General features: G+C 44.3%; 3 protein-coding genes across 5 annotated transcripts; all 3 read left to right on the plus strand.

Annotated features, from left to right (window-relative positions):
• The first annotated feature begins 2247 nt into the window (after window positions 1-2247).
• Window positions 2248-60945, plus strand: dph6 (diphthamine biosynthesis 6). 2 transcript variants are annotated; one of them, XM_062397501.1, is made up of 15 exons: window positions 2248-2359; window positions 2620-2711; window positions 3859-4043; window positions 16870-16943; window positions 18134-18252; window positions 26009-26070; window positions 26594-26688; window positions 26819-26912; window positions 28837-28987; window positions 29420-29545; window positions 31004-31133; window positions 31268-31442; window positions 48267-48515; window positions 54564-54966; window positions 59433-60945. In XM_062397501.1, the coding sequence occupies exons 1-15, from the start codon at window positions 2337-2339 to the stop codon at window positions 59549-59551; spliced, it is 2097 nt and encodes a 698-aa protein (XP_062253485.1). In that variant the 5' UTR covers window positions 2248-2336; the 3' UTR covers window positions 59552-60945. The 2 variants fall into 2 exon arrangements, with proteins under 2 accessions (XP_062253485.1, XP_062253483.1); XM_062397499.1 differs by lacking the exons at window positions 28837-28987; window positions 31004-31133; window positions 31268-31442; ... (1 more) ...; window positions 54564-54966; window positions 59433-60945 and having other exon boundaries at window positions 29420-29842.
• A 2705-nt stretch (window positions 60946-63650) lies between these two features.
• Window positions 63651-67638, plus strand: si:ch211-235i11.4 (zinc finger protein 770). The gene is made up of 2 exons (XM_062397864.1): window positions 63651-63819; window positions 64132-67638. Exon 2 carries the CDS (start codon window positions 64169-64171, stop codon window positions 67472-67474), a length of 3306 nt encoding a protein of 1101 aa, XP_062253848.1. The 5' UTR covers window positions 63651-63819; window positions 64132-64168; the 3' UTR covers window positions 67475-67638.
• A 1012-nt stretch (window positions 67639-68650) lies between these two features.
• Window positions 68651-114164, plus strand: aqr (aquarius intron-binding spliceosomal factor). 2 transcript variants are annotated; one of them, XM_062397366.1, is made up of 36 exons: window positions 68651-68740; window positions 69157-69249; window positions 69988-70044; window positions 70244-70284; window positions 70395-70430; window positions 70536-70656; window positions 70779-70919; window positions 71696-71764; window positions 71931-72031; window positions 72130-72206; window positions 73162-73226; window positions 75446-75562; window positions 75681-75794; window positions 75961-76064; window positions 78858-78960; window positions 80984-81104; window positions 81556-81697; window positions 82270-82448; window positions 83349-83516; window positions 85042-85211; window positions 86278-86519; window positions 86669-86818; window positions 87254-87323; window positions 88606-88716; window positions 89317-89426; window positions 92160-92295; window positions 94302-94511; window positions 96456-96593; window positions 96679-96750; window positions 97600-97787; window positions 97919-98090; window positions 101409-101579; window positions 106653-106738; window positions 110793-110967; window positions 112271-112381; window positions 113702-114164. In XM_062397366.1, exons 2-36 carry the CDS (start codon window positions 69175-69177, stop codon window positions 113975-113977), a joined length of 4419 nt encoding a protein of 1472 aa, XP_062253350.1. In that variant the 5' UTR covers window positions 68651-68740; window positions 69157-69174; the 3' UTR covers window positions 113978-114164. The 2 variants fall into 2 exon arrangements, with proteins under 2 accessions (XP_062253350.1, XP_062253352.1); XM_062397368.1 differs by having other exon boundaries at window positions 113705-114164.
• Window positions 114165-115020: the final 856 nt, after the last annotated feature.

Consider the following 115020-nt stretch of genomic DNA (forward strand, 5'->3'; position numbering starts at 1 on the left):
TAGCCCCAATCTGTTCAGAAAGATGTGTACACAATGCACTGTGCAGCAAACGTACCTGCTTTGTCATATTGTTGAAAGAAACAGGAGTGTATGTGTGTGTGTGCGTTTGTTGTGTGTGTGTGTGTGTTTGTAGTTTATTCTGGCCACTCAGCGTGCAACCTTGGCTGGCCTGTTCTGACACTCAATTTATCGTCCTGTGATTTGAGGCCTTAGTTTCTCATTACGCCCCAAACTTTTTGTGTCCTTGTGCAGCAAAAATTAGTTTGTGTGTCTGTGTAAATCACCTGTCATATGCACATGCTCCTTTAAGAAAAGGCCAAGGGTGTCATTTGATTCCTGCTGCCTCGCTTTCATATTTATGCGTCTCATATTCACGTCCATTGGCTGTGTCTCAGTTGGGCTATCCATCAACACTTTTTATTCCCGTCGCACCAACAATATGGACATAAAACGCTCTTTTACGTCAGCAAAAAACGCTGCCACAAATAAAAACGGAACAACAGCACCGCTTTATTTGTCAGGGAAATAAACGACACAAATTAAAACTGATAAGTGACTAGAATTGGCATTAGTCATATCCTATGGGCTGGGCTTTTTAATGGAAATTACCAGGGGCGGTGAAGCTGTTTCATAAAGTATAACCTGCAAAATTGGAAAACATAGGTGATATATTAATGAGTTTACAAGACTGAAGGACAACCAGACCCAGGGGGACGTGTCCTGCTCTCGCCAGCGCACCCGCACAAGGACATTTCTCAAACCAACGTGGCTGAGAAACAGTTTGAAAAATCACTCGTCCTGTCGAATGAAATGTTGTGAGATATTTATCGCACAAATTAATTTGTTTATTTATTGTTTTTAGGTTTGCCTGCCCAGTGACTGAGGGTGGATATTATTAATATCACTTTAACAGATTTAGTCTAGTTATTAAATTTAGATTTTTATTGTAGCCACATTGATGATGATGATAATATGATACATACCCATGTTGAATAAACTAGAATAAATCAATATATTAAAAGAAGAAAGGCGGAATTGATAAAAAAACAGATTAAGGTAAGAAAATAGAACACATGACATTTTGTATTTCTTCTTCAGACATCATAATCACTCTTTAGAAAAGTAACTTCAGTCAGTACTGCCTGTACAACATTGATGCTAATCTGCATCTGTAGATTTTGTCACACGTTCAGGGAGAATAAAACAAAAACAAAAAATTGAAAGCCAGGGGATGAAGAGACGTCTCTCTCAATTTTGTACACTCAAACAAAATCAGTTGCCTTTGGCCTGCTTAGGGGTAGAAGGTGAGGGAAGCACACGAAAGCAGTGCAATTATTCTGCTCTGGCACAACAACAGAGAGCAAAAAGAGCATCAAAGGCTTTTCCTCTGAGCGAAACGGGGCTCCCTCAGAGGAAAAGTGCAACCTGTGTGTGTGTGTGAATACCGGAGCGTGGACTTCTGGTCCTCTCTCCCGAGACACGAGATGGGAAGGATGCATGTCAGTGTCAGCATTACAATCACTGGGCAGAGCCACTTTGACTTCGTTTCATAATAGCAAACAGTACTGTGAAAGTAATTTTTTTCTAAATATGTGCCTTGTGCCATTATGAGAGTTGAAAAGCACGTGTAATTCTTGCTTTCAAATGTAAAACAATACATTTTATATTAAACTATTTTTCCATTTATCATGTGTAAAATGTGGTTTATTTCATATTAAATATGAAATTATTACTTTCAAGACTTTTTAATACTATTTAATCAAAATAATCACCACATGTAATGAACATGCAAAAGTGTTTCATTTAGGTTACATTTAAGAAATAAAAAAAAATACACACATGACTTCTGGGCCTGCAAAGTTTTTCGCACGTGTTCCTTAAATATACATCTTATTTTCCTCTGTAATTTTGTCTGAGTTTAATTTTCATTCATTTTTCTTGCAATTATTCATCATTATTTGGATTTTTTTTATACATTTAGCTCACTAAGTATTTCAATGATTTGTTTTGACCACTTTCTATTGAATACTTTTATGTTCTGTTTCATTACATTTTAACTTTGAACAATCTGCTTCGTCAATATCTTATTTGGTTTTGGTTTGATTATAATCAAAACCTGATATTGAGTTTGACTGAGAAAAGAGAAACTAAAGATTTGATTTTCTTTCAGGCATCTTAGAGGACGTCTCGGTGGAGAGCAGGGGTCCTTCAGCAACCCGGAAGCTCTGCTCTCCCATGCCTCACATGTTGTTATGGTGCTTTCTGCCTCCTTCTACCTGCTGCTGAGCTCTGTCACCATTAAACTGTCACTCGACTCTTAAGGGAAACGTAGGAAGATGAAAGTGGTCGCGTTGATCAGGTAGACCCTCAGTATTATCTGTAACTGGCTCAGAGATGTGGGAGTGATTCTAGTTTTGTTAGCATAGCAGTGATTCACTCTCAGTTATGGATATTCTTGTTCCCTGTTTGGAATAGAGCATCTCTATCTCTATCTCTATCTTTGCATATTAATGCTGCTGCTCCACACACACTGTGTCCCGCTGATAACTTACGGGTCTGCATGCTAATGATTCAAAGCCTTACCCTGTGTCTGAGGCTGTTTCTCATCTTGTGTTCCAGTGGGGGCAAAGACAGCTGCTACAACATGATGCAGTGTGTCGCTGCCGGCCACCGGATCGTAGCTCTGGCCAACCTGCGTCCTGCCCACACAGGTGAGGAGGAGGAGGAGGAGGAAGAGGAGGAGGAAAAGCTGCTGGGGGGTTTTAATGTGGGCCAGCCAGCTGCAAGTCTGCACACCAGGAAACTTAGAGCTGTGCAGAATCAAAGTACTGCACAAAGTTTTGTACTAGATTTATGTTTGTAGATATGCAAAACTAGATTGGGTGCATATCTACATCAATATCCAACAGTCCCCTTCAATTCACTCAGGCTGCACAGAAATAGACTCACAGACATCACTCCCCTAGATATGTCTGTTTATTTCATTAAGACATATGAATAATTTCCTGGGAAACTGGGGAAAATGAATCCAACCCCTTTGTCCTGATTTGTGCCAACACTTTATAGGTTCTTAATTGTCTTATGTCCCACCCCACCAGCAAGTTTTGCGGAAATCGGTTCAGTAGTTTAAGCGTAAACTGCTCTTTACAACACCCCATCATGTGTAGTCCACTGAGTGACTCCTCTGAAGCTACCAGGATTTTAAAGGTCTTGCTCAAAGGCTTCATGGTGATGGGAATGAGGAAGGGGCAAGTGATGCTCTCTCATTTTACCCACTCAGGTTTTGTCTGGGGGACCGAACTGGTGACCTCAGAGGCACTAGACACCGTTGCTAACTTATTGAATAGTGACATTTCTAAATAAGTAATTTGATCATGTAACATGCCAATTAAAATGAATTTGGGTATTTATCACTGACATTTTCAGTATGACAGATGTACTTTGGAGTTGATGTATTTTGATTTCAAAGTATGCACTGTATTCATTTTTTTCCCTTATGGATCTTTACACAAACTATTCAGCAGTTTTTAAACACAAGTTCCTTTAAATCTTCTTCCTCATTTCTTATATCGTTAATAAATACAGTATGTTTGGCTCTATGACTGTTGATCAAATAAAAACGAGACACAATGTTGACCTCAGCTCAAAGAATCATTGTTTGGTTCTTTAGACGGAGCAACTACTCAATTTAATTGAGAAAATAATCCTCAGATTAATCTAGAAGTTAACGTGGATTTGTATTCACCCTTAGCTTTCTCACATCCTTTGGACTTTATTAAACTCGTCATCTCTTTTCCTCAGAAATGTGATGAATGGCTTGTCATCAGACGCTCAAACCTCTTTTCATCTCTGCTGCAGATGAGTTGGACAGTTACATGTACCAGACCGTGGGACACGAGGCCATAGACCTGTATGCTGAGGCCATGGATCTGCCTCTATACAGACGCACCATCCAGGGCTCCAGCCTGGACATCAGCAGAGACTACAGGGAGACGGAGGGGGACGAGGTGGAGGACCTGTATGAGCTGCTGCGCCTCGTCAAGGTACAGAGATACAGTGATTGGATGTTCTTGACCTGAGAGTGGGTATGTGAGCAAAGTGGATGCTGCATCAAATGTGGATTTAAAAACCTCTTGATCAGCATAGCTCAGATTTTTTTATCATTGCTGTTTATTTGACTCTTTTGTATGTTACACACAGAAGCAACAAAGCAGCATGTGCCCCCCTTGCTTCTCCATCGCTGCCACCCGTTCAGTTGAAACTCAGGATCATTGGCCGTGATTCACTTCTTTGCCTTTTTTAGTAAATTATCCATCTCTCTCTCTGCCCTTATATAAGGTCTGTGTAAAGAAATTTAAAGTTTAGATCTAAAGATGTAATTTATCATTGGCTGTGTCATCCATCATTTTTTTACCTGGTTCTTTAGCGTTAGTAAAGAGACGGGTCGGGTTCGCCAAGTTCAATGATGCATCTTTAAATTATGTATCACAACAAAACTAAAAACCGAATACGCTCTTGAAGGTGCCATTTGGATAATTTGTAAGAACATCTTAGGCTCTTAGATTGCTCCTGTAATATGAATTAAATATTTTTACTAATACTTTTCTGGCATCATACTCCTTAGAGCAGCACAATCCTTGATATATAACATCATAACAGATTACATTTTTATACGCCTTTAAAATGTATATACATATATTTTCTACAAATATATACTTTTGTGTGTGCATGTGGAAAATACTGTAATTTAAAATAGAGTATATTATTATTCGCACAGACATTACTTCTTCTATAACTAAACCTACATATGTACAGAAATTATACATAAAATTAAATTCCACAGGGAAACAAAGCAAATTGTACAAATTGCATTAATCAAAAAAACAGATGTACGTTTGTGATATAAGAGACGTTCGGGGCTTTTAATCGACTGTGATTTTTATTTGGAATTGTGTTATCCCACCATGTGATTATGTGAACCCACTATCGCAATGCTTTGTTTAATATGCACCCGAGTCGTTTGATTGGCCACCGCTGACATTCGCTCCACTGCTGTTTTCAGCGAACAAGCTCTCCGAGCGCCACTAAACCTCCCATCTTGGCTAAGGTTCATGACATATGTCACACTGTTGAGATGTTTTACAAGTCACTCTCTGTGGATTCAGAGTCACTTAGTAGCCCATCAGCAGCGTCTCGAGGAGCCTCTGCTTGTCGGGCTTCATCTGGCCGCCTGTACACTAACAGTCCTTAGCACCGGCGTAAAGCTGCTCCGGAGATTAAAAAGCCAGGATGGTGCTTTTAGTCTGTCTTATTTAAGTGCGGCCTGATTCCACTTTCAAAGTGGAGTAAGTTTTTCATTTTATGTTACTCTGGGATAATGGCGTGTGCCAGTTGTATCGGTTTATGAAAGTTTTATGTGTGGAGTTGGAACGAGGTGCCCTTCAACAACCGGCTTCACAGGAAAAACTCCATTCTTTTTTTATCCCACTTGACAGAAGATCAGATGCAAAAATTAATCACGGGGTTAATAATTCATCAAATACCACTTTTGCCAGGACGCTGGAAAAAATATTCATTTGAAGCCAAATTATGTATGAGACCTCGGTGGTCCGGTGTGGCGCAGGGTGGCTGACTGACAGGCTGGAGACAACTGCATGTGTGTTTAACACACCGCTGGCACTGCCTGCCTACCTGACTGCCTGCAGCCACCTGGACACACACTTCAACAGCAGCAGCAGCAGCTCCTCTCCCTGCTGTCAGCACAAACCGGGTGTAACACTTCTTTCCCTGCTCCCGCACCCCCCCACCGCACACACGTTATAGCTCGGAGTGCAAAATTTAAGGGCTTCTTATGGGATGGAGTTTGTTGTTGAGACGGGAGTTGGCTTGACGTGGTGTAAATGAGCGAGGTGTGGGGGGTGCGTGGGTTCTTCCTGTAGGTCCGTGTGAAGACGTGTTCACCCGGAGAGGAGGGCAGCTCCAGGCTTCCTGCGTGTCCGCACACCGCTTCTGTGGCAAGGGCCAGTCAGCCCGCCTCGGGGCAATTCCCGACCTCTGCCTGCCTATCTTTGTTGTCTTCTATATAAATAAATCCCCAGCTTTACACATGCGGCTCCGTGAGGCAGCTCTCGCTTGTTTGTTTTTTCTTGTTAGTTTCCACGTTCACACGGTCAAATTTAATGGTATCGGGGGGGGGGGTCTCATAAGTATTCACAGTCAAATAGCCGACGTGTCTCCGGTGCGTGATGCAATATGCCATTTCTGCCTGTGGTCAGGGCTCTAATTGCAAAGGCCTGCTAATTTCCCATTTCCAGGGCTTCTCTGGTCTGACCTCACCAGTCAGCCGGGCCATAGATCACGGCACTTGGACTCCCATGGGGGGCTTCTCATGGGCTGGCAGACCTCCAGTCATCTCCCCGTTTACCCCCCCCTTCGCCGTCATCAGCAGACCTGCACCGTAAACAACAGGCTTCCTCTCTCGCTCGCTGAGTGATGTCGACCATAAGAATGCAACTCTCTTATCTCCGATTTCAGGTCACTGCTGCATTTCTGACTCGTTGGTTCGCTTTACAAACTTGTACCGCCTGCTCCGCATCGTGAGTGATGAGAAACTCTGGGAGATCAATGAATTCCCAGTATTTAGAAAACGTACACAATTCTGTCACAGCGTCTTAAATCTGCTCCTAAAAAGTCACGGATTACCGTCACGCTCTCTTCGTCAGGTAGTCTGAGATTACTGTTTCATATTCACAGAGAATGTTTTTCTTCTCACCATAAAAGTTTGCGGTCTTGTTGATTTGTGAAGGGAATACTAGAGGGGGGGGGTGGGGGGAGAAGGGGAAGAAGGGGAGGAAAAAAAACACTACTTTTGATAATGAGCTGTTAAATCATCCCCCCACCGAAAAAGAACAGCTTTAGCACGAAATGAATGTGTTCTGTTTGGAAAGTGTGATATTTTGAAAGATTCTTTTCTCGCAGTTTGAATTAATTAGAAGTTACAAGATTATATTTGGCAAATGACACTTGAGCATAGATGAAAGATTTTTTTTCCCCCCCTCAGATCCGGAGTTGATGAGTTTTAAGTGGATATTCTTCCCCTTCTTCCTCCTCCTCCTCCTCCTCCTCCTTTTCCTCCTACTCCTCCTTTGAAATGCAAGCAACAGACCGGTAGCCTGAGCCAACAGTGCCATCTACAGACCATTCCCAGAGCTGACGGACCGAGGCGACTCCACACTTTGGCCTCTCGCAGAATGTTTGGAGCCTTTCAGAAGATTCAAAAGGAAGAGATCATATTCTTCAGAACCATTGTTGATAGAGGAGAAAAAAAACCTCAATTATAATAGGTGGGGTGGGGGGGGTGAGCCGTCCATCCCCTGGTTAGTGGTGATAATGGCAGAATGACAATGTGGCCCTATCCTTGGCCCCCTTTTGCTCTCATCGCTGGTCGTGTCGTTTGAAGTGGGTAACCTGATAGACATGCGAGCCACGGCATCCCATCCTGCACAGCGCTGATCTTTGAACCCGCTCTTTGAGGGGGAGAAATAACTGTTTAGTCAGCGGCAGTGAGAATCTCTCCATTTTTGGGACGTCTAAGAGAATATTCCCGATGAAACGACGATGTCCTCGTTTCCTATCAGACATTTAAAGTCTGCGAGTTTATAGAATTTGTATTTAGTGCGTAGCTGAGATAAATACGTTTTTTCCCTCCAGTTCCGCACACACTGTAGGTTGTGTGTCTGCACTTGATGTGTGTGGTTGGTCTGCTCCCCTCCGCTGTGATCTGCTGTGATGTGTGATACAGATCAGCAGTGTCAGTCACCGCTGGCTGTAACGCCAGTCCCCCCGAAGGCCTGCAAAGCTCCTCATATTAGTCATATCACATCCCTCAAGTCCTTTATCCCCGTCTCTGTGCTCTGTGACCTGACACAGTGGCTCTTTATGCCCCGTGACCCTGCTCGTGTGTGTGCGGGCGAGCGCACGCCTGCGTTCCTCAAGGTCAGGTCAAACCGGGGCCTCTGTTACAGGATAACTGGCTTTTTATCTCTGCTCGCCTCGCACACCTCTGCCTCCTCGCCTCGGCCCAGTTCGCCTCCTTTCAGCACTCTGCAGCTCCCGTCCTCTTCTCTCCCGTCGGAGAAACCCGCCGTGCGCCGCCACGTGCAAGACGGGTCGAACGTTTTACAACACAAAGGCCTCGCACCTTGAAAAGCGGCACGCCCCACACGCCATGAATGCTAGCCAGTCTCCGTGAGATGCAACCGCCGCTTCAATCCCACGTGAGGGGATAGATACTATTTTAAAAAGATTGTGACGCTACTGCAGCAACTCTGCAACCTTTGATCGGATGAATAAAGACAAAGACATTTAAGCTCATTAGAGTGATGAGGAACAATAGACGATGTATCGGTGCACGCGTTCCTTCCTGCCAGCTCTAATTAGCAGCACCGTGACATCTCTGTCATACTCAGACCCGGCTTGGAGAACGATGGAAATGTTACTTTCAAATCAAATCTCCTACTCTGTAATGCATTCGACTTTGTAGAAAGAGTGTTTTTTTCATGGGAGCTGATACTGAGGATCGGTTAACACCCAAATTCTTCCCCTTCCTGTTTAATCATGCCCGTTATTTCTCCAGGAGCTGTATGGGAAAACTCTTGGTAGAAAGTGCACTGAGACCTCTGGCCTTTGTAGATGAAACACTCCCTTCTGTTGCTGTGTCTTAAAACACCACGTTTAAAGTGAGATTACACTCCTTGAACACACACACACACACACACACACACACACACACACACACACACACACACCCATCCTCAGCCACTCCATTATCGACATCAGCAGACAAGAGCGGTGCCCTGTGAGATCGCAGAGGCAGCCTGTCCACAAGTCCAAACATTCCTTTTCTTTTCTTTTTTTTTTTTCATTCTTTCCATCTCCCTCGCTCCTTCTATCTTTCGTCTGCTGGCATCTTTGTCTCCATTGTGTTGTCGTCGCACTTTCATCCGGACCCTTCAGAAGCCTGGCACGGCAATGTTGCGAGCGCCCTGATGGAGGTGCGTCCCGCTGCGAGGAAAGGAGGGAGAAGAGAGAGAGGAGAAAAATAAAGGAGAAGAGGAGGAGGACGGCTGGCAGGCAGGCAGAGGAATCTCCAGTTGAACAAGGAGCTGTGCGGTATTGATCAGGGAGCTGAGGTGTTGTGAGACACGTCGTTGAGGAGGGGTCTGAACTATAAAAGGGAGGGTAGGGCGGGGGGGGGGGGTTACAAAATCAAACACACAGCCCTTCTCTGATTACCGGGCATGGAGCTGCATTAGGCTTACATCGGGGGGGCTCAACAGGAAAATGGATTTCTTTAAAAACCTGCTTAATACATAAATCATGACCTCTGGGGTCACAGCGAGGGTTTAGGAGCTCGGATCAATAACCCGGCTAATGCCAGCTTGTTGCAGCTGGTTTGTGGCGCGGAGAGACCTCTAAATGTTGTTATTGGAAGTAGCTTACAAGCAGCCTAAGACCCGTGGATAATCACTTTGTAGAAAAGTTTGTTTTATCGCGTTTTCCACTCAAGTTCAGGGGGCCGTATTTAAATAAACATTTCAGCCCGAGCTACAGTAGAGATTCCTTCGAGCAGCTGACATTGCTCCGTGTCTCCTCCACATGCGACCGCCATTGTTATCTTTCCCCTTTGGTCTGGGCCTGTTTGTGCCGGTCGACACAGCGGCAGTGGGGCTGGGACTGCAGACCTTGTTTTGCACATGAGGAAGGATAGCATTAGCGCTGAGATAATGGCGCTGTGTATTGTTCGCCGGCCTCGTGGAAGTGGTGGGACAGGATCTATTAGATGAAGGCCCATTTCCCTCCAACTGACTCTAACGGTCCCCGCGAACATTAGATAAAGAGCGTAGCCTCAAGCCTTTGTAATTTGTTTGTATTTTTCTGCTTAATGTACTTTGCTCAATCTTGTTTAGCGATGATGGAAGCTGATAGCCTTATCTCGCCTCGCCAAGGGCATGAGCCTCTGCCACTGCTTGGTTGAACATTGTTCCAATGAAGAACGTTTATGTGTTTGTGGTTGTTTTTTTCAGATTTTTATTTTTGATGCCGGGTGGACTGAGGGTGTATCTAGAGGTTATTTGCATTTGATCTATTGTCTTTTTTATGGCTTGATGTAAATAAACTATCAAGGGAATTGTATCGTTGTCATTTCTTCCTTTTATTTGTTCTTTTCATATTAACAATTGAGGGAAATTTGTGAATCTCTTCTAGTACCGGCTCATCAAACTCACTCATTTTTATCATTGTGGGTTTCTGTTTCTAAATTGCTGATATTTACTATCATCAGAGATACATTTTTAAATCCCTCTGTGTGAAAATATATTTTTCAGTCTGCTTCCATCTGTCTTAAAAAAAATGTATAATCACATTTCAAGTACAGCTGAAAATACAAAGTCTCATTTATTAGCTGTGCGGCCTGCATCTAAAAGGACGATCCAGTGACGTAAGAAAAACACAAGTCATCCGAAATAAAAACCTTTTAGAATTTCACCAGTATCAACAGCTTAGTCAGACCCGAGCCCGTCTGCGTCAGAACAGACAGCGGAGGAATAAGTGCCAGGTCTTTCAACTCCCTGCCGTTCATCTCCTCCAAAATTAAGAGGGGGTTTTATGTTGTGTTTTGTGTTTTTTTTAACCAGTCCCCACAAGAAATACCGTTTTCCGGGGCAGGCCCCATCGCCTCCCGCAGCTAAAGTCATAACCAGCCGTAGAAAAACACTGTCTGGAGTCTGGAGAGTGGGTTAAACCAGCATCACTGCTATATTTTCTCCTAGTCTGTCTCGAAGGAGGGAGGGAGGGGGGGGGGGGGGTCTGTGATGTCTGCAGGAGCTATATGGAGGATAGAGGACAGCAGAGCCAAGAGCCTGGAACCTGACCTCACCAGAAAAACATTTACATTCTGTACTGTGTGTGTGTGTGTGTGTGTGTGTGTGTGTGCGTGTTTGTAAGTCACCGACTGTGTGTGTATACATGGACATTAGTGCATGTCTGCGCATTCACCCTGTGGAATAGGTGGTTGTTATGGACCATGAAAAGCAACTGACATGGTTTACCTCTCTGTGGCTGGAGACTCCCCCTTTGATTCTGTCCTTTTTCACTTTCTTTGGAGGCAGCTTCCTGCCTGAGACGCTCAAACGCTCTTACCTCAGCCGAGCGGGGTTGTTGCTGGGACACAGCTGGGATTAGGACTTTTGTTTCATGCCCCACAGAGAACTGTTTATTGGAACACCTTATCCTTTTTAATGGTGAGAGGTGAGGCCCTTCACGTTTGCAGGAAGCTACATGACTCTCTGTCATCCACAAAAGAAAACAAATCCCAGAACAGTTAAGTGGAGGCGCAGACTGACAATTTACAATCTAGGATCAACCATTAATGTATTAAAGAGCCAGTCATAACTAAGCTTGAGCTTGAATTGCAGCTATTCATGGACATAGAGTCCATCGATAAATGACCTTATGTCTCCCTGCTGCTTCCCAACATTTAGTTTTCCATGCGTGCTGATATGGAAAGCCTCCTTGTCCTTGGATTGCTGTAACTGGGGCTTTGTGCTTGCTTTGGCCAAGGCCCTCTCCCTCCCAGCCTGACGACTGGCTGGGTCTGTGTTTACGTAACCATATATATCTGAGAGGAAACTCGTGAAACGTTAATCTCTCTACTTTTTAACCCTGATGAATTTCTACATTTTCCAGCTGTGCGGCATGGCATATTTATGCTCAGGCTCTATCGCTGAAAACAGCTCTGTCATTGTAAATGAATCACTATCCAAGACTAAAGAGAGAGTGTGTGTGTCTGTGTGTGTCTGTGTGTGTCTGCGTGTGTCTGCGTGCGTGTGTGTGAACTTCAGGCAAAGAAACTGTACAAATACAAGCTCAGCCATAAAGAGCTGCACCAGTTCCTTTCATGGATAAAAATCCGCAGCTTCTTTTTCATTCTTCTCCAGACTGGAATCTGTGCACGTGAGCCTGTCGACTGACACATTTCTGCGGGGTTGATTGAGCTTCAGTCTCTCATCGCGTTGATGGGACAATGTCCGATGTCACATCCGCTGTTGACTGGTCACATCTGCGTCGTGGCCTCGGCGGAGGGACAATACTTTCCCCCGTTCAGCTTCCTCCCTGCCCCTTGTCGTAACGCTGACCCGCCTCATCCCTGGAAGCCGCCGGGGGCCTTTAGGTTTATGAGCAGCTGGCGTTGTGAGTAGTTTTGTTTTCCTTATTCCACCACTCTGTACGGTCGAAGATTGACACGTGGTGAGTCACCTCGCCTGCCCATCCACAAGCACAAAGGAAGAGCCCGTCTTTCAGCAGCTGCTTCAAACAGACAGGCCCCACCGATTTAAAAAAGGGGAATGTCTCTGAAAGCATTCTGGAACCGAGTTTTTGCCCGATGTTTGTTTTACAAAGACGTTCGCTAAGCCTGCGTGTCCATTTGTTGCTCTTCATTGATGGACCAGACATTTTACTCTGTGTCTCCGCCTCAGTTTGTATATATAAGCAGTATATGATATATTTGGAGCATTGGGCGTCACCTGTAACATTCTAATTGGCCTGCATCCTGTACCTTGTGCACACCTCTTCCACAACCTATCACTCCTCCACCAACTCTGGGAGTCACCTTGGAGTAGAACTGTCTGCACAGAATGATAATGAGAATGCTGATTTTAAAACAAATAAGCAGCGTCTCCTCCTGCTAAGCCCACGCTAAGCTTCCTGTCAGTTTGGCATGTCTGAGTTGTCAGGACAGCCCAACACGCCCCGGGACTATGTCCGCATTACATTAAACACAATCACTTGACCCTAGCTGGCCCTGTTCCCTGTATCACATCTACTTGAGCTGCTGCAACAACGAGGTCCCCCCCCCCTTCTCCGTGTTCCCACCATGTAGAGAAACAGGGGGAGAACAATCCCATTACATTACAACGGGGACCGGGGCTGATCTAATGGAGAGAACATTAAAACCATGTCGCGTTCAGTCACTTACTTGATGGATCCTGGAAGAGAGCGGCCGACGAGGAGGAGGAAGGAGGAAGGGATGGGACGCCGCGGGTCGAGAGGTGGCGTCGAAGTGACGGTGGGGACGCGGCGATGGAGAGAGTGTGCGACGGCATCCTCGACGCCCTTGAACAAACTGTCATTCAAACCACTTAAATTAATTTCCCCCACCTTGTCTTCTTCCCCACCTCCATGCCATCAAACACGAGGTCCTGAGCTACCTTCCAGGAGAACGTGGCTTAATAGAAAGCACATGTCAACAGCGTGGGAGCGGATACATCGAGGACTCTCTGATGGACGTACGTGGCCTTTTGTCTGTAGTAGTCGAGATCTGCCAGCTCCCGCTTCCCAGTTGACAGGAAAGGCTGGAGCAGGCATTTTGGAAACCCACCATTTTTGCAGAATGGCCCTTTGTGTTGTTAGGGTGTATAATTAAGCTCTCACTGTGGCAGCCATTGACAGAGAGCTAATGAGGGTTCTGATGTATTCCATACGAATATGAATATTGAATTTTTAATATTTTATGGCTTTCTAATTGCCGCGAATGCCGTTAATGGCTTTGACTGGTGAATATTACCCAGACTGAATGTTCGGCAACGCGTAAGTACCTTTTCAATCTGAGACGGACGGGAAAAGAAAGCTGCGTTTTCAAGTCACACTCTTTGCTTAATGGTTGTCGTGTATTCTGTGGATCTTTGGGGCAGATACATATCTTGAACGAGGGCATGTCTGTGACTGTGAATACATTTGAACCACTCTTTTCACCCGCGTACGAAGACGAATGTATATATAATTACAAAGTATATCACATACACTACCTTGATATAGAGTTTAATGGCCGTATCGTTTCTTTGTAGAGCATGTCTGCTGGCCTTAATCTTCCCCACAGCTGACATCTTAATAACTCAGCCCTCTCCATCCATTTCCACGGGAGACATCCGGATGTGGGGGAAGGATTAGTTTAATGAATTTGACAATTAGTAACAGAAGTTAATGACTGCATGGGGCTAAGTACCCTGATGGACATGGCTGGGGGGACTGAGGGCTTCCATTGCTCTGGGCCATAGATCCTCATTAATAGCTTTTCTGCCTGGAGGAGAGGACAGGGGAAGCCAGGCCAGGCCTTTGTTTAGTCTGCCTCCGATCGGGCTGCGAGGGAGTTGCGCTGTTGCTCGACGTCGTGCCAGAATTAGCACTAATCTGGGCATGAGTTAACACAGGGCCGCGGGGTCCTGGATCAGGTGAGGCTGCCTTTAATGAACCAGGGTCATTAAATGTTGAAAAAAAAAAGAAAAAGTGACACGGAGTCGAGGCAGCTCTGTCTTCGCATCTTGTGCCAAGAGTCATGAAGAAAGAGAAGTGGTTTGTGGGTCACCGGAGTCCTGATGACCTCTGCCTTGATTTATCGTTATGTTAGCTTCTTACCCGGATCGCACCTCTAATGTAGTCAAAACATCGTTTAGCCAGATAGCTCTCATAAAGATTTTATTATTATTTATTATTATACTGTGCTTCACGAGCTACCTTGTCGCTTTGTCAAGTATTCCTTCTATAAACCATTTTGAGACATTTTTCAGCCACCATAAAATCAAAGTTTGTGTTTTTAATGGCATCATGAATACACATGGAACCATTCCCATAATATCAGTCAATTCAGATTTATATGTATATATCTATGTACTTCTGCTTCGCAATAATGTACCCTACCTTTCCCACAGAGGATGAGAAAGTACGTGTAGACTTTGTAAAATCACGTCTACCGCAGCATTAGCTCCCCTCTCATTCCTGCCTGTCTCCTGGTGATTTCTATAATGGCGACAAAAATATAACCGCATCCAAAAATAATCATTTTCCGAACTATTTGCCAAAAACATCTCGTAGCAAGAGCCTACACTGAAAACAAGAGGATGTGTGAGAAATTTGTCTTGTGTTATCATTAGTGTTGGGAGCAGGCCTGGGTCGGTCGAGGCTGCATGATGTCACGTAAATACTGAACTGAACCGGTCCAAGTGCAAGTCCAGAGAGGACTCAGACAGAGCGACTAACACACAAGAGGAGGCTGGTTTCCATTGTGCTGCTGCTCTGATTCTCCTCGGTCCTGTCCGGCTTAAAGCCAAGGGACCAAACCAGTGTTGATGTAGAGCACTTTTCCAACACTCTCATTCCTATCTCTTTTCCTCTTTCTGTCTCCCCTTATTCCACTCTTTACCTCCTAATTTGCCTCTTTAGGAAGTGACAATTGCATTTAGGGAAAAGGTTATCATTGTATTAGAATAGAGTGCTGGCCCTGAGGCTTACCTAGAATTACATGACACCGCCTGCAGCCCCCTTGGGTCTGTGCTGGGCTGAAATGTTATCAGTCTGACTTAATTACTGTCACAGGGCGGAATTGACTATAATGTATATTCCAGTGTTGGACATATTGGAGAGATATTTAAGTGCGAGCGCGGAATCCGAATTCTTAAGATCTCTTGCTGATTAACTTTAGGGTCAAAGGGTTAAATTTGAGCTGTGTACTTGTCTCTTTGCTTTTAGCTTCGCCTTTATACCACACATCCTTTGCTGCAGCGTAAACACCACACACATACACGTGTGCAGCCGCACTCACACAGAGCCCATCCTTTATCTGATTAGCTGGCACGCCTACATGGAGCTGTGTGTGTGTGTGTGTGTGCGTCAGTGTGTGTGTGCGTGCGGCACAGTGCGTTGCAGCTCAGCGTCAAGCCCCAGGCAGGGCATGGATTTCATTTAGGAAAGTATCAAAGGTTTACACGCTGTTCGCTTTAATCAGCATGTTTATCAGGCAGAGAAAAATTGCAGGAAGGGACCACAGGGAGGAGGAGGGGCGGGGGGGTTATCTTAAGGACCAGTAGCCAGGGAAATTGATAATGGCTACAAGGTAATTTACTGGAGACTTGTGCATCCCACCACTGCTCCTACCCTTGCCTCTCATTCTAATTACAGCCCATGTAATGTTCTAATGAATCTGCAGGTGTGTGTCTGTAGGGGAGGGGTGTGTAGGTGGAGAAGGGGGTTGTGCACGCGTGTGTGTATGTGGCTGAGCATGCAGCTCTCGTGTCGCGTGTGCACGTGTTTGTTTGTTTGCGTCACTCTGCATCAGGCTTGTTTTTTAGCGAGGGGAGATTGAACGCGTTTCAAGGCTGTGTCAGTATCTCTCCAGTGCATAGTTGTCTCACTGTTCCTGAAATATGAATACGATATGAAAAGCAATTAGATTAGCCCTCAGCAATATTAAAGATACATGCCACTCACAGGCCCGACGCGCCGCTGATACCTGGAGTTGTCACCACGGTTCTGTCTTCCTCCCGGAGAGGATGGAAGCCACGGCTGAGACCCATTCACCTCCCACACACACTGCAAGGCAGATAAGGTCCAGGAACTGCCTTTAGTGGTTCCGGAGCCTCCAGTCACATATTTCCCCGCGCACATAAACACTCACAGAGCGTTCTTTCACACAGCCATGTACGCAACCCTCCAGGGGATATGGGCCGGGCCATAAAGGCCTTGATACGACCAGAGTGTAAACATCCCCACAGGGCTGCGGTGCGGTGGAAGGAAGAGCCGTCAGGAATCCACCGTCGTTGCCTGCGTCAGTTTTTGTGTGTATATGTTAACATGTGTTTGTGTGGTTTTGTTCGGATAACTCTTTGGGTTACCATTGTAGGTTGAGCAAAGAGTGTTTGGCCCCGTGGGACAGTGACATCATATCGCTGTAACAATGCAAGTTGCACATACTGTATAATGGAAAATGCCAAAGAAATGTTTGTGGTAAAGTCGACTCCATCGTTTTTGTGCCCACAGGAAAAGGAGGCCGTGGAGGCGGTGTCAGTGGGGGCCATTCTCTCCGATTACCAGAGGGTCCGTGTGGAAAATGTGTAAGACCAACATACATGCACATTCATGATTCCTTAAAGTGCACACACATCCACCCACTGCGTCTCAGCCCCTGAACTAACACACTGACGCAGGCTGTGGTCCACTGGAGGAAAAGAGAACATCCTCTGTAGACTTTACCTCACTGTGTGCTCCAAACACACACACACACACACACACACACACACACACACACACACACACACACAAAGACACACACACACACACACACACACACACACACACTGCGATTTGAGTCTAGCCTTGATTTTATGGTGTTGCCCTGTTTTTATGGAGCCATGATTTGAAGAAAAGTAATGAAACTTTTATTTTCTATCGAGATATAGTTGGCATTATTTCATTAATATAGAATAATGCACTTTTTCATGGAGATACAGGATTTGTATCCTTATGGTGCCGATACATGTATATTGCTCTTGTTTTTGTTTTACTCATTCTTTCATTGCGTCTACCAAGAAGGTTATGTTTTCACCCCTGTTGGTTTGTTGGTTTTGTTGGTTTGTTGGTTTGTAATCGAGATTACACAATAACAACTGGAGAAATTACCATGAAGCTCGGTGGAGGGATGTGGTTTGTTTCAGGGAAGAAGCCATGAAATGTTGGTTTGGATCTGGATCAGAAAGTGGATCCAGGCAGATATATTTTTACTTTCTTTGATATTACAAGAGTTTTTCTGTCATCAACACATTTTCACTGTTTTCCAAGTCAATATTTGATTGACCTTGATAAAAACAAATCAGGTATAAGGAGGGAACTTTGTGGTTTCGGTCCTCTCTTCTCTCCAAGTCGCACAAAAGCTTCCTTATTATTAGCAAAAAAAAATCCCTTAAACATGCAAGATACCTATAAACATTTCAAGTATTTTCTGGAGTTGCGATCTGTCTACCTACTGTGGAGGTGTGTGTCGTGTGAGTCAAACCACAGCTGAAGATCAAGTTTTTGTTTGTGTTCGTCTCCTTAAAAAACGCCACTGGCACTGGTCTGGTGGGAACATGTGCTGTGGGTCTATCAGGGTGGCAGCTTCCCTGAAAACAGAGAAGGTGCCCAGCCTTGTTGGCTTTGAAGTTCTTCTGGAGCTGGCCAATATTCGGTGTTAACCACTTTGCTTCCCCTTCTGTTTTTTCCGACCTTCCTCTCCCTCTTTTTTTTCCCCCTTTCACCTTCTCCCCAGATGTGTGCGGCTTGGTTTGCAGCCCCTGGCCTACCTGTGGCGCAGAGACCAAGAGTCCCTGCTCTCCGAGATGATATCATCTGACCTCCACGCTATCCTCATCAAAGTCGCCGCCTACGGTGAGTATTTTTTCTTTTTTTTGTCTCACTCTTTTGTGTCTCAGGCAGCTGGTGAGCAGCCCGGGGTCCCCTCCCTTCTGGTCACCCCCTTTACTTTCTCGGAAGGTGCCACGGTGGTTAAGTCGTGTTTGGCACCAGGATTGAAAAAGACAGAATTTGGATAAGTGTGTGATAGGAATAGGAGAGAGGGGAGGTGGCACCGGAGCAAAAAACGAGAGACAAGCAGAGTAAGACCCTAATCATTAATCCGTGGCTTAGCAGCGGTGTTGAGACTTGTGCCAGCGGCAAAGGTATTGAAGCAGAGAACAATATGAGAAGATAAGACGCGCCGAGGGAGGAGGCGCGAGGGAAGTGCACAGTGGTTTTGGGTAGGTAAGGGGGGGGCGGGGGCGGGGAGGAGGAGGGAGGGTTTGGCAGTTGAGAAATAATCACAGTTGATTAGCCCGAACATTAACGCAAACCTGTCAATAAGAGACACATGTCGCCATTGTGTGTGCGGAACGCTGCCGTCTCTGCGTGTGCATAGTCCCGGCTACATGGTCCGTGAAGGGAAGATTCAAATCTGGTATCTCTCATTTAGGTTTGTTCAAACTGCTTCAGCATTGAGGGAAGAGGTTACTGTGGTGTCACCTGCTCTCTACCTGCCTGTTTTGGAGCCCGAGGAGAAGAAGATCGGATTACTGCATAACAGGAGAGAGTAAAAAAAAAAAGAAAAGAGAAGACCTTTTCTCTTTCTTGTCCCTGGTACATGATGTTAAGATCCCTACCTGTATCTACTTGACAGTGCAGCTGGATCTCCTTTCGACGGTGCCAGTGAAAAATGATAATTACGGCCACAAATAGTTCTTTTTGCTCTCAAACTACTCGTGGCGATACATCATCATGCAGACGTTGTTTACGTGCCGTTAAGTGCTTGTTGTCACCTTTGGTAGCGATCAGTGGAGATGGGGTCCCCGGCTGACGGATGACCCGCAGATTCGAGCGCTGCGTCGGCAATATCCCGCGCATCTTTCAACACGGCTCAAATAACCTCTCATGGAATGCACGCGTCAGGCCATTTATCATTGGTTCTTTATTTGCCGCACCCATTTGTCATTAGTAATGGCTTCATGATTTTTAAAACCAAACTTCTCGGTAATAAATGATAGTACTTGCCACATGCTCATCAGTGGAGAGATCATGTCAGAATCCGTGTTACATGTTTTTCCGTTTCCTTCCGAGCAATTATAATTATTGTTTACCAGACAGAATTAATTCCTATTTCCAGCTAGAAGCAGATAAGATCACAGTTTGTAGTTATTAGTAATCAATCAATCATTATGCCAAATTACTCTTCTGGTATAATGTTGCGTGTGGAGAATGCTCTCCCTTGAAGACCTCAGTCACCCTGCACCTCCGCCAAGCTTTAAACACGACTATGTCTAAAAGCAAATTCTCTGCATTTTTTGGAAGATTATAATTAGAAAGGAAAATCACCTCGGGTGCCTTTGCATGTGTATCTTGGCCTCCCCTCTGTATATGTTTGTGCAAGTGTGTGTGTGTGTGTGCGTGTGTGTTTTGGCTACAGGTAAAAAGAAAAGATCTTATCAGCCCTGACTCCTCACCTGTCCCCAGGCAGTGGTAATTAGAAAGGAGAGAATTGAATAGGGGTGCAAGGAGCGCCCGGGGCACTTTAGGCAGCACTCATATAATTGCAGCTTTGGTGGATGCAGTTCTGAGCGGTGAGGTGTGCTGTTTAGGGGGAGATTGGGTGACAGAAGGGCGTACCTGGTGGCCTTTGGTGTTTGTGTGTGTGAGAGAGCCGGGGGAAGATTTCAAGGGATTTACCCGTGCAGACCTCACGAGCAGAGGGAATAACACAGGACTTCTCACGGGGCAGAGGTTAAGTCCGCCTGTGAACCCACCGCCAAAAACAGCTTATGGTATTCTGCCGGGGCATGAAAATGGGTTTCAGTGGGCGGGCGAATAGAAGGAAGTCGTTCAAGATTAATATACCTTCATTAGGTACTCAAAAGAGACAGGTGGAAATTAGCGGTGGACGGGTAAAGAGGAGGAAAAAAAAAACACTGTCTTTCTTTCTTACGGGAGGATATTTTTCCTTGATGACAAATCCCTGTGGTGAAAAGACAGCTGTCCAGATGCAGGATGATCCTCTAAGTGAATTCCACACGAAGTGTTTCGCTTTGCGCTGCTGATGGCGGGGCTCACACTTCAAAAGAGAGAAGGGAGATTTGTGTTTCTGAAGATGCCAGATTGCACGTATAGGGAAGTGAGTTCAAATCTCTGAGTCTAAGCCTTTGAATGTCATGAAAGTGCTTCTAATTAGCAAAAAAGAAAAAAGAAAAAGAAAAGCATTGTGCTCACAAGGGAGACGTATAGTTTTGTTAGGGAACTGTCTCCTTATAATGCAAAATCCCTCACGCTAACCGTGATAATTGGCAATTGCACGAGGCCCCCGATTAAATATTCATGTAATTAGTTAATTGATTGATTAGTGCAGGTGTATGTGAGGGCACAGGTTCCGCGGTTAATTGGTCCTCAGCTCCGGAGATAATTGGCATGTGTGAAATCGAGGTCCGTCCACCGGAAAACCTTTCATCGCCCCGTGATCTTCTGCCCTTCACACGAACGCAGCCTTTGTGCTGCGGGGAGGAGGATCCACGTCACACACATTCCCACCGATCACCTCAGCCACTGAAGGGACACAGGATGTAATTTAATATTTACTTAAAGCACAATTAATGTTTTATACAGATTTGACTGATTATTGTGCCATTGTTGAAGGGAACGAATGGGCGTTTCCATTGATTTTTCATTATCCACTGTTTATTAAAGAGTGTTGGAGTTGGTACATCAGGTAGATAGAAGAAGACATGTTTCCAAGATTAGAGCCCGACGATCAGGAAGCAGACTCTTTATTAAGTGTCCCTGCTAGAAGACGGGATGCAATTTACTCCTGAAATGAAGCGTGCTGTCCTCGTACCCAGGCTAAATTGACTTTTCATAATTTGAGTAAATCAATTCATATTATCTGTTGTTGTAAATTTTTGTACCTCAGTGAAGAACTGAGGCTGTTCTCACAGAGTTAAAGGAGATGACTCCTGGTGTTAATTGAACTGGGGTCTGTATGTTTAGCCTCCTGCTTATCGTTGGGCTTAGTTATTTTGTTGACTTTAAAACAACCAAATCAGAATTTAATTCCAAAGTCAAGTGGATGTGCTTATATTTGTAAAAATAATTAATATATCGGTCTACCAACAGTTCGTCTCCAAAACCTGAATATCTTCCATTTACACCCGATTTAATGAAAAGCAGCAAGTTCTCACAATGTGGAAGCTGTGATATGAATTCTGACTGAGAAGATTAGTTAAATTAATTTAAATTAATTAACTTTCCTTACTTGATTTATGGACTAATTGTTTCACATTTATTGTCACTGAATCTATTAATTGTTTCTTAAGACAGATTTAGCTTTTTTTTATTATTCCTAGTTTATTTAATTATCTTTGTTTTGTTATGTGTGTGTTCTTAATATTAAGATTAAGATGGATTTATTCGTCCCAAACACATGCACAGACATGCACAGGCACACTCATGCAGGTAGGGAAATTGAATCTCTGCTTTTGACCCATCTGGTGCATGACACACAGAGCAGTGAGCAGCCATGTACGGCGCTCGAGAGCAGATGTTGGGGGAGTAAGGTGCCTTGCTCAGGGGCACTAGACTCTTGGATTTTTGGACAGATCAATCCAGGTTCGTCTTTTTGTTGTCTCTCCGTGGAGTCGAACCAGAGCCGAACCAGAGACCTTCTCTGCCCATAGTCCAAGTTTCTGCCACTAGACCACCGCCTCTCTTTCCATGACTGGTAATGAACAGACAGAGCGATGAAAAGAACACAACAAGAAAATATTAATATAACAGGATACCTAAGGAGATGAAAGAAAGTTCCTAGAAAAACTATTTGAAGGCTGCTGCACACTAGAGGAGAACCACGGCAAATTGGAGACCTGCCCTTCTTAATGCTACCGATTGAGTCTGGGCCTCCCTCATGAAAGCTTTTTGCCAGGCGCCATAGAACAACTGAAGAAGAGGGAGATATCGCAGGTTTCTGTGAGATTTCCAGTCCATGGAATCGCTGATGTGAAATCGTTTCCTACAAAGGGCAGGTGTGTGGTCTGACGTTCTGGCCAATTCATCCACTCTGTGCGTTCTGATGATTATAAGATTAAAAATCTGTTAAATCTGTCATTATGTCTTTAACATCGTCTAGAACAGTCTTAACCTTAGTGCAGGGGTCAGAGTTGAGTTTGAGGTGTGGTAGTTGTTAAAATAAAGGTTAACATGTCCTGTTCAGTGTGGACATGTTAAGTTTCTCCCTTTTTGATTTGCTGCACCGAAAACATTTCATCTTAAAGTGATCCCTACAGATTCTGTGCCCCTTATTTCTTCTGTTCACAGACACTGAATTTCAGATAAGAGTCTGACAAATTTCACATATAACCTTAATCTTATCATCCTTTGTACGGCGCCGCCTCCTTCCCCCTCTTTCTTCCCTTCCGTTCTGCATTTCTCCATCTCTCTCTCTCTCTCTCTCTCTCTCTCCCTTTGCGAAGATTAGGTGATTGTGAACAGCCATTGTTTCGGCGCTGGGTCTTTGAGAGTTTCGTTTAAAGGCCGATGCAGCTCACCTACTGGGGAGGAGATGCTTATTTCATCCGTTTAAAGGCTAAAATGTTACACATCATGAATCCAATTTTCTCAGCCTTCTCTCTCTGAAGGCAGGGATTAAAGCCGAGCTGTCAGCCGGCACGCCAGATCTCCAGACAACCAGCGGATGTCTGCGATACTGCGCTCAGCTCCGTTCAGACAGTATCTGCAATCTCCCGGCTTTTTAATTTAACATTAGACTCAGTAAGCAAAAAAAAAAAAAAACAACAAGCAGTTTCAATTAAATAGGAAGCTGGCTGCTGTGGGTTTACATGAATCAACCTCTGCAAGGTGGGAAAAGGCCAATCATGATCGTTAAAAAGAATCAGTGCAGACGTGCGCTCTGGAAATAATTGCCATTGACTTCTTTACGGGGAAGAATAGAGTGTTTCCTGTTCACACGTGGAAGATGTTTTCTTTCAGCTGAGAACTTTGCCTTTTGGTTCGAGAATTGCAAATTGAAAGTGAATTTTTCAGCACGATGAAAAGGGCTTTCCCGATTTCCACTTGTTATCGCAAACTTTCCCGCGATATGGTTAACTCCTGTTGTGTCTTTTCAAACTTTTTACCGTGGGTTTCATACCTCAGTGTAAAGACGAACCTGGTTGTCTGGTTTTCTTTCCCGGCGAACTTTTTACTCCTCGCTTATTTCCACCCCTTTAAATGTCGACAAGGTTTTTTTCTCCCTCATTACTGGACTCCCCCGGTTTTAAAGTTCACGGTATTAGATTGGAGTTTTATAGGATAATACGAGGTAAAAAGCTCTTTTTTTAAACAGAGCCATCCTCTCCGTCTCTCTCCGGGAAACTCCCCTCTCTCAGGAGAGCGGTCCTGTTGTCTCTGGCGAAGGACTAATGGCGGCTTCTAGTGGGCTTATTTGGGTTTAATGTGGCATAATGAGGTTAGGTAATTGGGTTTAGGTCAAGTTGTAAAACAGCTTCCGAGGAGACAGAGATGTGAAGATCATGTAAATGAGTGGTGTTAGATCGCTGAAGGCTCACACCAGTGGCCACTCAAAGGCTCCTGGAAGCAGGTATCGAACGCGCGCGAGCTCGTTTTCCGCGGCGCCTCGTCTCCAAATCGCTGCGGTAACCTTAAGTTAGTCAGGAGCATCAATTAGGAAAACACTCGTACAAGTGCTAAGTGGTCTAGGGAGGAATGCCTCGGCGGTAATGCCACCCTCGTATCATTTCATCACTCACTACTGTCGTCCTCACTTTCCAATGTCCTCTCCTCCTTGCAAATATCAAATCATGTAATATGTATTATTTAAGAGCAGGCGAGTTAATTAACATATTAAAAAATGTGGCATCCCCTCAGCAATTTGGAGCCAATTATTAAAATGTGTTAAAAGGCATGACTAATTAAAGAGGATATTTAAATGGGATTGAATTTTAATGCTTTTTTCTCCCCTCTCCTTCCTTATTACCTTTGTGGCAGGGTTAAGATGAGAGGATGTTGAGATTAGATATTCTCACACTAATTAAGACCACCGCTCCCCTGGGAAGAGAATAAGGGCCTTGCTCATTCTCTCCCCTCCACACTCTCCCTCCCTCCCTCCCTCCCTCCGCCTCCCCCCTCCTCCCCCCGCAGCGCTGGACCGCCGGGGCCCCGGAGGAGACACACAGCTGGGATTAAGATGAACTGGGGATGGGATGCGACGTCCTTCCTTCACCTCTCCTCGCCCATCCCTTGCTGCTCCCCATGGGGCCCCCGCCGATGACACATTAACCTTTGAGGCTGTCAGGCCATGAGAAGAGAGAGATTCTCACATTACAATTAACTTTGTTCCTTTAATTAAACACATGAGCGTGCCGATGAGCAGGACCACGCTGGGCGACGTCTCCCAGTAGAGGAGAAATTATTAGGGATGATCCTGCAATATCTTGTCCAATTGCGATGGCAGTCCTGTCACAACTGCACGTCCCCCCGTATAGGTCATTACTAACTTGTTAATGATTATGTCAATCAATTACAAGGCAGCCAGAGAAAAGGAGAAAATGGAAAGAAATGTAGAATAAGGCATTTCACCGCCAGTCATCGTAATTCTGATCTTTTTATTTTTAGAGGAACTCACAGGCCTTTTACAATAAACACAGGGGCAGGAGCATGTTACTGCTCACTTTGGGATTGCCTAAGATTTAGCACTTTACTTTCACGTCCTGTTATTATTGTTCCATTCTCTGTAAGAAGCACCTGGTACTTGGGGCTTTTGTTTTTTTCTGCTGTTGTTGGAACAGTGTCCACACTTGTGAGGGAAGATGTTTACGGGGTGAGATGGAGTTCAGGTCGCGGTGCCGTGCCATCAGGAACAGGCGCCTGGACGACAAAATCCAGATTCGGCCTCACAGGGGAGAAGAAACCTCCCATGCTCAACAAGCTGAGTAGGGTGGACACTGCTTGAATGCACCATCAAGGCCTTTTTCTAGATCTGAATATTGATTTAAAATTGTAAAATACGGCTTTTACGTCTATTTCTTTAGCTGGTTATTCGTTTTTGTTTCTGTTTGCAGAGTGAGGGCCAGCGAGCTTGTACTTTCAGAGTGTGCCACCACCGGGTGTGCACACAAAGCCCCCCCCCCCCCCCCCCCCCTCGCCCTCCCTCCCTCCCTCCCTCCATTCTCTCCCGTGCCGGTGACTCACTTCCATGCACCATTTCAGGGGAAGGGGAGGGAAAAAGGCAAATAAACAAGATCTCTTTTCAGAGTTCATGTTCTCAAAGGGAACGAGATGTGGGGGAGCAGCAGGCAGGGAGGAGAGGGGTGGGGGGGGGTCTGTGGCCAGCAATTTGAAAACTGTTGCCCTTACCCGGAGAGATCTGTGTACACTACTCGCAAAGTCAAACAAATAGATCCAGGGTGCAGGTTTACGTGTGTGTTTGTGCGACTGCCCGTAAACCTCCCTGCCTGTCATCTTCAATCACTGTTCTCCATTCCTGATCAGACCTCGCTCTCTCTCTCCCCTTCTCTCTTTCCACACGTGTGTCTGTGTGCGTCGGTGTTTGTGTGTCTTTCTGTCTTTGTGTGCCTATTTCCCACGTGGGTGCCAGGCCTGGATCCGGAGAAGCACTTGGGAAAACCTCTGGCTGACATGGAGGCCTATCTGAAACAGGTCACTGATACTTCCATGTGTTTCTATGTGTGCCACACTTGACAACACTATATGTATTTGTATTTCTCTTAAACTTTTTGTTTCAGGAAAAAAAATGTAAAGAAAATTTGTCACACAATTACATTCTTGTACATTTACTGGCTTTACCACAGTGTTGCACTTGCTTTTGGTATTTGTCTCTAAGACTGGTCTCAAACAGGTTTTTCAAACTTAAGGGCTGAACGATTACTCGTATTAAAATTGTGGCAGTGTAAAAGAGTAAATGAAAAGTGTAGAAAAGATTTATGAATAAAATAAATTTAAAAAGCTAAAACAAAATGAATCCAGAAGAAGACCCTGGTGATTGCAGGACAGAATCTTGATCTCAATTTTAAGCAAGAAAACCCTGATGCTCATTTTTTCCAGACTAGTACAGCCCAAATAAACTCTAGTTTGAACATGGAGACACTTTCGTCATGTATCAACTGTTTAAATTGCTTTTTGTTGTGTTTAAATTAATTTGAATAAGATGTGTTGTTTTCAGCTCTCTCAGAAGTACGGAGTCCATATTTGTGGGGAAGGAGGAGAATATGAAACCTTCACCCTCGATTGTCCTCTCTTCAAAAAGAAAATTGTTATGTGAGTAAAGCACTGTAAACTATAAACGCACAAGTGTTTGTCTTGTACAGCATGTGGCTGCGTCAACTTTGTGAAGTTGTTTTTTTGTTGCCAACAACACACAGAAGTTTTTGTTTGTGCGTTTGTGCAGCGATGCAGCGGAGACCGTGATCCACTCGGCAGATGCCTTCGCTCCAGTCGGCTACTTGCGCTTCACCGGGATGCACACCGAGAACAAAGTCAGCGTGAGTCGAGCTTCTGAAAGAATCCGCGAGTGGAACTGGTTTCGCAAATAAGAACAATGCCGCTCGATGCTGGATCAATAACTCAACAACAAAAGTTTGGAGTTTGCTCTGGGGTTGATTACTTTAAACCCACTCCGAGGGCAAAAACAAACCCAAGAACAAAACCCTTTGGTGTCTGATAACTTTGTTGAGGAGGAGAGATACACAGCACTGTAGGGCAGAGTTCAGATCGACCTCCAGAGGGCCAATCTCTCTCTCTCTCCCGCCCTTGCTCGCTCTCGGTCTCTCCCTCCATCCCTTCCTCTCTCTCTCCTCTAGCCCCACATGGCCTACTTTGACGTCTGCAATATTCACTGCAGCCCGAAACTAGGCCCAGCTTAATAAACATGTCCGCTCGCATTAAGGCGCTTTGCATTCAGGTAGCTGGCTTCGCAGACACAAGCAGTGGGCTGCAGAGAGAGGCGGTAGGGAATGGCTCTTGGTGTATGGGAAGGAGCTGGATGAGGGTTTGCTGACTGGAAGGGTGCCACTAGGAAACATGGGTATTCACTTTGCCAGAACTGAAAACTCCCAATATCATCGTCGATTGAGATTGACCTCGTTTATGCTCACTTCCGATTCCAAATGATCGGCTCTAATAAGACACCAGCTGATGCCCGGAGTGCGTGTTGTTGTGTTTGCTGCAGCGAGCCGCGAGTGTCAGTGTTACATTGAGGGATGGCACTCGCCTGTAGGTCAACATGTCTCCAGGGTGAAGCATGTGATTTGCACATGTGTTTCCTTGCACATCACACAATAATACGTTCCGTGTTTGTATATGTGCAATATGAGAGTGTGCGTTGCTGTTTGTAGCCCTGCGTGCTGTTGTGTTTAAGTGTGTGTCTGCATATTGGTTGGGGGGCTGGGGACTGTTGTGGACAAAAAAAATATACCCCCATCCCACAGCCTCCGTGACCCTGCAGCCTCACTCCCTACAGCTATATATTTTTTCAACCCCCCCCTCGGTGTTGCTTCCACCCCCATCGCACAAACACACCCACACACAAACGCTGCCACAGCCCCCCCCTAGGTTTCTGTTGGAAGAGCAAGGGGAGATCCAGGGTCTGCGAGGGGTGGGGGGTGGTGTCGGTGCGGAGGGTGGGTGGTTTGGGGGGCAGGCAACCAGGGGAGAACCTGCCCCGCTTCGGCCTTCTGAAGCTCTTCTCGTCAGGGTGACAGATCCGCAGTGACATCAGCACTAGGGGAAACTACACCGGGCTCAGGGGGTGGGGATGGACCACCATCATTTGCCCTCCGTTAATGCTAGTCAAGCTATTTTTCATGCTGGCCAGGAGAGAGGGGCTGAAGTATAATTAATGTGATTATCATATGGCCTAATGCGGTTGACAGCAGACAAGGGGGGGGGGGGTTCGAGTGAGTGTTGGGTGGGGCGAGAGGGGTGTTGGGGAGAGATGGAATATGTATTCTAATGTGTGAGGCCCGGCAGGATTTGGCAGGTAATATGTATGCCTCAGAGAATGGTAATGATTTGTTATTCAAAGAAGTAGCAGAGGGTAGTAGAAGAAGAAGAAGAAGAAGAAGAAGGAATAAAAAACCCTGTTGGAATCCAAAACATGTCTCAGGCACCCAGTCATGAGTTTTGACTGACAGGCAGCCTGATTGAATCTACGGTATCAGGAAACACCGCTCCCCGTTCGCCTGAACCCGCGAATATGTTAGCGTGTTGTTTCATATTCATTCACCTTGAAGTTATATATGTCGGGGCCCCTTGTCATGAAAGACTGACAAACACGGCCCTGCGCGGCGCTGGCGTATTCTGAAAAGGTTGGCTAATTATACAGCATTTTGTCTGTCTCTGCAAAAGGGCTCGGCGCTCTTTGGTGGGCGTTTGGCCTGATGTATTCCCTGTGGTGCTCTATCGCAGGACGCGGTGGCGGGAGCTCTGCCCCATGGTAGTTGTCCTTGCCAGAGCGCCATTGACAAGATGACGGAGGAGGTGGAATATGCTGATCAAGCCGAAGACAACCAACAAGAATTTACATCAAGCTGTGACCTCAGTTGTCAGCGGGGCCACGGTGAGATTCATTTATTGTGAGACATGCATGCGCGAGTGTGTGTTCTGTCCGTGTGTGTGTGTGTGTGTGTGTCTGCGTGCATGTATGGGCGTGTCAGATGATATCTGTGTGTGGTGAGTGCTCCCTGAATCTGTGTCATGCGGCCGGCATCATGATGCTGGTGTTCTTGAGTGATTGTTTGACAAGAGCTGTCATTTCCGAAGTGTGTTTTGTGACAGTCCCTGAATTTGTTGCTCCTTTGACACAAACCACCAATGCGTGAGTTCCCTCTCACACAGGCGTCTCATCGGTTATAAATAAAGACAAATACGACATGGTATAATTAAGGTTGATGTCCTGAAAGTCTCCATCAAGCATCACAAGCACTAGAATAACCATTTACAGTGCTGTCTACACAAAGTACTCCTCATTTTATTGGATCCCTCTCTGCAGATCTCCCTCCATCCTGCTCACCTAGAAGCTCCAGAGGATATCAGTGGATCAGCGGCATCAACGGCCTTCGGAGCCAAGTCCCTGGGATCGAGGGCCAGACGGCGGCAGCTTTCACGCAGTTGCAGAGTAAGGGAACGTGTGAGAGAGAGAGAGAGAAAGAAGCTAGAAAAGTCTCAGAATGAAACACACACACAAAAGTAAACTAACCTTTAATATGTTTTCTTTGATAGCATAAAAAAATCATCTTTCATATGATCAAGGGGGGGATGATATAGAATGCCTTTGTCCAGGGGAGATTTAAGCAGCTCAGTGGAACAGACTCCGCAGGACGCACTGTACTACATCCCTCACTTTGAGCCCTAAAGAACCGATGGGGAGAATCTTATGGGGGAAGTCTTCTTGGTCCCTTGGGTGTCTTTCTCTCTCCTTGCTGTTTTAGCTAAACACATGAGGGGGGGGGGGGGGTGACAGAGCTCGAAAAGTCGCTCCTCATTCAAAAGTGCTTGTCAAGCCGGCAGGCAAAAACCCTGCGTGTCAGAGGCTCCATCCGTCACCAGAGTGGCTTGGTGTGTTGGCCACCAATCAAGGAGATGCATTTTAACCCAAACCAGGCCTCTTTCTAAACACACACAGAGAAACACACACACACACACACTCAGTGAAGTCATGTTGGGTGGGTTATCGTCTTTTTTTTTTTTCCTGTGCCCTGCAGAAGTTTAAAAGTGCACGCTTTTACAGTGCATCGCCGTCTTTCTTCTCTCTCCCTTTCTCCTGTTTGATGGAGAAAGAGGAGCCAAAGATGAAAAGCATATTTAATGTTTATCGTGGTGCTCAGCTGAAACAGCCTTCACAGTGCCGAGACAATATTAAACAAGTTAATATTTAATGAACAACCTCTTTGTATGAAGGCGAACTAGTCTGAGACGCCGATGTTGGCAAAGGGAAAAACAAACTTGAAGCTCCCTCAGATGATGGCAGGCAGAGCGGCTGCTGCTGCCTGCGCCTGCGTCCGGACCCAGACTCCACGATGTGCACACACACACTGTGTTAAGACTGTGCTTTAACAGAGGGGACACACACCATTAGCACTTTTAAAGCAGCTTCAAAGGATTTAAGTGTCAGAAGAAATTTCCCTTTTTACCTTAACTGCAATCGTGGTCGTGTACAAATGACTGTTTGAACCGATATGCATTATTTGTAGATACGGCCTCGCAGTTTAACATGGTACCAAATTGCTATCGCATACAGCCCCCGAGCAAACGTCTCAAACTCTGAGAGTATTCATTCAATGGTAACCTTGTGAGCCGCAGTTTTCCAAAATAAGAAGTATAACAAATTAGAAATGGACAGGTTTCTGGAGGTAAGCTACAAAGATGTTTCTCAAGGAACTAGTTGTGGACCAGTTATAAGCTTAGATGCACTTTTCTTTGGTCAGAATTATTTTCAATTTAGCCAATTTTAATTTTTTTTATTGAGTTTGCTCTGTTTGTTTTAAACAAATTACAAATATGGTAATGATATATATATATATATATATATATATATTGTAATATATATGTCATACTGTGTTTTTCCTGTGTCCAGATGAGTTGGATCAAAGAGGTTGTAAGATTACTGACATTATCCTGATTCACTTGTACGTGAGCAGCATGGAAGAATACGGCCCACTCAACACAGTCTATAAGAAACACTTTGGCACGAACCCTCCAGCCAGGTAAAGCTGCACTCAAACAAGACACACCTTTCGTCTGTGTTTGTCGTATTAGTTGTGGAAAAGCTCAAAAGCATTTGATTCTTTATCTTTGTTTTCACTGCAGCGTTCATTCCACATTCACCTTCTTCTTGCAGAGTGTGCGTCCAGGCCCCGCTCCCTGCCGGTCGGCTGCTGCAGATAGACTGTCTGCTCCACGACTGGACGGAGCCGCTGGAGGAAGGCTGCTTTCACCAGAGAGAGGCCATGCATGTCCAGAGCCTGTCCCACTGGGCCCCAGCCAACATTGGGCCCTACAGCCAGTCTGTCAGGGTAAGGCTCTTCAGGTCCACTACTTGGGGGGGGGGGGTACATTGCTGACAGGTTGAAACTGATGGCAGCCAGAAAAGAAAGTTTATGTTTAAATCTGCAGATAATAATTTATATCATGAGGTAATCTATCTGTTAATTCTAGGATCTTGAAAAATTCTGATCTAGTGAATTATGTGTGGTTTCAGGTATGTGTCATTCTAGTTGGTTTAGGTGTCAACATGTGCATTTCCAGTTGCTGTAATGCTCATTGTAATTTGTCAGAAAAGCCAATTAGAGAATCATATTGGGAAGGCTAGTAATGGATTAATATGATGAAGCTCTGGTTATTCTTATGACACTTTGTTTTGTTTTACTCTCACAAAGCAGCTGAACAGAACAACACTTAGTGCGTGTCTGTGTTTTCTCTGCTGTTGTGCAGACGCATGCATTCAGACGGACGTGAGTGTTCCTCTGTGTGATAGTTTGTTCTCGGCACCACTTTTGTGTGCACGCGTAAATATGTATCCACATTATTGCGCGCGGTACGTATCCATGTTTGCGCTTGTTTGTAAAGCCACGAATCTGAACCTCTTTCATATTGTTTAAAGCCCCGAAAAAAATGTGGAATTCAAAGGCAGAGCAGAGGAAGTGTGGGCCGCGGTTGCACGGATGGCTTGGCGCTTTGTTTACCCAGTGTGTATTGTACGGGATTATGCTTGTCAAGGTACTGTCAACAAGGATAGTGTCCATCTCCTCCACACTGTCCTTGATCCTGCAGCCAAATCCGTCCATGAGTGAGAACATGTGTGGATTAGCCATTTGTCTCGAGCTTGACGGCATATCTCACCAGTGTGTCACCGAGGCTCAGAGGATCTGGTGCCGTTTGGATTCCTGGGATGTAACCTACAGAGTCAGGTTTAGCTTTTGACAAGCCAACGGGTGTTTGATTCCCTCAATAGAGTCTCATTGAGACATGAAATTGCAGTCAGCTGTGGGCATGTGCCGTTGCATCTGGAAAACAGTCTTAATCTCCCCGTGCCTCTAATGATCATTCATATCCAAAGTAGTTTCGGGGGGGAAACAATGAGCGGAGTTTGCTTGTTGCTCGGAGCCGTGCACGGCGGCCGTGTCATCTCTCTCTCTCTGTGTGTGTTTGCTTCTCCTTCACGCCGCAGCGACTTAATTTGATCAAAAGTGTATTAACAACTCTTCAGTACAAGAGAGATTTTTACATATTGATACAATTACCCCCGTGCTGTGAGCAAGCACGCGGTGCCGCCCCTCCTCTCCGGCGGTGCACCCCCCCCCCCCCCCCCCCCCCCCTCTCTCCGGCGGTACCACGCCGACTCCGTCTTAATGACAAATTCTCCTTGGTGACTCTGGCAACAACAGAGGCTGAAACACTGTCGTCTGAGACCAAACAACCCGGAGCCCACCACAGCCACTCTCTGTGGAAAAGAATTGGTAATTAAAAGAGGGATCCAAGGGGGGGGGCGGGGGGGTTTGGAGGAAGGGCTGAACCTGAGATGATTAAAAGATGAATATGTGTTCTTAATTACTTCGTGATAATGTAGTCATCTTCCAGCGTCAAGCGAATTTTTGTGAGAAAATAAATGGCAAAATGATAGTTGTGTCTTCATTTTGTTATTCTGGTTAATTGTTTCCTTTCTTGTTTGTTAATGAGACCGAATCTAGCGTCTTGCATGGCTATAAACCAATCACTGTCCAGCTCTGTGCATTCAATTTGACATGTGTCCAGTGGTCTGAGAGGGAGCACATGGCTACTGACAGAACATGGCGCGTGCCGGCCCTGCAGGATTGGACCACAGCGGGTCTCCACGATGAAGGCCGGTAGCGTTCAAAGGTAGATGGGGGGAAACTGCATTCGAAATTGGCATGTGATGGATGCTGGATCTTCACACTCCATCCATCCACTCATCCATCCGTCTCACTTGTCACGTCTCTCAGCTCCGGCTCTCGGTAATGGCAGGCTGCCTGAATGTCAACTCGGCCTGGCACACTGACAGATTCAGATCCGACTTGATTCAAAGAATTAGTTAACCTTTATCATGTCAAATCTGGGGATCGTCTCGGCGGATTTGATGTTGATGTGTAATAGCTAAGGTAAGAGCCCCAAGCTATAAAGGCCAAAACAGTGGTTTAATTTATGCTTTGTTTTGACTTTGTGTCATGTTGTGGCGTTCCTGATTGACGTGTGTATTTTGTATTATTGGCAACACGTTCGTTGAGTCTTGCAGAATCAAAGTTATTGCCGCCGGTCGTTTTGTTTTGCGTCTTATCTCCAAGATCTAATGCAGATTTTACTTTCATTTGTTCTGGACGCAGTTTGCATGATCGAATTAAGATATAACAAATGTCACTCTTTTATTACATCAGTCAATTCACTAAAAACAAAACATGCTCTCAGACACTCAGCTCCTGATATCTAAACAAATCATCTCATTGCAACAAAAGTTGAATAATGGCGTCGTTCAAAAAGAAATCTAAGTTCTTACTGCCTCTTCTGTCACTTGTTTCTTAGAAGGAGCTTTCAAACTATTCTGTTGCATTAGCATAATAGCAGGAAATCCATTTGTACCAATAAAAGACGATTACGCTCATGGGTTGCCAGATGGAAAACATTGACCCATCAATTACTAAAAGTTCAGAGTGAACAACTGGAGTTTCAAACTGCAGGCATTTTGTTCCCCCCCCCCCCCGCTCCTGTTTTAAATGAATGGTGCCTGTCCCCTCATGTTGGCTTCGGATTTTCATTTACAGACGCAAACACAATAGTCGAACCGGCTGTGAATGGAGAGACTATGAGTTGAGCGGTTGTTAAACATCTCCTCTTTCTTGTTAAGGTAAGTGGCTCACCCCTGGGATGTTCACGGGGAATTATACTCACTGATCAGATTCTGTGGGCCGCGTTTGGGGAGCAGACAGCGCTAGCCTCGGGTTGCTGGTGAACACCAAACCCCCACCCCAACCCTTCCCTCATTCCCTTAATTGTGAGTGACAGTCAATATTGTTGAAGAGCGTTGTGCACAAGCCCGCGATAGGATTTGCATTGGATTTTGAAAATTGTCCGAGTGGACTGTGAGGTATCAGGGAGAAGTGAATCTGACGTTGCCAGTTAACATTAAGGGGGTTGGGTTGGGTGGGGGTGTATTGAGGCGGGTGGCAGGGAATTTGACTAATCTTCTTACATGAGTCAAAATGTCTAAAAAACAATGAGCCAAACTTTGTCAGACCTTTTTGATGAAGAATTCCGGGGTCAGGCTGGGACACGGTGAGGTTGAGATGGAGAAGGTTTATTTTAGCCTTAGCTATGGATACAGACAGTGATGACTTATAATGATAGAAAATTATTGAAACATAGAAGTTGTGGTGATACAAATGCATCTTAGAATGCTTGTTGGTAAGAATACACCACAGTATACACATCTTTTAAGGTATAATCTGTCATTTGGATTTATTCATTATGTTTTTTACTTTTACTTCTTAGTCCATCCGCCTGGTCAGCATGTTCTTGTGAACATGATATCTCAAGAAATTCCCTCAAGAATTTCCTCAAATTCAGTAGAAACATTAAGTTGGACTCACGGATGAACTGAATAGGTTTTGGAGGTCAAATGTCAAGATCACTATGACATTACAAAAAAATGCATTGAGGGAATTTCGTCAAATTTCGACCAGTTGACTCTTGGACTCAAAGATTAAGATTTTAGTGGTCAAAGGTAACTTGATGACTTCGTATGAGTGTGGAAAAATAAAAAGTTGACTGAAACCAAACTGGCTGATGCAGGCATACAACAGCAGCACCGTATTTATAGTTTAAACATTATATACAAATATATTTCAGTGTTTTCCAGTAGACATTTTTTGAGAGAAAATGTTAAGTTTGTGATGATGTCCAGGCTCATCAGTACGACTCCTAATAGAGAATCATCAAAGGGTAGACAGCTAAATATAAACTTGTGTGGTGGATGAGAAAGCTCAACAAATTTTGTGATGAATGGCAGAAATTAAGCAAAGCCCTTTAGTTTTATGGTTTGTTGTTCTCACCTGGATTGCTTCACTATTGTAAAAGAGCCAACTTGCACAATTCAACCCCCCCACCCCCCCTCCCCACCCGCTTCACCTCCCCAAACTTCCTTAGCCTGCATCTAGAGATTATATCTACCTCAATTACCACAGAGGAGTAATTAGCCAAAACACAGTGTGTGTGCGTGTGTCTGCGTGAAGTGTTCATGCAGCACGAACGCGAGGGGATGTTATCAACTTTAATAAAAGAACAAATGATCGCTTCCGAACGGAGGAGGAGGGGAGACGAGGCACGGAGGCAGGGGTGGGGCCAGGGCGAGAACAGTTGTCGAGTAATTGAGTCGATGAAAAATTAGGTCTTGAATGCTCGGCGGTTCGAGAGCAGCGATGAGATTGGAGGCGTCACGTGCAGCCACTCGCTCCAACTTGTGGCGCAGGATGTTAACACAGATTTAGTTTTTGTTTTCGTTTCACTGACGGGCCACGAGTAGATCAGGCAGGCGGCTTCCTCTCCTGGACGCCTGGATTCTGTGCACTGAGTCGAACCCTTTGTCTGGAGAGAGTCAGAAGAGGGTTTGACTGACAGTGGAGCTTCACCTCGGGAGCCTCTCCCCGGCGAGCTTTGATTCAGGTCCTGTCTCTGAAGATCACTAGGCGTCTGTCTCTGTAGGCTTTACTCATCCTACCCAAACACCGGGGTCAACCGTCTTCACTTGAACCGGACACACACGAAAACCCACTGATCAAACCCGGGAAGACCTCACCACAATGGGATGCCGGCTGTACGCCCCGAGGCCAGGTCTTACCGAGACACGCAGACACGCACATACACCTCATGCACCTGTGTGCTCTTTGTGATGGGCCCTGGCTGTATGACAAGGTAAACTGGTTGGGTCATTAAAATGAGTCACAGTTGACTCACTGTTACACGCTGATGACTGATAGAATGGGAACACGGCAGTCAGAGGACATTCAGCGACTGGATAAGGATGTTTGTGAGACAAATAAAATAGACAATTAAGTGCACTCATTATCACACCATCGATAGATTCACACCTTTTACATTCATTGACAAATGTTTGCTTGAGGGCAGGTTTGTAAACCCATGACACGCATGCATAATCTTCAATACATCAGTATGTCTACAACAGCCCTACGTAGTCTGCACACCACTGCCTAGGCCCAATAGTCCCTTTTAAATTAAATCAAGCTACACCAGAATCCAAACACTCATAGATATAAGTTAACTTTATATACTTGATTTTATTTCATTAAGTTTCACGAATTATTCCATAAGAAATCTTTGAAAATGTCAATATAAAATACATTTCTAGACCTGCCCCAATATGTCATGAATTGTTCCAGTAGTTTTTGCGTAATCCTGCTAACTAACAAACAAACAACCTCGGTGAAAAGTAATAAAGCGAATGGAACATCCTTCCCCTTCCTCTGATGCAGCTCCACATCCTAAGATGTATGTCCATCCCAGCTCAGGGTCAAAGCTGTCCATCGTTGGACAGAGCTGGAGCTGATGAGAACTTGTGCCTCATATATGTGAGAGGTCAAAGCAGACCACCTTTTTAATCTGATTAGCAGGCAGTTTTATGGGAAGTGGTAGATAGCAGCAGAGGTAATTATGTTCCTTCCCGCACTTTCCCACATGCCCCACTTCCCCACTGTCTCTCTCTCTCTCTCTCTCTCTCTCTCTCTCTCTCTCTCTCTCTCTCTCTCTCTCTCTCTCTCTCTCTCTCTCTCTCTCTCTCTCTCTCTCTCGCCGTGACCGCACACAGTGTCTGACCTGCCGCGGCAGTAGTCATTTTCAGGAGTCAGTGCGTTCTTTGTTACATTATCCTGCACCGCCACTTCCACCGCCGCCGCAGCCGCGGCACCACGTGGGCACAGGCTGGTATCAGCGTGTACCAGGCGAGGACAGGGGAAGGACTGGATCTGTCAGAGTGCATCGGCTCTCAGGCGCTCGCCTACGCCGGTGCTGTGCCTCTGCCCTGGCCCCTGCCACACTCCCACTCATTAATGGGCCCGGCCCTGACAACTGATCCTAATTGCCTTTGAACAGCTCTTCATGTATTATTGGTGCCTGACTGCATTGGTTCATGTCAACAAGCCATAGGAAGCAGAGACAGGATAGTCACAGCCATCACCCACCTCCCCAGTCACATACATGCACAAATCATAGTTATGCATACTAAGTAATGTGGAGAGATCAAGGTAGAATAGATACAATATTTATTATATCATATAGAAATAATATAAGAAGAAAAATATGCATGTGTTTTTGTGTATATGTAAAAATGTGTCTTGTGTCATGCATGGACACACAGGTGGACATGTGCCATGAAATCATTGTTAAACAGGACGTCTCAAGAGACACTCTCTTTGGTGTGAGCATTGAATAGTATACATCTGGATTATATAAGAATCTCTCACCTCTGAAGATTTATAAAAAAAATCATGATTGTTGTTGTGATTATCTGATTGATCCATATAATTTTATGCAGTAGATGCTTTTTGAGAGATTGTGTGTCTGTGTTAGTGTGTGTGTGTGTGTTTGCACATGTTTGTTTGCTTCTCACTTTGTCACTGCTGATGAGCAGTTGGCGGGGTGAATGGTTCACATCAGGAAGGCATCTGAAACGCGTCATGTGCAGATCCCACCGCGGCTGATATCTGCCAAGACACTCGCGCTATTACAATCGCAATCACAAACACTCAGTCAAAACACATCAATTATTTGCAGTCCCATGTGTGAATTATTACCCCGTATCCAACTATTTACTTCCCGTTTCACCCCTCTGTTTGAATTGTGAAGGAGGAGAGGTGGCTCGCCTTGGCTTTTTATATGCAGAATGAAATAACTGAATACCAGATGCATAGATAAAAAGCATGGCGGCGTGTCCTGTCCACTCCCATCACTGTCGGAGAGGGGAGAGACGTATGACCATCCCATTACTATGGTAACTAGCCACTATATTCAGAGCTGCCCGGGTGTGTTTCTTCCCCCTGCAGTGACGAGAGGGCATAGCTGACAGGGCCTGCACACACGCACGCCTACACACACACACACACACACACACATGCACTCAAAAACATCCAAATGGGGAGGGCCTGGAAGATGCTCCTTGTGAAATATACACATGTGGCAAATGCAGACAAAACACAGGGACATACAGACAATAACACACACACACACCCGACCAATACAACATTTTACTCTTACCAAGAATCTTCTCATCTAAATCAGTAGACACACAAACATCAGGGGAATGTAAAATAATTTTGTTGAACTTAGGAAAATATGCTTAAATTATAAATAAAATATTATTACTTGAACATTTTGGTATCATAACACAAAATAAGTAATGAAGGGGAGACATGAGTGATGTGTTACCAACAAGCTTGTGCTTTGTAACAATAACTATCTTGGTACTGCAGCAGATTCACCTACTGTTGACGTCCTGCAGATCTCGTATTTGAGGAAACAGCTATTACAGTTAATTTATATAATTATGACTCTCTCTTATATTTGTGTAGTTGCATTAGTTGCACACATTACAAGTTGGGAAAAACAAATATCACATCCACATGCAACAGTGTGTTGGGGCGAGCATCGGCACTCTACCCTCATTTATTTAAAGACCACAGGTTCAGGGAAGAGTTAGCGTTTACATTCCATTTTACTTTTGGCCTCTCGCTTCATCATAAATTTCCTGCGCAGCATTTCTTCTGAGCAGTAACTTTTAACCTGGGTCATTCATTTTTCAAATGCCATTGTCATCAAAGCATTCACTACTGAGGCAGAAAACGGCTACAGATGAATAATATACAGCCTCCTGTGTTTTTTTCTTTACTGCGGACATAGCAGCATGTTCACTCTTGATATATATTTATTATTGATATTATAGATTTATTATGTGAGGGAATGTCATGCCCCGCGAGTCTAGAGGTAATGTAATGAAGATGAGACGTTCATCCAGTGTAATATACAGTACACAATATTTTCCACATGTCAGATTTTATTGAGTTGAATTTGATGCACTTATAAAAAAAATGTTAATATTTTCTATATTTTTCTGCAGGGATTCAGTACATCTGCTGCAGATTGTATTTTATCTTTTTTCTATAGTGAGACTATTATTACGTCTGGTACATATTTCCAATAAAGTAACACTTAATAATTCTAAAGTATTTCCTGTATAGATAATCTTAGTTTTCTGATATTTCTGATATTTCATTTAACTTTAATTAATCGTTTTTTTAGTATTCATTGACAATAATAAATAGATATTGTGAAGTAACCCCCAAACATGTTCACATATTATTTCTATAAATCATTTGTTCTTGCTCCTCCATACATCTGGATTTCAGTGGTGCTATTTTTTGCAGGCATTTTGAAAAAAGAAAAGGAAAAAACGAAAATCCGTGGAGACTTTGATGCTGTCTAGCCAGCCTGTCCGTGGACTGAGAGGACTTTGTGTGTTTGTGTGTATGTACAGGATTGCTGCTAACCCAGCTGCTCTTTTAATGCAGCCATACTGCCATCTGTTGAGATGACAGGGAACTACACGTCTTTTTTGTTTTGCTCTTCTCTGCAATCTTCTGTGCTGTCTAGTTCATCTTTCAGTTTTAGTTTGTCTGTTTTTCATCTTTAACTTTTGGACACTGAGCTACATGTTGCGTCTGTTACGAGCAAAGGGAGAAAGGATGTGTGTGTGTGTTTGTGTGTCTGTGTGTAGTCCTCCTCCCTGGATCAGTAGTTTCATGTCGCTGGGTCACAGGCTGGTTTGTTTTAGTCATTCACATTGTCTTACCCAGAGTCGACTCTTTTTAACCGCGGTCCAATCCTTCACATCAGGCGCAGACTTGCTCCGCGTCGGCACAAGTGACAGTCACACTGCAGCGGTGGTGCCGCGGTGTCTCGTGTTGACATCATTCTTTTGTGCCCAGGTTAAGTCAGTGCTTCCATTACCAGCCGGAGCCTCACATGAAATATGAAAAATGTGAAAAGACAGAAGAGACGGAGATGGTCACAGCTGGGAAGGGAGAGAGAACGGGGGTTGAGTGTTGCAGTTTCAGCATCATTCAATCAGACAACATGCCCCTCAGCTGAAACAGCGAGACCCTCCCGATTCTCTCGAATTAGGGAGATTAGCGGGAAAGCGCATAATGCAGGATGATGGAATTTGTCATAATTTGCATTGTCCTGGAAAGATTCGGTTTGATAGAGCGATGCGTGGAGGGGCTTGTCATGTCCCACGGGCAGGTCATAGAGGAAGCTTGGCAGAAATGATTTTTTGCGATATGTGCATCAGACGTAAAAGCCTCACAACCAATTTGTCAAAAGATGTGATGTCGGGACAGTTGAAGGCAGAAGGGGCATTTTGCCTAGCGCGATGAAAAACCATGCCCCTCCGTCCCTCTCCACCCACAGCCCAGCTCTGGTGGGGCACGGTGCTCCAGAGCGACAAACCATTTTATAAACAGCAGTTTTGAGTATTTAAAAAAAACAAATTCTAATTTCTTCACTTAAAGATCATACGTTTACACAAGAACAACACTACAACCAGGCAAAAATGTATCAAAACGATATTTCCGATGTAAAAAAAATAGTTTTTCACTGAAGGTTTGAAGGATTTCTTTATTTTATTTTTTTTCTGACTATTCACATGTGTCCCCGAGCATCCAGTCAGTCTCCCCTGACCTTGGTCATACCACTGAGCGGCAGCCCCTGACCAACACAAAGTTGACCAGAGCTGACATGACAGTGTTACTCCTCCACACGGTTCAGTGTCTATGCAATGGGCACGTCGAGGGCAGACATAACAGGCACAATAGAAAAATAGACGTAAGCATACAGAAGGTGGGGGTGGGGGGAAAAGGCCAGTGTCCCTGCCTCAGACTGACCACACGTTGCCTCAACAATGGCTCATTACAGTCGGGTCTCCTAAGTGTTCTTTTTAAATTTGCCAACGTAATACTCATGTGTTTTGATCGAGTGCTTATGGTTCGTTTTGTGAGTGAATGTAGAGTTATGGACCCGAGAGAGTGCATTCAGGAATAACCTACACTTGTCTGTCTCTGTGCACTTCATACGGCTATTTATGTCGCCGTTTAAGTAACACTGATTTTCTGTGACAGTTGAGCATACAAGGGTTAGGCTCAAACTGGAGCACAAACAGGAGGAGGAACAAAATAGAGATAGTAGAGGGAGAAAAAGGAGGAAATATAAAAAAGGCAAATGTCTCCCTCCCCCCTTTCCGACGATGCCTTAAACGAGAAGCCGAACGCGGGGAGATTTCGGCAGAGGGGAGAGAGGTTGTGGTTCTCCTGAAAGGTTTGTATTTGTAGAAATGAGGTGTCAGAAGAGGCAGGATTTCCTCAGGGCGCAGCACAACATGAGCCCATCTCTTATCATTTCCCACTCCCAGACGTGATCTGCTTTGAATGCGCTAATGCTGAAAGAGCCCCACAGACTTGAAGCCAGCGCGAGATGAAATCACAGCACACAGCCCTGACAAACTGCCATCCACCACACAAGGATTAAACAGCCATTGCACATCAAATCCCCAACACAACGCAGAAATAATATATGCACTTAAACACATTCTACAAAACTTCAACCTCAGTTTTTTTGGGGCTTTTTTATTTTTTGATCCCTACATTTTCCACCATCTTGAACTGTTTGCCAACCCTAAAATATTCAGGAAAAGAAGAAGACTGGAAGTCTGGAGATTTGTCACATATATTAGGAATGTAAAAGAGATTTAAGTGGAAGAAGTGATGTCACACCATTTTAGAACAGTTTATATGACTAATTTAGATTTTGATCCTGAATCCACAGTAAAAGCAGACTTCCTGGGTGTGGATCTGACCCAGTGCTGCTCACACACATCATTTCAACTTTCAAAAATAATCTTAAAGTTTTAGCTGTGAGTTTTAAAGCACTCATTTACCCCTAAACTCCAGAGTGAGACTGTAAACAAGTCTCAAATGAACCTAACTGGTAAAGATTTGACTGCTGGGGCGCCAACATGTGGTGTTTTTTCCAGTTTGCTGCTTTTTTTAAATACAGTTAAATAGTAAAATACTGGCGATAGGATTAGTTTATCTTTTTCAATGGAGATATACTTGCAGGTTTAAACCCTACACATTATATGTGCTAAGCTATTGACGCATCATTTAGAAAATATTTATTTCTAAATCTTGTGATTATAAATTACTCTTTGGCAATCCCACTATGAAACACATTGTTTTTTTGTAAACAAACGAAAGCTTTAGAATATTTGAAAGAAAAATCACACGTCTTTAAAGCAACATTTTTACCCTCCCCCATCAGCCTTTGAAAACTTTTGAAAAAGACACATTTAGGCCAAATACACAAACGTATCCGCCACTTAAAATATACAGTAAATACTCAACCAACTCGTACAGTCTGTCTGAACAATAGTCAATTTACACAAACACAAAATATCAAAATCATGCAGTTCTCCCCTCATGCATTTGTAAAGAGCGTATGAATGAGTGAGTGACAGTGAATGACTGAAGAAGTGGCTGAATAGATTAACGACCATATAAATCATAAAGAGTCGGTGATTAACACTGACTGGGAAAGTGACACAAAGAGACTGGGTGAGTGAATGACCAAGGAAGACTTGTCAGTATCTGAAATGAATGTAAACATGGCTGCTGTCTGAACTCCAGAGATTATCCTCACTTTCTCCGTAGGACGTGAATATGTGAAACCAAATGTCCGAGTGAGAGCATTCGGATTATCTGCGGACTATCCCTGCCAGGCCGGAGAATCCCATGTGAGAACAAAGAGGTGTCATACACGTTAGAAGACACAGGAGAAGACGTCAAGGAAGTTTTTGGCGATGAGAGCAGACGTCGGCGTCTCTGACCGGGGCAAGAAAATCGTGATAATCGTGATATCCGCAGCACAATTAATAGAGTTTCTAGAGATTTCTCTCATTGAGCAAGTACCTTAGATATTTGTTGCCCTGTGTGGCTTGTGACTTATAAGGTCCCTGAAATCTCATAGTGTGTATGTAAGCACAATTAGTTACTAATGAATGTTCCACTGTTATTAGTGTCAGAAGAGGGTTCTAAACAAGCTCCATCAGTCAAATGTAATCAGCAGCAGGTATATGAGCCCGACTAACCCAAAGTCCTTGACGCTGCTGTGAGCACACAGAGCTGAGAGATGTGAGCATCTCACCTGGTGAATGGATTCCAGACTGTTTACAGCATTGTCTCGGTTCTGAAGATTGAAGGGGCAGTAAGAAGAAAAGACGGCATCAAGCCTGGACTGAAGAACCGTGTGAACGCCCTCTCAAGGGACGTGCCCCTCAAGGCTGATCATGCAGCTGTGATTACAGCTTCCTGGTGATCACCTGAAACACAACAAAGAAAATCCATCTCGCTGTTGACACTTGCCGTCGTCACATTCGGCGTAATGCAAGGGGACCCAGTCACAGAGGAGAGTTTTGCAACTCACCTTTGGCACCACAGGGCCTGTTTCAAATCCTGTAAAGCCCAGTCCAGAGGGACGCGTGGTACTGGTGCCTCGGATCTGCTGCGTGTGTTTCCTCAAACAAATGTCGGGCTTTGCACTCAACGTAATGCCAACACACAACGGGTTGAAGCCTTGCATCTTTCACTCCTACGATAACCCTAAAAACCTTGTTAAAATAAATGAATGGATTCAGTTAACAGAAAATGCTTTTACTTTGAAACAGGTACAGGAAGTGTTGCAAATATTTATCTTGCAACATATTCAACAGACCTTGAATCTCTTATAGGAGAGAAGCAAAGTAAAAAATGTTCACATAAGTCGACATTTGGATGTAATTTAAGAGCAGTTTGAGACCATGTAGGAACATCACCACGGAAGGACATATCACAAATACTAATTACATTTTGGATGGAATTACCAGCCCTTATACTGTACGGCAATTACCCCTTTAGCTTAGTTACATGTGTCCTTGCATGTGGGAAAAGTTACACCATATTAATCCAACCTTTTTGTACATGCTTTGTATTATCATTTTCCTGTTTAAATTATGCATGAGGTCTCAATGGGGAGAAATGTGACCATTAGCATATCTGATAGGACCGCTGGAGCAGTTTCCACCTCTCCCTGTCCTTGGAACCGGGCAGCAAAACCTGACTGTTCATCAATACCAGGTCATTTTATCCCGGCTTCGCCCAGTTCATGTGTACCGGTGGAGAGCTCGGCTAATGACACTTGGAGACGTCCTCAACGCGATGGGGGCCCAGAGGGCTCCAACACCAATGTGAATATAGTCTAGCACTGTCTGGTCATCTCTGGGAGCTCTTTGACAAAAAAAAAAAGAAAAAAATGCAATTAGAAACACCTCAGACACACCAGCCTGAAATGAGACACCGTTAAGGGCTGGGAGCGGACACAGGCAGGCGCTTCCTGAGTACATTTACATATATGTTACTGTCTGCAGCTCACGGAGATGGACAGAGGATGTCTTTGAGGTTGGTGACCTTTTGGTATGTCATTGGGTTTATTAGAGAAATGATGGTGTTTTAGCCATGAAATAAAGGTCGATAAAGCATAAAGGCGAGAACCAGCGTTGTTAATATAAAAATAGAACGGCTGATTGGATGTGCGTTCGGCTGAGGGCCTGTTAAAAGATTAGTTTGATGTTGCTGTCAAAGTCGTTTTTTTTATTGTTAAAATTCACTCTTATTGTTTATTGTGTCTCCTTGGTGATGCCTATCATGAATCTCGTGGAGCAAGAGATTGTTGTTTACAGTTTTCATGTTTGGAGTAATGATTTTATTTTGAAGGAAGAAAAAATGAAATCTGACACTTGGAAAGAAAAGATGAAACACAAACAAACTTTGGAGCCAATGACTATTTTGACATCATCTCGACAACATAACTCAAATATCAAATATTGATATTGACATATAGCTCCTATCATCCTCATCATCATCATCATCCTTGCACACCCACTGTGTTGTGAAGAACCGATTGAGGATATAACAGTACATTTTTGCCTTAAGAGTCTATTTATGAAACATGAAATATCTCAAAAAAGCCTTTGAATTATACCAGCAAATATCAAATATTATTAAGAAACAGAAGCACAGTAATAAAGCAACATGGACGTGCATTATTGATTCAATATGAGCACTCTAAGACTTCTTCCCTTCTCTCTGTGGGCCGTTTAGACCGCTGAGGTTAGCATTTGAAAAATACTTACCTTGTTATAGAAAGTTTAATGTCATACGCAGTTGTTTGACCCTTATGAATATTAAAGGATCTCATCTCCCGCCTATTAAAAATGCATGTGGCATTGTGGTTGTTGATCACGTTGAGAACACCCATGCAAATTGGACTGTCTTTCCTGTCAAAGCCAAAGATGAATAATGTAGTTGTGGTGTATATTCAGGGACACACCATTGACAGTCAATTAACAAGTTTGATTGGTGTGTGAACTCATTCTTTTGAACTGTTAATTTTATGTAAATAGTATTCGCTCTGCCTTCGCCACTGCCCCCCCCCCCCCCCCCCGCATCCAGGTTCACTACAGAAAGATGTGCCCCCACTGCCGCAAACCCCCAAATCCCCGATTCCACCTCCCACTAAGAGTAACCAGAGTGGGATCCTTAATAATTGATCATCACACACCTGCTTGGTGGAAGCTATGGGAGTCTGCCTTTAACAGTCAAGGGGCCCCACACGAGCCCCTTTTGATATTCAAATCGACAAATGGTAGCCGACCTTTTATGAATTCAAAATGGAGCTCGGGCTTTTCATTGGGACAAGCTTGTTAAAGGCTTATGGCCCTGCGTCCAACCTGATGGAGCTCTTCTTTGTTGGACTGGATATGATGGCATTTGATGGCTCGTAAATGAAATGCCAATGCCAATTTGTTGATGTGTGGGAATCTGGCTTTTACGGGAGGCAGACGTAGTGACACAGGCTCTCGGGCTGATCCCGCTCGCAGGTAAATGATGCAGTGATTGATCCGTACTGGTTGAAAGCAGCGAGGGCCTTATCTCCTGCCTTTCATCCACTTCACTCACTCGTGCCCCTCTTGCTCGTCCTCCCCTCGTCTCTCGTCTCCCGCGCTGTCCCGGCAAGTTGGCTCAGCAGAGATGGAAGCTGACAATTGATCACAGTTGACAAGTGAACCCAGGAGCTGGGGGATCATTGCAAACCCATCTGATTAAACATCCATCGGAAATAACCACGCCCGTCATGTCCTCCCTCTAGCACTGTGTAGCTAGCACCTTGTTCTTCTTTAGTGTCCAATCAGAAAGAGATCTAACACACTCCAACTATCCTGTATTCACTTCCTATTCTGAAGAAGCTGGGTCTTATCAGAGACTGTATATAAAGATGGACGAGGTTACGGCTCTCCAAAAGCGAAGCCAAAGCATCTCGATTGCCCCCTGGTGGGTGGCCGTATGACGCGTGTCCAAGTTCTCAAGGAGGGTATGTTTTCACCCATGTCCATGTGTTGTTTATTTGGAAATTGTTCAGTAAAACTACTGGACAGATTACTATGAAACTTGTTGAAAGGATACGGTATGGCAGAAGAACCAATTTGAGTTTGTTGCGGATCCAGGAACTTCTTTGTTAAGAGCCATTTTCATGACCTACATACCCAGGGTATATTTCATGAATCTTAAATACAAAATTGGGTGTTGGCTGAGTTATGCACTCGACAGTTAGCTATTTGATGCTGTAAAAAACTGACTCTTGATCCGTTGGGCATATGTTTTGGTGGGACCTTGCCACCATCTCCACGATCCCTACCGTGCAGGCTCCTGATGATGTCATAAGTGCAAGATGGCAGCGATTGTAACCAGGATATTTTGGCTTCATTTTTGGACAGTGCGAGGAAATGGAAACGTGTCGTCCGTTTGTATATGCAGTCGATTCCTGCCACCATCTGTGCAGATTTATAGTAGACACATTGTTTGATATTAGTTTGCAAAGAGGTTAGGTTTAGAGCTTACTCTTAACTAATACCTGTTTTCTACTTTAACCCTGGTAAACTCAACGTGAAACATGATACCCTAAGCTGTGTCTTTGCTAATTAGCAAAGTATCATGTCTCTGGCCATGTATCAATTGATTGAGGACTCCCTGATCCTCCCTTGACATCTGCATGAGGTCCAGGGTCCCTGCGTTGGCCGGGGATTGTCAACATGTCACCAGCATCTGTTTGCACTGACCAGCAGCTAGTGTCCGGTGCTAATACCCTCCAGCCTCCAAGGGTCTCTAAAGACCTGACCTCCTTAATGTCACACCTCATCCCAAGTCGCCTCTCTGCATTAAACAGATAGATTTTTCTGTTTTTCAAGACACTCAAGTATTTAACAGAGAATTGAGCCTATTATCACATAGTTAATTATGCTCATAAATAACATTGGCTTCAAGCGAAATACCTGCTCGCTTTATAACTGTGAAATGAAAATTGTTGGTGATAAGATGCTGAAAAACAGGAGAGGTGGAACTTGTTAATTAATGCACTGCTTCTTAAACGTAAGATTTTAATTAATGTTAATTTGATTATAACACCTCACTGATGAATATTGTCCTTTATTTTATTAATTAAACAAAATTAGGATGTTGACAGCTCATTTTCTGATTGAATAGCGACTCAATGTTCAAGTTTATAATTGTCTACTTTACTTTATCTAAGAGGATAGTTCTAAAACTAATTTAATTAAAATTAAATGAAACAAAAATCAATCTCAACGCTGTGTTTTCCCTCTGTCTTCTTCTCTCCAGGTAGATGAGTTCGTTTTCTGCGCAGGCCAAATTGCCCTGGTGCCGTGCACCCTGCAGCTGATGAAGGCCGGCACCAGGGGGCAGGCCCACTTGTCCTTCAGCCATGTGGAGAAGGTTCTGGAGGCCGTGATCAGCAGCTTGACTCTGGCTCACGTCGTCCAGGCTCACTGCTACACCACGAGACGTCAAGACATCCCCGTGGTCCGAGCTGTTTGGGAGCGCATGCTGACGGCCGCAGAGGAAGAGCAGGTCAGCCCGTGTGCAGTGAGAGTGTTGTTTAATGAAAAATGTGCCAGTCGTTAAGGAGAGGAGCTACGTCTGGCTGATTTATTATAGATGCAGAGGAAATGATCATACTCATAATACGATATTACACCCACATTTGACGAACACATTAAAAGACAATGAGATCCTTTCTTCAATGAATAAGTAAAAGAGGAGAAACTCGTATTTATCTAAGTTTTTCAGAGAGGCCCTTTCAGATTTGTGTTGTTGTGAAATAAGCGAAAAGTTCCTTGCCCCCTCTCTTCCCCTCGGGACCGGAGCCGCAGCGACTGATATTTACCAGCGAGCGCGCTCATGAAAAGTTGATGATGTGGGAAACGCTGGTGTCTTTGATAATGTGGAGCTCGGCACAGAAGCAGATGTCTTCCTCCGAGCCGCCCTAATCCTTTGCCCCCACACACCGTTTTGGAGCTCCGTTCAACTCTCCAAGCAGCTTATCCCCCTCTCTCCACCCCTCTCTCCTGCCACCTCCCTCCATCCGTCCCTCCACTCCGCCGCCCCAGCTTACAACCCCTGCCTCCACGCGTCTAACGGGGGCACCAGTCTCCCCTGGCAGCCCTTCTCCTCCCACAATAATCTGTCTCGCCACGGGAGCAGGGCCTCGGGGAGAAGCGTCAGGAGCCCACCTCCAACATGTGGCTCTGTGCGCTTGGTGAGCGGTGTTAAAGACTGCGGAGTGGATGTCAACTTTGTGTCACTTCCTCAAAAGTGAAGCAGTGCATGGAAATCTAAATGTATAATGTTAATGCCAGAAGTCGTATTTTCTAAACCTTTTAAATGTTCATTCCAAAATTCCACTTTAAATAAATTCAGTGGGTTTCAGTCGTGAGCCGGTAACTTTTTGTAAATTTATATGACACACTTCTTTTTACGTCTGCATTGGAGGGGATGTTTTCATTTGTTCTCATTTGCTTCTCTGTTTGTTAGTTAGCAGGATAAATAAAAAAACACTCAACCGATTTCTACGTAATTTGGTGGAAGTGTGTGGTTACGGCAAAGGAATTTAAAATCTTGGAGCAGATGCAGATCAATGGGGGGCTCCAGGAATTTTTCTTTGATTTCTTAAACATGGCGAGATGAGGCGTTGAGGTATGCGCTCTCCAAGTGCCCTTCTAGTTTAAAGTGCTGAAAGCGTAGAATCAATTTAGCATGTAGATTGGGTTGTTTGTATAACAGGCCTAACTAGAGGCAAAGCTTAGGGTCAGAGGTCACTGGAGGTGGACCACATCGCCCATCTGCTGTGCTTCCACGTGGGGTTTCAGAAGAATCAACACTACTCATTTGCATAACCCTGGATTTCTATGGGGAGACCATGTCTAATTTCCGAAAGACTTCCAGATTGAGTTTAGGTGCTGGGTGACGAACCCAACCTCACTTTGACTTAATTAGGTAAATTGTCTCGGTCGGCCTTCCAGGCTCAGCTGTTAAACGTGCCCCTCTCTTTCCCTTCAGGTGCAGATGCACAGGTAAAGATAGGGAGAGAGAGAGAGCAGCTGTGGTGAGTGTTTTATCCTAAACATGGTGAGACGCTCTCAGCCTGGGGGGGGGGGGGGGGGGGGGATTATCCACAGCACCGGTACTCATCTGAACTGACTGTAATTACAATGTTTAACTCGGGTCAAACACTGGTAACAAAACTCCCACAGAGAACAGTGAGAACATACGTTTCCACCTGTTGTTTCCACCTTCATTCACAAGCAGCTTTATGTGGGGATCCATTCGAACAGACAGCCGACGCGTATTTACTCCGAGTTAGTCACCTAATACTTCATATAGAAGTATTTTTCAGAAATGAAGCTGCAGAGAAATGCATCAAAAATAGGGCAGAGTACACAAAATGTAAATACCCTAAAAATGTACTTATGATAATTGCTACATAATTCTCTGTTAGTTATTTTAACTGTCGCAGTGGAAGTTTTAAGAAGTGAATTGGTCATATTGAATTTTTATTTTGAGTTAGTCGGTTAATTAGTCATTAAACTGCATGTTTACACTTATTCTCATTTCATAATTTGTTCCAAAAGTCTCATTTATAATGTATGATGATCACATTTTGTCTTAAAAAGAAACTACGGCCGTAGGCTGTAATATCAGGCTCTTTTATGGAAGTCTTATTGTTTGACATTTGATGTTATGTAGCCTTGCACTCCTACGTACAGATAAGTGTCGTACCTGTTATATTTCCATCCGCCAAACGGCTGAAGTGCATTATGACGCAAACGCCAGCGCTTAGCCCGTGTGTGAAGCCATGTTGTTGTTGTGCGTTGATAATTTATCTAATCAGGTGGATGAAGAAGCTCGCAGGGTTAATTGGGAGCAGACTGGAGTCTCCACAAGTGTGAAATTGCATTTACGGTGCATTAAACCACAAAGAGCCTGTTTGTCTTTGTGTGTGCGAGCGTGTGTGCGACGGGTTTGATGAAACACGGGGATGTTGATGTGATGAGTCAATAAATGTTAAACAGACGTCCCTCTGTGTTGCAATAACAGGTTCTGAAAAGGTGTCATAGAGGAAAAATTATTATTAATCGCGCTACATTTATAAAATGTGGGAATTTTTTTTTTTTCAGGAAATGATTGGTAGTGTTAACAGGATTGTCAATTGAAATTAATAGAATTCACTAATAATAAGCGCACACCTGGAGGCCCAACAGTCCCAGTATGAAACACATCTGACTTCACTTGATCCGGGTTTTTATTTGGATCTGCACCAAATTTCACACACTCATCATTTTTATACCACTTATATATCTGTTGTTTTCATCAATATCCATTAATTATTTTTGAGAAATTAACAGAAATGTTGAAAAACGCCAACAAATTCAGGATCTGCCCCCTGATTCATGTCCACGCCAAATGTTGGATCAGAAAGATATGTTTCTATATTTCTGCTTGCAGTGAATCGTGTGGATCTGTGAGACTTGCCCAGCAAAGACCATAGTAAGTCCGGAGGCTCTTACTCAGATACAGCCCCTCCGGAGAATGTCCGCAAGATCTCTGGAGTTCAGTGTGTGTTTCTGAAAGCAGCTAAAGCGATAAATAATTATTTGATCTGAACCTACATTTAATGGGGGTCTTTATTGGAACATGTCCCGTCCTTCAACCAAGTTCCGTGGAAATTCGTTTGTTTCTGCGTAATCCTGCTGACAAACAAACAAATGGACAAAGGTGGAAACATCTTTGCAGCGGTAATGAAATTGCAGTGTGGAGAGTTTCTCCCCTGAATACCACAGTAAAACCCTCTCGTCATTATTTCTCTCCTGCTTACCTCGGACTTTTTGAAGCTATCTTGGCCTCTGCCATGTTTTTTTTAATGGCCTCATTCTTAAACTTCCCCTCACCCCAAGGACTCGACCCCGTGCGATTCATTTACACAAACAATCTGATGAGCTTCAGAGTGGAATCTGGAGAAAGGAGAGTGAACGGGAGGGGATATTACGGCAGGCTGACAGCGCTACAGTAAGTGCTGAGACATAGAGCCACATGCTGGAGGTGTCCCGCTGGGCAGGAAATGTAGGGGAACTGGCTAAGCAGCGCAGTCCCATCAGCTCCCCGCTGTTCCTCGCCTTTACACCACTTCCTTATTACCGTGTTTACCGTTCGGCTCTTACGCCTCTCAGCCATCCTGCCCCCGCCGCACGCTCCGGGCGCATGGGCGCGAGTGAGAGGGAGGAAAGTGGGGAGAAGGAAAACAAACATAAGAAGAGGCAGGTCACACCCCATCAGCGTGGAGAGCTGAGCCAAGCAGATTTAGACTTCATGCGTTTACCTGCTGCCTGCGGAGTGAGAAAGCACTGGGAGAACGGCTGCACGCCCTGCAACGGAGGGGAAATGGAGTAATGAGATGGATTGGGTTAAGTGGTTGCACACACATACACACACACACGCACACACACTCTCATTGCCACCCTCCTGCCCTGTGAACTTGCCACTCCAGCACTAAACTCCACCATATATCAAAGTTTGTGTTTTATTGGCTTATTTAACAAATGATTTCTGGTCAGGATATCAGCCAGCGTTTCCCCCCCTCTCTCTTTCAACTGGCAGGGAAACCCTGTGATGGAGCTCTGTGAACACTTTCAGATATGCACTGAACTCCAGATAATCTCCTGAAATTATCTGGAGAGGGCTGTACATGAGAACGTTCCTGTCAGCTCGGCAGTAAAACAAATGTCCAGGGAGCCCATGTGAGAATACAGCAGGATCATGTCCGAATTAAATCCATGTCAAGAAGCCAGTGGGTGTTTTGATGACGTTTCAATAAACCACAGACGCAAAACTGAATCAGACAAAAAGAAAACCCAAATATCTGAGGATAAAAAAGGGAAAGCATCCAAGTAGAAGACAGAGATGAAGAGGTCAAGTTGGAAAGACAATGACATTCGAGAACTTTGGCGAGAAACGCCCCCCCCCCTCCCCTGAATGCTCTGTATCCGTTTTTTCCAAAATTTTCATGAGATCATGTCTGAAAACTGAAGAAATACACACACACACACACAAGCACACACGCAATAATGCACCTTCGGCAGATTCGGCTGCACAGAACTGCTGAACAGACTTCCCCACCTAGTGTAACGTCTCGGTGCAGACATTAATAAAGAAACAAACAGATACTGATGTAACCTCGTCCGACAGCTCTGACAAAAAGCTCAGCAACTGTGCTGTGAGAAGAAAGTCCTGCCAGAGGCTGGAGCAGAGTGCTGAATCCCCTGATCTCCTCGCGGACAGCCGCTCGGGTACAGTACCTCGGCACCCAGGGCCTGCAGGGTGGCCTTTAAGCCTGGCTGAGCAGGGGCCCCCCCGTCCTGTCACTTCCCCCCCCCCCCAGTTCCCCGCTCTCTGCTCCATGTTCAATCACTATTGACAAGTGCACGAGCAGTTCCCTCCAGGAGAATTCCCCCAGCCAGCGCCAGAAGTGCTAATATAACATTTATCAAAGCATCGGACACGTATGTGTGCTGTCACTTTGTCTGACACGCTAAGAGCTCCGCGCCGACATGGCTATTGTTCTCCGCTCGCGTGATTCTTATTGTTGATCACCGCCAGCTCGCCGCTCTCAGAGTAAAGAAATCTCAACCTTAAAGCCCCCCCCCCCCCCCTCTCTCTTTCCACTCTCCAAGGCAAGAGGTTAGCTGCTGATACACAATTAAGCGTTTGCTCAAGTTTAATCTGATGGTAAGTGTTGCTCCAGCGAGTCTGGCCGTCAGCCGAAGGGACAAAGAGGCCGTCATCCGCTCTCGTCCATGATTTCTCTCATCTTGTTTTGTGAGTCAATATCAAAATAAAATGCAAGTAACCTGTTATTATTCTGCACTTACGAAGTGGGGTGTAAGTGGATGAAAATTGATCCAGCCGACTGAAAAGGGGGTTAAGTGCGTTTGCCCTATCGACTCCAACCGAAAACGATGGTTATATAAAACACTCATTTCTCTCCCATTAGCAGATGAAGCCACAACCAAGTATTATTAGAGGGCCACATTGTAGCACTGCTCCAAGACATTTTGTTGCTGCTAATGGCCCCTCGGTCTGTAGGAGGAGGAGGAGGAGAGAAAAATAACGAGAATTTCTTGGCTCTGTTGATACAAATCGAGACGGTTTCCTTCTAAAGATGTTTGTGGCGAAGCTGCCGTGGCAGGTTGTGAATGATCTTCTCGGAGAGGTGAGGAGTCATCTTAAATGGGACCTGTCATGTCAGCAGATGCAGCTCGGAGCGGACGAGCGGCCGTGAGCATTATGGATTCTCTCAGGATTGTTTGTACACTATCATTAGCGAGGGTCACCTCCCAATCTCCAGTTAATTGAATGCCTGTCAGTCTGCGGAGTGAAGAGTCCTTCTTAGTGCAGCGCGGTAGAATTAGTTTTTACGATAATGTTGATGGAGGAGTGTCTGCGGTCAGAATGGATCTCAGCAGGAGGGCCATTCGTTTGATTGTAGTGTGCGACTCGTGTGTGTGTTTGTGTGTATATAATTTACCAGCCTGTTCATTTGAATACCATCTGTGTGCATTACAGGACTTGTTGTGGCAACCTGACATCAAACCTGCTCTACTGGTCGCCGTGGTGCCTGCCTTGCCCAAGGGTGCGGCCGTTGAGCTTCACGTAACCGCCGTCCAGGATGATTACACCGAGAGGACTTCCTGTCACATGACGGCGAAGGTGGCGTGCGGGTCCATAGAGTGCTGCACCCTGATGTCCGCTGACAAGGGCAGCGCGTCACTCTCCCTCTCCCTCTCCCTCTCCCTCTCCCTGGGCGTGCCTGCTGGTGACCCGGAGGTCAAGGACGTGCAGGAGGTAACGGAAGCAGTCGCGGCCACGTTCAAGAAAGCCGTGAAGAAGATGGATGCTGAGCTGGTGCCACTGTGCGCCCGCGTGTTCTACAAGCGCGGCCACTCGCTGGCCCAGCAGATCATTAAAGGTACGTCAGCGTATCTCACTCAAGACACTACACACAGGCCTTTTAAAATCGGTCTAATATTTACACGCATTAAGAGGATTCATCCTGAATGAGCTGTTACACTTCTGAGGCCCAGCGCTCTCGTGCAGTGAGGCCCCCGCGTCGCTGCATTAATGAAAACAAAGTGACAGCCCGTCTCTCTCTGCGCTCTCCTTTCAAAGAAAGTTTGAGCTGAGGCTGGTTAAGTAAACTCCACAAAGTATTCCAGAGAGCAGCCTCTCCAGAGGACATCCGCCGCTTCCTGTGTTTAATTATTGTAAGTCATTTTGTTGTGTCTGCACTGTGTACAGTAGCCCGAGCAGCTGGCAGTCTTTTGTCATCATTACACTTTTATACGCCACCATCTCCTGCTCCCAGGATTCTAGGTTCTCACAGAGACATATGTGCTGCAGGAATTTGTTTCATCCTGAGAGATGTTCTCTCCGAGGGGGAACGGGGCCGACGAGCACATCGATCACACCAGCTCACTTGTCAAATCAAAAGCCGGAGCAGTCAATTAACATTTTTGAATCCGTGCCAAACTAGCCATCTTACTGTCATCTTCAGCTTCGACACAACTCATCTTATGGAGGATATGAAATTAGGGTTAACTGTGATGAATGATAAGAATATGCGTTGATGTGTGCGACAGAACAAAGGCAGTATTTGTTGTGTTGCCTGAATAATATATAATTTTGATTGAGCGTAGTTTCGTGATATATACGATGCTTGTCATTTATTTCGTCTTTCATTATCTAAAATGGAAGAGTTCACCATGAGGGGAAACTATTATTAAATATCTCAAACGTACATTTTAAATAAGAGATTCTCGTATAAATAATATGATGTTTTTGTAGATAGAAGCCTTTTACTCTGTCGATGGCTCATTGGTTTTCTGGGGCACAGTCAACCTAGATCTTTACCCTTGACATGTGTGTGTCTCGTTGATTATAGGCTGCACTGGCCACTTCCCTAAAACCATTTACTGACTCATCATCGAGCTGGAATCTGTTACCTTACTCTGCACGCACAGCCCGGCCCTGGGAGCCCCCCCCAAGGGCTTCTTCATGGGTCACAGCCTCTGCTCATTGGGTGATGAATCCAAAAAGTCAAAGGAAGAAAAGTAACACCTCTGGCGCTCAGCCTGGCAACTGCTGCTGTCAGCGGGCAGACAGACAACAAGGCTGGAGCAGAATGTGACTGAACAACCCCCCCACCCCACCCCCCTCCTCCGGTTACTTGCGTCAGGATTTACAGCTGAAAGACATGACATATGCTCCAAATGAAACCTTTAAACATCTTGTCTCAACCTGTTACTTACGATAGAAAGGTTCTCGCAAAGATAGGCCCCGCGCAGCTCCACCAAAACCAGCAGAAACAAACTGGTGTGAGCATAACGGTGCAGTGGTTTCACAACATGCATGGCCCTGTTACAATAGAATAGTGTGATGGGAGTAATGGTTTCTACAAACTGAACCTTTCTGGTCTACAATCAGATGCACGACGGTCGAGAAAATAAAAAAGTGAGACAGATTCCACCATTATTTGTCGAATTAGTTCCGTTTGCAAACAGTCCCCCATTTACTCATTCAGTAAGTATGGAACAATATTTACAATAACAAACATAACACATAAAATATATGGTTGCAACCAAAAGCTCCATTATGGTAATTTGACAGTTGCTGTTTGTTGCTGGGCAGGAAGTGAACCAGAACTGTAAAGTTATCTGCTGCAAAACCAAAATAATAAGCTAAAAGATATTACAGAGTCATATAATAATTCTCTATTGGGTTATCACTATGAGGGACTACTTTCAGATTCGAACAGTGATATGACTTCTCTCTGAAACTCTCTGAGGCTCCTCCTCCTCCACACACTCAGCACCTCCACCTCTGCTTTCATTCTCCTGCGATCACATGAATGATCTTCATGAGCAGTTTCTAATTAAATTCCTGTTTGCCGGTTAATTTGACCAGTTTGGAAGTCAGTGTAGCACGTATAAAAAGCACTGGCTCTGGGCCTCGGCCACTGCTTAAAAGCCCCATAAGCCCGGCAGGCATCGGCTGTGCCACTCCCCCCTTATACCACAGCCTTCCCTGACAGTGAAACCCCTTCTTCTATTCACTTAGGCTTATAATGTATTAATTAGTTTAAAAAAAAAGCTGTTTGCATTGCAGGGATTTGTATTGGTTTAGTTTTTAAAACACAGAGATTTAGCAGCAGCCCTTTCAGCTCCCTGTGTCTTCTCCATGAAGCAGAATAATGGCCGGTCCTCTTGGGTAGATGGTTTAGTTCCATCCCATTGCTAATGTGATGGCTTTTGAATCTTCCTGCCTGGGCCTCTCAATGGGGCTCCCCGTGCGGGGGGGCTCTGAGACCAGGGGATCGGCTGAGTGATGGGAGGTTCTCAAACGATTTTTTTTTTGTGTGACTTTAAAGAAGAATTTCCGGGGATTGGGGCAAAGCGGTCTGTGTAATTACTCGCTTATAACTCACAAAAAAAAATGAAAAATAACTGCATGGTCGCCCGAGTCACCTTCACCCCCTCTCGTGTCTTTCACCCATGGTCAAACAGGCATGTCTGTGTACGCTCACACAGACAGAGATCCCACATGGAGGGCACAGTTATGTCCTATCTGTTTGTACAAAGATTAAAACGTCCCGACTTAAAACGGACTCGGTGCGAAATGTGCGATAAAGGGAGCGTTTCTTCTCCCGACACAACCGCCCCTCTGGTCTGTGATTCCTCCGGCTCGTTGTGTTGTCGGCGAGCCTTCTCCAGAGGATCCCGCTTCCCAGGGTGCATCACATCCTCTGATAACACATATTTAGGCTTTAATGCCCTCTGAAATCTCCCTGTGTTCAGTGGGAGCCTTTTAAGCCGTAGTGCATATTGGCTAATTAGGGTGTGTGGGCTCTTTGTGAGGATGGTTGTCATGCTGCGTGCGCTTCGAATGAAAGAGAATGAGGCTTATTAAATAGTTCTGAATTGCTCGTGAAACCTCCTGTCCTGGTTTTGCTTCCCTACAAGTTCACTCAGATGTCAGACAGCAGCAGTGCAGCACCGGTAGTTGTTATTAAAAGACCTCTAGACTGTGTTTGACGTCTCAGACTCTAGACAACTGGTCCAGATTTTCATTTCTACACACAGAATATCAGACAGATGTCACTGTGAATGTCGAGAGATTGATGTTTCTGATAGTGTGAGCACAATATCCTGTGTAGACTACTGCCATATACAGCAATGTGTATTGTAACGCGATAAATAATGATATATGGCGTCGTGGCCCATGTATCGTGATGTATCCTATGGGGTAATTGCAAAAGCCACAGCTGCAAAAGCGACACAATGGAAACACAACCACAACGGAAGTGAGCAACGATTGATGGTGACAATGAAACGAGCAGAGTCGGTTACTGCGGTCAAGTGAGTCGTCTTTTAGGAAAACCTGGTCCAGCCAGCTGCCGTTTAAAATGTGGTGCTTGTCTATTTGAGGAGTTACGGTACAGGTGCTTGGAGCAAACACCTCGACCGTGTGGTGTCGTCACTTTTGCATTTGCCGTCTTATCTCACCAACACACTGATGCTCGCCCTGATGTGTAAGTCTGTTCCGGCCGTGTTGGATCACGTTGGCCACGCCCGAGTCCCCCGTCCCAACATGCTGCTACACAGGAGGGAATGAGAGAGGACAGTCAACCATGAGACAGGAACACTTGTGACCAATTAGCTCGCGGGGCAGAAGAGGGAAGAGGCAGGGTCCCAGCGGGCTGCTGCTAAATAGACGGGCTGTCATCGGGACTCGGCTCTGAGACGCTCAATGAATTCTCACATGCCTGTCCACTGTCCATCTGTAGTCCGGCAACACACACACACACACACACACACACACTCACACAAACGCACACTCACACTTACTAAGAAAATCTCTCAGCTCCTCTACACCCGTAAAGTACTCCCAACACAGCTTCGTAACATCCCACCACAACAGGAGCAGGGGATCCATTCCACTAGACCCCCCCCCCCCCTTCCCCAACAAGCTGCTGCTCAGTTGTCCAAAGGGTATGCCACGGTTGCCCCCCCGCCCCTTCCCTTTGCGTCGGTGTGTTTGCTTGTATTTATGTTCAAGTTTGGGAGGGGTAGCTTAGAGTTCAGTCCTTGTTGACCATATGTCTGCGCTGCGGGAGGTTGAAATGTGTGTGTGTGTGTGTGTGTGGGGGGGGGTGTTGCAATCTGCCATGGATGTAAGAATGCCAATCATTTGTAAACAGGCCCATGTTCCCCGGTCGAAGGGTTAAGTGCAGCCTCCGTCCTGGGACTGCCCCGGTGGGACGGCTATTTGAGATCCTCCAGTTCAAATTCTCACGAAACTAACGACTTGTTCTTCTTTTACCCCCAACCCCCCCAACCCCCTCACCCCCCACTTCCCTCTTGAACCCCTCCCCACCAGGACTTGAAGAAAGTTTAAGACGCTCCCTGGAAGGGTCCAGTCCGTCAGTGGCCCTGGTTCCAGTCCTGGACTTGCCCGGCTCCCAGATCCTCCACCTGTCCTGCTGGCTCAGTTTGTAGAAACACAGCCAGTGTCAACAGCCGGACTCCACTGATCCACGGCACTGGAATTCAGCGGGTTCGCTTGTGGAGGAGCCGCTCTGACAGCCCGACACCTAATGACTTACTGCCGCCAATGGTCCCGTTGTAAGTCACTTAAAACCAGGACCATCAGCGACTGTGGAAAAGAAAATAAACAACCTGCAGAACTGCTCGTTAATATCGAATGCTCATCAGCGGCGGTCGCCGAAATGCGAAAGCTCCGTCTCCGAGTGGTTTTGTCGGTGTGCGGTTTCGGAGGAAGTGTTTATTCCACTTCACAGCCCGGAACTTTGGCCGTTAATCCTCGGTGTCCTCGGCCGGAGCTGTGGCCTCTGCGAGCAGCTGTTGCTCTGCCCGCGGAGTCGAGACTTGTGGAACTTCGAGCAAACCCCAAGGCCTGCATGCCAGCAGACAAGAGAGCCCAGTCTACAAACAGAGACAGTAGCAGCTTCTCATTCCACGAGGCGATAAACTCTATCCCCCCCGAATCCTACTGGTTCTACTGGAATTTCTCTTAGCACGCTAACTAACACCCCTCATAAAGGCCCAGCGCCACCATTCACACCATCTGTTCAGTTGTAAACCTATGGATTTAACGTGTGTCTGGTGTGTAGCCGTGTGTAATGTGTGCGGATGAGTGGGGGGGGTGGGCTGTGTTTCTGTGCTCTCATGGTCCATGGGATTCAAGGTGTGTTATTATTGTGTAATGGGCAATCAGCACCAAGCACCTGAAAAGATTAAGCCTCTTTATGTTTTGTATTGATTCTAAGGCAGCCTGGTTAATAGGAAGAGAGACGCTACCACACACAGCTGCAGGGCACGTGTGTGTGTCTGTGTGTGTGAGTGTGTGAGTGTATGTGTGTCAGTGTGTGTCAGTGTGACGACGCAGGGGAGAAAATAACACCATTAACCATTGCTCCTGGAACATTTCTTTTCTCAAAGATCATGAACCATATTGACGAGCGAGTTGGAATGCATCTTCACTCCGGCTGTTCTCTTCCTGGCGCCCGTGATGGCGGGAGAGACGGTGGAGTGGAGCTATTGATCCTCGCCCCTCCACAACATTGTTTTGATTGTTGTTATCAAAAATTGAACAATAGAGCCCGAAGATTTTTATTGAGGCTTGAAAAAAACACAAACAAGCAATTATTTATGAGGGCGAGCAAACCAATGCCCCGTAAATATATACGGCGTGTTAATGTTCACGCACGTGGATTTAAGAAGTCCCCACCAGGGGGAGATCCAGAGTTTCTTTGAATGATGCAGCTGTCGGATCAGTACTAAGATATCTTCTTTTTTTTTTTTTTTTTCACAAAGTACTTTTATTATGTATTTGTATACTTCAATCAAGTAAATAAAAAACATATATTTCATCAAGGGGCTCAACAGTCCCTTTAACTTCATTCAAACTGTACCCTCGTAAATATCTGTTCCCTTAAGGTGCCTGATATTTCATTCTCCGGGGAAATAAGTTCAACTGTCAAAAAAAGCAACCACAAAAAAATAACTGCATTCATAATATTAAAGGAAGAAGGGGAAATAAAGTTATCCCAGGATGCAGCCCCCGATCCAGATCTGCACCAGTATTTAATGATTCCAGGTTTTGTGTCATCTCAAAACAAAGAAATGGACCTGGGTGATAACTTCCTTGGTGGAGGTAAAGTAGTTAAACCCAAGAAACAACATTCTTTATCCCATGGGAATTTGTTTCACTATTAAAATTCAAACCTGCGAGACAATTCTTTGTTTGTCACTTGGTGGAAATGGCTAAACCAAAACTCGATGCCCGATGACCACGTGTCAATCATGCTGCCAACACCACACGCCGTCTCTCAGCGGCCATGTTTTCATACAAACTCGGTTGAAGCCACCAGTGTATCCTCACACCCTCATCCCAGCCGGTACGACTGGCCCGTGGCAGACACATTTGTTTGTGTCCTCACCGCAGCGCTGTGTTTTCTTCACGGAATGAGAAAAGACAGGGTGACATTTGGTTTCCTCGCGTGTTTTGTCAAACGTACAGCTTCGACCGAGCTGACCTGCAACCACGCGGCCAAACCCGACTAGCTGCTGTGGCTAACGCTGTCCTTTGTGTGCAGCGTACCAGCCCGCGGCCCTTGTCATTGTGGCCTTGTACATGGACTTTAAACTCTGCGTTTCCCCCTCCAGGCAAAACCAGGCTGATGTGTGTGTGGGTGTTTGTGTGTGTGTGTTTGTGTGTGACTCGCCCTCCCCACAGCACTGGGGCTACAGTAAAGGATTCTTGCTCAGGAGCGACCGAGCTGCACAAGACGCCTCCTCACGCTGTCGTCTGTTTGCCTCCATGGCTGCGGTTTGTTTTGTTTCTATGTTTGAGTAATTTTGTGTTTCATAATGCATTGATTTATTCTCCTGGCATTTTGTAAACGCATGATTATGCAGTCACTGCTCTGACTTAATTAAATTTGCTCTATCTGCTTGACTGGCAAGCCATCACATGCTATTGAGTGGTGTCTGCTGCCCTCTTGTGGTCAACATAAAGATTGCAACTTGAGACTATAGAGCATTTCTTTTTGCTTATATCCTGAGAGCCTCATTATCGCAAATATCCCTTTTAAAATGCCACAGATTCAAAATCAGTCCCATTCCAAACAGTTCTCAATATTTTCAACTGCCATCACTTTTTTTTAAATCTCCACCAAGAAGGGGATGTTTTTACCTTATTGTTGTTTATTTGTTAACAAGATTACACAAAAGCCTGGTCCTGGAAAGAACACATTAAATGTTTGCAGAGGAAACTGCTGGCGGATCCATTTTCTTCATTATTGTTAACTTTTCAGAGATTACCCCACAGATTTTCCACAGTTTTGGATGATGACTTATTACTAATAAATTGTTTAGGTCATCACACCACGTCCTGTTTTCCTAAGGACTCAGGACTGTCCGGCCGTACTTGAGGTAGGTGCTCGAACTATCGGAGTTTGTAAGTATTTTGGTACCAAACACAGAGTTCATCACATATATATATTGGCAACAAATGGCACACAATTCTCTGACACAGCAAAGGAGAGCAGCCGCACTGATGTGTTGTGTATCGACTTTCATACCCACTCCTCAGGGCCTTCTGAGCACATGAACTGTCTATTTGTACATTTGAATATTATACCAGACATTATTTTATAGACTTCACAGCGATGTGATGTACAGTTTATATCTGGTAAGATATACTACTATACTCACAGTTTTTGTTGTCAATAAAAGGGTGTAAATAATCTGAGTCAATAAATTATTTTGTTGCGTAATGAATAACATTGTTTAATACACATGGGTAAATGGAGATGCAGTGTTTAATTGGAAGGTATTGGAAGTCAGAATAACAGCAATTGGCAGTACAATAATTTCACGAGCTACAAATGTGTGAAGATGTGAATGAAGTATTCAGTAGTTAAAATCGATAATTTATTAAAAAAATGAGTGGGAAAAAAATTATTATTTACAAATACTTAAATGTTTGAACTTACAAAATCAAAAGGGAGCAAGAAGAAGTACAAAGTATGATTCTAACAATTTTTTTATTATATAGATTATATTAGTAGACAATGCTACTGTTGATTTACAGGAGAGGCGGTGGTCTAGTGGCAGAAACTTGGACTATGGGCAGAGAAGGTCTCTGGTTCGACTCCACGGAGAGACAACAAAAGACGAACCTGGATTGATCTGTCCAAAAATCCAAGGGTCTCCCTACCCTGTCTTGTGCACCTGAGCAAGGCACCTTACTCCCCCAACATCTGCCCCCCGAGCGCACTGCTCTGTGTGTCCTGCACCAGATGGGTCAAAAGCAGAGATTAAACTTCCTAACCCTAACCTGCATGAGTGTGCCTGTGCATGTGTTTGGGACTAATAAATGCATCTTAATCTTATATTTGATCTATTCATTATTATTTTGTCATTTCTGTGCTCAGTCTTTTTTATCACTGATAAAAGAAGGGGATTGATGGGATGTGTAGATTCACATCTGTATTCAATCTAAAAAATGAAAACCTCTATAATATCCAGACCATGATGTGTCCTCTCCTCTTCTGCACGTCTCCAGCGGATAGGAACCAAACACCTTTGTTTCTGGTCGAGACAGTTCCAGCGACGGACACGCTTGTGCCCGGAAAAGGCCTCAGAGGCAGCTGCTTCTTTAGCTGCGAAGCTAACACGGTTTCACAACTTGTCAACTAACGATGAGTTCACCTGCTGTAATGGAACTTTAAACATTCACAGTAAGTGATTATGACGCGTAGATCAGTAATTGAACGGTTGTTGGTTAGTTTGGACGTTTGCTGCATGTTTTTGGTGTGTTGTTATTATCGCTATTGTCAAGCTGCTGTGTTGTTAGCGTGTGTTGTCATGTGTCACATGAGTGGGAAGTGCTGTACAATTATGTTACTGTAAAGTATTCTAGACATTGTAATTCATACCTGTGGTTATTTAAAGATATGACATGGGAGTTTGTTTAGTTGTTCTCTGTTTTATACTGACTTCCCCTTTGTGGAGTTCCTTGTTTTCAATGTTTGTCCTCTTCTTTGCTCCAGAGTTTAATAAGAACCAACGTCCATCTGTGACTTCAAGATGCACCGGTGCCCCGATTGTCCCAAAACGTTCCCATCGCCGTCCAAACTGAAGAGGCACCATCTGATCCACACCGGCCACAAGCCCTTCAGCTGTGGATCCTGTGGGAAAGCCTTCAACCAGTCCCATCATTTAAAACTACATCTGCAGAATGTCCACCGCTCCCAGGCGCCAGCGGGCACGCCACCGGAGGTTACTTCAACCAATCCCCAGCGACCGAGCTGCGATAAACCAGCAGCGGGGACGAGCACACGCGTCGGTGGCAACTGGGCTGAAATCCCATCCACTGTGAGTTCCTCTGTGGCCTCCAAGCCCCAGTGGAGAAGCACAACCGTTGGTCTCCCCCTGTCAGAGACTGGAAACCAGTTCAAACCCAAGTCACATGTAACTGAAGTCACAGCGCCTGTCTCACGTGATGTGGATTTGGTTCATCAGGAGCAGGTTCATCTTGCCAATGTGAACCCACCTGCATGCGAAGGCCTCAAAAGACACACCTGCAAAGTCTGCTCAAAGTCCTTTAATACATCTCTCCAGCTGTGGATTCACCTTCCAACTCACAACAAGTCCAAACCGCCCCCTGGGAGGGGCCAGAGCATCTTTAAGAAGGGCCCGTGGAAGATGAACTTTCAGTCACAAGAATCGAGAAGCGCCAGCAAAAGAATAATGTCTCTGAGACACCAGTGTCCTAAATGTCTGAAAGGCTTCTGCTCCCCGTCCAAGTTGAAACGACATTTCCTCATCCACACGGATCAGAAACCTTACTCGTGTTCAAGTTGCTGGAAAAGCTTCCGACAGAAGGGCCACTTGAAAACTCATTTAGGCACAGAAAATAAATGCCCACTCTCTGCTGCCAATGCGAGACTGAGACTTTCCAATGACAGTAGAACCTCACGCCTGCAGCCTGAGACGCAGCTCCACTGTCCATCCAGTAACCAGGACTCGTCAGTGGAGCTGAAGCTACAATGTGAGATACGTGTGAATACTCTGCATGAACTGAACACGACCGAAATCAAGTTAAATTCATTTGTAAAACCCGAGCAGACGTTAAATCCGAGCTTTCAGTGTCACGAGTCAGGAGGAGTGTCGCAGCACCTGACACAGAAACGATTCCGATGCTTGATCTGTAACCGATCCTTTCGTTTAGAGGTGAATTTAATCCGTCATGGGAGATTTCACTGGAACCCAAAGGAATCTGGAAGTCCCACCTCTGTGCCAAACTGTCATAACGTGAAAATGTCCAATTCCGACGCGATCAAACGTGTTCCTGAGCCCGAACCGGCCGACCTCACCGACTTCAACATCATTGTTAAACCAGAAATGCACAGAGAGAACCTCAGGGACTCTCTTCCTCTGGAGGCTGCGTCCGTTCCATCAGCCGAGCAGCCGAGGGAAACCTTCCAGCAGCGGAGAATCAACCCTTCACATCAGTGCCGCTCGTGTGCAAAAGGCTTTCCGTCCCCGTCGAAACTCAAGAGACACATGATGATTCACACGGGACAAAGGCCCTTCAGCTGTGAGACATGTGGGAAGCGCTTCCGGCAGAAAACCCACCTGAGGGTCCACTGTCGCACTCACCTGTTGACCAGGTACCAGAAGCAGAGGTCCCTGTACATCAACCGGCCGCCTTCACGCATCGGTGGGTTCCACACGAGGACGGCAGCAGACGTCCCGGTCCAGGAAGTGATAGGACATAAAAAGTGTAATGAGACCGTTACTGGTTGTGATGGGATCTCCGCAAAACAAGCAGTTCAGACCCCTTCTACAGGAACTGTTCAGAATAATGTCAAGACAGAATCAGGAATCCAGTTGTTTCCACAAACCTCCAAGAAAAGGGAGGTTTTGTCCGTGATGACAGCTCCAAGAGTGAATAACACCCAGACGGCTAAACCAGTGCAAAGCAATGGCAACACGCGACACCAGTGCACCCAGTGTTTGAAGTGTTTCCCGAGCCCCTCTAAATTAAAAAGGCATGAGATGGTACACACGGGCCTGAAACCATTCCGGTGTCCCACGTGTGGGAAAGCTTTTAGGCAAAGGACACATCTGAAAACGCACGAAGGAGGACATTGTACGAGGAGACCGTCCCAACCTGTCAATCAGCAGGCGAGCATCAAAAAACTGAAAATGAATCCTCAGCAGCAGCAGCTTTACCCGAGGATCACTGTTTGTGTCCCTTCTCTGCAACACTCTGTAAACACAAACACACACTCAGTTAGTCGTGATGCGACAAGTAGAGACCAAAGTGTGCAGCACTGTACCAGGCCGGAATTACCTAACGCAAAAGTGAACGGTCCCTTTGAGGCAAACACCAAAAGCACTACTTGTAAAAAGAAGAAGCTTCACACGTGTCGAATATGCTGCAAGAACTTCTCTTCCCCCTACAAGCTCTCCAGGCACCTGCTCACTCACTCTGGCGTGCGGCCGTACAAATGCAGCTTCTGCAGCAAAACGCTGACACAGCACGGACATCTGAAGTTACACGAGCGCAGGTGCAGACACAGAAGCAGGAGCTCCGACTGGTCCCACAGAGAAATGGTCAGTACCAACCATCTCCAGGAAAAACCTGTTGAAAACATTATTTATTGTACAGATTTCGATTTGGATGCAGTAACAGAGCAGAGAGAGTGCAGCTATAGTCCAACCAGCGTTAGCTCCTTTACTGCTGGAGATTTAGCTTATTGTCCGGAGGCAGTAGACACCGACTGGCTGGCGGCGCCGGACTCTGGCTTACAAGAGGAGAATTATACATCAGGAGAAACGGTGGATCAAGCTGCAGACAGTTCTAATCAGGCCTCAGATCAGTTTAGCTATTCGTTTCCCTCCGAGCTTGCCTTTGAAATAAGTAAGCTCATCCAAAGTCAGGGCACTGCAGCTCCACCTTTGTCACATCAGCCCGAGGATAATAAGAATGACGTAGAAACACCCCGGCAGCGTGAAGGAGGGACGGCTGATTCCCTTAAAAACAAGGTGCTCGGCGATGTGAGCTCTGTGAATCAACTCCGGACCGATTCCCGAAGCGGGGACTGGTGTGAGCCGGTGATCGTGTTTGAATGTGGCGAGTGCACGACACACTTCATGAGCGACGCCCACCTCAAGCAGCATCTGTGTCCTGCTCGGGTCCAGCCTGAAGGGACAAAGGAGACCGCCAGGAACCGCTGTGACGTCTGCTTCAAACATTTCGTCTCCCCGTCCAAACTGGTGAGGCACTCTCTCGTCCACACGGGTCAGAGGCCGTTCACCTGTGACGTCTGTGGCAAAACCTTCACTCAGAGATCACATGTCACAACTCACAGACAGACTCATTGAGGGCGTGACACTGAGATGGTTTTTATGCGCGTGTGCAATCTTGTGTTTATGTTGATCATGATATGTGATAAATATCATGTCTGTATATATATATATATATATTTATGAAGTGAAATGTATCATATTTTCCTCTAAATAAAAATACATTTGTATTTTACAGTGAATCTTGTACATTTTATTCTGCACGATTCTCAATATATATTGAAATTAAGATTAAGATGCATTTAGTACATGTAGTAGTAGTATGAGCTTTACTAATTAATATATTGTTACTTGTACGTTCATTATAGTTTCTAAAAAAAACTTCCAGCCTCAACAAACTAACTGGACTGGTCCACCAGGAGGCTGCAGGACACTATTAAGGACTTTCTTTGACATGTGATGCTTCTGCTGTCTTTTACTCTGTCTTCTGGGAGTGTGGACACAAAAAGACTGAACTGGAGAGGAGAACCAGCTCAGTCCCGGTCTCTCCTCTGCAGTTCACTGAGGAAGTGGGTGAGAGGAGGATGTTGAACTCCATCATGGACATCACCTCTCCCCCTCTACACGCCACTGTGGAGACCCTGAGCAGCGCTTCACCAGCGCTTCACCAGCAGGGGGCAGCACCGCAGCGTGAGAGGAAACGCGTCCACTGTGTCCTCCCATTACCACTGGTCAGACTCTACAACAACATAACATAAAATAAATACTGTCTGTTTTTGTCTATCATCACAATCCATTTAGGACGTGAACTATTTTTAACGATTTATACAATATTTCTCATGTCAGTGTCCTCTGCACACTTCCTTTGTAGCATTATCATATCACATATTCATCATACAGAACATCTCTCAGAAAAACCTTACCTTATTGTGCAATCGTCCTCTACCACTGCACCTATCTGAAATACAATTCTGCCCGTACAGAGTGTAGAATTGACAATAAAGTTGATACATATTCTCTTTATTTTTTACTATTCTGCTGACTTATTTTTAATATATATTATATTATATATTTTTAGATTTTTTTTAGATTTTTATTCTGTCTGCTGCTGTAAAAGGGGAATTTTGGGATCAATAAAGTTTTATCTTATCTTCATCGAAAGTTGTTTTTTTGATTAGAGTAATATGAAGCGGGGCCGGAACTGTAGCGATGCTGTTAGTTGTTGAGGACGCTTTTCAGGGACGTACCCATTGAGGAAGTTGTTCGCACACAGCGCGTTTTGGTTGTGTACGTGCGTAACGAAGCTTTGAGCGTCGCTCCACACATGTTGTAAAACACACAAAGGTTAGTTACACTCACTTTGTATTTATATACACACTGAGACTGTTGATACCGATGTTATGATAACAAACTATAAATACAGTCACCTGTATATTAGTAATGCTAGCTAGTTAGCCTAGCCCGTTGTCTGATATTGTTAAACCGCTAACATCTATCGGTGTTATTGTACAATGCTGTTTTTAAAATGGTGTTTTACGAGCGAAAAACTGCTATTAGCGACTGTCACAACATTTCGAACTGCCCATACGAAACAGTTCTTAACCTGCTTAACTTTTTAAATCTAGCTAGCTAACTTCCTCAGCCCCATACGTGACAGAAAGCTCAGTTACCCCACGTTTTTGAACTTGACCACGTTCCTAACTTGATCGTTTCCATCCTGAGCATCTTTCAAACTGTCGTTCTAATATTTTCCTTTGTAGCCGCTCGAGAAGACAACCATGCAGAAGGAAACCCCCGCTAAAAAGGCTGCAGCTCCTTCTGTGTCCCAGATCAACGCTGAATATGTCACTCAGGTAATTTGAATTAAACCTGTGGTCGATCATGTATTGACATTCGTTTTAAGTGTTCATTTTCACAATGAGTTGAGCCATATCCATGATCCAATGGGCTTTTAAGTGAGCTGGATTTGGACTTGTTTACAAGACATGTTCTGTTGTGATCAAACGTGCTTAGTGCATGTGTTACATGTCATGCGTGAAGTGCAAAGATGGGGACGAATGGGAGAAGTTGACCTTTTACAGAGGACTTAAGGATTTGTACTACGGATCAAATAATATCTGTGAAGGCTCTCGGTCGTCCAGATATCTTCAGGAGTTGTAGCAAGTCCAGTTTTCTACTTGTACAACTCCTGAAGGTGGATCAAATAACGTCCAGTCTAGATAAGAATCTCATTATATTCAGAGAAGGTTCCTTGCTCCACATTTGTGTGTATTTGTTATTAAACCCAAAAATGGACACATTCAACTGCTCGTTGTTATTTCACATATACATGGCCACGTCAAGCACTGTCTGTGAATTTGATCCTGCATTGTGGGGCGGCTGTGATCATTCAGGGGTAAGAGCGGGTCGTCCACTAACCAGAGGGTTGGTGGTTCGACCCCTGGCTTTTCCAGTCTGCTTGCTGAGATACACGATACTGAACCATCTGATAGAAGAAGCGCAGCCTATAGTTGCTCTGTATGAACGTTTGTGAATGGGGAGAATGAACCACTTGACTACTATTAACATTTTTTTCTAATTTCTCGTTTCAGCTGGCTAATAAATACTGGGCCCCTCAGGCAAAGAATAAACTACCATTCGACCCTAAGGTGAGGTATATCCCTTGTTGTTTCTCAGAGGTATAAACCGGTAGAATGTTTGTAGTAAGTGTAAATGCTCTAGTATAGTTTAAGTGTATATGTTAGAGTAAATCCACACAACCACATGATATGTTTTTAGCATCGAGGTGGGGATCCCCTGTGTTTGCCTGCACTCACAGAATTCTAACATCCTTTTCTGTTTGTTTAGGTGATGGAAGATGTGTACGAAAAAGAGATTCTCAAGTCCAAGTAAGTAAAAAAAACGTGTTCACTTTCTGTGGAACTTTCTTTTAAAATCCAAGTTACATATTGTACCACTTATTCATTTCGGTTTCAATGTATTTCCTTTGTGTTTTCAGATTTGCCATCAGAAAAATTATGCTGCTTGAGTTTAGGTGAGATATTGCACTCCCTCCAATTGCCTCTATTTATTAAGAAACCATCAACATTTAAAGAGATATAACAGCAACTGGTGGTTAATTGGTTCTTAAATTTTTCAGCCAGTACCTTGAGAACTACCTGTGGGTGAACTACACTCCTGAGGTTTCCAGTAACGCCTACCTCATGTCCATTTGTTGCATCGTCAACGAAAAGTTCAGAGAGAATGTCCCAGCTTGGGAGGTAAACACAAATCCATTACTTTTCTAAGTTTAATTTTCATCAGATGGTAATCCCAAGGTTTGAGGAGACAATATTTATACTCACACTTCTCTTTTTTCTTTTTTTGTGGTATATCTCATCAGGTGTTCAAGAAGGAGCCCAAACACTTTCCCTTCTTATTCAAATGCATGATGAAAGCAGTGTTGGAAGGCGAGGAGACTGGCCTCACGCTGAAAGAACAAACCGTGCTGCTGGTCTTTCTGGACCACTGCTTCAACAGTCTGGTGAGAACCATGAAACTGACTTTTTAACGTCTAGACTAACCAACTGGAGACATGAGTCCCACTGGGAATAACTTGTTCTTCTGCAAGAATGATAAATTACCATGTTTTTGTTTAAAACAGTACAGATTTTACTGAGTCTTCTCTTAATATTTTGATCACAGTGTTAAGTGGTTAAAGTCTTTTCTCTCATAAAACCTGGTCACATAGATTTATTTAGAAAATTCTGTCTCGCTTACCACAGCAGTTTGAAAGCAGAGAACAACCACTGTAATATAAACAACTCAAATTGAGATTTTCTATTTATTTAATTTGCCCTTTACTTGTATCATATTCATCTTAACAATGTTATTTATTACTCTAACTTGTTGTAGAAGATGTGACTTGAAGGCTTCAGGATGATAGTTTAGATAATCTGAGTTTTACCTATTAATGTTTGCAATGGCAAAATGCCCTGTTGTGGAAAAGAAGACAGTGGTTTGTAATGTCCACTAGGTGGCAGTCCCATACCAGGCAGTCCTAGCTGGGTGAACTCCCATCTCTATCGTCTGCAGCCGCATTAAACCACTGGGAAGCACTGCAGATGGCTGACTTTAAAATCTGCTGTGATAGCCCGCTGCACTTTGATTGTATCATATAAAGGCCTCTAAATATTTTAGTTGCAGACTTTTATTATGAGACGAAGTGTAATAAAAAACGGTCACGTGTAGTATATTTTGACAACCCCCCCTCTTTCTCTCTCTCTCTCTCTATCTATCTCTGCTCTCTCTCTCTCCCAGGAGGTGGATTTGATCAGGGAACAGGTGCAGCAGCTCATCTCTCTGCCGATGTGGATGTGCCTTTTACCAGTAAGATGTCAACCTATTACCCTAATTGAGTTCCCCTGGTGGTTATCGGCACACACAAACTACTGACTCTGCTCAATAATGCCGTCGGAAAGAAGAGCGTCATCGCTATGACACCAGCCCTTAAGATGGAATAGATTCCACTGATTTGTTTCTGTCGTGTTTTCAGTCCCGACTCCAACACGAGCTGAAGAAAGTTCCAAAGCTGCAGAAGTTCTGGAATCTAATAAAGAAGAAATCCGATAAGATGGAGGCCGATGCAGCTGAGCAGTAATTTTATTTTCTTTGCTTGGTCAGATTTACCCAGACAAGGAACTCATATTGCAGAACTCTCCTCTGATTTCAGTTTTTCTGTGTGTCTCCCCCAGGGCGGAAAAGGAGAGGACCTTCCTCTCGGCTCTCATTAAGAAGTTTCTCGGCGTTCTCATGTCAATACCGCCATCAGGTAAACAGAAGAAATTGTATTTATTTCCCTTGGGATTTGATTGTGTTATTGCATCCAATGACTTAACATGGAATTCCCTCAGCAACATCAGGGGCCATTAGATATTGGCTGTATTTTCTGAAAATAATCTCATCCCTGGTTTTGATTTCCGTCTCCAAATTCTTGTTAAAGTTAATTATCGGGTTATTTTCTGTTGACTCTGGTCTCAAAAAAACATTTTTTCCTGGTCTCCTGTTTCCTCTCTGTGCCTGATCAATATACCTAGGCTTCTCTCAAGCTTTCACAGGGTCAGAGACAATGTCATTCAAACCTTATTGTCAGTCTGAAACACAATATTACCCCTTCATCACTATTCTAGTTCCACCACTCTCTCCTTTCTTTTTGAGTCGTGTGAATGCAGATGGAGCATGTGGTCCAGCTGCCATTGAGCCACCAGCACTGACTACTGTGTTGTAATGCAGGCTGACACAGAGGCCCCCCCACCTGAATGCTAAAAACAGAATATGTGCATTTGTGTGTTTAGGTAGAATTCAAACCTGACACACTAGATTATAATCTAAAGGCCAGCAGGGGACGCATCACTCTAGTACTTGCTGCATGCCTCGACGTTAAGTGCACACACACACACACTCACACACACGCGCACAGCAACATGCTTAATGAGGGCTGAGGTCCCAGCATACTGCTGTGCTGGCAATGCAGTATCTCATAGTGCGGCTCACACACACCCAGCATGGCACCTTGGTGTTGTCCACATGCATTTGTTGTTCTCATGTCCTTGGTGATAACCGCACAACCTCCTTTCCATTGCTCCATCAGATCTTTTTATTTTTGGCATTGAATGTGCATACCGTTGCGTCTGCTTCTCTGTCAGGTTGCATTTGTCATTGACAACATGAATTCTCTGATCTAAAGTGAAGTGCTAACCTCCATGATCTTCCTCCCTTTTCCACAGAGGCTGTCTGCATGGACAAAGTACATTATTGTGAGCGATTCATTGAGCTCATGATCGATCTGGAGGTAAGACACAGCCCTCATGCACCATAACCTTATTCAGCACATATGACATTGTGCTATTTTATACCCCCCCTAGCAAATATTCACTCTGTATTTACACCAGAAGAGTGTAGGTCTGCATTATATTTGCTTAATCGTGGTATCCTGACAAATGAAAGTGGTGTAGACATCCGTTTCTGCAGAGCTCATTTGCCTTTTGTCCTTCATGGTTATAGCTAAGTCAGGTCAACAGACAGTTGGTCAGTGTCCAGTCTCAGCTCCACCCAATGCGTCACTGTCACTGCTGTCTGTGAAACTATGCGGGATGTGAAACAGTATTCTTTGATCGGCGTGTGAGAGGTTATTTTCAGCCTGGCAGCAAGGCCTTTTTTTTAAGGTTTAGAGTAATGAGCAGTGTCAGCTTGATGCAATAGTTAGAAAAGAGATGAGATGTGTTTAAAGGAACAATAGGTCATATCAGTTCTTCATTCTGTGTATTTATCACTTTTTAGATTGACAACATGTCTTAAACTTGATTCCTCATCGACTGAGTGAAGTCAAAGAATGTTTGGGAGTTGAAATGTATCAACACTTTTACTCAAGCTGCATCTATATAACAATACCTCCGCTTTTTGCTATGCTCAGAATTTTTGGAGAGGTTTTGTATGCAAATGTGTCTGTATTCATCTAGTTAAAAAGATTTATGCCACGATCTATTGGAGAATAGGGATTGTACCATTGTACAGTTATGCTGTATATAGTTTTTCTACCTTTTCTTGTACTTGCGGTGGGGCTGTTCTGCATCACATTGAGGAGCTCTGCTCGAATGTGCATCGTTCTCTTGTCCATCTAGATCAGCACCAAATGCTGATTTAGACTGTGTCTCTGTGTTGGATGACAGGAGTTTAGGTTACAGGATAAATGCTTCTCATTCCACATAGACTTGAACTGAAAATATACCAGTTCCTGTCAAGGGTTTTCATGTCCCTTACATGAGGTGCAATGTAAGCCCTGTCATTTTAAGGGTGAGGGAATAGCCCACAGATGTTATTAATGTTAACATTAGTTCAAGAAATTATTTATAAAAACAAAAGACTTTGAGTTTGTGTTCTAGGAAGGGGGGTTTGCTACATGAGAGTTGCTCCTGCAGCCCTTTGCAGATCTGCTGTTTCAAACAAGCGAGCTCAACAGATCTCATCTGACCTGACTGCTGACATGCCGGCCTTGCTGTTCCTGGCAGCGGCTAGTGGCCGGCAAGCTGACTGTCTCCCGAGACGGCTCCTGTCCCCTAGCACTATCCTTTTACAAAGCCTCAGATGCCTGAAATCCATACTTCCCCTCTCTGATGACGACCTGGAAATTAATGCAGGAAAAAAGATCCCCCCCCGTTTTCATGGCTGCTTCATGCAGGCTGTCAGGACTGTGTTGAGATCAAAGATGGCTGCTGGATGTAACGGTATCTGTTCTCTCAGTCTTTAGGTATCACTTTCCTCAGCTGGTGCCCTTTGAAGATATTTTTTTGAATGAATAGAATAATAGATACCTCCTTTTGTTGGTGTTGTTCATTTTCCGTATTTTGTTTCATATTCCGTTTCACAATGCTGCGTCTGTTCTCTGGGCTGTTCTGCACATTCAGCCTTCACAGTGTAATATATCTCACTCATTCTCTGTTCTGTTTGCAACGGTTGTCCTCTCACTCAGTTCATTAAAATGCTCATTGTTTCTTTGGTATATTCCGACCAAAGCGCCTCAGTTATCTCACGATGACAGGTCTCCTCTTGTTTCTGCCTCCTTGTCATGTTCCTGCTCCACAACAAGCAAGCTGTAGTAGCTGAATCCGTTTCCCCACCCCCCCACCCTCCTGTCAGCTTCGTAGCTCACTATTAGTTTGCCTTATCCTTTGTTTCTCGGTCATATGTTTCAAAACAACCTCAAGACAAAAAAAGACCATGGATCAATAAGACATATGGATAATTGCGGTCCAGATTCTGGGAACTGTGGTTGTTGTTAGATGAATTGATTCCTCTGACCCTCCGATAGAGGGGTCAGTCTATAATGATGCCACATTCCTTTTTGCTGTGGTGGACAGACATCAGATCAGCTTTATTTCAAATCCTTTTTTTGTCTTCCTAAAGTTATTATGTACAAAAGCAGCGATTTTCCAGTTACCTACGAACTTTAAGTCAGTTCTGTTGAGCCTGTCTGTTGGTCCAATGCTGTAACATGTTTTTCTGTGTGTTCAGGCCCTGCTGCCCACCAGGCGTTGGTTTAACACAGTGTTGGATGACTCCCACTTGGTGGTCAGCTGCCACCTGTCCAGCCTCACCAAGAGAGAGAAGGAAGGACATCTCTTCTGCCAGGTACAACACACACAGATCTATTCATGTATTTGTGAAAATTATGATTTATCCTTATTGAGATGAAAATCCCTCGTTTTCATTCGTAGAAGTAACTCATGCTGTTGTTTGATCTTGGTAGTTGTTGGACATGCTGAAGTTCTACACAGGCTTCGAGATCAGTGACCAGACAGGAAACGCTCTGACGCAGAAAGAGATGACTACACTTCACTATGACAAAATCACCTCTCTACAGGTACAGATGTGTAAAAGGGCAAAGACAGACATGCAATCAGCCACAGTTACATATCCTCATAGAAAGCACAATAACCTTTTCTTTATCATTTTAAAGTTGCCTGTCCTGGTCTTGTAGTGTAAGTAAGGTTTATATTTATGTTCGCTCTTTGTGTTCTGTCTTCCAGAGGGCAGCTTTTGCTCATTTCCCGGAGTTGCAGGACTTTGCTCTGTCGAATGTTGCAGCTGTAGACACTCGCGACTCCTTGACCAAACACTTTGGGCATCTCAGGTAAAGCAAAACTTCCAAAGTGAATCGTTGAATGAACTTGAGGTTTTGTCGGTGCACAGACAGATGGAGGGAGGTGGTGGGAGGTTATGCATGATTGGACTGAGGAAGATTACAGTGAACTGTTACTAATATAACTGCTTTAGTGTTGTTTCAGTCGACAGAACATTTTCCTGATGTGCACATGTACTTTGTACGTACTTAGAGGTGACTCATAGTTGTTTTGCTTTATATATGCCTCTTGTACAAATACTTTATACAGGATCCTTGGTGTTCTATATGGTTTTAACAGAAAATACCTTAATTTCTAGTCTTAGCTAAACGAGTTAAGCCCTGAAGCAACCAGTACAGAAAGAGATATCCTTATCTGATCCTTGACTTTTAACAGTTCTTTGGACCACTAATACTAGTAAGACTTAGATATGCACACTTTAACACATCTTGGTCCGATGTTGCATTAAAGCATCAGCACCACCGTTGCTGCCTGACTTCCCTGCTAAATGGCAGCTAGTGAGCCCTTGAACAGGCAGCTGGTACCAGCCAGAGAGAGAGGCACGCCTCATTAATTTAATCGATTTGCAGTGGCTTGAGAATAAACTCTTTGAACAGCTGTGTTTGTCAGATCATATTAGCTGGCCAAAGAGCCAAAAAGCAGCCTCGCTTTTATGCACTCTCCCGTGTGTGGTTTTTCTAACTGCTACACGTGCGTGAAGGAGAAAAGACATTGATTTATTGGTAATTTGTAATTACATGAGGGTTTCTAACCCTTCTTGGCATTTGATATCATAATAAATGTTTTTTATTAGTGACACAAGCTTTTAAAAGGTCTATAAGTCTTCATGTGTTGGCTCTAAAACACACACTTTAAGTGAGTTACTGATTAGTTGATTGTTTAGATGGTAAGTGATGTCTCTATTTGCTCTGAGGTGCAATGTTGGAACAACACAAATTTCCTCTTTGCGGTTGACGTTTCCATATCTCATATCGCCTCTATTTAACTTCTGCAGTGGATTATAAATGCTTAAACCCTAAGTTTCTCTGCGTCAGGCAGGTGGTTATGAGCCGATCTGAGCTGAATCAGGGAAAGACTTAGCCCAACCATCTCATGCATTACTGGAAGCTCCGCTCTTTTTCCTCAGAATTAGGGTTTTCAATGTAGCAGGAAGTGCATTGTTCCCTTCTCCACAACTGTCACCGAAGAAGCTCCTGGGTAACTCCAAATATGCCAATCAGATTTAACAAGGCACTTTTCATCCTAACAACTCATGCTAATGCCAGTTTATTCCAGATGCGCTACCCGTGGGCTTAGCTCGCAGTCACCCGCGCTCTGAATTTATCCGCTAAGTCCCCCAAACACACAAACGCAGCATTACTGCATAGCCTGCCCACGCATTTACTAGCCCATTCTCCCACATATACACAAACAAACACAAACATACACAGATGCTTCTTCTGGTTACGTAAAACACGTCAAGTGTCATTTCAGGTCAAATATGAATGAGCACCTGATTAATGCATTACTTGAAATGGATTAATGCTGGAAATGGATGAAGGAGTCCTCCCTTCTGGAAATGTTGGAATAATTGGTGTAATTTGTTCGGTGAATCAGATGTTGAGCAGGGTCCTGTCACAGAAAGGGCTATTTTTAGTCCATCACCTTCACTTTTCATTCATCCTGTTCTAAGGGTTTATTCAAACAAAGGAAAGGAAACAGAATAAAGGTGGAAGCAGTTTAATTTTCTGCAGATTACTTTGCCAGAAAAGCCATTTATCATATTTTTCTGTTGAATGTAAAACGTGGCTTGTAGTTGACTTAAAAGTGTCCTCAACTTAACCGGTAATATCAGTTGTGCGAAAAACACACACACCTCACCTAAAATGACATCTTAAAACTTAACAAGGGTCTAGACATCCCTCAGCATGTTGAGTGAACTTACTGTTTTGTCCACATCCTTACCTTACCCTGCCCGTGGCTCAGCTGTCAGTCATGACCTGGTCCAGTCATCTCTGTTACTCAGAGTGAGCTGTTGTGCGGCTGCTATTTTGTTACTAAGGGAAGGAATGTCCACATGACCAATGCCAGGTCATCCACTGGGCCACCAAACTGCAACACTGGCAGAATTGCCACCCCATTGGCCGAGCATTGGCATCACAACTCTCAGAATGCATGCAGATACACGGATATGGTCGGCCAGTGCCACGTGTGGCTGTCCGGGCCTGTCACAATGTGTCCAGGGCCTGTCCTTCGCTGCGTACCAGACCCTGCCTGTGTCACAGCGTGTCAGCCTGATTAACACAGGTCTGCATGCAGAAAGCCACGCCTCGGCCTTCCGAGACGGAGATGGGCTTTGATTTTCATAATCCTGTCGCATCAGTGCGGCTCTGCCCCTTAACACACACGCTGACAGGGCAGGAGTGCAGAGTCGGAGCAAACAGGAGAATTGCTTCGTGCCACAGAGCTAACAAGCACAAAGAATTTGATAAGGCTGTGCATTTTCACTCGTGTAGAGCGGTTGCTGTCATCACAGTTTAAATAAATCTCCCTCAGATGGCAAGGTGTTGCCCAAAGTATATAAATATATTTGTAATAATATTAATGTTTTTATTATCGTTTTTTAACATCAGATTGTCATGCATCATGTTGTTATCTTGACCTTCACCATTTCAGTCATTACCAATTCACTCTCACTGGACACCCATTGCTTAATTTTCCTCCCTGAGAAGAGGGTGTTAGCTGAATTTTTAATATGCAAATGTTATTTACCGAGCCGACTTGTTTCTCATCTTTCTCCGCAGCCCCAACACGCTCCACCAGGTGGCCTCGTACCTATGTCTGCTGCCAGAGCTGCCTGAAGGGCAAAGCACCACCTATGAGAAGGAGGTTCTTCTGGAGCTGCTGGTTAGTAGCCTTTATTGTGTTGTATATGCATATTTGAGAACTTCCAAGCCATAGTGGCAAAGATGTGACTTTTTGTTGTCTGTTGCATTTTGGAACAATAAAATCTATAACTTGACATGTTTCTTTCAAACGAGGGAAATAATAAGTTAGGGCTCACAGCAAAATGTATTGTTTTATTTATACAGTTTCTTGGTGGGGGCAAACATGGGGCCTAAGTCATTGGTCTAGTCCCGGTCATGTTATTTTCCTGTAAATAAATAAAATGTATAATTAAAGTAAAATATGCATCTCAGGCAACCTTTAATGCCTCAGACCTTTTAAACTGCCCATACAGTGATTGTTTAGTTAGCAAGGGAATGAAGCATGACCTCATTTACAGTGCTTGTCAACTAGCCATATAAAAGATGTAGCGTCGATACTGGTGCACTGTGGGTGAACAGTTAATCTTCAGAACAATAACTGGCCAGTCCAACGCTACAGCATAATAGCTTTTGTGTTTCTCGTTTTAGAGTCATTAATTAAAGATGTTGACCTTGGAATACACATGGTATCTCCTCTTGGCTGGCTGTCCCTCTTGAATTTGCCTTCTAATCCAATTACTGCTCTATGTGGCTATTTGTGTGACGTAGGGTAAATTGAAGAAAGTGCTGAGGAGATAAAGAGCTTGTTTTTTTGTAGTATGTTTCGCAAGGTGGTCTCTGGTTCCCCATCCCTCGCTCTTCAAATTTTCCTTTTTAAAAACCCCCTCCAGGAATCATCTGGATCCTTGTTCCATTACTCTCCCCGTATACACACTTATACATGTGGTGTAGACCTCTTCATCAAAGTGGCTGTTTTTAAGGCCGCCCTGCAGTTATTCCTAATTACCCACTCAGACCCTCCCCCACGTCCTCTCGGAGAACAGATGGAGAAGAGCAGTTTCTTAATCGTCTGATTAGATTGTTGTTGAAGACGATTTCACGAGACACATATTTGTGTGCTTAAGGTTGCCCCCAACAACCAACATCTCTGACCAGGTGGGGTTAAGGGAAAGGAGACACGGGACCAGAACTGTGCCACACAAAAGCAAAACAATGATGCACAATGCAGAGAATGTGGTCATCAATATAATGAGGGAGGGATGAACCGCTCTCTCTCTCTCTCTCTCTCTCTCTCTCTCTCTCTCTCTGAGAAGTAGAGCTGCTTGTACACCAGCGCCAGGGTTCGGCTCATTTAGGCTATTTTTTTATTTCCTCTGGTGTAACAGATGAGCTGGTTTGTATTCAACAGCAGATTTCACCCCCAAGAACGAAAGGAATAATTAATTTAATGTGTCCCTTTCAAGAAGAGTAAAGGCAAAATGGAATAGATACAACCACAACATCTCAGAGGAGCGGTGCTGAGGTCCAAGAATAATGTAATATAGTAGAATGATACTTGCATACCCGAATAAAAGCCTTTCCTCTTATCAACAATGTTCTACAATTTCAATTAGATGTCCATAAAAGAAAATGCTAAATTGATGTGTATGTAACAAAATTACCAGTGACTTCATTACTGTTATATAAACTGTTTATATAAATGTGAATCACAGATCTAATCACAACACCCGAAGAGATCCTGTTGCTGACTTATTACTATCAAATCCCCTGACGCTGGTGCCAGTCCTTCTAAATATAAACACATATGAACTAATGTGGGTTGCTGATATGGCAGAATACACTTTAATATCTCGCCTTTAAAGGGGCAACATTGATCCACCGAGGCTTAGCAGTGAAACCCCACTGAGGGGAATACAAGTGACAAAAGCTTCAGTTAAACCAGCTCAACATGTTGTGTGAGATTAAACTAATGTTTTTTTTTAGTGACCAGATTTTTTTAGATTTTTTTATTCTAGTAAGGGATAAAAGAACTGAAACGGCGAGACAAATAAAGAAAACATGTTCATTAAACCAATTTCTCTGTCTGTGTGTGGCTTTGTCCTCTCTCTCTCTCTCTCTCTCTCTTTCTCTCTCTCTCTCTCTCTCTCACCTTACACACACAGGTCTCACGTCACGAGCGCAGAATCTCTCAGATTGAGCAACTCAACCAGATGCCCCTGTATCCAACAGAGAAGATAATCTGGGATGAGAACATCGTCCCGACAGAGTACTACTCGGGCGAAGGTGGGAATTGTGACTGTGTTTGCACGTCTGTGTCTGTGAATGGTTAATATGCACTTAAAATTATTTCAGTGTCTAGTCAGTCTCTTATTGACACAAGCGCACCCCCACACCTTGTTGTGTCTAATCCTTGGGGCACTCGATGGAGTGAAGTGGCAACCCTCTCTCAGGGAATCCTCTTTAGCTGGCAAGGACACCCTCAGAAACTCACACAACTTAAGTGATTCAAGCTGCGTCCGTCATTAACTGCAATATGTAAACGTGCTATTCTCTGCAAAAAAAACATAGTAGTTATAACAAAGATAGCTTCATAAAACTGGAATTCAAACTGTTTGAAATTTGATATAAAAAGACAGCTTTTGATTGACTTACTTGAAGTTTTGTCTTATTACTAGTACATTTTTTTTTTCCTCAATCTGTGTGTCTGTGCCTTTTTATCTGTCCTTCTTCTCAGGCTGCCTGGCGCTCCCTAAACTGAATCTCCAGTTCCTGACGCTCCATGACTACCTGCTGAGGAACTTCAACCTCTTTCGCCTGGAGTCCACCTATGAGATCAGACAGGACATAGAGGATGTGGTGTGGCGCATGAAACCATGGTGAGATGTCCTCAATTCTCCAAAGCCAACGAAAATTTGTGGTTTTAAATGTTTTCATTTTTTAAAGCCACTAAACCGTACCGCTCTCAAAAACATCAAAGTTTTGAAGAAGACAAGGGCTAAAAAGCTCTTCCTTAGCTCAGGCTTGAAGAATCTAGATTTGCTCAGTGAAATCCCTGGGTGACACACTCAAAGACTCTGAGTTTGAAATAATATTGTTGTACACCCACTAATAAGCATGACTTGTGTTTTTCCCCCTAAGTAGAACAAATTTCTACCATTAGCTCGGCTACAGCACACTTCTTATCCTCCGTCTTCCTCTCAAACTGTGGCATGATAATATTTTATTAAAAGACGGTGACATTTGGAGCGACACATTTGGAAACCCACTGCTTAACATAATAAGTGCTCCCATTATGTCAAGTGATGTGGCAACTTGCCTGTTTGTTGCTGCTGCAAAAGTAAATAAATAAAGCAAGCATCCTCGTTGTCCTGAATCCACCTTGTTTCCAGTCTTGACAGCAGCCCACAGTACTTGTCTGACTTCCTGTTGTGTCTGTTCCCCTACACAGGCAATCAGAGTACGGTGGAGCGGTGTTCGGGGGCTGGGCCAGGATGGCTCAGACAATCACCGCTTTCTCCATAGTGGAGGTGGCCAAGCCCAACATCGGGGAGAGTTGGCCTGCTCGCGTTCGAGCCGATGTCACCGTTAACCTCAACGTGCAGGATCATATCAAGCATGAGTGGGAAGGTAATAAAATGCGTCTTCATCATGAGAAGAAACATTTTGATATTTGATTTGTCTGCTATGATATTACACATATAAACAGAAATACATTATTACCCTTTACTTATTGCACTGCCACACCTGTGCTTTTCTTATTTCCTTCTAGAAAGTGGTTTATAACCTCTATATAGTTTCCCTTTACCCCTCTGTTCAATCAATCTGGACCTTGACCAATGACCCCTGCCTACCCGATGTTTCTGTGAAGACATGCCATTTCTTAGTAGCCTCCGCCATTAAGCCTCTTTGTTTTATTCCCTGATCTTTCATTCGTGTGTGTTTGATAGGGGCGCTGTAGATAATGTTAACAGGCGTGTGTCAACAGTGAAAGAACATTGATTCACTGGGGACATAGAAGGCACAATGAAGCCTTCAGCATGGGGCTGTCCACTATCGCTCTCCGGAGAAAGATAGAGGACTAGGTTCATGTGCCAATTTTCTCAGTGGGGAAATGCTATAGTCGTATTAAATTGGTGTAAAAAAATTAAATAGAAAGCTTAATGTATCCCAAATTGATATCTCTACTTTCTTTATACCCATTTATATGGTTTTACTATCCTCTTTGTAATTCAGTGGATGTATAAGGTGTAACTTGCTTCTGTCCAGTAGCCCTCTCTCCATCGTATAATTAGAGCTCATGTTTTAAAGATCAGGCGAATGCTGACGGAGCGGTTTCAAACTTCTCCACTCCACTACTCTTTTTTTTTTTTTCACCAACACTCCAATATCCCCTCTTTCTGTTTCTGTGTCCTTTTTATTCCCCTTAAATTTCTTTCTCTGCCTCTAAATCCCTGTTCTTTCGGTCGTTCTCTCTATCTAACCACTCTCTCCCCCATCTCTCTCTCCCCCAACCCTCTCCCCCCACAGGCCTCCGGAAGCACGACGTTTGCTTTCTGATCACGGTGCGGCCCAACCTGCCCTATGGCACACGCTTCGACCGGCGCCAGCCCTTTGTGGAGCAGACTGGCCTAGCGTATGTGAGAGGCTGCGAGGTGCAGGGCATGCTGGATGACAAGGGACGTGTCATTGAGGAAGGTATGCTCATATAGTGCCGCTTCCCAGCGCACACACCAGTGACACATGACATCCATCCTCCCGTCAGACCTCCTACACACAATCATCCAGCGACTTGTCCCCTCGACAGGTTCAGGCTGCTGTTGTCATGGTAACGACCACAGTGAGACCTGACCTGGTCCCATTAACATTCCATTAGCCCGAGGTCGACGACAGCACCTGAGAGCTTCGGGCCTTGCCCCCTGCTTTATTTATTGGATTTAAGGAGAGATGCGCTTCTGTAAGACGACAATGAATGAATGAATGTGCTTCTCCTGCAGAACACAGTAATGTGATATATAGCATACATTCACCTATATCTCTGAGTTACTGCCAGCAACAAATGTATTCTAACATTAGAAACCTGAGTTGTGCGCAGCCTTATTTTTCCCCATTAGAAGCATGAAAATCTGATGTAATCAAATATACTGTTCCTGTGTAGCCACACAGAAGGAATCCCCTCAGACCAAATCCGAAATATCGGGTTATTCTTAGAAAGTGGATTATATTCATATAGTAACATGATCTCAATTTACCGTGTTGTGCTCTTCCCACAGCTCAAAGCTGCGCCTCTGAGTGGTCGGTTCTGAGTGGTTAGCCTGCAGCCGAGCTATTCTAAGTGTTTGCCTTTCCCCTGTCGTAACATGTGTCCATGCACTGAAGCAGCCTTTCCCCCTATCCCCTCATCTGTTTGGATTAAATATGCAGAGGGCAGGGATTTCTAAAAAGACATCCTACCAGCCGGCGTCGGCTTGGGTAAACTTTTAGATCCCCAGCAGGGATAAGTGGTACTCCAGCTGACTAGATGGTGGGGGAGTAGGCCCATAAATCACAGGGCATTTTGCGAAGGTGTGGGGGGTGCAACCCCAAGAGGTGCATTTTGAGACACTTGTGATTGAGTTGTACCATTGTATATTTACTTGCCATAAATTCACCTATTAATAACTGGGAGTTGGATACAATGGCACATAGTTGTTTTGACTGCTCACACGCAGACACACATACACGGGCACAGACATCAGAGGCCAAAGGATTGAGTTTCACTCTCCAGCTCAGTACCCTGCAGCACCATACAAGAATCTATTTAGACATCTATGAAAGCTAGACATGCTGCACTGCACAGAGTCCCGATGGGAGTGAGTCTTAAGCCTGTAGCCTGTCAGTCAAGTGCCAGCTCCTGTTCCTGAGGAGTCACTGATTTTATAGCATCAAATAATGAGTTAAAACCAACCTTACAGGAAAAAATTAGAAATCCAACAAACATCAGTGTGATGAGAACTACTTAAAATGAAAATTTGTATAGTATTGTTTGTCTTTTTTATTTGGTCCATGTCCTATCCACTAACATGGAGGAGGTGGGATATACAGTCAATGGTCTAAAGCCATTTCATTTTTCAATTTTATTATCTGTATGAGTATTTATTTTGATAGTACACTTAGATTGTTAAATTTTGATTACTCCTATATGAATCACTAACCCTAACCCACTAACCACTTATTGTTCCAGGACCTGAACCAAAGCCAAAGCTGCGAGGAGACACCAGAACGTTCCGTGTTTGGCTGGACGCCAACCAGTATCAACAGGACGTGACCAGCAGTATCCAGAGTGCCACCGAAGACCCGTACGAGTCTTTCAACATCATCATGAGACGCAAACCCAAGGAGAATAATTTCAAGGTTTGGACCCTGTTCTGAAGCGCACAGGTCACTCACCCGCGCCACACAGTGTGTTTGAGTGCTTTATCTTCAGTCCTTGAGCTCTGGTCCGACCAACGCCACCTCCTGAGTGATGTATGACAGATATTATACTCTCTCTGGAATTGTAGCTGTAAGGTTGGGGTCAGGGCAGCTCTGAGATTACCACCCACTGAAGGCCCCCCACCCCCCCTTGCTAGTGATCCCAGTGGGAGACACTTCTCCCTGGATGTTCATATACAGTCTGACCTCCGTATCACCCATAGAGGTCCAGTGTGCCGCCGGCAGAAATTTAATATAAATAAGCATTACTGTGCACTGTGCCCCGTTAAAGCCAACATTGTATTTTGTACCAGTATATTGTTGTTATGCTTTGTGTATCTTTATATTGTCATTACAACATAGTGGAGTCTCAGCAGCGCCCTGCTTTTAAGGCTAGTTCACCAAAAGTAAATCTACATTGACATTTCTATCAACGTTTTCAGCAGGTCATATCAGTGCTAATGTGTGAAACTTCTATTCAAAATCAATTACACCTGTATTGTTGTGTTTCGTTTGTTTTGATCTTTTAGAATGTACATGCACAACCGCACAAAACTCTTTTCTTTTCTATCCTAGTATTATATGTATTATATAAAGAGCTTCTCATTACAGCTTTGTCAAATGAGCTTTGTCTTATTTCGTCAGAAGTTTTTGAAGCGCTCCTTTTTTTTCTTCTTGAACTTGAAAAACACAGGAACTAATGGGTATTCAAGAAACACTCTTCTCCATCTTTGATGTGTGACACAGATAAAAGTAAACACTTTTCCTGACACTGTGTTTGATGCATACAGTATTAGACAGTTTGTGGCTCATTAAAATATAATTGACAGTCAGTCAAATTACCTGCTATCCCATCAGCCCACCACAAAGCTATTCTTATCCCACTAAACCTCCTCTTGTGGGGTGGTTGTCTGTTGTCTGAGTGCCTGCCTCATTCAGTTTGATTTTTCTCCTTCAGGCTCTTGTTTTCATGGTTTTATATCTGACGCATCTCTTTCTGTATCAGGCAGTGCTGGAGACCATCCGAAACCTGATGAACACGGAGTGCGTCGTCCCAGACTGGCTTCACGACATCATTCTCGGCTACGGGGACCAAGGCAGTGCCCACTATTCCAAAATGCCAAATCAGATCTCTGGGTTGGACTTCAATGACACGTTTCTGTCCTTGGACCATTTGCGTTCCTGTTTCCCCGATAACACAATAAAGGTCACAGAAGAGAATCCTGACCTGCAAGTCCCCCCTTTCAGGTGAAAGTCAAACAACCAATTATAAATTGAAAGAGAGAAATAATACAGTGGACCAGACACAATTGATGCCGCAATACTAGATATTGTATTGTATGGCAATATGTTGGTTTATGGCCATAATCCTATTTTCCTTCCTTTTGCTTTTTCAGAATCAAGTTTCCCATCTCGAAAAACGCAGACAAAAGCAAGAAGAGAAAGGCAGATGAAGAAGTGGAAGACAAAGAGAAAGACATGACCTTGCTTGTTGAGCCCTATGTGCCGCCCAACCGGGGGCCATATCCCTACAACCAGCCCAAACGGTGAGAGGTCAAGGCAAAGTCGCTGGTCCTCCCAATTAACAACTGGTCCTGACTGTATCGATTTAGCTTGTCCATGTTTCTCTCCATAGTTTTTCTTCCAGTGTTTAATGTAGTGGTGATTTTTTGGTTGTGTTTTTTGGCAACATTCATTGTTGCTTTATTTTTCCTGTACTCATTAGAGCACCACAACATAATTGCCCTTCATCAAAATTTAAGATTCATCTTCTGGTGTTGAAGGATTTCCGGCTTAAGCTTTGATATTTAAATCTTGATGGCAACAGCATTTCCACAGGGACGCCCCCGTCTTAATCTACTTTCCAAAAAGTTCAGAACAAAACTTGCAGCATTAAAAATATCAAAACAGTTTGGTAAAAATGTGTTTATGTTGTCAATGGCAAAAACTCTTGCTCATTGATGTGATTTTTCTTTTTACAGGAATACAATCCAGTTCACTCCCACTCAGATCGAAGCCATTCGAGCTGGGATGCAGCCAGGACTCACCATGGTAAGGACGTGGTATTTAGTATTTTATTGTATGATGTGCTCATACAAGTTCTAAGGTCGGATTGCAAATTATCAAAGAAAACAACGACGACAAAGAGCGAAAAAAAGATGAACAGACTCCAAAAGTTTGAATATTTGGCTTCAGCGGAAAACGTGGAGCCAAACAATACATAAGTCCAGTCGTATAAAGTCATCAGGCATAAACTTGAGAGCCAGTAGTGCAGGTTCCTACTGCTCCAGCTTGTCGATGAAATCTTTGCAGACATTAATCCTACTGATGAATAGCAGGGGAATTCCCTTGGCAGTAAATTTGACGACTCTATCTCCATCATTCATGTAGAGTGTTGACACATCTCCATGTAATCCTAACTGTAATTTTCGCCTTTCCAGTGAAATGTTCAACCCCGACATAAAATGGCATAGAATCTTAGCTATGGATGAGTCAAGTTCAAACACACATCCACGGTAATGACATTCCAGCCAGCTATTGTATCTCCAGAGTTGTGCAGCAGATTTTTTGACATAAGTGCTACTCCGCTGTGGTGACTAGAAGCTGGCACCGAGCTCTGAGTTATTTATTGCTGCAGCATCTGAGGTAAATAAGGCGACGAGGCTATCATCGGAGTCGTAAAACAACTCAACATGCAAAGCCTCCTCTGCTGCTCTCCTCGCTCCCTCTAGCCTCCCCTCTTGGCATGTGTCACAGTCATTAGCAGCCATAACAAACACACACTACCTCCCAGTCTGCAGAGCTTGGCTTTCATGTTGGGGAACCAAGGAGCTGATTATGTTCTGATTTATGCAGGGGCATCTAATTGTACTTACTATTTTTAGCACATATTACTCACCTGAGAGACCCACACTCAGACCAACCTGTTTCATGAATATTTATTCAGTAAATTAGATGTGTTATTCCCCCAGTTAAATACGTGCAAGGCTTATTATTATGGTAACAGTGATGAAGAAACAAGAAATTATATCGTAAGATGTATTTTCTTTTCTTCCTATAGCTTTTCTCCTTTTTTCTGTGGCTCTCTTGTTTCTCCCCCATCTGTGCTTTCAACAGGACTGTCTTGTCATGCCAGGCAACACCACTCTGCACTGGGCTCGTCTGAGCGTGGCTAACGATGGGGCACTACCCTAGCCTGTTCTGACATGCCCATGGCCGAGCTGTCACAACCACTAGATTGTCTACAGGGGGGGAGCGCCTTTGCCGCATAACCTAACTTCTGATTATGCTTCTCTTCTCCTCCTCTTCCTTTCCATCCATTCTGCTTCTCCAGGTTGTAGGACCGCCAGGTACCGGAAAGACGGATGTTGCCGTTCAGATCATCTCGAACCTCTATCACAACTTCCCCGAGCAGAGGACCCTCATAGTCACACATTCAAATCAGGTTAACACAACACACACACACACAGACACACACATACTCACACACAGCACTTAAGCACTAAAACCAAGCTCTGATCACTGAAAAGTTTCCCTAACACTGTATATGAAGCTGTCTAGAGAATTTACAGTTTGTGTTCAGAACTGCCCATTAATCAGGCCGTAGTCATATTCAACCCCTGGAGGAAAACATTTTTAATTTTTTTTTTACTGGGCCCCCCCAGTATTAAATCATAAATTAATCTGCTATTGTTTTACTTCAGTGGAAACTTGCCAGAGGGAAACTTATCCACATGAAGTATAGCTGGAAATAGTGATAAAGAAAACTTTATTCTTGTGCAATAGTTCTCCTTAACATTTATAGTTCTTATACTGAAATAGGCACTTTTTCTGTGGCAAGGCAGTGACTTTTTGTTTTTAAAACAGGTTTCATACACAGTAGTAGATTCAAGGTGCTTAAAAAACACATTACAACACCAATAACAAGACCAGAACAGGTTCATATGCACTGGCATTGTTGACAGATACTTATAAACGCACATTGAAGAAAGGGTTTTCCTTGTTTGATCATGTTTATTTGTTACCATGGTTCGCTCGACTCCAGGCCCTGAACCAGCTGTTTGAAAAGATCATGGCTCTGGACATTGATGAGCGTCACCTCCTGCGTCTGGGCCATGGAGAGGAGGAGCTGGAGACGGAGAAAGACTTCAGCAGGTGAGACACACACACACACACACACAAACAAACACACACACACACACCCAGGCACATGCAGCCAAACAAACAGAAATACACATGCATGAAATCAAGACTACCTGAATTACCACATGCATGTGTGAAAGTGCATTCAATAAATTGTTGTATGCATCATGCAAATCTCACAGTTTGATCACAGCCGGCATTATACACACACACACACACACACAAACACACCCACACACGTGTGTTAACGCAGTCCAGCTGCCCACATACATAATTAGTGTGAGCCAACACAGTGACAGGGCGACTCGATACTTCTATATGCCAGGCCAGGAACCTGGTTTATCTTCATTAGGCATCATTGGCCTCTCAGGCCTTTCTACCAGGGTCAGGGATCTTTCCCCACTGTCCTGCACTCACAAATAAATAGAGATGTAGATTTACCACAGGTATGTATAGAAAATCTGAAGAACCCAAGACTGTTTCCAGAGCGCTACAAGTCACAAATAGTGAGTCATTCTGGAAACCTTTTCAGTAAACAGTCTGCCCCAGTTCCGAAATATTCATCTTGATCATTCAAAATCTGTATTTGTAGCTTTTGCTACCAACAAATTCTTGAAAGTTATTATAATCCATAATATATATTGTAATTAACAAACAGTTTAAATGTTAAACAAAATGTTTAAGAAGAAGAGAAAGTACTCATTTCCCAACCTCATCGATAGACTGTAAACATTGTTTATTTAATTCGGTTCAGGAAGGAAGGAAGGAACCTTAAATTAGTAATCAGGGACATTACTTGGCTGTAATTTAACTACAACATGTCGATTGAATACTTTACTAGTTGTTTTAGAACATTCTTTGTCCGTAATGGGCACATAAACCGACAATTCTGTCATTTCTCATACTGCACTGGTGGCAGGGAACAGTACAAATAGCCTCAGACAAGAGCCACTAGAGTCCTGTTAAGGAAGCTCCACCAGCTCTCTCGCCCACGTCTTTTTGTGTCTGAGTGTGAGAGATGCCTTGAAGGATAGTGACTCAGTCCTCCCTACTGCTACATAGTGAGATTGGCAAAGAGAAGGTGCGGGACAGTACACTTTAAGCACTCATGACAGACTCTAGATACCCCAAACATTTACAGTTCTACCTGCCAGCCATTATATTTAACACCGTTATTAGATGAATTAGCCAGAGGTCTATTTTTTAAATAGCAATTTTTTAACCTTGGTTCAAATAAGCTCTTTGTTATTGAATATTAATCAGCTTTTACGCCGCGTCTATTTAAAGTTCCCGTATAGCCGACATTGTTAATTACCACCTCATCCATCTGTGGCTCTGCGCAAATTACACCCTATATCTCTTAGCAACACTTGCAGAGGAGGGAGGAAGGGAGGGTTTAAGTGCATGTCTCATCTGCTATATGCTGCTCAGTGCCAGTGTACAACTTCAGAATGAGGAGCACTGAATGGGAACTGGGGTCTGCACAGGGGGGGAAAGCAGTCTGTTGCATTCTTAAATTATGCAGCAACAGATATAAAAGAGAGAGCTTTGGCTAGCAACATTTAATATGATCCCCGCCTGCCTGGCTGCCTCACAGCAACATGCAGACTCTACACTCCTTCCACCCCACTGACACCGAGGAGCCAGAGAGTTTTAATTAACACTGTATATGAGATGAAAAATGGAAGGCAGTGCTCCTCCGAATGCCGAACATAAAGGGAAAACTACGTTACTATCAATTAACGATGCCTCCCTGAATTACGTGATGAATTTTGTGCCTTTTTTTAATGAGATTTTTAGAGCGGAACATAGAGGAGATCACATTTAATATTAATTTGTTGACAGTCTCTATTTGTACCTTAGATTCATTAAAATCAATAGTGCCGTTCAGGTTCCAGCACAGATGCCGCAATGTTGTGCAAGTTTAACATTTTTGCATTAAAAAAAAACTATGACGATAAATTCAAATTGTTCTATTTAGGGTCTCTGTCCCAGAGAGTAGCTTAATGCATTACAGGTCTGTCACCCTAAGAAGCAAGGTCACTCCCCCTTATTTGAATTTTTCAGGCCAAACAGGCAGATCAGTGTGATTGTCTTTGAGTCATCTGCTGACTGAGGATCTCTGCACCGGGTCTAAAAATAGAGCTCACCTCTAGTATTACCCTGCGACCCTCCCACATCCTGTCTGTGTGCACTGCTCGTTTCTTTACAACCTCCTAATTGCTCTCGAGCATTATTGTTAAACTGCACACAGAAAGGGATGCATGCTAGAACCTGTAGAAACCTTTTAGTAATCATGGTCATCTTCAACCTTTAATCAAGGTCCTTATTTTCAAGATATCTTACTCTGTGAAACCCTACATGTCCTCAGGTGACCAGGATGCGAGCACCCTCACGCTCTGATTCAAATGGCAGAAACACAATACAGGCAACTACAACCAGATTCACTCAAAATCAAATCAACAATAACATGACAACCATCAGATTGATATCAGCGCAGCTCTATTAATCAATTCATGGACGATAAACAATTTGACGCCATGGTGGGAAGAGATCCAGACCAGATCAGAGATTGAATCCACATTTGGAGGATACATTCTATCAGTAGTTTGTCTGAGGTGTAAACCAGCATGTAGGTCGCTCCTGAACACCCATCTCTGCTGCTCCAGATGGTTGTGACTCTGTTTATACTCGTACAAAAGTGATGAGAAAGTTGACTAACGATGCCGTGCTGTGCGTCTCCAGATATGGTCGTGTGAACTATGTCCTAGCCAGAAGGCTGGAGCTCCTCCGGGAGGTGGGGAGGTTGCAGGAGAGCCTGGACGTCCCGGGAGATGTTTCTTACACCTGTGAGACAGCTGGACACTTCTACCTCTACCAGGTAAGACTATAACAATGTGATTTTTTTTTTTATGTGACGAGAAAAAAAGATGCAAAATGTGACTTCATAAAAACATTAACAAAACAATATTTCTTCTCTTAGTATTACTACTTAGCCATTAAACATCTTAGAAATTTGTTTCAAAGTTAATATTGAGTTATGAGTTACAGAGAAAGTTTGGAGGATGCAGGGGATATTTTGCCGAATGAATTAGAATAGATTTCTGCATTGTCTGTCCTGGTCCTCAGGCATTTTCATGCCAATCAAATCCAGACGATATTAAAGTTTGCATTCCCCACACTCGCTGCTGTTGCTTGAACTGCAAATACCTCGAAAGTTTCAACCCTGACTGTTTATCCCTGTCACCTAATTATCTCTGTCCTCTCAGGCTGCTGGGGAAAAAAATCCTCTGCAGACAGTCACTAACTTACATTGCCATGCTTCACTAGGAGGTTTTTAAATAGACATCATAGACGGTTGTAACATAAGGAAGTGCAGGGTGTATCTCAAACCTTTTTTTTTTTCATTGTGATTGTTAAGGTTAGGGTAAGGAGGAAGGGAATGCATCATACATGTGTGCTGTGTAATGTATATCTCTATCTGAGAACATTTCAAAGATGATGGGTTCATCCAGTACGCCAGTGAAACATGTAGTCGTAAAACTTCATATTTAAATGATTGATATCAGAATGAAAGCAGAGTTAAGTCCAAGTTCAAAGATTGGTGTGTTCCAAGTACTCGTGCGTACTCACTAGTAGTACTGAGTAGAATAAGCTGTAAAAACTGCTAAGTACTGTTAATAATTTAAGTATGACTTCATGGTACTCATGGGTAAGAACACATGTGTTGAAGAGCAGCTGGTGTGATCCTATCGCAAAATGGTCTTTAAGTCTTTAAGTGGTCTCTCTGTCTCTTGCACAAACCTCTGTGGTTCCCTATTAATTTGATGCTGTTTCCCAACCCATACTCAATTGAAGCTGAGGTTTTGGTATTTGTCTTAGCTCTGAAATCTGTCCATCACTGTAGATGCATTTAAAGATGTGAATGCGATGGGGTTGTTAGTGGAGTAAATCCGTGACCTCGAGGGAGACTTTTCTGCCATCAAGCGATGAGAACAGTGTAAATGTACTGAAACCTTGTATGTCAAGGTTTTGATGGGGTCTTAATAGTCCGTACAGACAGACCCTTTACACACAATTAAGTTGAGTCCTCTAGCACACTCATTAATGTTATCCTTAAAGTATTTTTCTGTTCCACAAGGGTATTTATAGAAGTAGGCTACCCCGCTGTTTGGTTGAAGCTGGTTTATTAGGAGCTCAGCGGGGGCACCTCTGAAAGAGTGAGGCAATCTCTTCTCATTTTTTAAGTTTGGAGTAGAGTGCTTCTAGATAAGGTCACACAGGTTTAAAGAACATACAGCAAGCACCATTTAGGCAGGTCAGCGACATGCACAACTCTCAAACAGCTTTTTGTTAAACATTAAATCTACATCAATGAACTACTACAGCTTTTTGGTGATTTTTAAACCAAATTGGGGTACCACTGCACTTCATTCTTAATTAATCAGTTAATGTAATTAGTCGTTTTGAGCCTTACACATGTGGTAACTGCATTTACCTTTACTGATATAAGTATGCTGATGCTGTTATCTTACACAATAAACAATGCAGAAAATGGCCATTTACATTTTTTTGTGAAAATCGATTTAAACTCAAGCTCTTTATATTTGGTTATATTTTAATTTTCTATTTCTTTCTCATAAAGGTTTTATAGTGATTATAGCTATGTGGCTACTGCTAATATCTCATTCCTAATATCATTATTGACCTTGAAAGCACATAGAACCTGCCAGTGTGTTTGTGACTTTTAAAGAAATAAGTAATAGAGACAATCTCACAGACAAGTTCTGCTTGTGTTCCACATGTGGAACTAATGTGTAAGTACAGGACGCTGTCAGGAGTTTACATGTGAATACACCCGACGTCTGCTCTCTCTGCCCACTACAGGTGATATCTCGCTGGGAACAGTACATGAGCAAAGTCAAACCCAAACAGGGCAAGACGGTGGAGGCGGAGGCTGTGGCTTCATTCTTTCCTTTCCACAAGTACTTCTCCAACGCCCCACAGCCCGTGTTCAAGGGTCGCTCGTATGAGGAGGACATGGACATTGCAGAGGGCTGCTACCGCCACGTCAAGAAAATATTTACCCAGCTTGAGGTAAGGACACGCACATGCACGCCCACACACACACACACGCACTCCCCCACCGAGCGTCAATCAGCGGGATGTAAAGACGGTACCTGACTGCAATAAGGTCGAGGCAATTTTATTTATAGAGGATGTAAATTCCGTTAAATACAACCTGCTTTATGATAAAATTCACAGCAGCACGCGTGAACACACAATTTCAAATCGAAAGTCAACATGTAATTTCCTCGTTTTTAATGAAATATACTGACACACACACATATGTCCCTTGTATTTGGACCATTTCCCAGCAGGTTTTCAAGGTGTTGAACATTCCCTCTTGCACAAGTAACTGTGTCTCACTGGCCACCATAGTGACCAGTTGCTGTAGATTCCCAGTGAATGGTGAGACACTGACTGTCTCTCAGTGATGTGCTTATGAGTGGCTCTCCTGCCAAGTCAACACCTCTTCAGTACTGACGAGTGCCATATTATACATATATATTTTATGACCCTTTGGGGCAAAAGGTAGGCAACACAAAAATGGTCGAGGATATGACTACTTATCTATTTTTAAAAACTTTTTTCACACTCAGCCACATTGTGATCATTTCTATATTTCTATAGGGATAACAATAACATTTCAGATTTATGGGTACACCAAGGAGGTTTCTGAAAAGCAATAAAGAAGTTATTGGCTTGGGGTAATATCCCAACACATGTGGTGACCTTGATTTATCTGGCTGGCCTCTGTATCACTGCATCACAGCACCTCTCCCTCCTCCCTGAGCCTCACCCATGCTGCAGTGAAATCTGTACACCCATTAAGAGGTATTGCTGTCAGTGGTGCAGGGCAGGGGAAGCAACATCCTGCTGAATTTGCTTATCTGTCTGCCTTTCAAAAAGTAAGAGCAGTCTCGAATAAGCTGTCATAGGAATATCCCAAGAATATATTGCTCGACAGACAGGGACACGGTGTGCCTCCTGAGATTCCTCTCTATAAACATCTCCTGTTTCCTCCTCCGCAGTCCCACCACACCTTTTACTTACTTTCCCCCCCTTCTCTCTCGTCCCTGTGTCCCTGAAAACCTACCATCTTGATTTCACCCTTCAACTGCTCTGGAGCCATAAGGGTTAAAAATAGACCCCATCAATTTTTTATTTTTTGATAGGTTTTAATATAGTGCTAAAATAGTAACTCATCAAATATTTATGTCTCAATGCTGTCCGAGTCTGATTCTCCCATCCTCCCTCCCCGTCTCTCCCTCTGCTGCCCGTGTACAGATGGTGTAGCAATGTGAAAATAGCACGACCTGTATAGCCACATCCTCCCACACCGCCATGATGATCGACTTTCTCAAGTGAACTGATTGGTATTTTGGTAAAAAAAACAACAACTGGACTTTGATTTTCCATTCCGGTATAAGGCATGTAAGAAGATACGTGCCACACTCCTCCTCAAGGTGCAGTTATTGAACAGGAAACTACACTAGTACACTCTCTGCACAGCAGCCCTGTTTGGTTGTCTCAGTATCTGCATCATGGGAAAGGAGAATGTAGAAATTCACATCCATCTCAGGTGATCCAATTACGAGTACACAGCTCTAAACACAGGAAGCATTGAGGAAATTTGAGATCCGATCACTCGGACCACATTCGGACGTGGTCTGGGGTGCATGTAGACTTTTGGCTGTGTGCACATAAACCTGTCCTGGGCTACACTGATCACCCTTGACTGCCACTTATCATTTCTCTCTCTTTCTCTCCGTCCTAAAATCATTTGGTCAATTTGAACAATTATGATGATTGGATTGGATTCAATTGTATTGTCTTTACACAGAGTAAAGGTACAGAGGCAACGAAATGAGTGTTTTAGTTTGCATTGGAGCAGGGAAGTGAGATCTGACTCATTCACATTACAGGTGTGACAGATTTACATCTTCCCTTCTCTTTTCCTCTTCTCTACCCTTGAAGGAGTTCAGGGCCTTTGAGCTGCTGAGAAGTGGCCTGGATCGTTCCAAGTACCTGCTCGTGAAGGAAGCCAAAATCATCGCTATGACCTGTACACATGCTGCACTCAAACGCAAAGACCTGGTGGAGCTGGGATTCAAGGTAGACTCCTCTCACCTGACTTGTATTCATTGTCGTTACTTTCACTATTTCTGTTAAGTTACATCTCTGTCTCTCTCTTCATTAGTATGACAACATCCTGATGGAAGAGGCGGCTCAGATCCTGGAGATCGAGACCTTCATCCCTCTATTGTTACAGGTAAGCCTCTCATGAATTAGTCATGAATTTTAACTTAATATCTTAATGATTAACGGTTAAGACTGAGATCTACACCAATGCCCTTCTTGAAAATTCTCTCCCAAACCCGAGGTATTGTAGGAACTTTCCACATTTGGTGTAGTTTAATCGTTAACCAGTGACGTAGTGTCCTACTAACTGACTTGCACTGTTAAGATCTGACTGATGAGCTCCAAACACATTAATGGTGCTTGTCTTTGGTAGTTGTGCCTAATTGTCCGAGATAGTGCTGATGTCTGTTTACAGATGAGGTCGTTAAGCACATCGGCGCATCCAACAACCTCGCCAGAGCTCCTCTCTTTATCTCTCTTCTCTAGTGAGCCATAGCCGGAGCCTTCTGCCAGGTGCACGTCACAGCTAAACTATTTATTCCTCCTCCTCCACTTCCCTGTCGTCATTCAGTCAATCATCTCTTGTCCGTGATTTCAGTGATTCAATCAGCTCTTGACTTGAAAAGCTCGGTGTATCAGATTTGTCTGAGATCAAGACACAAACCACATCTGATTAGCAAAATTGGGCAGCATAATGTAGACATGAGTAAAGAACACAGAACCAGAAAAGCATCCTAAGAAAGTAGCCCAAGTCTATCAATAGTCTGTACATCCAACTATATTTTGATCTTAGGATTCACTTAACATTTTCTCTCTCTGGAGAACGGCTGCAACCACCACCTGTTTTGTGCAAAATGCAAAGATAGTTACTGAGTCTCACATGGAGTCTTATTCTCTCTCTCTCGTGCAAAGATCCTTTATTCTCATCTCTATTTAGAATTGTCTCTAAAATGCTTTCTGTTTGTTTTTCTCTCTACAGAACCCAGCGGATGGCTTCAGCAGACTGAAGCGTTGGATCATGATTGGAGACCACCACCAGTTGCCCCCTGTTATCAAGAACATGGCCTTCCAGAAGTACTCCAACATGGAGCAGTCTCTCTTCACCAGATTTGTGCGGCTGGGAGTGCCCACCATAGACCTGGATGCACAGGGCCGTGCACGAGCGAGGTGGGTCCCAGTGGCAGGAACACAATAATAGTTTTTACTCTACCTGTGGTGCAGTGTGTTAATGAACAGTGTTGTCCACTCAGTTAGAGAGCATACAGTAACAGCAGTGTTTCTTCTCCCTGTTCCCACAGCCTGTGTAATCTGTACAACTGGCGCTACAAACACTTGGGAAACCTGCCTCATGTCCAGCAACTGCCTGAGTTCCAGGTGCCCAACCCCGGCCTAACCTTTGACTTCCAGCTTATCAATGTAGAGGACTTCAATGGTGTGGGTGAATCCGAGCCCAACCCGTACTTCTACCAGGTTAGTAGTACACACTACAGTACATAAATACACACAAAGAGAAAAAAAAAATCTAGTGTATACTTCAAACCTTTCTACTTCTAAAATCCACAATCAAACTAGACGGGTGCTCTTACACACAGGTGCACACACACAGTGTTGAACCAGCAGAAATTATTCTTGTTACAGAATGTGTGGCAGTTTCCAAACACAGTTTATTCACTCCTTTACACAGATACACACTTAGTTCCATCAGAGCAGAGAACCATATCCCACCCCGGCCTCCATCTCCTCTGGATTGGCTGCTACACAGCGGTTCATTCATTATTAAAATCTAATGGTTTAGCTACTGGTCCATATGATATATTCATAACCCTGCTTGGTCTGCAGCTAACACTGTCTGCCTTTCTCAGACCAGTGGGTTGGTCTGTCACACAAGGAACCAGGTTTTGTTTCAATGTGATAAGACTGTGTGTGGTGTAACATTTTATTTTTATTTTGGCACATCACCAGCACAGGAGCCCAAATGCAGTTTTCAGATATAACTGAAAAACGACCACGTAGACATTAACTAGTTTCTTCAACATGATTATCTAGTGGTTCTGAGAAGCTGTGTTCTTTTTTTAAAGGAAGGAAAAATAAACCAGATTAGTTGATGGAGATATATTTTTCAACACCACAGAGGTTTAAGTAATCATAGATCCAGAAGCATCTGATTAATTTGTCTAATTAGTTGATTAATTAATACATAAAATGAATCAAGACTTGTTTGTTTATAATACAAATGTTTAATGAATCTATCCCAGTGCTCCATGTCGGTGCACCGTTGAACATTGTGCACGCTCGTGTCTGTTTCACTTATTGTTTTTAAATCCAAATCATGTGCACTTCTCGAGACATGAAGTCACATGAGCCTCAACTCCATTTGCCTGTTGCCATTTTCTGGCGCCTCAAGGGAATTGCCAGTATCACTCACGCTGTCACACACACAATCACACACACACCCATTACCCTAGATGTAACCCTCACAGCTAAATACCCTGACTTAACCCAGTCTTAACCCTTAAACCCCATTGAAGCTTTGTCAGTAAGACCAAAATGTTCTCAGATTTCAGAAATGTCCTTTCTCCATACGCCGGGCCACTCGGAGCGGTCCTCACAAAGATAGAAGTGTGCACAGTCCTGCACTCACACAAGCACACACACTTTTCAAGGAACTGGGGGGGGGGATGAATTGGACACTGGAGAAGCAATTGTATCCACCGCATGCTGAATGCCTGTCACAGCTGAACAAACACTGCACAAAACCCCCGTTTTACACTTCCACAGGAACTGTACACCCAACACACACACAGACACACACACACAAAGACATGCACACAGACAATCCATAGTCCAAAGGTCTGTCCGTGCTCCTCTGGCTCATTTACTAAAGCACTTTCCTTATGGAGTCTCAGCCTGTTAATAGTACTTCCAAAGTTGTCAGATGGCTCTTACAGGGTAGATGCTTATCTAAATCCACATCTTCTGTTGTTAGAAAGAGGCTTTACGCAGCCAACCAGGCCTGCTACTGTAGCTTCCTCTGCTTCGCCACATCTTAAATTGCTTAGGAGCAAATGACGTGACGTGCTTTACTCACAGGTCGTCCAGATTGATATGAATTTATTTACCTCTTATGTGCTTGTATCTACACCATAAGCCTCTCCCTCTCCTTCTCCCACATCTCTGTCTCTCTCCGCCTGTTTCATCCCTCCTTCCTCCACGGTATTCATCTGGCCTCGGCCTATTGGCTCAAACCCTTTATGGGTTGGGTCTGACCTGGTTGTTATGGTTACCCAGATCTCTGGGGTGTGAGGGCATTAGATCACATTTATGTTAAACATGCACATAAAGTAGGGAAAACTGGAAATGCCAGCCAGATGTCTAGTTAGATATCACTCCGTGTGTATATGGAAGTGTGTGTGAGAGAGACTCATGCATATGTATATGGTTCTCGTGATCTTTTTTTCCCTCTACGACGATAAAGCAACCTAATTAATATGTGTAAAGCAGTCAGATTCTTAACTTAAATTATGGGTATACAGCCACAACCTTCATCTTAATCTCAAATGGATTGGTTGCTACTTAATAATTGTTACTCTAGGTGTTGGTGAAGCATGATTTTGAAGCAGGACTACTTGGGAAAACCAGATTGATCATCTTGTCACTGATATGCATATCATATTTAATTAACCAATTTTGAAAACATTCAATTTAAAGCAACAGCAACTCCTACCTGACGTCTGCTGCTGGACTTGAGTAAAGAATTGAGGCGTGGCCATTACAAATTAAGAACTTGTGCAATTTGGAGACAGGTATGGCATGAGGGGCAACAAAGGCTGTCACTGTTGTTGATGTGTTGACTCCAGTGCAGCTGGACCGGGAACAGTTGATGAGGCTGCATAAATAATGATCAGAGATGTGAGGCTGCAGTCCAGGCCTAATTGAAACTGCATGAATAATGCAAACTGTTGCCCTCTTTTTTTTGGTCACATTTGAAGGGCAGAGTACAGCCTTGCAGCGATGATGCTCGTGCACACGCTGAGGAATTTGTTGATTGTAGAGTACATGCGTGTTTGCTCGTTTACATATTTAGGGCCGTGTTATTATTTTATGTGCCTATATTTGCAAAAACATTTATATTTTAATATGCACTTTAATGTAGAATGTGGTAACAATCCGCAGCAGCTATGGAAGATCTGGCCTTTGTCAATTCAGATGAAATGAAGCAGTTATATTAGTTTGACGACATTATGCCACCAGACTAAGTGACAAAAAGTTTGATGATGCAGCCTTTTGTCACACATCTGAAAACCCAATTAGCTACTCCCCACTTATTGAAAATCAGAACCACATTAGAAAATGTTTCCTCCTCCTCTCTGCCTCGATGGAGGGGATCCTGGAATGGGACATTTTGTCCCAGCCTGGCGAGTGGTGGTGTTGAGCTCTGTCTGAGGCAATTAATTCCAGCCCAGATCAGATTGCTACTCATGCATGAATGAGCGGGCTTTTATCCGGCTGGAAATTTAAACCCTTGACAGGCGGGAAAGGGCCATAGCAAGATGTTACGATAGAATGTGAAGAGCGAGGTGTCAAACACGAGCAGACAGCCCTGGATCGCTGATAGGAAGAGAGACCCCTATATTTATGATTTACTCAGAAATCATACAGATAGAAAACACCCTTTTTTATGTCAATCTCCCAAACATCAGTTCTGTCTCCATTTGATTTTAATATTGTAACGTGAAAAATATAATAATGTTGATCTTATCCTCTCCCCTTATCTCCCCTCCTGCGAAGAACCTGGCGGAGGCCGAGTACTGTGTGGCTCTGTACATGTACATGCGTCTACTGGGCTACCCCTCCGACCGCATCAGCATCCTCACCACCTACAATGGGCAGAAACACCTGATCAGAGACGTCATCAACCAGCGCTGTGGTGGCAATCCCTTCTTCAGACAGCCCAACAAGGTAAGGACATGTGCACCACTTAATTCATGCTTTAAGCAGGATGCAGTCCATTCTATCAAATAGATTTTTATAAAATACTATATAGGAGCCATTTTTATAGAACACATGGGTGTAAGTTTGCAAGTTGAAATGTGCTAATATGCAGGATCCTGTGAATTCTGTTCAGAATCAATTCTTTTATTTGCCAAGTATATTTGCACATACATGAAATTGCAGTGGTGTGGTGTGGATGTAGTGTTCTGTAAGAAGGCTAAATCAGCACACACCTTTCTTTAGCAGCATCATTGGAAGCCTTTCAAGGATTCACACTCTGCCTCTACATTCAGCCGAGGGACTTAAATTCACCAGAAAACCAGAAAAACAAACACAGGACATATACATACGTCTCAAGTGGTGTAGCTCACAAACACACCCGATTCCACACGTATGTGTCTGCTCCTAATCACTTAAGGGTGACAGGTTCTTTTTTAACTTCTCTCAAGAAGGAATCCACAGTCCCAACACATGTGTTTCACAGTATACATTATACATGTGTGTGGGAGTCAGAATAGTTAAGTGGGGACACACCTTATACACATGCCACGCACATGAGCACAGTTTCTTCACAGCTCTGGAAGTCAGCTGCTGTCAATTCACCAGCATCTTACTCTCTGTTACTGTGTGAGAGAAAATCCACAGCTCTCAATTCCCACAAGGCTACTGCTCTTTTCTGGTTAATGTCACAACAAAAACACACTTGTTCTCTTTTTAGTTACTTATCACTAACAAAAGTTTTGGCATTCTAAGTAGATTTGCACGTCTTTATACTTGCAGTGTAACCTACAGTAATCTTTTGATATTAAGTGAATCTACATTGGCTCATGGAAGATTAATAAGTGAGTCATGAAAAGTCTTGATCTGCTTACACAGTTTTAGGCAAAGCAAATTTATTTCCTCATGGCATTCATTGTCCGGCTTCATCAAATCATGAGACCGTTGAGACTGCTGCAGGTCATAAGACCCAAATAGAGCAGGACACCGCTGTGCTCTCTCTTCTCTGCAACATGGAATATACCAGCCAACTGCAACCGTCTGTAAAGAGTGTGTGCACTCGTTTGTTTCTGCCTCTTTAGGATGTTGTTTTTAGTATAAACACTGACCTTGTCAGGGCCAGTAGACCTCATGGGGACCAAAGCCCGGTCTTAATGAGGCTAAATGTCATGCCTGAGATCCTGGTTAAGGTTTGGGCTATGATGTGAATTGTGGTGAGGTTAGTGTTAAGCATGAATCGGTCATGGTTAAAGTTAGGGATGTGTTTTGATTACGCTGTCCACACTGAATGGAAGTCAATGTGTGTGTGTGTGTGTTTGAGGAAACGATTTCAAAGAGCCTGGATGCTTAGAGCGTGGGTGTAAACTCTGAGCTGTGTTCATCCCTGAAGGATCCCTGTTGAGTTTTGTCTCCATCGAGCCCACATTATTCTCCTGAACTTGCTTTCTCTCCTTTACACGGTGTTAAGTCAGCAAAACGCTGGCACAGTTTCCCATCACTGTTCTGTTTGTACTGCCAAATGCTTTTACCCGCTGGCCTCCATTTCTTCTTTCCTCTGTGTTCATCCCTTTTCTCTACCCACAAGCTCACCTTTCTTCTTCTCCTGATTCTTCAGGCCTTTCACAGACTGAACAATGTCTCAGACAATCCAGGATTTCCAGAGAAAGTTTTGAGATTTTAGTGAAAATGGCTCCATCACCTATCCTTTTTTTGTATAATTGTGCCATAGTGAGAGAGTTGTTGCATATTTTGACTGCTCCTGAAGTGGAAGTGATAAAGCAACGTGATTCTCCACACGGGCCTGGTGTTGCTTCACATGACAGTTTTTTTTTTGGCAACAAATATAATGAAATCTCAATCGGACAATCGGCCCTAAACTAAAATTTACATTTAATTTTTTTAATGGTTCAAAAACACATGTTTCTAGTATATCTTTTTATAGCTTTTTGGGGCCAATTGGAAAGTAATCAGCCTCAATTCATAGATTTTTTGTTTGTTTTTTGTTTAATTTGTTGACAATACAAAAAAATCTCCATTTGTAAGGTACGAAAAAAACCTCTTGGCAAGTTGCTTTTTCATGAATTGTCCAAGTGATTTGTGTTAACAGTTTGCAGTTTAAAGTTAATGGTGCATTCTCCCACCTGCAGGCTTGAAGTGTTTAATGATCCTTCCTATTGTTGTGTCTGTGTTTTGTTATGTGCAACCCCACCTTGTTGCTTTGTCATCAAGTGTATTCCCCGTTATGACAGCTCGCCAGAATACGGTGCTTGGTCATGTCGGATGTCCTGCAACGTTAAGACATAAAGCATTATTCCGCGTGCTCGTGGCCTGAGTCAGTATGCATGCCCAGCAATAAAGTGACAGGGGTGACAGGCTGTTAGATTTGCTGAGAAGAAAGATAGCCAGAGAAGGGGAGAGATGACAAAGAGAAAGGGACTCTTGTGGGAAAACGCTGAGCGGCTGAAAGGTCATCGTGCTGAGCGCTGGGTCCGGTGTGTCTGACAATGTGTCACAGCAGCTAAAACCAAGAAAATGTCAACAGCCAGCACCCTTTGCTGTCGTGACTTTAATTAAGGAGGGCCAGTTAGCACCAGTCACAGTCTCAAACTCAAATGAAGACACTAGCTGAATCCCAAATCCGGCAGTTGGCACACACATGCATGCAGCTATGCACCAACGCATTTGCATTAATGTTTTTTCTAGTGTACTCCTGGAATTTTGGACAAAGTACACTTAATTTTACTTTTGTTTCTGTATTTTCATCACTTGGATAGTATGTATTTGTTCATGTCACTAAACAAAACTTCATCCGATAAATACAAAATGTAATCAGAGTCTTTACATGTGTTGCTGCCATGGAAATCCAGAGAAAGCAAACTATGAAACACAAGTGATGGATTTGTGTCATTAGTTAGTTTGAATTCACCTCAATGTTCGATGATAGATGATTTAGAAGAGAGGAAAGACGTTCCTCCCTTTACTAATTCACATGGCTGGTCATGCACGCACACACACGCACACACAGACACGATCACAGCCCATCCCTTCTCTTCTCTGCAGAGCAGAAACTTTCCTCAAAGTAAACAAAGTTCCGCTGAGTGGCCTGAACGTGTTTGAATTAAATGTGGACATAGACGGGACACAGGCTTTCTTGAAATCTCCCAGAATACCCTTTTTGACAGATTTGCAATTCTGAGAGATGTCATCCCAGAGTCCCTGATAATACTGCAGTGTGACTTGTGTAAGTACCACTTTGCACTTCAAACAAAAAAATAGTGAAGATCCAGATTGATGAACATAAGCTGAGAGATAGTTTTTTGTGAAAATGATTGTCAACTTGCATGTGTGTTTGTGTGCCTCCTTGTGTCCACAGACACGCATGTGCCACAATGACATGACCTCTGTAATTCACTCCCTGGAAGATTCCTCATAAATAACTAAACACCATGCAAAATGCTACACCTTGGGGAGATTCGCTATTTGGCTTCGTTGCCACTGTCTGTGGGCTAACAATACCCCCCCCCCCTTCTCTGCAAGACAATCTGCACTGTCTCAGTTTAAACCATGCAGTTGTAGTTGTAAGTCCACAGTTGTAGCGTATATCGGCAAAGTCTGCATATGCCACAAATGTGTGGACATGTGCATTGCATGTGTATCACGGCTGTTTGACTTCAACGTTTGTCCTTTGACGTGCACATACAGCCCTCTGCGCCTCGTGCTATTGTGAAAACCGACATATTGTTGCCTCTGGTGCTGCACCTGTTCTGCATAGCAACAGAGAGACCTAAATAAACATTGGTGTATTACCTCGTTAGCCCCATTCCATTTCCTTTCACACATTCACACACTAAACCCAATTTGGCTTCTTTTCTACCCGAAAAAGGGTTTAGTGAAGTGGTTCCGTTCAGCAAAGGGAGTTCCAGGATGACTGGAAGTTGTACGAGCTAAAAGGGCTGTGACTGTGACCACATTATGTTTTATTTAGCTCGGGTTGGTTCATAGGTCGGCTGCTGTTCTCCTGGGCTTGTGTGGCTTCTCGATGGTAGCTGACGTCCTATTGATCCACTCTGGCATATAGATCTTCAGAGGAAAGGCAACCTGTCTCTGCATGGCTTAGGATTTCTCTGCCTGTAGCCTATATAACCTGAGAGTAGTCTTTTCTGTACAATATCAAAGGACTTGGGACTTGTTTTGTTTTTGTAACCTCATGCAGTATGAGAAAGCCTCACAGCTACTACTTTTAACTTTGATGCCAATGTCATAATAAGTAGGAGGATTCTCAAACGGTTTTTTCTGTTTTATATTTTCAATTTCACATTTTTCTTGATCATGCTACCCAACAGTGAAACACAGGACTTTTTCTTACCATTTGACGGTCAAGAAGACCAGTTACCGGCTTTATTCATGTGTCTCAGTGAATGAGTTCAGTTTTTACTGTTGCATCCCCTCTTCCAGCTACATATCAAGTTTAAAATGCAGGTGCAGTGTTTTCTCAGTATGTAAGGTCTGACAGTCCTGTCAGTGTCAAAGCACATCTCTGTTCTACATGTACAGAAATAAGAACTCTTCCCAACAAGACAGGATTACCAGGGTTTAAAGGCGATTGGGCTGACACAAATTTCCTCTAGCGTTGAATGAAAGATTCCCACAGAGAGCCACTTCCCCTCCATTCTGTGTCTCCCTGAAATAAGCTGTGATCCAGTCATGCAGCGTGGCCCCCAGCACCGTTGCCCTGGGTCTCAGGGGCCCAGGTAAGAGGCTAGTGGCTTCAGGTGCCCTTTAAGCCGTATTAGCCCTGCCGGCTGCCCGGGTGGCCCAAAGCGATAACAGTAATATCAAGACAACACAGGCACCGGTGCTCGTCGGAAAGAAAATCAGTCTCGCTCATGTTTCTGAACATTTCTGTTAAATCCTTTCACCTACCTAAAACGCAAAGACTCGTTTATTCTTCGAAGCTCACACTGCTGTAGCTTAGGTAGCACATCTGATGATATGTTTCTGTCCAACAATGAGTATTTTTTTTTTGTGTGTGTGTCCATGCAGGTGACTACGGTGGACAGGTTCCAGGGTCAGCAGAACGACTACATCATCCTCTCACTGGTCCGCACCAAAGCCGTGGGACACCTGAGGTAATTACTCCGATGCACGGCAAGCAGAAAAACGTACCTGACCCAAAATAGACACCATCAGCAGCTACTCCTCTGCAAACATACTTGTGTACTGAGATGTTCACCTTAGATACACATCCTCCAGGAATATGCCAGATGCATAAATGCAGGCGCGTAACTCTCCGGAGACCCGCTGCTCTCAGGAGGTGTTCTCTCTCTTTTGTGATGTTTAACTACTGAACGCAGTTTGCTAAAAGGACTAGAAACAATAACAGTCTTCCCTGTCTTGAACTATGTATGAGCTAAATTTGACGCATGGACTCTAAAGGGGGCCTCAGGGCAGGATCATGTCTGTGGAACTAACGCTACCTTTTGTCCCGGCCAAGAGGAAGCTATTGTGCTCTGATGATTGGGCTGAGAATATCGAACAAAGAGCTCCGTTCTGAACCGAGTCAAACCATATAACAGCGATTAAGATGCATGATTGTTAACCAAACTGCGGCAGTATTTTTGTCTTTCTCTCCACATCCCAAAGCTCGCCGCTTAACTGTACTCCCCTGCTGGCCTCTCTTCACAGTCTTCAACTCGCCTTTTCCTTATCTCTCCTCTCTGCCGCCTCCTTCCTCATTTCCCTGAATTGATTTGTGGTGAAATGGCCTTTCACTCCTCAGCTGCCATGAGATCCCAATGAGCTCTTCACACTTAAATCGCCGCGTGTTTTTAATACCAGACAATTGAGGCTGAACTGCTCCACGGCACTCCAAGCTCGCCTCGCCGGCCTCTGGCTGTGATGTACAGTAGCTGCTGTTGGAATTGCACAGTTCACAGCTGTACCGCCATCGTCTTCATCCGTCCTCACATTGGACAGTCTGCAAATTGGCGCCCCAGTGTGAATAATAACCCATTCCTTTTGAGGCTAGATTCACACACACACACACACATGACCTGTGAACATCGTCCGCTTTAACTGGCAAGAGAAAAACATTTAAGAACTAGATGAAGCAATAACTTTGTGTTCGCTGGGAATGAGAAGTGCAGCCGGCCCCAGAAAGTGGTCATTTATCTTGCCAGCAGTGCCTGCTCTCTTCTCAGCATCAGTCACTTGATCTTGTCTTACACTGGATATTAAAGCCTTTTGCACATCGCAACACATCCTTTTAACAATTTGCAGTTATTCAACGGAGGAGGATAGGACAGTACTAGAACAGTTAGTTTCTCTTCACTTTGATGGGGATTATTTACCCGGGACAGGCCCTGTGAACCTACTTCTGCATTCAGCTTCTTACTGTGACTGATCTTCAGTGTTCCCAGGCTCCTCTAGAACACACGCTTATCTGTCAAGGTTAGAATAGTTGTTGTTACAAGAGAATAATTGAACTTGAATTTGTTTAAATCAAAGCTGTCTCCTTCCTGAAAAGGGTTTTGATTAAAAGCTCTTTCGTCTTGTGTACAAACTCGAAAAAGAGCAGAACTTTACTTATTCTACAAAAATCTGCCAAAATTCAACATTTTGTGTCTTTAAAAATTACTGTATTTTCACTTAGTAGCACAGGCCCCCTTTGCTTCATTACATGTCTTTTTTTTTTTTCATGCTTCATGTCCCTTCCCCATTCTCTCTCTCCCCATTTCATGCCTGCTGTCCACCTCTGTATCGATGCAATAAAGGCAAAATAATGTTTTTAAAAGAAAGTGGTCATCTTCAGGCAAACTGATGTCCCTGTGACCACAGCTGCTAAAATAAGTAGGAAGCTTAGACAACATGAGGCTATATTCATCCTCTAGGGGCGTGGCCACTACAGGAAATCTGATTTCTTCCATCGGTGGGAAAAGAACTAAAGAAAATGCGGCTCCAGTATCAAGGAGTGTGTGACTGCACCAAACATTGGGCTCAGGAAGAAAAGAGAAATATAAAAAAATTGTCACTGGAATTTGCTAAAATGCATGTTGACAAGCCCCAGTGCTCCTGGGAGATGCAGTTGAAACTAAATTAAAGATTTTGTTTAGTCACATCAGCTCTATGTTCACACCTCACACCCTCGTTGTTTATTTTTTAATGGTTCACTTTGTAAAACAGCACATTTGTATGGCTTCTGCCCAACACTGTCTTACTCTGTGTATTGTATGCAACTTTAATACACCCCCAGACTTTAGTCCCCAATTTTTCAAACAAAGGTAGACCTGCCCAAGACTCGAGCTTTGATTTGAATGTGTAGAACCTGTACGCTTCCCCTTAAACAACAGAGCAACTGAAATACCTATAGAATGTCTTTTAATGCAGTTTTTCATATTCATGCTTTAACTTAACATTCATTAATATCTTGGGGTCCTTGGCTCTTCTGAATGGACGGTTGAGTGGTTCAAAGAGCAGTCATTCATGGGATATACTTGTGCTTTCCATTGTGTTTCTCACCTTCGGGGGTCACGCTGCTGTTCCACTGACTTTACCTCCTCCTCCTGCATGTCACCTCGTGGCACTCTGTTGCCGTGACAACCACAGGGGACACAGCTGACCATATGATGAGCTGACCCCTCGCTTTGACAGGAGAGGCATTCCTGCTGATACACACAGGCACGCTCACATGTAGGAGCACACACTGTGACAAGGAAGCACAGATCCAGACACGCTCTGACACGTACACACACGCACACACACACACACACACACACAAACAAATGGTACTCGTCCACTTTGCCCTGCCGTGTCACAGCACAGCCCAGGTGGGCGTTTCTCACTTGTGCCATGTCCACAGGCTATCATGCTTCGTGATTGGCTCATCTCTTCTAGAGCCGCGTGCTCATTGGTTCTAGGCTGTTGTAGTTTGTCTCCGTGGAAATGTTGTGCTTTGAAGTTTTTGCTTTTTTTCCACCATGCAGTGTCTGTTGCTCCAAACGTGCAGCAGTTCTCACACAAATCTGTAGGTCGTACACGTTGACTCTGACAACGGGTTCCCATAATCCGTTTTTTTTTCTCTCCCTTCTACATATTCATGGAAGTCATCATCCATATTGCACGAATTAATCCTCTTAATCTCCTGAAGTGCAAGGGTGGACTTTTTTTTGGCTGCATGTCAATGTGTGCACTGTACGTGTTAATGTTAGTGTATCTCTGCAAGCGTGTGTCGAATTCTTTCCCTGCTTGAGTAAACCAAAGACACACTCCCCCTCAATGCTCTTTTATTTCCGTGCTGTGTGGCCCTGCTTTTGTCTCCGTGTAGATTTATAGGCAATCTAAATGGTCATGTTTTGCACAGCTCCATTAGGTGGATCCACCTAAAACACACACGACGAGGATTTATCACGTGCTAAAACATTGACAGGTGCCTTGTTTTTCATCGGTCGTCTTAGTGAAACATTGATACGGCCTTTAGAAGCTCCCCAATACTGCCTCTCTTCCTGAATGTCCGTCGTTTGCAACTGTAAAGGCTCATTCATGCTCAACGCTAGATATGTATATGGAGATGGACGTCTTTTGAAAACATGCAGACTCGGAGGAATCAGACGAAACAGAGCAGTACCACCAATCATTGGGGGGGGTTATTGTAGCAAAAGGTTTCAGCGAGACAATATGAGGAAGACTTCAGGCGTCTATACTTTGCATTCAGTGGCATTCCTCTACAGTGGGGCAGATAAACAACCACTTTGGATTCCACGTCGACTCCTCTGTCTCGAATCTGTTCATTCTGCTGGATGGCAAGAAACAGTCACCGGTCTCCCCCTCTCCTGCACCCTCCCCCCTCTCCCTGTCTTTGTCTTCTGTTGATCCCTGCCCTTTACCTCCCATCTCTTTTATTTCTCTCTCAGCGTCTATACCCCCCCCCCCCTCTCACCTATTGCTGCTTATCCCTCAGTAAACCTCTCTCCTCCCACACTACACTGCCTTTTTCCTTTCTTTACAATCTTCACTTGATTCCTCCACTTTCATCCTGTTATTCAGTTTTTGTTTTTCTTCCCCCCACACATTTCTTCTCCTCTGAAAATGTCACATGTTCCTCCCCCACCTCTGCCACTTCTCTTTGATGCCCCCCCCCCCCCTCCCGTGTCAAAACCAATTGTCAACTTTTTCTTTCCTCCACAGGGATGTGAGGCGTCTGGTGGTTGCCATGTCAAGAGCCCGACTGGGTCTGTACATCTTTGCACGGGTGTCCCTGTTCCAGAACTGCTTCGAGCTGACTCCTGCCTTCAACCAGCTCACCGCCCGACCTCTGCAGCTGCACATCAGACCGCACGAGTACTACAGCCAGGAACAGCCTGTACGTGAATACGCATGCATGCACACGCTAGTTTCTTGAAGGAAAATAATCTGATCTAAAAAAAACAAGCTTACTTCTGGGCCAGGGGCCATTTCCATAAAACGGTTGCCCTCTCCAGCGTCTCCCCATGCTACTGCTGCCACCGACCCCTGACTCCATCTAATCCTGCCTCTATATTCTGAATGGCATCTTCATTCCTCTTGGTCCTCTCCGGTCCTAAGTCTTACTGCAGCTTTACCCACAGGCCCTGGTCCGTTAACAGCATTCTGCACGGGACATCTGCAGGCATGGGAAACACGGGCCCGGCTATAATTACACCCCAAAGGTCAGAAAGCAAAACCACTCTCCCCAAATCCCGCCAGGGCCAGTGGAAGAAGACTGCTGTCTGGTCACTGTGTCTCGCTGACTGGCGTGTGTGGCAACAGGGAGGGTCCAAAACACCCCACAGCCTGTGACACTTCCTCTGACTCTGGAGTGTTCAGTCCCATGGGGGACAGCTGTTTTGGGCACACACATGTGGCAACCGGTTAGCCCGTCTCTCCAGAGTCAGTAAACCCCCCCGCTGCTTAACACGCAGATGCAAATCAGAAGTCTGATTTCGTCTGGTAACACTCGATCAGGACTGTGACAGGCTACTTAGCCGCGCTGATTCAGGGGCAGTTCTGAACAAAATTAGGACAACTCTGCTGCTTAATGCTCCATATGGATAAGTAGGTGTTTACAGTGCTATTAGAGAGAACAGGACAGGCGGTAAAACATGATGCATAATAACACTCAATCACCGAGGAGCACATTCACACAGTGATGTCTTCACTGACGATTTCACAGCAGTAAAATCACACACAGTTAACTTTCACAATACTGGAGCCATCAGCGCATTCAAATTGACACGATGCCCAAAGGGCCTCTGTGAGCATCACCCCTGTATCCAGGAGGTAACGGCCCAGGCCATTGAATATTCTGCTCACTTACCTTCCCAGTTTAGGCTGCAAGACTCCGTCTGCATACTGATATGATCAAATTACAAACTCTGCCTCCTCAAATCCTTTTGTGTGCTTGAGAGCAGTGATAGCTGCAGGCAGCAAGTGAGACATTTGTTTTCAGATAACAAGCAGGTTGCAGCGAGCGAGTGAGTGAGTTCTAATGTCTCCTGCACGTTTAGCCTCAGACCAGCAGTTTACCAGGTGGTAACAATTAGGAACAACTGCTGACGATACGGATATTAATCTTCATTATCGTCCTTTTCACAAAACCTCGTCTCAGTCTGTCTCTCACCCATCGTGTTTTTCTTTCTTCCCCTCAGAGAGATGCGTCCGGACAGCCCGACCAAATTGTCAAGAACATGCCGGAGATGGCCAACCTGGCGTATAACATGTACATGCACATGATCCAGAACTCGCAGAAAAACCGACAGGTAATACACATGTGACGTTTACAATAATGAAGAGGGTGAATCATGACAAGACCTTCATGGGTGTCTCATGATAATACTTACTGCACGGGACACCTGAGACTAGTGCAAAGTGCTTTTGCTCTATTGGGTACACACACATACACCAGACACCAGACACACACACACACACACACACACACACACACTAACATTGTTTTTAACCTCCTCCACTAGTCTCGTTTCATCAAGAGAAGAAGAACCATTAAAACCGCTCACACTCTTCTCCCCGGTCACCATTTTTTTCAACCTTTACAATTTAATGCAGCAGCGTAAATGGGTCAGTTGTAAGAGAACAGTTGGAGAATTAACAGACCATCGGCAGAGCACAACAAGTGTGCAGCAGTGTGTAGCTTGAATGATTTTAAACTGTATATATGGTGACACATTATTGTCTTTTGAGTTCACTTAAAGAGGATTAAAGCATGATGAAGGGAGACAGGCAAAATAAAACGACCATCAAGGGAGAGAGACCCATTTGGCTCTGATGGTATCTAAAGTACATTAACCTCGACGTGCAGCATATCCCCGTGAAGGCTGACACGATAGCATGTCTGCACTCATTCATCGTCGTTGACAAAAGAAGTTACGATAACAATATTATCACAATATCTAGAGAACGTCAGTCAATTTCATCTTTAGCCTTTTATCTTTTTTTGGGGGAAATAAATTATGCTAAAAATCTCCAAAATATTGATAGCTACCAGGGTCATGCAGATAGAAGATGAATGAAGAAGATTCCCAGTATTATATTAATGTATTAAAATATATATATAATTTCTACTAGTAGAAACTAGGAAAACTTGACTTGATAAAGTTTCACACTTGCATCAAACACACACACACACACACACCTTCTGACTGTGCCTCATGTGTGTAGGTGCCCCGCTGATACAGAGCCGGGGCAGAGGAGATCATACGCAGACAGAACACATCACTTCCTTAGTCAGCCCGTTTTTTATTTTTTTTTCATGGATGTAAAAGAATAAACTTTTGGTCTTAACGAGAGAGAGGGGGGGGGGGGAGGGGGGAGAGCGCTGCAAGAAAAACAGCTGGTTCTGCATCTCCAGAGCGCCTCAGTAACTTTCACAGAGAAGAGAGAGATGCTCAGCAGAAGATTCACTCAATATCAATCATTTTTGTTATTATCATCAATACTACTACTACTACTATAGCAATATTTTGACACTCAGAGCAGAGCACAAGTAGATCAGATATGTGGTTCCTCCATATGAAATATCTAAATGCTAATTTCACATTGTGCACATGTTCCTCTCCCTCCAGCAGCAGCAGCAGCAGACGATGGCTCTGCCTCCAAAACAAACCAAGATGGACGCTGTGACGGAGGAAGCAGCAGCAGCAGCAGCAGAGGCGCCGAGCTCCCCGGAGCCGCAGGAAGAAACCCCCATGGAGCAGGAAGCCCCAGAAGGAAAAGAAACTGAGGACACAGGCGCGAAGGAGGAGGTGGAGGATACAAAGATCCATGCGAAGATGCCGGAGCATCCTGGAAGAGACAGCGACAGCGACGAGGAGGACAACGCGGAGGAGCAGCAGCAGTAGAGGGTCTTCAGATGGGACTACTGCCTGATGGAGGGCCTCAGTTATTTAGGGGACCATGGACTGTCCCTTAAGAAAACAAATTGTGTGGAGTCAGTGATTCTGAATTTTTAGATCCTGATGATAATGTTTCATTTTCTACAACATTTGATTTTGTCGTACTTTTGTATTAAAAACCCCAGAAACCATTCATTGTCTATGGCATGGTTTAGTATCCGTGCACCCACCAGAGTGTGTAATGCTCTTAGAGAGAGACTCTTATCTATAGATCTCTCCCACACGCACATGCCGACAGTGTCAAAATCTCCGTCATGATACTTCTATCCATTCATCTGTTTCCCTCCTCCGCTTTAAGCACAACTCAAAGCTGATTGTCTCGGCCTATACCAGCTACACAAGCTGCGACTAAGCTGCAATTGTAGGTCAGTGGCTTCACCCGGGGGCCAGTGTGCATGCTGGGGGATTTCGTCTTGCCCTCTGGATGTACACACTCACTCAACCAGCGAGCTCCCAATCCTCTGCCATTCATAACTTTGCATGGAGCGGTGGCAGCACATCGCTCGGTGCAGCAGAGCTCATCTCATCTGGGTCAAACTCGAGTAGCTGAGCCGTTTGAAAGTCAGGTTCCAACCGGGACGGGGACGAGGTAATTTAAATACAAGTCCACCTTAGACAAATGGAGAGGTCAGAACAGTCCACAGCCCTGCAGCCAAAAACACAGACTGGAAATTCATTCATTATCATGCACCAGGGGTTGATTGTTACATCATACCTCAGGCGAGCGGAGCGAACAGGTCAGCCGCACAGCTGCTCTCGCCCGGGCCGGTCCACAGACCTGATGGAGGAGCATGTGTTGATGGATGTGCAGAGACACATTTCCTGCCTTCAGTCGAGAGCGGAGTCGTGTAATCTCTTTTTATTTTTTATCTTGTGAGAGCCACGGCTCACGCGAGTATTTTGGAGTAGTAGGCTCTGTTTCGGTTGGCTGAGGAAAGGATTAGAACGAGAGGGGTTAGATAAGGGGAGATAATCTCCGTCAGCTGAGG

Source organism: Platichthys flesus, chromosome 10, assembly GCF_949316205.1.
Source record: "Platichthys flesus chromosome 10, fPlaFle2.1, whole genome shotgun sequence".
Taxonomy (NCBI): domain Eukaryota; kingdom Metazoa; phylum Chordata; class Actinopteri; order Pleuronectiformes; family Pleuronectidae; genus Platichthys; species Platichthys flesus.

Excerpts from the sequence above, each read along its gene's own strand:
- dph6 (XM_062397501.1), top strand. The coding sequence starts at position 2,337 with ATGAAAGTGGTCGCGTTGATCAG. Across the intron at positions 2,712-3,858 it reads CCTGCGTCCTGCCCACACAG|ATGAGTTGGACAGTTACATG; the intron begins GTGAGGAGGAGG and ends TCTCTGCTGCAG. Across the intron at positions 26,689-26,818 it reads TTCAAAAAGAAAATTGTTAT|CGATGCAGCGGAGACCGTGA; the intron begins GTGAGTAAAGCA and ends GCGTTTGTGCAG.
- si:ch211-235i11.4 (XM_062397864.1), top strand. The coding sequence starts at position 64,169 with ATGCACCGGTGCCCCGATTGTCCCAAAACGTTCCCATCGCCGTCCAAA.
- aqr (XM_062397366.1), top strand. The coding sequence starts at position 69,175 with ATGCAGAAGGAAACCCCCGCTAAAAAGGCTGCAGCTCCTTCTGTGTCC. Across the intron at positions 78,961-80,983 it reads AGGTTCTTCTGGAGCTGCTG|GTCTCACGTCACGAGCGCAG; the intron begins GTTAGTAGCCTT and ends TTACACACACAG. Across the intron at positions 88,717-89,316 it reads TAGTCACACATTCAAATCAG|GCCCTGAACCAGCTGTTTGA; the intron begins GTTAACACAACA and ends GCTCGACTCCAG.